Genomic DNA, 144,179 nt, shown 5'->3' on the forward strand with positions numbered 1-144,179 from the left:
GCAAAATACAGTTCAGCTAAGAAAAATACATAGAAATTCAAAACACATCTCTCGTGTTTGCTTATATGCAAAAAAAGTATGCTTCTTATTATCATTTGTAAAAAGAAAAAAGAAAAAAAATCACATCTGAAACATTAACTTTTTTCTTCTTTTCAATTGGAGAAGAGTTATGTAAGTGAAAGAATTAAAAAATGAGGTGGTAATAATGAGTCACTGCCCTTTTCCGCAAACCGTGTTGCATAACACCCTCCCAGCAATAAAGAAGCAAAAAAACACACCACACAACAACCCTAAAGCAGCCAGACCTTTAAAGTGAGTTGAAAGTTCTCTGTTACGAAACCTAAAGCTGTTTAATAAAAGCAGAACTCTTGCGCTTCCTTGAAAATTCACCACACCTACGTCTGACGAAAGATTTGCCAACTGTCCAAAAATAGAAACTTGGAACACAATGATATTGTGTCATCTGACAACTTCAAACAAAGCTCTAACACAACAAACGTGGAATTTGATTTATTTTATTATTATTTTTTAAAGAGGTAGGGGAGAGGGGTAACTGTGCAAGGCCAGAGTTCATGCTTGCAAAGTGCTAAGAAAAAGTATCTGAGTGGGAGCCAGTTTGAATCGGAGTCCTATTGAAGTCAAGAAGATTGGCTTGGCTCTGGCCCGGATATTCCTGTGCAAATGGCTTGCAGATCGGGATTTTACAGACTGATAACATTTCTATTGTACAATAAAGACTTTGTCAGCTCTTGCTATTTTTGTGCTTGTGGCTAACCGTAATGAGAACAATTCTGAGCATCGTTTCTATTCACCGTGTAAAACCCCATCTAAACCGAGCTATCAACAAGCTGATGTAACATAGTTTATATAATAAGGCTGAAGTGCTTTGCTGCCTGATTATTGTTACAATTAACCACATGCCTTTTATGTACATTATGAAAGCTCTCGCCTGTCCCAGTTAATGAAACAAAGCCTGGCAAACTTGCTGGGGCTCTGCAGCAAGTTGCCTAAAGAGACAACTAAGGTTATGATTGATGCCATTTTTGAAACGGCAGCAGCTATCAGCCTGCATGACCCAATTCATGGAGCAAACATTAACCTAATTCATGACAGATGAGAACCAAAGTTGTCTCTTCGTGTTTCAACACAGAGTACGAGAGGTGGCAAAGAGCCCCCCTCTTCTTATGGCCCAGATCTGCCTCACATTACATCACTTAGCGGGTGTCTAAACCATGAGCCTCTTGGGCTTGCCAATCTGAAGGTCAGCAGTTCGAATCCGTGCGATGGGGAGAGCTCCCGTTGCTCTGTCCCAGCTTCTGCCAACCTAGCAGTTCGAAAGCATGCCAGTGCAAGTAGATAAATAGGTACCGCTGTGGTGGGAAGGTAAGTGGTGTTTCTGTGCGCTCTGGTTTCCATCACGGTGTTCCGTTGCGCCAGAAGCAGTTTAGTCATGCTGGCTACATGAACCGGAAAGCTGTTTGTGTACAAACACAGTCTCCCTCAGTCTGAAAAGTGAGATAAGCACCATACCCCCTAGGCACCTTTGACAGGACTTAACCATCCAGGGGTCCTTTTTTACATCACTCAGTCCATTGTTTTACTAGAAATAGGACTACAGAGGGGCCCATACCCTCCAACACTTCTCCGATGAAAATTTGTTGTTGTTGTTGTTTAGTCGTGTCCGACTCTTCGTGACCCCATGGACCAGAGCACGCCAGACACTCCTATCTTCCACTGCCTCCCGCAGTTTGGTCAAACTCATGTTGGTAGGTAGCTTCGAGAACACTGTCCAACCGTCTCGTCCTCTGTTGTCCCCTTCTCCTTGTGCCCTCAATCTTTCCCAACATCAGGGTCTTTTCCAAGGAGTCTTCTCTTCTCGTGAGGTGGCCAAAGTATTGGAGCCTCAGCTTCACGATCTGTCTTTCCAGTGAGCACTCAGGGCTGATTTCCTTAAGAATGGATAGGTTTGATCTTCTTGCAGTCCATGGGACTCTCAAGAGTCTCCTCCAGCACCATAATTCATAAGCATCAATTCTTTGGCGATTCTGATGAAAATAGGGATGTCCTATTCCATTGTAATAATAATTTTATTATTTATACCCTGCCCATCTGACTGGATTACCCCAGCTACTCTGGGCAGCTTCCGACATATATATAAAAACACAATAGAACATTAAACATTAAAAAACAAACAACTTCCCTACACTGGGCTGCCTTCAGGTGTCTTCTAAAGGTTGTATAGTTACTTACGGTATCTACTTGGCTCTAGGGTCACATAACTCCAACATTTCTCCAAGGAAAGTAGGGATGTCCTAAGGAAAAGCAGGACATTCCAGGATCAAATCAGAAATTGGGACGGCTTCTATAAATCTGGGCTGTCCCTGGAAAATAGGGACACTTGGAGGGTGTGGGAGCCCTGTTGTGAAAATCAAGGCCCATCTAGTCAGCATTGTGTTCTCACAGTGGCCAGCCAGACACTGGAGTTGCCGGAGTGGGGGAAAAGAGAGGGAGAGAGAGGGGGGGGGGACTGTAAACCTTCTTGGAATAGCTTTCTCAAAGACCCAGCACCTGATTTCAGGAGTGCCCGCCTTCTTGTTGTCCTCTTCACGTGCTCTTTATTCATTCCACCACTTTTGGCGACACGGAGTTCATGCAAAAATATTGTCCCTCCACTCTGATCCATTTCCACATCCACATGTGGAAGTTACACACATACACTTCTGCATCTCCCAGTGGGGCAAGCAAGAGGAGCTCATGAAGGAGATGGCTTGGGGAGAATCCAGAGGATTGGACAGAGCAGTCTGTCTAAGGTTGTCTCCCCCCCCCCCCCCAATGCTTGAAGGGACTGGTTTGGAAAACTTGCACCATGTATACTGGTTTGCCCAGACCATATATTTTTGAATCATGCTTTTTACTCACAAGAAGGCTGCTTTCCTTCAAATGCTGAGATTCAGCATTTGAAAGAAAGCAGCCTTCTTCTGAGTAAAAAACACGGTTCAGAAATACATGGTCTGGGCAAACCAGCCTAGCATGAGAAGTTTTTAAAAGTTTGTTGGCCAGCATACATTAATTGGCCACTGACTGACACTCCCTCTTCTCACACGTGCTTCCATCTGTGTTCAAATGATACAAACATGTTGTCTGCATAAAATAATACCCCAATCAATTTAAAATGAGCTTGCATGTATGTAGTTGCGCTAAATGACCCTTTGGGTCTCTTCCAACTTAACAGTTCTGCAACTCAATGAGGTGCCAGTAGCCATCTTCAAATATCTTAAGAGCCATCACGTGGAAGATGGAGCACACTTATTTATTCCTCCTCTGGGAACCAATTGATTCAAGTTACAAGAAAGGAAATTCCAAAGAAACTTCAGGAATAACTTTCTGACAGGAAAAGCTGTTTGGAGCAGACTCCCTCAAGAGGTGGTGGACTCTCCTTCATTGGAGGTTTTGAAGTAAAGATTGGATGGCCATCTGTCATGGATGCTTTAGCTGAGATTCCTGCATTACAGAGGGTTGGACTAGATGATCCATGGGGTCCCTTCCAACTCTATGATTCTATATCTTGATAAAGGTCCAATGGGTGCCAGCAGAAGATGGCTGCCATCGGCAGCAAAAACAACAAGAGGGTGCCTGGAATGCCTACCAGTAAGTACTGTCACAAAAAAATTACATAAATAAAAACCTGCTCGTGTGTAAGGGCAGTCAATACACTTGTGTATTGTACTCTGGTCTCCTGTGTGCTTCCTGATCGAATGAAACATTGGACTATTCAGTAAGAGGATGCCAAAATGCATGCTGAAGTTTCACTTCTCATAGGAGACAAATGAATTAGTTGCAGATATTCTAGATCACAGTCTGTGTGTTTTCAATTGCAGAGGCTGTGCTCATGCAAAAGGCTGCTCTCTTTATCAAGGGTATCTGAAGAAATGCAGCAAACAAATAAAGCACAAATACAATAAATTATCAGTTCCAGTTTCACAGACGTTTCTTTTTATCTCCGCATGCAATGTGTAAAGCTTGATCCCTTATTTTTGTTTTGGGATTGTTGTTTTTACACCAGAATAACTCTTCAATAGACTTCTTCTCCTGTAATTCAGAGGGTGTCTGTTTTGTCCTCTCTAATTCATAGATGTAAATCCTGATTCTGCGCCTTTTGCCTGTTATTTATTCAACTGACAATCACATGGAAGACCACCGAGATTATATTTAGAATGAATAAAAGCCTAGACACCCAGGCCACAAGCCACAATCCATAAAACATGTTTTTAGCGAAGGAGTGTTCACTGCTTTGCGGTCAATCGCCATTTTTTAAATTGAAATAGAAATGTTGGTTTACAAGCCACAAGGTTAAAGTTATAGATTACAAGCACAAAATCTGGCTCCCTGTCAACAGCACCAAAATAATTAGATTAACCTTCACTTTCAAAGTGCTTGTTGTCAATCGAATATCAAATCTCTGCTTTGTGCCCAGTGGCGTAGCGTGGGTTGTCAGCACCCGGGGCAAGGCAAGTAATTTGCGCCCCCTAACCCGTGGATTTGCGCCCCCTAACCCGTGGATTTGCGCCCCCTAACCTGTGGATTTGCCCTAACCCCAGATGTTGCGCCCGGTGCGGCCGGCCCCCCCTGCACCCCCCACGCTACGCCACTGTTTGTGCCTAACCAGGAAGCTGTGCACTTCGCTTAAGGCAGAGATGGGGGATCCACCCCCCCCCCGCATGACAACTGCTTTGCTTCTTGGGCAATCTTCTGTGTCAGGGGTGGGCAGGAAAAAGTGGATACACCCAAGGTTGTGAGATGCTTGCTTTTGTACAGTAGGCTACATTCCAGCCCTCACTCGCTGGATCATCACCTTGTCGTGGTGAGTGGGCTTGCACGTTCCTATGACCCTTGTGAGCGAAGCCATCGGGGGTGAGAAATGTCCCTATTTTCATCTAAGGGATGTTGGATGGCATGGATACCATCCCCTGTAATGTGCTTTTTGAGACTGAGTATAAATACAGTTTAACGTTGCGGGTTAAACCACAGAGCCTAGGACTTGCCGATCAGAAAGTCGGCGGTTCGAATCCCCGTGACAGGGTGAGCTCCCATTGCTCAGTCCCAGCTCCTGCCAACCTAGCAGTGTGAAAGCACACCAGTGCAAGTAGATAAATAGGTACCGCTCTGGCGGGAAGATAAACGGCGTTTCCGTGTGCTGCTCTGGTTCACCAGAAGCGGCTTAGTCATACTGGCCACATGACCTGGAAGCTGTACGCCGGCACCCTCGGCCAATAAAGCGAGATGAGCACCATAACCCCAGAGTCGGCCATGACTGGACCTAATGGTCAGGGGTCCCTTTACCTTTACCTCTTTATAAACACAGACTTCATGGCTTGACATGGTTGTGCTTTTCTTGCTTTTTGCTTCACCTCCTGCATTGTGTAACATCTTGCTTACTGAAGAGTTCCTTTTTGTATTTTGTAACATTTTGGTTGGTCATAATAAAGGCAATGCCCAGCTGTGGATTTTGGAGTTTGGTCTCTTTCTTTCTTTCTTTCTTTCTTTCTTTCTTTCTTTCTTTCTTTCTTTCTTTCTTTCCACAGGTAAGTACAGAACATAAGGAAGCTTCCCTCCCTCTCCATGGTCAATCTGGCAGGACACCTATGGGCGAAAACCATACTCCTTTGTCATAGCATCTGACATAAAATATGACCATAAGGCGCAAAATGTGTCTATTGGGTGTTCATCTCTTCTTGCCCAAAGTTCACAAGTCAGTTTCTCCATCAGAGCCAAAGTTCAAATTTTAAGCTCTCCAGTGCTTGGGAATTTAGCCACTGCAATAGGATGTACAATCAAATCTTTGGAAGGCAGTCGGAAACACAATAAAAATTAGAGAGGAGTGCAACGTTAGGATCAGGTGTGAGGTCATGTTTGGTTATGTGCGAAATTTCCTGGAAGAGAGCTGTTGTTTTTCTTATACCTTTGATATCTGTGTTTCTGCGCATGTATGCTTGGTGGCCTCTGAAGAGCTGCCTTTAGCATTGCGGCACTGTGAATAATGTCAGAAGCTGAATGAAATTTCTGCCAGATGAACTGGGAGGTTGAACTTTTTTCTTTTGCAGCTTAGTGATGGAGCATAATCTCTGCATGGAAAAGGTTCCAGATTCAAACTTTGGAACTTCTAGGTAAAGAAATGTGGCACCAAGACTAGGAAAGACCTCTGTATCTGCCAAGTGCCCTGGAAAAAATGGAACATCCCATTTTTCAGCACAAGATCACAGCAGCCATTTTGGATGCTGTGCTCTTGCATAGTACTTTCAACGCGAAAAAGGAGGTTTTTGGGGTGAGAGTGAGACACAGGTTATGTGATTCACCTGGGAGCGCATCCCGGAGACACATGTCCCAGTTTGGGGTCTAAAAAAAGTTGTGCAATATGGACCTCTGTCCATAAGTCAGGTTGGCCATTACAAGTGAGTTTATAGCACTAGGCTAGATAGGGCAGTGTTGCCAACAAAGGTCCGTATAGTAAAAGCTATGGTTTTCCCAGTAGTGATGTATGGAAGTGAGGCTGATCGCCGAAGAATTGATGCTTTAGAATTATGGTGCTGGAGGAGACTCTTGAGAGTCCCATGGACTGCAAGAAGATCAAACCTATCCATTCTGAAGGAAATCAGCCCTGAGTGCTCACTGGAAGGACAGATCCTGAAGCTGAGGCTCCAATACTTTGGCCGCCTCATGAGAAGAGAAGACTCCCGAAAAGACCCTGATTCTGGGAAAGATGGAGGGCACAAGGAGAAGGGGACGACAGAGGACGAGATGGTCGGATAGTGTTCTCGAAGCTAAGAACATGAGTTTGACCAAACTGAGGGAGGAAGTGGAAGACAGGAGGGCCTGGCGTGCTCTGGTCCATGGGGTCACGCAGAGTCGGTCACGACTAAACAACAACAGATAGGGCAGTGACCTCATCCTTTGTAAGCCGGCTCCTTGCACCATCAGTGGCAGGAATTTAACCATGAGCATTAAAAATAAAACACTTAAAAGATGAGCTGAGCTATTTAGGTTAAAGTAATCATCGAGTACTAAAACTGGCAACTAACTATAAATTTCTGTTAATCCCTTTAGGCTTAAAAGTGTCACACACTGAAACAAAGCTGGAACAGATTCAAGAGTAGTATCAATTTTCAGAAAGTTTGTGTGACTCCCCCCCCCCCCCCTGCAGTTTACTCTGGTCTAGAAAAGTTTTCATTTTCTTCTGAGGCATCGGGAATTGCTACAAGAAGGGCCACGCTGTTAACTTGAGGGAAAGACCCAGTTTAATGTCCTTTGTTCACAATTGCTAGATGTGTTTTTCTTGTGCTCCAGGTCTGATGGATCACTATACTTGGGGATCAGGGATATGTATATTTTCTTCTGGGGGTAGATTTATGGCATCCTGAGAAGTCAGATGCCTTTCCATATGGCACAGTATGGGAATCTCAAAATTAAGAGGGTATATTTATCACCTCCTCTGTGATTGTAGCCTAAATAGGTTGAGTGATGGTCAAAGTTGGTAGCTTTAAGAAGCTGAACTAGCTGATAATACATATCTATGATACTAGTACATCATTCTGTAAGGTACGGAATGCTCCCCAATGGGAATGTTAGCTCCCCACGTATACTATGACATTCCATGGCAACTCACGTATCATTCAATTTCTCTCCCAAACCTCTGAGGGTCTTCTGGCAGTTCCCTCACTGTGAGAAGTGAAGTTACAGGGAAGCAGGCATAGGGCCTTCTCGGCAGTGGCACCTTCCCTGTGGAACATCATTCCATCAGATGTCGAGATAAAGAATTACACAACTTATAGAAGACATCTAAAGGTAGTCTTGCATCGGGAATTTTTTTAATGTTTGACATTTTATTATGTTTTTATATGTGCTGGAAGCTATCCAGAGTGGCTGGGGAAACCCAGTCAGATGGGAGGGGTATAAATAATAAAATTGTTGTTGTTCTTCCACAATGTACTTGACCATCGGCCCGGCTGCTTAGATGGAAGGAATCCACTCTATAAATAAATCTTTAAGTGGAAGGTTTTGGAGGAACATAACCTGTTTTTCCTGACACAATCTGACATGCCGTACTGGTACTTTATGGTGTTCTTTATACAGAAACAAAGAGCATTTTCAGGGCAAGTGAGTTCTGCAACATCACTTTTCCTTATTATGAAATAGCAAGGATTGTTTTTGCAACACAACTGGGTTGGGCAATGCAATGTGCCTGGTGGTTCCCATAGCACATAAGACGAGCCTGGCATCTTAGAATGGGGGAGTTGTCTGAGCGTGCAAGAGTCCCATTTTAAGCATTTATTACTGCATATTCTTCCATTTTTTACATCAAACCATATTGTCCATGATAATTGTTACACTACAAGCGTGATAAAAATCCTGTTAATGTTTCCATCTGCTTACAGTAGTCTCCTAAATAATTTATATTTCCCCCCATTATTTTATAAAGTTATTGTCCTCTTAATTTCTGAGTTTTCCAGTTAGTTTTGCCATCCGGGCATAGACCATCAGCTTAGTTTGCCATTCCTCTCTGGTAGGGACTCTTTCTTAGCATCCGATTGGCTGTTGTCGCATACATAAAAAGTCTCTTCTGCTCCTTTGGAACCTATGATTCCTAATAAAAAAACCTCTTTTTTGACAAAGGTTATTTTAAGCATTTTTTTTCATTTCATTACATATCATCTCCCAGAAAGCTTTTGTTACCTTACAAGTCCACCACGTATGATAAAAGGTACCTTCTTTTTCTTTACATTTCCAGCAAATATTTGTACTTGTCCTTTTTTTTTTGTCAACTTGTTGTTGTTGTTTAGTCATTTAGTTGTGTCTGACTCATCATGAGCCCATGGACCAGAGCATGCCAGGCACTTCTGTCTTCCACTGCCTCCCACAGTTTGGTCAAACTCATGCTGGTAGCTTCGAGAACACTATCCAACCATCTCATCCTCTGTCGTCCCCTTCTTCTTGTGCCCTCCAGCTTTCTGAACATCAGGGTCTTTTCATGAGGTAGCCAAAGTATTGGAGCCTCAGCTTCAGGATCTGTCCTTCCAGTGATCTGTCCTTCGTCAACTTAGTAGGGGTCAAATACCACTGGTACATAATTTTCATAGTTTTCCCCCAATGCACAATATGCCGTAAATTTTCAAATCTGTTTTCCATTGCCTTTCCCAATCTACCATCTGGATATTATGTCCCAAAACCTCTGCCCAGTGTATCATTACTGACTTGATCTGTTCATCTGGAGCAGCGGTTCTCAACCTGTGGGTCCCCAGATGTTGTTGGACTACAACTCCCATCATCCCTGAGCTCTGGCCTTGCTAGCTAGGGGTGATGGGAGTTGGTAGTTCAACATCTGGGGACCCACAGCTTGAGAAAGGCTGATATAGAGCTTTGTCTATCAGTTTGGCTTCCCACTCAGGATCACATGGCTAGTTCTGCCATTAAGATTTCCAGTAGACCAAGACTGGTTGCTGGGACCCAATGGTGAAGGGCAGTACATATTGCATTGTCCACTATGTGCCTGTCTTTCTTCCATATTATATATAACAGATGGGGCAGGCAGAAAAATGCTTGGGTCCTTGTCTTTTTTTGCTGTGAACTTTGGAAACTGTGTGCTTAAGAAAGATGCCACCGTTCCCAACCAAATCATGTATACGGCTCAGTTCCCTTTCTCCTTTCCTCGCTACAGGCACAAATAATGAGTGGAATAAATCTGCAAAGCAGCAGGATTCTAGCACTGTGAAGTACTTTGTCATACTATTGTCCCCAGTTATTAGGAGCAATGAAGTGCCATTACAAAGACAGCAGTTCTGCAATCCGTACATGACCTGTTTGGATTTCAGTAAGGCATCAGTATAAACAAACCATAAGCCAGGCTGCCTACTGCAAAGGCCTTTAATACTCTGAATATCCCAATATTTATTTGCTGCTTTAGAAGGCAAGAATTCCAAACGGCGAGCAAGACTAGACACTTTGGGTTAAGGTCCAACTATAACACATCTCTGTGTTTTTATTATAAGCTGTGCACCAAATAAGGGCTCTTTTCTCTGACAGCGAAGGGGGAGCATGAGGATACAACCTGCTCAGTGTGAGAGCCAAGATTGCTGGTTCCTGGGATTGCAGCAAATCACTCTCTCTCTCTCTCTCTTGTGTGTGTGTCTTCTAGCATTTGAACTTGCAGTGATGAAAATTAACCTTTCTAATTTTCTGCATGATAAATTAGTGGCACATCAATTCCAGGCTAAGTATTGTGCAGATGCAATGGATGAAATGCTCATTAAACAGATATTACTAACGACTGTAAGGCACCAGTGCAGATGCCCTAGGACATGAAGGGCAGACATTTAAAACACTTGATGTGCAATTTTCTTCACTAATCTCCCCTAACTACTGGCTGAATAGCTGTGGAAAGATATTTAGAACCAGGGTAGGGCGGGGGGCTCACTGACTGCAGGAATGGATGATCCCCTATTTTGATGGGAGACTTTGAGGAGTTAGTACAATCAGACATGCAGTAGAGAGGAGCATGAATTAAATCCACCCTCGTGTTTCTATTGCAGCCCCTCGGCACCATTCCTAGCCTAGGTCTAGCTGGAATTTGCCACACCTTTGGCCCATGTAACCCAATATTCTGTACACTGACTGGCAGCAGCTGTCCAGTTTTTCTGGCAGGAGTCTCTCCCAGCATTAACCAGAAATATCAAGAACTGAAGTTGGGACTTTCTGCATGTGAAACAGATTCTCTGCCACTCAGGTACTGCTTCACCCAATGGCAGTTCAGCTGTACAATAAGGAAGTATTAAATTGTGTCCTTATCTTTACATGTAGTAAAAACGTAAGAATGTCGTCACGCTGCAGTTAGTTTGACCATAGACAGGTGGCACTGTGAGCTACAGCATGATGATATGTGGTGGAAGAGTAGCCCAGGCTTTGTTGGTTCCTCCATTTGCCCAGGCTGGGGCCCCTGCGCCTGGGATCCAGATAATTAGGTGAGATGGAAATACTAGCCAACTTTCTCCTTGCTGGTCAGCTTTCTTTGTCACCAATTACGATGAAGCATTGACCTGGAAGCATGAGCAGCACAGGAAGAAGTGAAGGCCAACCAGCTGACCTGATAATCTGCCACCACTACCACTTAAGAAAGCAAGTGAGCCCACATAAGATGGCAAAGGGGACACATCCTTTAAGAGAGAGGTCGGCAACCTAAGGCCCATGGGCCAGAAGCAGCCCATGAGGGCTGCTTAACCGGCCCATGAGCTGCCCCCAAACTGAGTCACCCCGCGCACTGTGCTAAACCGGCGCAGCGCAGCAACTCTCTTCCGCAGCTCCGGAAATCGCTTCTGCACATGCCCAGATGCTGGAAATCGCATCTGAGCATGTCCGTGGCACCGAAAATTGCTTCTGTGCAGGCACGATTTTCGGTGTCTGGGCACACACAGACACACTTTTCAGCGTTGTGCTGCGTCAGTCTGGCCCACGGAGGATCTCCACTGGAGTGATCCAAGCCATGCTGACCCCTGCCTTAATATAACACGTCCATTTAGGTACCTAATAGATAATCCGCTGAATTTGTCATCAAACACTCTGAGAACTGCTCAACACTTTTACCAAAAGAGGGTGTAAAGGATTTTCAAAGGTCTACAATTTACTTTGCTTCGGCTTTCATAGCTGCATGCCTGAAAATCTGTTGCATCCATCTTCAAGATGTCGGTTTCAGGCCATTCAGACTTTGAAGTCTAATTCACATCGCTGCTCCTCGACATTAACCAGAGTGCTGACCTCATCAAGATGACAGAGAGCCTTTACAAGACAGATGGCAATTTGTTGACGCTTAACGCTTAAAAATGGACTCCATTACAAAGGCACTTTATTTAAAGAAACTATCTAAAGAAAGAAAACACAAGTACTCATAGAAAACGTAAATTGCTGACAGATTTGTTTTCAACTCAAGAAAGAAATGTGCTGACAGTGGGGTTTTGCAGAGTACAGTAACTTTCAACTTTTTTTTATTCTTTTAAATAATGAGACAAAAATAGTAACGAGGGGGTGTTTCGGGTTTTGTTTTCTAATTACCATCTGCTTCTACTCATAAAATCATGCTCAGAAGAATGGACTCCATACATTGAAGAGCAATAAAAGACTGATAAGTATCTTTCCTCACCAGTAAGTCGCAACGTATTCAACTTCTATAGGTCATCCGAAAATATCAACTGCAAGGTCATTAAGATCTGAAATCCTGTTGAGTTTTGGAGTAAAGACTGAGAGGACGGACGTTTAATGACAATGGGATTGCTGCCTACAAGGAGAGGTCCTTAATATCATTCAGGTCTACATTTTCCTCCATCTCTTATCTTATGCATGCTTTAGAAGCCCTAAATGGTGTTGCTTCCCAACAGGTTAGGAACTTACTATCTTTAAGGACTGAGTCTGCATCCACATACTAATTCCTATACCCACATTTCTTCGGGAATCCAAAAGGGAGCTGCTACTGTCGCAGCTATTAACACTGCCTTTACTACCAAAATTTACTAACAAAAGCGGCATACAGGCAAAAAAACCTTTGGGTCAAATCTACTGGAAATGTTTCTTGTTTGATCGCTACAGAAATGGATGGGCGTTTACACACAAACTTGTAGAAGACAGCATCCACCAACTGTACCCATTTCATGGGATAACTGGAAAACTAATACTTGGCTTTCTTTTGCTTCTTGATTTATGCTCTCTTTGTAAATATTTCCAATCAACTGTCCACATAATTCAGATTTGCGTTTGTGCTATACAGCAAACTCCAAAACATCTCAAAGCCCCTTTGAGGAGGCAGCGATTCTGATGCTCGCTGCACAAACACAAGTGGGGAGCCAGTGTGTTGCACTGGTTAGTGTGCTGAGCAAGGAAGACCCAGGTTTGAATACCAACTCAACCATGAAGTTCTGGGCAGTGACCTTTTGTCAGCCACTGTCTCTCAGCCCAACCTACACAATAGAGTTGTTTTGAGGGTAAAATGAGGAGGGGGCGGGGAACAGTGTTCACCGCCTTGAGCTCCTCAGATGAAAGGTGGGATGTAACTAAACCATCAGTAGTACATTTATCTCTTGATGACTCTCAACTGCAAATGGAATAATCTCCGAAGAAACGCATTGCACGTGACTTGAGAGAATGAAGTGGGAGAGCCTATAAGCTGTGTGAAAGAACACTGAAAGGACCTTGGAAAACAGACCATGGAGAGCTGTTGCATATCATATGACATGAAAGTTCCAAAAGCCTACGGAAAAATCTCAAATGCAAAATCCACTTCTTCTTTTTAACAATTATCATACAATAGGGGTGTTATTTCAATATGGATTCAATGGACAGAAACAGAATTGTTGGATTATTTCAACAACACTGTGAACGTAAGAGACCTGTTGCATCGGGCCAAATATCCATTATATTAGAAGCACCCTCTTCTGATAATGGCCAGCCAGAAACCCAGTAGAGATGTATTTTCCCAGTAGTGATGTATGGAAGTGAGAGCTGGACCATGAAGAAGGCTGATCGCCGAAGAATTGATGCTTTTGAATTATGGTGCTGGAGGAGACTCTTGAGAGTCCCATGGACTGCAAGAAGATCAAACCTCTCCATTCTGAAGGAAATCAGCCCTGAGTGCTCACTGGAAGGACAGATCGTGAAGCTGAGGCTCCAATACTTTGGCCAGCTCATGAGAAGAGAAGACTCCCTGGAAAAGACCCTGATGTTGGGAAAGATGGAGGGCACAAGGAAAAGGGGACGACAGAGGACGAGATGGTTGGATAGTGTTCTCGAAGCTACCAGCATGAGTTTGACTAAACTGCGGGAGGCAGTGGAAGACAGGAGTGCCTGGTGTGCTCTGGTCCATGGGGTCACGAAGAGTTGGACACGACTCAACGACTAAACAACAACAACAGAAGCCCATAAGCGGTACCTGAATGCAACAGCACTCTCTTCGCTTGTGATTCCCAAGAGCCGGTAATTCAGTGTTGAGATTATGTAAAAGTTAAAAGTCACATCCTGCGAGCCGACAACCGCAAAACCACAAAGGAATGAGCACACAAACTGCTCCTTCTCTCCTCTCCTTTTGTCCTGAAGACAAAATGTAATGAAACCTGATCAAATTGTGACACGCTGTTTGGAAACCCTGAGAGGAGTTCATCTGAAACCTCAACATAGCCAGTGGCCTCTTATCTGCATACTATTCCAGGAAGAAAGGCATGACATTTCGTCATCACAGCTGAAAGCCTAGCTGGCTCCGCACGTAGATTCAAGGCAAATAAGGAGCACTGATACGATTGCGGTAACAGAAGCTCCTTCCTTTCCACTCGCTGCCGTTACTACACTGGAATGGAGGAAAAGACATTGCTCAAGTTCCCGAGAACACACTCCAAGTCAATGTTTAGCTTTTTATTTGCTTTTGGCTGAGCCTATCCTGTGGAATGGAACACATGAGGTAATATGGTAACATTCCTAAACCGCCTCTCCCAGCAGAATATGGAGGTCAGATCCTGCAGCTCTTACTCAAGTCGTTTACCTTTTCACAAACGGCTGCACTAATTCCTATGGACAACCCACACGACTATGGATTACTCATTCTAGTGAGTGTTGCTGCAGCAGACCATTTTCCAGACCAGACAAACACAGGGCTGGAGAGCGTATAAAATAAGCTCTTTTAGGTTAAAAGCAGTACTGTTCTGAAGAGATGTGAAGGAAGGATGCCCATCGAATTGGGTGATCAGCTAAGAAGCATGCAGCTTCCTCCTCTGCTAATATATTATGCTAACCAACACAATCTATATACAGTATTTTTCCAAGATTCAAACACTGTTACAGTGGTGCCTTGCAAGACGAAATTAATCCGTTCCGTGAGGCTCTTCGTATAGCAGTTTTTTCATCTTGCGAAGCAAGTCCATTGACAGCTTAGCGGATTAGTGCTATTAGCGGTTTAGCGGCTTTTAGCGATCAGCTGTTAAGCGGCTTAGCGGCTTAGGAAAAGGGGGGGGGAAGGGGAAAAAACCACAGGAACTCGCAAGACATTTTCGTCTTGCGAAGCAAACCCATAGGGAAATTCGTTTTGCGAAGCGCCTCCAAAACGGAAAACCCTTTCGTCTAGCGGGTTTTCCGTCTTGCGAGGCGTTCGTCTTGCGGGGCACCACTGTATCTTCTATTTCCATGTTGCTATTATATGAAATTTGAAGCTACTTGCTCTGCAGTATAAAAACATTTTACATGAGACTTCAGTAGTGGTGCCAGCAGTATTTCTACTTCACAGAATCAAAGAGTTGGAAGGGACCCCAAGGCTCATTTAGTCCCACCGACTCTCAACACACGGGTCCCCCATTCAATTTGAAACCATACCAGAACCTGCTTAGCTTTGCAAATGCGCTGGGAATTTTATTGCTGCACCATTCAGGAACTGTACTCATATCAGAACCTGCTGATAGTATAGTAACTTTTCTGACGGTATAGAAACTTTTCCAAAATCTGATTTTACACTATGGCATGTAAAGGGGGGGGGGGAGAGAGAGAGATTGTTCATTCCAACACAATATTTTAGCAAATGTCAGATGGGTTCTGGCAAAAGTTCAGCAAACTTACCACTTCCAATCAGGAGTTATTTATTTATTTATTTATTTATTTAATGAATTAATCTTGCTCAGCTTATGATTGAGAACCAAATTGCTCTTTCTAAAAATCAGATACTTTTGAGCATGCAGGGTCTGTTCTTCAGTGTATTCAAAAGTTTTTGCTTTTCTTTCACATCATTAAGGGCCAGTAACAAACACACAGCCTTTGACCAGTTTTGACCAATGCTTGCACGTACTTGTCCCAATATAAAAAGTGATTATTGGCACTGAATATATATGAGCCACTTTTACTTCTAAGTTTGGCAGTAGAACAATAAAAATCTGACTTGTTGGAGAAAATTGATAACATTTGCAGAACCAAGGAAATGCTGTTTTCAACATTTTTTTTTTTTTTAAAGCATGTGTGTCACTTTGACCCCTAAAAATAAATCATCTTAGCTCTTTCCTGAAATGGGTTACCCTATTTTCACCTCTGAAGCTGAAAACAGTTTTTAAGCACGTACACTACCAAGTGAAAAGTGTTTGGCTATTCCTGAAACATGAGTCCGAAGTTGTCTGAGCCTTCCATATTTATGTGAGTTATGTCATAAAGTTAATCATTCCCAGGATACAAACATTCAAGCTAATGAAAAACTTCTTGTGCAAGCAGTTGTTAATCAGGAGCATAATATTGCATAATGCTTTCTAAAACGTGTCATGTGATCAGAGTACATGGCTGCATAATATATATAAAAAAGTGTGTTGACCTTTCCCAAGACAGAACTGGAAACATGTGATGTGCTGTTCTTGCCAACTGTTGCTTATTGACAGTAATTAAGCTTGATGATATGAAGGAGAAACTTGTCTTCTTTTCAAGTCTTACAAAGGAGCTTTGAAGTTCTTACTTTCTGCCATAGTAAACATAAAACCGTGGCCAATTTGGCTTGGCTGTATTACTGTTGTCCATTAGGAATGTCTCCCATTAAAGCTGGAATCAAATATGCAGTTCAAGTGGTTCCTGGCATTTGTGTGTGAGAAAACACATGCATTTTTACAAGAGCGCTCGATGAGCCAAACGAGTATAAAGGTCAGAGGAACAAATGCCGCCAAAGGAATGCATGGGACATCAAATCTCAGCACATAACAATGGCATCTGAAGGTCTTGAGCAATAACATGAGCGAGAAGCTCTTACTTAATCTCCTACCAGGATTACCGAAAAGAACATTTGCGAAACCTTTCAGACAAGCATGCTATAATTATAAGAAATATAAAGGCTTTTTTCCCCTGCAGAAGACAATTCTGCACAAACACCTGAGGAGACATGGCCCAATTAGAAAGCAAAGAAAGCAATGTTTTTTCCAAAACATCAGTGAACAATCTCAAAACCAACACAGCAGTAGTTTGGCAGTTCTCAAACTCCCCCCTTCTCCGCCGCACCACAGACCACTTGAAAATTGCTAGGGGTCTTCTCAGACCACTTAATGATTTTTCTGCCTGTTTTAACAACTGGAATGCACTACGCTAGATGTCGTAAGATTTTAATTGTATTTTAATTGGTTATTTTATGTCTTATACATTGTATCTGATTGTGTCATAGTTTGAATTCCATAGAATTCGAGTTGTAATACAAGACACAAAAGAACAAAAGGAGTAAAAAATGCAATTTTAAATCAATGTGAATATTCTTTAACTACAAATTCACAGACATGCCGTGGACTACCTGCACGAAGCTAGGAAATATGCAGAAATCTGAATCATTGATTGACATATCTTTACGGCCTGTGACTATTGTCACAAGACTGTACCAATTTGTTTTTATGAACAGTTGAAATCAGGGACACAGTTACCTAAACCCATCCCATTTGAATGGATAGACATACACACTTATGATTAGATTGCAAACTGTATACACCAAGTTTTCACACACATATACCAGAATGCTGAGGCACACTCAGCACAATGAGCCTCCAAGCCAATATTGGTAAGTTAAAGTGTTTGGTCACAGAAAAGAGCATAGATATCCTGGGCATAATGGAAACTTGGTGGAATGGAGACAACCAGTGGGACATTGTTCTCTCTGGACGCAAACTCTAAAGAGGGGAACAGGGAAGGGCATATTAAGAGGTGGTGTTACTCTGTACATCAAAGAAAACATATAACTGAGGAGGCGATATTGGGCATGAGTAATTTAGTACGGAGGAACTACTGTGGTCTCTCTGACCAAAAGGCTCAAGGTGATCATGGAATGAGGAATCAATTAAATTGCAGCAACTCACAGCAATTCTGCAAAATATATACCAGGTACAGTATTGGCCTGAATATAAGCCACACCCACAAAAGTCAAGGGGGGGGGGTCGGACAGAAAAAAGGACAATACCTGAATATAAGCCACTCCCTTAAAATTGGGTTACAGGCTGCGGTTGGTAGAACTGTAACTCCAAGCCAATTTAAGCCTCTGATCTTGCAAGCCCACAAAAGTTACTGTACAATCGCTAAAATTGCAAATCGCTATTTAATTGCTACAATTCCGCAGGCACTCACACCCATAAATGGCAAATGAACAGTCTCACGCTCGCAAATCAGCAAGAAAACATTTTTTGTTCCGTTTTACCGTATGTCTGTTTCAGCACGGATATCGTAAAAGCCACTTTTTGTAAGGTGGTGAATTTAAGCCACACTTTAACTTTTCATGGTTGGAATTTTGGGGGGGAAAGTGCGGCCCCCCCACATCTTCTTTTTGTCCTGTCTGGTGTGTTTGTGTGTCTGTTATCAAGTGTGAGTTTGTGATGTGTTGGGGTGAAGTATTATACACAGTCAAACCTCGGTTGTTGAACGTAATCCGTTCTGGAAGACTGTTTGGCTTCCAAAACGTTTGACAACCGAGGCACAGCTTCTGATTGGTGGCAAGAGCTTCTTGCACTCAAGCGGAAGCCATGTCGGATGTTCGGGTTCCAAAAAGACATTAGAAAACTGGAGAATTTACTTCTGGGTTTTCGGCGTTCGGGAGCAGAAGCGTACGATAACGGAGGTGTTCGGGACCCAAAGTTTGATCTGAGAACATGTGAATATGTGCATTAAGGGGAATGGTTACAGGACTGTGACTTCATGTTGCAACTTGAAGAAATTTATAAACAGCAAAAAAGAAGAGTTAGTGGTTAACAACCCATGTGCAGATTCTACTTGAGACTATTTATTTCAATGGGGGATTTTAGAATGCACTATAAAATTATGTATTACAGGAATATTCACTTTAAGGCAGTGGTGTCCAAATGTTTTTCAAAGAGGGCCAGAATGGATGAAGTGAAGGGCCGGATTAAACTGACCGGATTAGGCTCCCAAAATGGACTTTGGACATTCCTGCTTTAAGGAGATGGCTTCAACTCAAAAATTCAGCTATAGGAGCACAAGTAACTTCTGTTTCTGCAAAGGAATTGCTACTCTCCCCCATCCCATTTAACCTCCACCTCTGAAATTATCTCAAGATCAGTGTCTGCAAATGTGCGAGAAGAGTAATCAGTACCAAGCGCATTCTATTCATAGAACAGGATCACTGGATCTGAAGTACCATTTTAAAACATGATTTTCATGCCAATGGGCTAATCAAACCTATTATTCATGGTGAATGAGATACCAAAATAAAGGGAGATATACACAAGTTACTACTGTCTGATGTGCACAGGCAAAAGATGAGAAGACAGAAATAAAATTTAATAAATACAATGACCTGGAAACACTGAAATCCAGTAGGTGAATAAGAAAGCAGATAATGTGTTCATATGATGAGAAGCACCTCCTCCAATTATAGAGTTTTATGAATAAGGTTGCTAGCAGTGCTACTAATAAATCAGTATGAATGTGATTTGATATAATTTCATCCCCTTTAATATAACATGAATTTTCTGTGTGGTTTTTCCTCTGAAACTAGTTTCAGTAAGTACTACAATCTTTTTATACTCAGCAACAATCAGAATTAACAAAGGCAACAAGCAAATACAAAGAAATGGACAGGAGGTAGTTAAGTACCGGAAAAAGGCAATTTCCCCTGAGAAAAATAAATATAATGGACAAATAATTTCCTTATATTAAAATCAGTAATAATTAAAAACATTGTCTTCTGACAATGCCCAAAAGTTTCACTTTATCTAGTCAATATTTCGACATCCTACCAGTAATCTTGATGAAATAAGCAGAGACATTCCGCACAGAATTTATATTATTTCTGCATCAATTGGACAGGCTCAGTCCCACTTAAGTGAATGTACTTAAGTGTGCATAACTGAGTGCAGGATCATATTATATTACAACTTGCACATTAAGAATAGCATTTCAAAAATTTCAGAGACAAAACAAAATAAGGAGCTTTGTTTAACTGTCAGGAACTGCTCCAGTTTTTACTTTAAAAACTATAACGCATGAAATGATCTTCCTAGCAGATTCATCAGCCAGAAAAATGATAAACCCACTGTACCATATATAATCAAAGTTCATATAGCTATATAGTTGAAGGTTAATTTTAATGAGCTCTTGCATTTCATATTGATCAGCTTTTACCACCATACAGCTAAAATGTAACCACATGCATGCCATGTTACTTTAACAGCAGACAATGCCACATGATAAGTTTTTTTGAAATACTTGAAGTCATATTAATAAATTAAATCTTATTCTAGAATGTAAGAATTACACAACGGGGGCAGTAGTAGTCTCACTCCAAAGGCTTAGCATTCAGCTTTGGGTATCGGCCAAGCAGTTTTAAACCAATGCTCGGAGGCAGTGGTTTAACTGATCTGGTTAAAAAGGATAAAACTGAATCCAGAGCAAGTTCTTTTAACTAGTGTTCTGAATAAGATTAGCAGCATAAAGTGCCCATGGGTTCTATTTACCTCCTTGGGAAGGTGTTACTCAGGAGCAGCTTTTATTGCCTTTATCTGTCTACGAAGGCTACACCCCTTCCTGTAGAGAGGGATTCTGACGCACCAATCTGTGCTTTCGTAACCTCTAGAGCAGTCTACTGTAATGCATTTTATGTGTGGCTTGGATTGTCTTGTATGTTCATCTAGCACAAAACGTCACTAACGGCTCCTGTTGGATACAGGGCGGCAGGAACACAATTCATCCTATTCTACAGCAACTGCACTGGCTGTTAGCTTCCTGGCTGAATTCAAGCAGTGAGTTATTCCCCTTGAAATCCTCAATGCCCTGGGACGCATATTCTTTGAATACAAATTCTCCCCATGTTAATCCAGTTCCTATATATGGTCTCTAAGTCAGACCCTGCTCTAAATACGCCCCCCCCCCATGCTCCCAAGATTAGGGAACAACTCATCTGAAGTGATATAGTTCTTACAGCTTTTCAGAGAGGACACAAAATTGACCTGCTCCAAAGAGATGTTGAGCAGGCATTTCTAGTTCTGTGCCTGCTGCTATTGAGTAACTTTTAAAAAGTATGTCATTAGCTGAGACTTTTTATTAGCAGCAGCAGCAGAAGCATTGTTTACAAAGTGAGATACAAACAGTCCACGTTGAACCATAAGTTCTAAATATATTTGAACTTAGGCACCTTCCTATTTAGGGTGCTGGGTGTTACATTATTATAAGACGGTCTTTAGCAGGTTTCTAATTTATATTTGTAGATAAATGTTTCACCACCAGTTACTTTCAGATGCGGAGCCACTTTGGAAATAGCAGAGATCAAATATGGCAGCCCTTTCGTATTTGGACTTTTCCATGTCATGTGTGAGAATGCATATAGCGATGTTTCTGTGGGTTTCGATGGCAAGGAATACATTTGTAAACATTACATAGGGTTTAATGATATACATTTTTAAAGGAAACGTTTCGAATGAATATGCCATTCCTGTCCAATTCTCATATTTACCAAATAGTACGGGTCCTGATTATCTCAGGAAATGGGCGTACCTTCCCACCAGTTAGCGGACATGAATAAGTTTAAAGATTAATGATTTGCAATGGGTCTATTCTGAGTAGGACTTAGTTGAACAGAAGCCCAAATGTAGAAATGATTTCTACAATGCTGCAAAAGAACTGCTTTTCACAATTTTCATTCCCCCCTTAACTTATTTCATGTAGAACATCAAATGAAATGTGCTTCCACATGACCCTTAGCTATGGCCTTAAGCAAACCTTCTGGTGACAACTTAGAGTAGACATGTTTACTATCAAGCTATAATGGTGGTTATGATTTTTGTGTTTGTATAAGACAGTCCTTACAAATATTTTAACATTATTCTATGAGGCTCTTTATTCTACATTGACAATACTCATGCATGCGCACTACTAGCCAAAAAGTAGCTCCAAGGTCCATTTGGCGTTAGGTGTGAAAATACCACAATTTATGACCTATGTCGTGTTGCACTCAAATAGCTCTGAGAGGAAATCTAAGTTCAGTCTATTTTATTATTAAAATTTGATTAAAGCTGAACTTTAGCACAATGGTATTAACATAGCAAATTACCCTTTTACAACTGTGCAACACCACAATAAAGTTTCCAAATGGATTTCATATACCAACAGACTATATGAACAGCTGATCACCCAGTTGCTTTGCCTCATCAATTCAGCTAACTCTAATTTATACATTCAAGTAGAGAACAAGCATGGTATTTTTATTCTAAAGAAAGTTTCATTTAGAAACTTTATGCAGTCCATTTCACTTGTTTGGGTGTGCAGAATTTTATTTTTTTGTTTCAACAGCAGAAGACTTGTACATCTGATGTTCTCTTTAGCTTTGTCTGCGTTAGGCATTCAATATATTTATCTGATAAGGAATGCAATTCAAATATATGGAATAAAGTGCTGTATAACTCAATGACCTCAAAAATACACACAGAAGTTTTGAGAAATTGTTAAGAATAAATATGCATCTGAATACATTATAGATCAAAGTATGGGTGGTTAACATTTACTTTCCTGGTTGCGACATTCCAGGTTCTGAGGCAAAAAAAACACAGCTGAAAAGTCTTTCCTGTAGTATGTGTATTTCATTTGTTTTTCTAAAGGCGTATGTGTTGTTGTTCTTTTTTCTATTCTCCCTTGTAGCGAGGGGGTCTTTTTTCTTTAAAAGCAAGAAGACCTTCAATTCTGTCTTTTGTTGGAATAGTCTAAAATGAACAAAAATCATTCTCAGTGCCCACATTTAAAGTTAAGTCTCATTTTCACGCACCTTCACCCTCTAGAGCTGTCACGTTCAATTCATAATATACATACAGAAAGCTAAGGGAACCTGCAGCTGTTATAAATCAATCACAATTCTCTGTAGTCACTCTTTTGCTGTTTTAAACCAGTGGAAGGGCTAGCACATTGAGCGCAGTTTCCAACATTAAGTTTATCCTGATGAAGGAACATGTAAACACTTATTTTGCCATAAGCATGAAGGCTGAGAAATGGCTTCCTAAATCTGGTACCTGCTGCAAAGTTAAGAACTTTCATGCCGCACCTGACTGTGAAATTTCCCAGGCTTGACACAGAATGAGTTTACCTAAAAGAAGCTGATTTTGGCTCAACCCAGTACAAGCAAAAGTTAGCCTCATTACTGAGCTCAATTTGGGGGTAAATCTGCATGCATGGTGAAGGTGACAATGCCAGACTGCTATGGAATGGAAGAACAACTCTGGCCAAGAAGCTCCAGCTCATGACTGAAGTAAGCCTGAATGTATATTCTAGGGGTGCGCTCTGGCCAAAAAATTCAGATCTGTACCTGACACTTTAGAATGCAGCCTAAGTCACTCTGTGCTCGGTCTATATTCCTAGTAGCCCTGTGCTCTGTCTGATTCAAGTCATATTTTACAGTGGTGCCCCGCAAGACGAATGCCTCACAAGACGAAAAACTCGCTAGATGAAAGACCGCAAGACGAAGAGACTCGCGGAACGGATTAATTTTGTCTTGGGAGGCACCACTGTACATAGTTCTGTTTCCCACCATGGAGAACAAAAACCAGCTATGACATTTCCCCCTTCTGACAGATGTGGGTGGAATTTGCAGACACTCCAGAATAGATTAAACCTGCCAAATGCATCAAATTTCATGGTGTGAGAGTAGGGCTCTTGTGCCTTTGACCAGAAAGAAATTCAACTATTTTAAGCTTATTCTAGTACAGAATGTTTCACCTACATACACTCTGTCAGACAGCTTGTTACTTGTGTGTGACTCTTATTTTTGGCCTCCACCCCACCTGCAAGACAGAATAAAAGCTGCCCATGAAAATTTGGTGGATGCAGCAGAGGTCCAATCTAATTTCTAGGCCCAGAAAATCCTGGTGACCATGCTAGCTGGGGCTAAAATATTGAATGCTTGACAGGTATTTCCAGATCTGAATTAACAAACATTAGCACTATCAATGGTAAAAGTAAGCTTTATATTAGGCCTATGATAATGCAAATGCAAATCACTGACTACTTACATTTAGAAATGGAGAAATACTTACAATCTTTGACACAGGTGGTTTTTTGTTCTGTTTCGGGGTTTTTTTTGCATAAATTTGAGGTACATACCTGAGCATAACAAGCTTCCTCAATTGCTAAACCGGTTAGCAGGTCCACCTATGAAACCGATACATGAAATGTAGTTAAAAGATTTTTACACCATAATCACTGCTGGAGACATTTAAAAAACTCAGAATTCTCAGAAAAAAGTAGCAAAAGTAACTCTCTTGAGAAACATTTCTACAGTATCTTAGGTCCAAATTTCATGTTTACATACAACGAGTTTACACATACCAGGCTTTGGCATATTTGATCATCATTGCAGGGTGAAATTTTTCTTCAGCATTTTACTATGTTGAAATTGCACAAGTGGATATGGAAAATTGGCTAATTTTAGTGGAAGCTAAACATTTAATCCTGTGTTCTGGTTATTTTTATGATCCTACATTATGTCTACTACATCCAATTTGGAGGTAAAATTGGTAAATTCAGTATTATTTTACAAAAACAGAAATCGTATTAGAAAAGCCCAGTGCCTGTCCAAGTCGTGGCAAGAGCGCATGGAATCTCAGGCACCCACACAGGGTCTGTGTCCCTTTGGAGAATGGAAGACACGACAGAGACGGTCGCACTTTAAGAAATACGGTTTTATCCACATATTTACATCTTCAGTCTGCATGGAGGGGGTCCAGATCTTACATGGCCCAAAACATTGCAAGCAGTCCTTCCTTCTCCCTCGCCAAGATGGCTCTCCCCATTCTTCCCTTCTTCCCAATACCCCCTTGCCCTCTGCCAGAGCAGTTACCCTGGCAACCTTTCAAATCTCCAGTCTCTGGTCACACCTTATCTTGTAAATGACTCACAATGGTTCTTTTAACAGCCCTAGTTTGACTAGGCTACCCAGGAATTCCTTTGCAGCTTATATTCTCTCTTCATATTACAAATAGTTCCAAATCCTAGCATTTATTAATTTCAGAGTTTAGGGGGACCCCCCCCCCAGTTCTATAAATAAGATTACCAGACGTCCCTGTTTCCTGGGGACAGTCCCCAGATTTACAGTTTTCTCAGCATTCACATGTACGTAGCGAACAATAAGTGTCTCTGGATTCATTGAAAGAAATCTGGTAACCTTTCTATAACATAATGAAAACCTGAGCCCAGCAGTCCAGTGTTTATGAACAGGTACTGCACAAAGGTAAGTGAAAGACAGTGAAATGTAATGCAACAAGAAGCAGTCTCCATTTAGACCCAGGAATATTTAAAAAGCAGTTTAAGAAATCAATTTGAGGGTTTTGATTTCAAGAAAATCTTATAAATAACTGTGCTGAGCACATAAAAGTGTGTTTGTGCACCACAACATGATATCCCAAAAGCCTTTGGAATAGAGTTCTTTTCATAGGTACCTTTATTTTAGATTTATTAAAAACTACTTTCTGTGAAAGGTAAGATAATGCTGCTACTTGGTGTTAATTCTTTTAATTTTTTATAATAGGTTTTATTAAATTGTCAGTTTTACATTTCCAAATAAACATTTTACAAACTTTTAAAAATCCAATGACTTCCCTTCTTCTCTTCCCTTGGTTCGTTTTACATATGATACATCGCTGCATATTTTACTATAACCATTCAGAATCAGTTTTCCACTTTTACAGCCATCAAAAATTATTTACTCTGTTGAATTTATCTTAGTGCTGCCAGAGTTTTCAGCTGTATAGTTATTTTCCATATATTCAATAAACGCTTCCCAGTCTTCTTTATATGTATGTTCTTCTTGCTCTCTTATTCTATATGTTAAGTCTGCAAGTTCTGCATATTCTGTCAACTTAAGTTGCCATTCTTCTTTAGTTGGGACCGCGCTCACTTTCCATTTGGGGGCTAACAAAACACGAGCCACAGTTGTTGCATACATAAATAACCTTTTCTGACACCCAGGGATTTCAGTCTGGGTTATCCCCAACAAAAAGGACTCTGGTTAAAACTGAAGGCTGAAGATAGCTGCATGTCAAAATTTGCCGCCAATCCCCAGGGTATGTGTGTGCAGGTCAAAATTAAAGTTGCTGTGAAGGTAGGCAGCGAGGAAGTGCCAAAACCTTCCATTCCAATGGACATCAGAGACAATAAGTAACGCCCGCCAAAGAAAAATGATGGGAGAAGCAGTTTCAAAGGAAATGTTTGGCATATTTCCCCACCACTAATGCATTTGAAACAATTTCCCCACATCTGCTTTAACCAACATCAGATTGGGCTTCTGTCACATCTACTTTACCCCGTAATATAACTATAAGATTCCAGAGTTTGCTTCCCCCCCCTTCATTCTGTGTCATGTCTATATTGCAAGCATAAGATCAGAGATCAACTTGCTTTTTATTTCTCTGGAAGCTGTTCTGGAAGCCTTTTTTTGCTGAAGAGCTGGGTAACATAAATGTTTTAAATAACTAAACTGAGATAGCAGGCACGAACATGTTCTCTTACCTCCATTCCTTGATTGATGGCCAGTTTTGCAACTCTCATTGCTACTGGTCCCTAAAATTAAAAATATATTCAATTTAAGTTTTCCACATACAAAGGAGGATTTGTAATAAAAGAAAAATAGCTTAATGGCTCACTTTAGCATTCTCAGAATCTGACAGTAGTATTGATTACTGTGAGAAGAGCCAGATTTTCACTACTCTGCTAGACGTTTGGGAAAACACCACAGAACACAAGCACATTTGAGGGTGTTTGGGACCTCATAATTTTGACATCCTGAGCTCAACAGTTCTACATACTGGTTGTGTCTGCTGTTCAAGGAAGTGCTTTTTATATCTCATGCCAGAGCACTGTATGGGGAAAATCAAACTAAATCCAAATATGATTTTCTGCCTGAAGGATAGTTTACACAAGTTCTTGAAAACTAAGAGCTGTAAGAACTGCTATCAAACATACCAATTTAACATTGCACAAACTCTTCCATTAGTGTTTCCACAACCATTATAATATATATAGCTTAACACTCCTTCAGTAGAATTTGAAAACTGGCCTAGAGGTTGGCAATTGGATGGGACTGCACTCTCTTTGAAAAATCAAGTTCAGTGGTACTTCGGTTCTCGAATTTAATCCATTCCGGGAGTCCATTCGACTCCCTAAAAGGTTCGAAAACCAAGGCGTGGCTTCTGATTGGCTGCAGGAGCTTCCTGCACTCAATTGGAAGCTTCAGACGCCACATCGGATGTTCGGCTTCCGAAAAACGTTCACAAACCAGAACACTCACTTCTGGATTTGTGGCATTCAGGAGCCAATTTGTTCGGGAGCCAAGCCGTTCAACTACCAAGGTACCACTGTACTCAGCTTCAGAGTTCTTGGTGGATTGCTGTTGACTGCAAATGCCTTTTATTAGCTTGGGATATGACTCTAGAAAAGGGGGAGGACTTTGCCTCAAATACTCATGCCAAGCTTACCTCCAAACATGACTACTGTATTGTGCTTTATGTGATTTAAATACACTTCCTTTGGTATAGAATGCAGCCAGCTGAAGGCTTTGCAAGGCAAAGTGTTTGGTTCATTGGTTACCTGTTCACTTTGGAGGTCAATTTCATGTATTGGCATTGTTGGTCAAATACCTGATTGGAACCTGATAACCTGCCTGTCATCACTGCAAATTAGATCAGCAGGCACAAGAGACAGGACCTTTTGTATGGTGGCCCAGTATCTGTGGAATTCCTACCAGATGCTTTATGTTTGGCTCCTTCCCTATTTAAATGGACTCCGAAGGCTTTTCAATTTTGACGTGTGTTTAAATAGGGCAGGAAAGTAAGTTGCTGCTGTTAAAGTGTTTAATTGGTTTAATCTGGATTGTTAAACTGGACTTGTCTGTATTTTATGCTGCTAGTTAAGCTCAAACACATACTGTGTTGTATTTGAATTGCTTTTATCATACAGCTTGTGAGTTCTGAGGCTATTTACTCTGAAAAGTGGCATAAATATCCTGAAATTTAAAAAAAGGAAGTGAAAGTTTATTTAGTTTTTAAACTACACACTCTACCAGCTCATAAATTACAAGTGTATTAATCATTTCTATTGTCTTGTAACTATCTTTCTTATTCTGGTTACATTTAGTGCATAACATTCTATGAATCTCAAACGTCATTCTCACATAATTTCCCCCAATGTGTTCTTTCCATACATGATCTGAGCGATTCTTTGATCAAGTTGGCATGTTCCATGCTGTAACCTCCTATTTTCAGTTACTTTCAGCATTCATAATACCTTAGCATGGTGCACTGCATGCCTTTTTAGATTGCACAAGTTTGCCGCGATAGCAAAGTTTCATTAAACACTATCAGACAGGAAGGAGCATAAAGCAAGCCACAGATTTTGAAATTACTTCCTACAACCAGCATTAGCTGGACTCAAGCGTAACTGCTTGTCTCAGTGGGACAAAAGCAGTTAGATGTACTCATTACAGATCCAGGTTATTCTACAAATTCTTTTGAGTACACTGGTTGATTAATACAGTTGGACAAATACAGCAAACAATGGCTTGGTTTGCACATCATGGTAAGCCAAACTATGGTCTATCGCAACACACAAACTTACAGGCTCCCAGGGAGAAGCTTGCAGCCACTTTGCTCATCCAATTTTTACTTCCATGACATGCTGAGTGGTTTGGTTTAGCATGCTGTTTTTAACCTCGGCTTGTGGTTAAGCTCTCTCCTCGCTAACCACAAGCTATAGATCAAAACAGGTTACGACCGAATTGGACAAACAGAAGAAACTAGGAAATGTCGGTATACTTTGCTTTCAGTATTGGCAAAGCATTACTAAGGTGACGTAAAGAGCAACTACAATTATTTGAATTGTGAATGGGATGTATCTGATGGAAAACAACTGGTAGATATAGCAAAATTGATAATGCAGAGGAATCTTTAAATGTGCTCTCTTGAGTCATGTGAATTATAGAAGAATTTTCAACCACAATGCCATTCTGTACAGCAAGACCAGAAAGTAACGAAATAGACTATTCATTATAAATATGTATAAAATACAATTTTTAAAGAATATGTAAAGCTACATACCTAAACACATTTACATGCATGCAAATCCCATCAGTTAATGGAATTTGCTTGTGTTTAGAATTTGTGCCTCCAATTACAAAGTGCCTGTTCAATACTTTTTGTTCATGCAGAGAATCTGTAGATTTTAGTTTGGAAAACTGAATAGGAAATTCTAGAGACAAAGAAATAACAAAAAATTGCTATAGTGAGAATTCTACTGACAGGCTCATAGAAACAAATACGGCTAGGCATGGATAACATGCATGGAAGGTTTAAACATAACAGTAATCTTTAAAATTTAGCCTTAAACTTTGTAAAAGTTACAACAAACAAAAATACATATGGATTTAAAACACAGGTATAATAATGGCAGAAGGAGGAAATGCTTAAGAAAGTTCTCAAGTAGTACCATGAGGAACTGATAAATTTGGGCTCCTATTTGTTTAAGAATTATGGTATTTAATTATAGTTTGTAGCAATCACGTGTTTAGCTTTTCCCTAGTTCTTTTCTCCACTCCACTTCAATGAAAATTGCTCATTTAAACAACTCTCTCAATTTGGATTGTACCTGAGGTAAAAATTCTTTTGCCAGAGCTAACGCCTTTCTATATGCAGCATCTCCTGCATCATTCTGTTCCACGGCGTGACCGACCAATCCTATCGATTTTGCTTCTTCACCATCAACTACACGTGCAGAAAAGATAAGTTCTTTTGCCAAAGATACTCCAATTGTGCGTGGTAGCCTTTGCGTCCCTCCTGTGGTTTAGAAAAAAGAAGAGAGGAAGTGGAAACATTGATTCTGCAGTAATTTAGCTTAACCAAGTATTGCCACTAACAAACATTTATACCTCACATCGGCCACTATAAGGGTTATCAGAATGGCTTACAATAATTAAAAGGAACCCAGCTACACATTACACTCAACCAAACTTCATCCGTCCACTTTCACCAGCCAACAGGTACCTGCTCTCAGATTTCCAAAAATACTTAAAATATACAAAAATCTGTGAAACTGGCGCAGCTTGCAGTCTAGACTATTGTTACCTATACAGGAACAAGAAGTTGAAAATCATGTTGTTCCGTCAAAATGGTAAATGAGCCTTTATATTACTGGAAACAAAATATATTTGCAATGGAAGGAGGCCTCCCTAGAACGGTATGCATAATAGTTCTTGAAATTGCCAAAGGGAGGAGTTTTAAGTACAGAAATCATTGGTGATGTTGCAGGTCATTTGAACCTGATTCAAAGCAAACTTCACAGGTTCAGAAGACCTGCCTCATGGCCTGAGTACACACAGGATATGCTTGATCTCTTCAAGGGTTCTGTCTATGCTCTCGATCTGAACAAACGAAGGAGTATCCAACAAAATGGGCAAGATGCCCCTATGAACCAGAAGCAAATCAGCATTCAAAGAGAAGCTCAAGCCAATGGAATCTTTAGCCACAATATCTCCTAGCCTCATTCTTGAATCTCCCTATATGTGTGGAATGGCAATGCCCAGCGCTTCTATCAGGTCACAACTACCCAGCAACCAACATCCTAGCACAGATTTTTTTTTTTTTTTTAAAAAGCAAACAAAATACAATGACACTGATGTGGTATCAGAATAAATCTCTATGGATTAATTCACCTATTCACTTTTAATACAATAAGCAGCTCTCTCATTAGTAATTAAGAGAAACACAGAAGCTGGTATTTGGCCCAACAGATACAGGTGCAAATTTTAGTTATTATTAAGCAACAGGCTAGTAAGCTTTCTAAAGAGTCTCATCAGCTTCAATCAAGCACAATCTGATAGTGTATCTGCTGCATGATCTGCAATGATAATGTACAAAAAGTGTGTACTTCCTGCCAACTGCAATCAGAAAAAGGAAGTTACACCCAGTATATAAAGTAACTACTTAGAATAGACAATCCATCAAGATATTGCAGATGAGTACTGTTAATTTTTTTATAGTGCGACATTACTGAAGGAATAGGAAGGCTATATTTCTTTAAAACAATGCTGCTTTATTTTTAGGCCTAAAAGTGCAAGTTTCCAATTGTGGCAAACATTTCTATTGCCTCAGCATGACAATTACATTTCCACTAATTCTTAATCCACTAAATAGTCAATTAGGATAAGTCAGTACAGAAATAAAAGAAGCAGTGGACATCCAAATATTCTGCACCATTGCCATTTAGAGGTTGGGGGAATATTACTGTTTAGTTCCATCTCAAGAAACAATGGAGGTGGAAAATAATCTTTTAACTGTAACTGACTCAGCAATTAGTCAAATATTTACCCCAACATCCCTCAACATTCTCACCATTTTAAACTTCTTTCCTTCCTACCAGAACAGCGCAGGTTGGGGAAACAGGACCAAAAAAGCCCATAATATTCACTTGTGGCTTGGAAACTGGTACCAAGCACGCTGCAAACTCCTCTCTCCTTTACATTCCTTTTTTTCCTACAGGGCAGAAAGCACTTTTGCAGGCTAGAACAGTCCCACATTCTTCCAGTTCCTGTAGCACCTCCATGGCAGTTCTCAGGTGGAAGTTCTGATGGACACACTCCCAGCCCAGATTGTGGCAAATCCTTTAGTAAGGTTTGCAATCTTGCAGTCACTGCAGAATTCGTACTGACACTGGAAAGTCCTAGAGTAGGCAGATTACAGATTTTTAGGGCAGGGTGGCTAACCTGTGTCCCTCCAGCTATTGCTGAACCACAATCCTATCACTCCTGAGTATTGGCCATGCTGGCTGGGGCGACAAGTGTTGTAATTCAGCAACAAATGGAAAACCACTGTTAACCACTCCCCAGCCACTCTGGTCTAAGGGAAGCCTTATGCTTTTATGTATGTAGGAAGATACAGGCGCCTGGGCACTCAGTCTTTCACAAGTCTGGGCTCCACCATGCTAATTTTCACCAAATACATATATGAACAGTTTTTAAGAACCTCAAATTATTCTTTATGAAAGTAAACCTAAATCTAATCCTGACCAGAAGTTAAGGCACATTAAGAAGAAAAGCACAGTAGGGCATACAACTAAAAACAGCTATTCAGAAATAAATCAAAAGTTAAAGCAGTACAAGTTATAATTCAAGTAAAGCGTACAACTAAGAAATTTGTAGCTATGGAATAAACAACATATTGTATTTCTTCTACTCATAGTACCACTATGTCATAGTTGCGATGCCCCCTAGCCTCAGCACCCAAAGCAGCGGAACCAGTACCACTGCTGTAAATCCACCTCTGAAATGTACCATGCTAATTAATACAATGAGTGGTGAGGAACTCAAGGCAATTCCACAAGGTAGGTTATATTTTGTTCAATACAGTATTGTGTAATTTATGGCTTTCCAACCACTCTTAATACTGCATCTATACGTTTAAAAAAGCATCAAGAACACTTTCCCAAGATAAATATAATGAGAGGATAAATATTATGCATCACTAACAATAATTTTGCTCTAATCAAGCAGCTAGCTGCTTTTTATAAGCTGCCATAAGAATGATTCTTTCATAAAACACAAATACCCTATGTAGAGTATACAAGGATGGAATATAATCAGCTAACAAGATGACTATTTCCAGAGACGTAGCAATGATGGACTGCAATTAGTAACAGGCCAATGGTTAAATTATTTCTAGGGCACTTGGTGTTATGTTCATGAAAGTGGCCTTGCTGCCAGTGCATCATTATTTCTATGACTGTGTATTTTGACCACCAAATAAATCTCATAGCTTGGACCAGCGCCCCAAACCAGTGACCTACTTTCAATGGGGTGGGAAAAGAACGGAAAATCGTCCTATGAGAGGAGATTAGCTGAAAGTCTTCATGTAGCAGAATACTAGCATCCTGTAAGCAGCTGTTGAACCACACACACACACAAAAGCTTTCTATTCTAATTGATCTTAGAAAAAGCTATTTTATACTATTTTCACATTCCAATACACAGCCTCAAAAATCAGTGATTCAAATTTTTACTTTTAGGGGCAATAACTTGTTTAAAATATTTTTCTATAATCCAATTTTGGAGTCAAACTAAACCCATTTTTTTTTAAAAAAAAGCACAAAAATTGCTTTACTTTATTAAACTGAGAAAAAGTTTTAGAAAAATAATAATTAAGTCCACTGTTCTCAAGACATCTGTGGGAGTAGCATGGTGAATAATATGAACACAGGCATCTGTCCATAATGACAGATCTGCGAACATTAAGAAATAACATATCATTTAAGAGATGCTGCTGATATAATTCAGCCAGAAACAAGTCCTACTAGCTGGTCTTACTTTACTCAAGAAGTTGACATTTATGAGCATACAGATAAGCACACAGCAGTTTGTAAAATGTTTCAATTTACTTTTTACACAATCAAATGTGTACAAATTAACCCTTCTTCAGAGGTAAGGGTTAATGTAACAAAAGCTTCATAATCAGGTTGTTACAAATATTACCTTGACTTACCAGCAAGCCTCCAAATGTGGTTTCCACCAATTGCTTCCCATCAGCCCCACCCCCGCCATCAACTGCCATGTGCATAGGCTTGGGTGGAATTGGGGCTTGCTTTCATTTGGGAGGTAGAAAAGACTATAAATAGGAACGAACCATTATGTTTCCTACTCCCCCCACCCCAAATCTCAGCAAATGCACATTAAGAGCTTGCCTTTCTCCCAAATCCTCCAGCATGCACAGAGGCTAAATTCTTTCACATTTGGTTTAAGAGTAGTACATGAAGACTTCTGCTGTATCTTACCTACTCTAACCACAGGGCAAGCAAGAGTTTGGAAAAGGAAATATATACTGCCAGATGTCCTTCTTGCCAGAAGGCCAGGGGCATTGACAGATTAACAGTCTCTCACTTACAAAGTGCAACTCATATCGAACAGCTTTTCTAGATAATGTATTTAAAATATTTATATACCACTTTTCTATAAATATATATATACGAAGTGGTTTACAACTTCAGCATATATTGACCCTAGTTCACACATACCAACTGACAGATCAAAATACTATGCATTAGATTAGGCTTTGAAAACCAGGATTTTAATATTGTTCTCCAATATTCATATTGTGTCTCTGATGCATCAGCTCTAGAAATATTTATCAAGCGAATTACAAAGAGATTCATTTGAATTAAGTCTTATTTTAACTACTTCTTTAAAAAAAAAGATGTACAAACCACAGTTCTCTGTAATTTACAGAAGCAGAACTAATCCACCTATTTCTATTAACAATGTGCATACTTAGTTTAATTACTTGGAAACCAGGGTGGCTGTTCAAACAGCTGCTTTCTACACTATTAACAATTTCCCTGGAGGCTATTTCTTTAAAAAGAAACATAAAATAATTATTACCTAATATTTTAAATTCAAACAAAACCAAATATTCAACAGACTGGCAAAGCTGAGAAACAACATTTTATTGCAAAAATATGCCCTCATTTAAATCTCAGATTCTGATGCCAGAATCTACAGTTAGTTGGATCTTGCATAGAAATATTCAAACTTCAATTTGATAATACAGATTTTTGTTATTATCTGAAAATGAAAAATTAAGATCTCAAACTCTTCATCGGTCAGGTTGATAAATGCAAAATGCCACACACTTCAGTTGTAGTAGGGAGAAGAGAAAGGTTTCCAAATTTTTCTACACACACACACACACACACATATATATATATAAACAACAAAAGCAAGCGCGCGTGCACACACACACACACTCTATCTTACACTTAGCCAATAAAACTAAACAGGATTATAACTGACTTAATGCTTCTTCAAACTATAGTAAGATGACAATAGTTAGTGATTCTATAAAGCAGCTGGCACCACACCTTTAATATTGGCAACAATTAGCCACCAGTAATGGACATCAATGCAGCCAAAGGGAATAATAATCAGAAAAACACAGAACCCTGATAAGGGCTTACATGCCCAGGATTCCACTGATCATCTTTCTCTAGTGAATTTCCATTCTTCACTTCAAAAACCAGTTCTCCTTCCCCCTAATACTGATTTAAATATAAAGAATTTTCATCTACAACAACTTATGGGAGCAGGTAGCACTGTGGTCTAAACTACTGAGCCTCTTGGGCTTGCCAATCAGAAGGTTGGCGGTTCGAATCCAAGCAACGGGGATGTTAAAAAAATGTGTGATAGAAACTTAACTTAACTTATCCTGGGGCCGAACAGCACTTCCTAAGCATGACCATCTGAGTAGGACCCGGACCACCACAAAGCAGTGCCACCCAGACCTAACTCAGCCAACTGCTCCAGAAAGATACCCTGGTTGTATCAAAAGCTGCTGAGAGGCAGAGGAAAATTAACAGGGACACATGTTCCTTGTCTTTCTCCCAACATAGGTCATCCTACGAGGCGACCAAACAGTTGCTATGTAAAATGTAAGCTGATTTCTAAAACCTTGCTTAAACACCCCAGAGATAGTTTTGTTGTGTTTCAACGGATATTAAAAGAAATACATTTTAATTTTTAAAAGGTTTAATTTACCAACAAAACCAAAGACACATGTAACAATCGAAGCTTATTATATTACTATTAGAAGATTTCATACCTGCACCAGGAATGATAGCTAACTTCGTTTCAACCAGACCCATTTTTGCAGAAGTAGCTTAAAATAAACAAACAAATAAACAGACCAATGTTAGTTCTTATAAAATTTGCATGGGGCTTTAGAAAAAAGAAGCCTATATGAAATAAGCTGTTGATGCACTGAATCTGCTTTTTTTAAAAAAAAAGTATTTAAAGAGGCATTTATATATTTTTATGTATAAAAAATTACAGCGAAGGCACCTGATATCAATAGGCAGGAACTTCCTAATATGCATACATGACACCACGCTGATTAAATATGCTTGCAAGTTGGAACCGTCTTGTGAAATACACTTTTTCTTCTCTTTTTAAACATCCGTGATGTTTCTGCGTGAAAGATGGAGGGCTGCAGAACCAACAGACAGGATGTATTTTGTTCATTAGTCCAGGCTTCTTCAATACAATAACACAGGAAGAGTGCAATCCCATATATACGTACAACTACTCAGGATTGTCTGGACTAGAGAACAATATGTATAGCAAGCTAGAAGGCAGATTTGCTTGACAAGTGAACCAAGGGAAACACATGACACGGGCAGGATGCAGAAGACTAGCTAACAGGACAGTAATAATCTCCATCATAAGAGAGAAGCATGGTTTTGTATTTTGTATCCTATTCAGGATCTGTTAAGAGAAGAGTGTTTGCCATAATCTTTTGGCAGCCAGTGTGACATGTTAAAAGTAGGTTAACTTTAAATCCCCACCCAGCTGTAATGATGACTAGGTAGCCTTGAGCAACACATTGCTTCTCAACCTAATCTACTTTCACATTATAGTTGTGAGAAGTGGAGGGGAAGAAATCTCTTTAATAAATAAAACAGTGTGTGAATAAAATGGGACAATCCCACTTATTCTGTGCTCCTTGAGAGGAAGAGTGGGATCCAGATGTGATTCTGGTAATTCTATTACTCTTGAATAGTATAAAAAGGGCAGGATCAGTGATTATATTTTAAAAAGTCAAGGGATACGCCATAATGATTACATTTGTAGTCTTCCCTAATCTGCAAGTTTAGAGCAGTTTGTAGAACTGTCTAAGAACCAAGTATCTCTAATTATTGACTTACAATCAACTAATTATAAAAGGAAACAAAACAAGCCAAAACAATGAAACGTAATACAGGTAACTCACAACTTACACTTATTTAACATACGCACTTGCAGTTTTATGTGCGTTGCCAAAAAAGTACAGTGTGTGTGTGTGTGTGTGTGTGTGTGTGTATATATATATATATATATATATATATATATATATATATATATATTAATGATGCAAATATGGTATGCCAGGGGGATGGAGAAAGGAACCATTTTTAGCTGGTGAAGCAGGAACAGTTGGCAATGCTTGTACTATTTTCATTGTTCTTTCTCCTCTCAGGAATTACAGGGAAACACTAAGAACACTTTCAACTTAATCCTGTGCATGCCTACTCAGAAACATGCCCCAGGTAGTTTCAATGGAACTTATTCCATGCACAGGACTGCAGTCTCATTGGGTTTCCCCCCACAACTAAGTAATATGTGGCAATTCAGGTAGACAACTGCCTGGGAATAGCTTTCCAGCCAGCATCTTATGCTGAAATGCTATAACCTCTTATATGGGAATTAGTCCAACTGAATTCAGTGGGACTTATTCCCATATAGACATATACAGGATTGCACCATTAAGCCTGCCCCCTTATCCTCTAACTAGCTTGTTACCTACAGTGCCAAAGTTACCAACCACAGTGAGTTTATCTACTCCAGATGCTCTCCAAAGAGTAAGAACCTAATGAAAGTGCAACCTTTACTAAAGCGAGAAAAAAACGCTAAGCTTAAGAACTGTGTCATCTTAATGTTCAAAATTACGTAAAATTAATTCAGTACTGAAAAAACAAGCTCTCCTTGGTAACAATTAAACAAACCTTCTACAATATTAAGAGTGTTAACTGTAAAAAAAGAGAAAGCCTTACCTGCCACTCTTATGTCACAGGCTAAAGCTAATTCTAGGCCGCCACCTAATGCAATGCCATCTATTGCAGCAATAGTTGGTACTGGAAGGTTAGCTGAAAGGTAAAACAATAATTAACAAAACAAAGATATGGAATTATTTGCATAATGCACTTCATTCATCCCCCAAGGCAATTTTTTCGTAACACAAAGTTGATTCAGTGAAAAAATGTTTCTGTAGGCAAATTATGCAGCCTGTTTTTTCTGTACAGTATCTCAATTGTAATCTAAACTCTGACCACAAAGACATTCAGAATGCTAACAGCAATGCAACACTGAATGGTAGGATGATTTCAAACTTCAAGGTAAGTGAATGTGCAGTATTCAGTTGACTCTGCTTTTCACCATAATAAGCAACAGCTGCAACTACAGAAGGATGATCAGTTTGTTTCCAGTCTGTGTCAGTTTTGCACATGTTCATTCATAAGTTAATCGCATCCCATTTCAGCATCAAACTGCTTTTGTTTAAAAACTGCACAAAATTTGCATTATTTCATGATACACATCTTGGTACTTTTTAAAGAAAAGAACTGTATCATAAAGTTCGGAGAGATGTAAAAACCAAAGGAAAAAAGTGTTCCAATCTGCCATATATCCAGGAAGAGTAAATCATGTCAGCTCACTTCAAAATCCAGAACAAAATCCTTGAGCATTCCTATGAAACAGTTGCTGGATCTGTTAATACACTGGTGAGGATGAAAGTGAGAAGTTGCCTACTTGTAATGTAGGAGAGCCTACATAGCCAAATCCCAAGGTTTGCAAAAACAGTTTGTTAATAATGGTCTCTTAAAAATAGAAGTTGGTAAAGCCAGCTACTATTGATTTTATATTGTTACTGGAAGAACCGTAACTTTGAGCTGAAAAGAATAACTTCCTTTGCAATTTAATTTCACAAAAACTTGGGTTTGCTCCTTTAGGTGGGGAAGAGGACAAAACTTAGCTTGTTCAGTAAACTCACAATACATAATCATTTATTTTAAAAAGATAAATGCAATTATATTTTAAATTAGAAGCAGCAGTAAATCAAAGTCATGTCTGGAAAACAGCCCAATGTTCCATGACAGATTTCAATCTGTTAAGTATTTTACAGTGTTCACCCTCATTGATAGAAATATTTCACAAAAAGGAGTATATTCGCAATCCAATACTACTCACCTTATTTTTTAAGTTAGACACACACACACACACACACACAGAGAGAGAGAGAGAGAGAGAGAGAGAGAGAGAGAGACTATTAACAAAGGAATGTTTCTACAGTCACAGCTAGCTGCCTTTACACCTTCAACCACATCCTGTGCATCAGCAGGAGAGGTTAAAACTGATCCAAATAATCAGGAAATTGAAATCTCAAACTGACACTATAGCAAATTTTGCCCTCTGGTTGGGCACAATCATTTAGAGCAGTGGTGGTCAAACTTGGCCCTCCAGCTGTTTTGGGACGACAACTCCCATCATCCCTAGCTAACAGGACCAGTGGTCAGGGATGATGGGAATTGTAGTCCCAAAACAGCTGGAGGGCCAAATTTGGCCATCACTGATTTAGAGTACAGTGGTACCTCGGGTTACAGACGCTTCAGGTTACAGACTCCGCTAACCCAGAAATAGTACCCTGGGTTAAGAACTTTACTTCAGGATGAGAACAGAAATCACGCGGTGGTGGCGCGGTGGCAGTGGGAGGCCCCCATTAGCTAAAGTGGTACTTCAGGTTAAGAATGTATTAAGTTCTTAACCCGAGGTACCACTGTATATAGAAATGTTAACCAGTCTATGTGAGGGTAGTTGAAGTCACCCATTACTACAATGTTTCATTTTGGGGATGCTTCTTTGAATTCATTCTTCATCTCAAGATCTCCCTGAGCATTTTGATCAGAGGCACCAAAACAGCACATTCCTAGTACTAAATTACTTTTGGGGCTAGGTATGATTTTGCGAGGAGTCTGCCCTTTTGGCTTTTCTAGCTTCTTGGACTCAATGCTCTCTCTGACTCACAAAGCTACATACCGTATATACTCGAGTATAAGCCGACTTTTTCAGCACATTTTTTATGTTGAAGAAGCCACCCTCGGCTTATACTCGATTGAGGTGGGTGGTGGCGGCGAAGGGACAAATGACCCAAAAGCGGCCCTTTCTCGTCCCTAGTCCCGCTGCTGCCGCCTGCCTCTCGCAAGGACAGGCACAGGAGCTGCAGTTGGGAGAGGCGATGCACTCTTGCGAGCGGCAGAGGCAGCGGTGGAGAGACCAGCGGCCCGAAAGGAGCCCTTTTGGGCTGCTCCTTCCTTCTCCTCTGCCCTTGCTGATGTCGGCAGAACAAGCAGCCCAAAAGAAGCCCTTTGGGGCTGCTTGTTCTTCCTCTGCTGCTGCCGCCACCACCAGGTTTGTGGTGTGGTGAATCGGCTTATACTTGAGTCAATAAGTTTTCCCAGTTTTTTGTGCTAAAATTAGGTGCCTCGGCTTATATTTGGGTCAGCTTATACTCGTGTATATACGGTAATCTCCAGTATGTCCTTCTCTGTCCTTCCTATAGAGTTTATATCAAGAGATAACTGTGTCCCACAGGTTTTCTCAATTTCACCAGTTTTCCATTAAACCCACTACATTAATGCCATTCTCTAAGACTAAGCACTTGCCTTGGTGGCTTCTAGCATTTTGATCTGTGCTGCTTTGGCCCGCTTGAATTGCTGTCCTGTGTCCCAGCACTTACAATGCCTAGTTCTCCTCCATCCCCGTTTATTTTTCATCATTTTTAACATCCCTAATATTTTAAGGTGTCAATAATTTTCCTTTAAAAGCCACATCAAAGTTGATCATGGCTGCTGTTTTGACTTATTTATACTAACTGCAGGACTGATATGAAGAATTATTTCTCCAGAGGTTCAAATAAGCAATGTTTCCTCACTGGATATTGTAAACAGAATGATCTATTAACGTTCTGTTTTACCAAGTACTTTTAACATTAAGTGCAGACCTGCATCAGTAATGGAAATCTCAATGCAGAAAATGAAAGTGGACAATTAGTCTTGGTGTTCCTGTGCGGCAAAGAACGCATCTCTAATTTTAGCGTAAAAAGCAATACCAAAAATAGCAGGCTTTGATGTTTTCCCCCAGTCTCAGTGTCCAGGATCTATAGTTTCCAGCTCAGTACAAAATGCTTATTTTTATATCAAAGTGATGTTTAGCAAAACACCAGTACAGTGGTGCCTCGCAAGACGAAATTAATTCGTTCCGCAAGTCTTTTCGTCTTGCGAGTTTTTCGTCTTGCGAAGCACGGTTTCCCATAGGAATGCATTAAAAATCAATTAATGCGTTCCTATGGAAACCGCCTTCAGACCAGGTCCGGGGACAGTCTGTCCCCCGACCTCTTCTGAAGGCCGGTGGGGGGCGAAAGTCTTTGTCCCCCCTGCCTGCCTTCCCGGGGGCTTTTAAATCGCCCCGGGACAGCGGAAAATTCCTCCGCTGCCCCGGGGCGATTTTAAAATGCTGGCGGGCAGCAGCGCTGCCGCCCGCCAGCATTTTAAGATCACCCCAGACAGCGGAGACTTCTCCGCTCCCGGGGCGATTTTAAAATGCTGTCCGGCGGCAGCGAAGCCTTCGCTGCCGCCCACCAGCATTTTAAAAACCCTGGGACAGCGGAAAATTCCTCCGCTGTCTGGGGTGATCTTAAAATGCTGGCGGGCGGCAGCGCTGCTGCCCGCCAGCATTTTAAAATCGCCCCGGGGCAGCGGAGGAATTTTCCGCTGTCCCGGGGCGATTTAAAAGCCCCCGGAAGGCAGGCAGGGGGGACGAAGACTTTCGCCCCCCACCGGCCTTCAGAAGAGGTCCTGGACCTCTTCTGAAGGCCGGTGGGGGGCAAAAGTCTTTGTCCCCCCTGCCTGCCTTCCCGGGAGAGCGGAGAAACGCAGCGTTTCTCCGCTCTCCCGGGAAGGCAGGCGGCGGGGGGGGGGAGCAAAGACTTTTGCCCCCCGCCCGCCTTCAGAATAGGTCCAGGACCTCTTCTGAAGGCCGGTGGGGGGCGAAAGTCTTTGCTCCCCCCCCCCCCGCTGCCTGCCTTCAAAAGCCGTCCGGGAAAGCGGAGAAAGCGTTTCTCCGCTCTCCCGGAAAGCAGGCAGGGGGGAGCAAAGACTTTTGCCCCCCGCCCGCCTTCAGAAGAGGTCCAGGACCTCTTCTGAAGGCGGGCGGGGGGCAAAAGTCTTTGCTCCCCCCTGCCTGCCTTCAAAAGCCATCCGGGATAGCGGGAAGCGCTTCCCTGCTATCCCGGACTGCTTTTAAAATGCTGGCGGTGGGGAGCAAAGCCTTTCGGCCCCTGCCGGCCTTCCTGGACCTCTTCTGAAGGCCGGAGGGGGGGAAAAGGCTTTGCTCCCCACCGCTAGCATTTAAAAGAGGTCCCCGGAGATTTCCCTATGGGCTTTCTTCTTGCGAAGCAAGCCCATAGGGAAATTCGTTTTGCGAAGCGCCTCCAAAACGGAAAACCCTTTCGTCTAGCGGGTTTTCCGTCTTGCGAGGCATTCGTCTTGCGGGGCACCACTGTACTTTGACAAGAAATAAAATCAAGTAGCAATGCAGGGAAAACACAAAACAGCAAACAATTGTAAGATATTGATTGTTGGAAAATGCTTGGATCTTAAGTTTTCAAAGGCTGCATTCTGACAATCATATATTGACTTAACAAGCCTAGGTATGAATTAGCCTTCTTGCTATACACACAGCCCATTCTCCTTTCACACAAGTGAGTAGAACAAGCCAAGATGTTTTCTGGAGTTCTCCATTTTGTCTGAATTACAAAACAATGTTAACAGCTTCAGATCAAGAATAGTAAATGATAGTTTTGAAGTTGACTTAATATTCTGGTTTGTTCCAAAACAGGAAACTATAGTTTATTGCTTGCTTGCTCCTCTATCAAGCAAAGGAGTTTACAGCCAAAAGCCTCGCTCTTATCTCCAGTTATTAAGCAGACACAGTCATCCAAACTCACCCAGTAATTTCCATCATTTATGAACGGTAGAATAGTGGATGCAGACTCAAATTTTTTTTAAAGACATACGAAATCTAACAGCTTACTTTTAATAGCAATTAAACAACAAATACACAATCTAGAGAAGTGATGCATGGACAAGAACCAACTCTGTTGGAGAAAATACATCGTAAATAGTCAACATCTTACTGCAACATTTGAAATATTTTTCCAACAGGAGTGGTATAATTTAGAGTACTAGTGACTAACAATCCTTCATAAAAATCCAAGCTTGTTAGTATACTTTTTAGTACAGTTTAAGGCATAAAGTATTATTATTATTACTTATTATTAATATTATTATTATTAAAATTTATATACCACCCTATAGCTGCAGTTCTCAGGGATGTTCACAATATAAAATTACCATATAAAACCACAAAATAAATAATCAAAAATAAACAGAAACAGCCAAAGAACCCCCAAAACACATAAAAACTATTTTAAAAAAATAATTAAAAAACACAATTAGATAGATAGATAGATAGATAGATAGATTCTTTATTGTCATTACACAAGTGCAACATTGCACAAGTGCAACGAAATTGGATGCCATCCCTTAAAAACAACAAAAGCAAAACAACAACAACCACCAAACAAACCACATTCCAGCCACACCCACACCCACACCCATCAAACTCCCAGGTCACACTATCGAGTTACTGCATTTAAGAAGGCCACAGCTCTTGGATAGAAACTATTTTTCAGTCTATTTGTCCTTGACTTGATGTTTCTGTATCTCCTGCCAGAAGGCAGTAGTACAAACAGACTGTGTCCCGGGTGAGATGCATCCTGCAGGATATTGTTTGCTTTCCTAAGACAACGGGAACCGTACAGTTCTTCCAAAGATGGGAGGGGATGACCAATAATCCTTTGGGCTGTGGTTATGACCTTCTGGAGCACCTTCCTCTTCCTAGCTGTACAGCTGGAGAACCAGGCACAAATACAGTATGTGAGAATGCTCTCTATGGAGCCTCGGTAGAAGGACACCAGCAGTCTCTCACTCAGATTGTTCTTCTTTAAAAGTCTGAGGAAATAAATTCTCTGCTGGGCCTTCTTCACCAGAGCAGTGGTATTTGCGCTCCAAGTCATGCCCTGATCGATAGTCACTCCCAAAAACCTGAATTCCGCCACCCTCTCCACCCGTTCCCCGTTGATATACAAGGGCTGAATGTCCGCCTTTTTTTTCCTGTAATCCACCACCAATTCCTTGGTCTTAGCCGTATTAAGAGCCAGATTGTTCTCTCCACACCAAGCAGAAAGCCGCTCCACCTCGTCCCGATAGGCGGACTCATCCCCTCCTGAAATGAGCCCCACCACCGTAGTGTCATCAGCAAACTTGATGATTTTGTTGCTGGAATAAATGGCTGTACAATCATACGTATAGAGAGTATAGAGCAGGGGACTCAACACACAACCCTGTGGTGAGCCGGTGTTAAGGCTAAGGGCTGTGGACATATGTGACCCTACTCTAACCCTCTGAGAACGTTCTGACAAAAAGTCCAAAACCCAGAGACAGGTGGAGTTGGAGAGTCCAATCGCCTCTAGCTTGGACACCAGTCTATGGGGGAGGATAGTGTTAAAAGCAGAGCTAAAATCCACAAACAGCAGCCTCACATAACTCCCCGGCTGCTCCAGATGGAACAGAGCAGCATGGAGAGTGGTAGTGATAGCGTCTTCCGTGGATCTATTTGCCCTGTATGCAAACTGGTAGTTGTCAAAAGTTGATGGAAGACAGGAAATAATGTGACGGCGCACCAGTTTCTCAAAACACTTCATGATGATTGGAGTCAGTGCAACTGGTCTGTAGTCGTTCAGACTACTGATTGTGGATTTTTTAGGCAGAGGAACAATAGTTGACGACTTCAGGCAGGGTGGGACAATAGACTGGTGTAAGGACTTGTTGAAGATCTTGGTAAAGACCCTCGCCAGCTGATCCGCACAGCCCTTCAACACCTTTCCCGTGATGCCATCAGGTCCAGCAGCCTTCCTCGGATTCACCATCCTCAATACCTGTCTCACCTCATGCTCCTCTACAGTGAATGAGGGGCCCCTATGGGCTGGTGGCTGTAATACCGGCGTCTCAGGTGGCTCCTTCTCGAAGCGAAGGAATTAAAAAGCAGTTTAAAAGAATGTATACTGTTACCAAGGTTTTCTGGTTTGCTGTCATTTTAAATACACTCCTGAACACCTCATCTTTTAAGTCTTGCTTTGTAAGCAACTGCAAAGCAAGTAATTATGCAGCAGAACAGAGGAAGTGAGCAGTGAACTAGCTATCAAACAGGAGGTGAATTTACCTTTGTTCCCTACGGGGCTGTAAGAACTCCAGAAATATGCAAATATATCTACACACAGTCACCATAAGAATACGCTTTTATATGGTCACAGAATAGTCCTGGTGAGAATACTGACAAGAAAGTATTGTCTCTTCCAGTAAGATAATCGCCAGTCAATAGAATTAGTAAAGCTTTGTGACTACATCCAGAGTTTGCACACGAAACCCTGAAAGAAAGCTAGGATGCTGTCCCAGGATCTCTCTTCAATTTTAAAAATGGAACCTGCCTATACTTTTCTACTATGACCTAATTATCTTTTGGTGGGAAACTCAGAGTACCACAGGTTATATTCTATTCCTTTGTCTCAGTCAGCCTTCCTTTTCTACCTACTCTATTTCATACCCTTGTTTGTCCTCTGTATCTGTTATTTTCTCTGGTTTAGTTAGAAACCTAAAGGCAAGACATGGCCTTGTGTTTCCCTTTCAAGCCTAATCTGTATTGAAATTGTCCTTTGTTTTTTCTGGTGTTATGTTTCGCTGACTAGCTGTACGAACCAATCTGGTCTGTGACCGTTTAATAAAATTTGATTTGATTTGATCCCTTTCAAGCCACATCTCCTTTTCAGCATTTAGAAATTAGAAATTAAACTGCAGTTTTGCAGGACACAACTTGCCTGTATAGCTCTCATCTGAATGTCTACTGACTTTGCATATGTGCCTCCTAATTCTCAATTGCTGTTACTTCAAGTGAAGTACCAAATTACATTATAAACTGGATCCTTTGTTTATTCACTTAACCTTCTGTCCTACACCTCCCTGTGGCCCAAACCCAGAATCATTTACATTTCAAATTTGCCCCTTAGCATCTAGATCTCCCTCATCTCCTGCCAGATTCTTAGCACTTTTCTTTCTCCTTAGATGACAACAGTAGTTTTCCCCACCTCTGTGTTTATCTGCCTTCTTTCTTTTCTGCCTAACTAAACTTATAAGCTGTGTTTCAGGCACCATCTTGTGTGTGGCTCTCATCTGTATTTGTACTCACTTTGAATGTACTCACTGCTACGTGCATATAGAGAAACCTTCCTATTACACACTGTAACTCTGGGTGCAAGATATGAGCACAAACACTTCTGGAGGTGACATATCCATGCAAGTGTGTGCATGTGATTGGGCACATGTTAACAACACAACCTGTGAATGTGGACATTCTATTTAGCATCTTACCCCAAAGAGCTAGAAGTCTTATTTCAGAAAAATACCTTATTACAGTGCAAGAGATTCCGGAGCAATGATTTCCCCAATACTGGACAATATTAGAACTTATCCAAATAGTAATGCATTCCCCATTGCTATTATTTCAAGAAGGTGAAATATTGAAGTTTTATACATTTCTTAATGTTTTAGAACTGTACACTCATAAAATAGGAAGTAAAAAGGTACCATTTAATAATACATTAGTGGTGGTTTTATTAAGGTATACATTTTGAAGGAGTTTTTGGAGTCTGTTATTCCTAAAAGAAAGACTTCAAAGCCTTATGCATAAACCATTAGCTCTCATATTATGATTTCATAATATCTGGACAGAGCATTTCATATAGCATAAAACCTTCAAACCCTGAGACTCGAAACAAGCTATTAATAATATACTGTTGTAAGAATGGGCCATGAAAGAGAGACTTAGTGGTTTCTAATGGTAGGTGACGTTGCTGTGATGTATTTTTATTTCATATTAAATTGTATTATATTATTCATGTACATTGATTAATTTCTGGGAGTTAAGAATAGGACTAGGATAAATTGTGTTTGCTGTACCCGTATTTTATACAGTTTGTATATGTTGTTTGTCAATGTGTGGTGTGCTATGCCTAATAAAGGATTTTGAATTGAATTGAATATACTGTTGTCTATGAGCAATGAGATTTTCACTTACCCATTTCATTAATAGTTGCCCTTGCTTTTGAGACAAAAGAGCTTACTTCACTAGAGTGCATTTTGGCTCTTTCTTTAAGGTCAGCACCTGCAAAGGACATTGTCTGGTTACAGTCATATTCAGGTTTTATAGTAGTATGAGCTCAAAGAAACCATAAATGGCATCATTTATACTTTCCAGAAAAGCAACTTGAGCATTTGCAGGAAAACCTATGTGTATGATTAGCTCCTGACAAGATCAGGGGCTCCTAACACCTCTCTTTATCAAACAGCGCATATTATGCATGAAAATATTTATATAAATAATTTACTGAGAACTTAACATACATTAGGCACAGAGAAATAAAAGAAAGGAACAGATCTGACACACAAAGGCCTGGTACAGGCATAATAACCCCAATCCCCAAAACATGGCTAGGATATTGAAAACACCTTGACGTCTCCTTCTGCCAATCACGTAACTCTCACAAGTCAAGTCACTCCTTCCTACGCTTTTGGGAGGTGACCATAACACAGTGTTACACTTGAACTAACATTAACCCTGATTAGCATCAAACCAATGAAGTTTGCAACCAAGGAGACCGGGAAAGCTGTCAATGCTGGATCAAGAAAAAGAGATGCACTCTTGATCATTTAGAGAAGGTCTAAAATCTATCTACATGTAACACAATGACAAGGGATGTAAAACAATACAACACTGGACTCAGCAAGTACAACAATTAGAAGGTAATGCCCTATCACCCCTTTTATTGCAATTGCCATAACCCTTTTGTGAAGTCAGCTGTCAGGAGGAAGTATGATGAGCTAAAACAGAGGGAGGTAATCTTGGCCCTGCAGTGGCTATCAAACTCCCAACTCTCTTCAGCCAAAATGTTAAATCTCAGGATGGCCGGAGTCATAGTCTAACATCAGGAAAGCCGTAAAATCTCAACCCTGGACTAAAAGATTCCTTTTGGTTTCTATAAGGGTGAGTCATGGGCTGTCGCAGGGTGTCATGGCGAGGAGAGTGAGTCATCAAATAATAAACCAAGATTAGTACCAGGTGGATGCAACTCTTCGTGTAGATACCACATTACCTTGAAAAACAACCTCTGACCACAGGGTTCCAAGCACTATGATATTGAGAGGGGTACATTTGCGGGCAACATATTTTTAAAATCTAAAATATAATGGTAAAGAACAAGGCCATCCTAAAGTATAAATGAGATATGTGTCCAAGTTACAGAATTTATCCAAGCAACAAAACAGATTTTGTTTCAAATTTCATTTTTTAAAGTTTTCCCTCAGGAAGAGCACTCCCTAACAGCTGTTACAAGCTTCTGTACTTACAATTAGAAAAAAGCTCACTGAAATGAACACCAGCTACTGAAGTATTTTTACCTAGTCTAAAAACAAACCACTTGTCTGCATAATGGGAAAAAAACATTATGCTTTGTAGACCAAATGCACGTGTACGCATAATTAAGTGTGACTCAAATGTTTCTTATAATCATCCCACTCACAGTACTGAAATAGCTAATACATATATTAAAAACCAAAGATGGCAAAAATCTAGTGATGCTTTTCTTCTGCCAAGAGAACATAAAAAGCATGTTTAACAAGTGAAAAATAAAAATAAAATGAAAGGCATGTGTCAGAACTTGAAGAAAAAGTGGCTTTTATCATTTTTCAATAATACATCATATCTACATCAGGAACTTGCAGCAGGCAACATTTTTAAAAACAAATTTTAAAATTAAAATAAGCTATTTGTACCGTAGCAAACCCACTCCATATGCCCTTATCCAAAGCAACAAAACTCAATCCATTTCTTATCTTACCCATCATCATTACTTCAGTGGTGGCTAATTAGCCTTCAATTAATTAGCTCAAATTAGCCCCCCTCCTATGACCTAAAACTGGGTATACAATGTAATGAAAGGATTTTAATCAGATGAAAATGAAATTTAATGGAGTCTTAATACCTGATATTCACTTATCTCCTCCCCACCTCAGTGCTACATGATTTTGTCCAATAGCCCTACAGCTATTAAATGATCTGGTGAGGTGCTGACTTTCTGACCATTTTCAAACTTATTCAGCAACACCACAGCAAACAGATGCCCTTCACCTCCAGTAGATAACAAATGTCCCCAGATGAGCACTTTCACAAACTGCACCCGTTAGACACAAAGTGCACTCTGCAAAATGAACCAACAACACAGCCACCATAGCACTGCCATTTATCAACGACCCATTTGGACACATGGCTTTATCCAAGCCTTCTAGCTTCAAAGAGCTACTAGTATACAATGTCATAGCAGCAACGCAGAATACATATCTGAACACAGACTCTCAGCACACTTTCATAATGGCACAATGAACATGGTATTTATAAAGTAATAAAAGTATGCAATCATGTGCTCAGTTCACAATACTTTTCATATGAAAAGTGCAACAGATTTATCAGTATAAACAACTATGAAAATTCTCTCCTCTAACTGGCTAAACTGAAAATAGCAGAGATGGTGTTCAAGAGCATGCATGCATTCTGGCCTTGAATGCTTGATGTCAGGTACTGTGATGAATTTTCTGTATTTATCAATGCTATTGATCTTTAATAACTGTGAATTTTGACCATAAGTAATACTCAATGGGAGCAAACTTGAAAATGTAGTTTATTTAGTATTAATCAATAGAGAAACTGATTAACTTAGCTTAGAATCATTGCAGACCAAATAATATGTGCTCTCAACACACTGCTAAACATACTCAACTATACCACTAACATTTAGAAACACCCCCGTCAAAAAAAGTTCTAAGACCTTCTGTGTCACTGAAAATTATAGCACTTTATTTCTCTAAGGAGTACAGCAGATGTTATATAAATAAATAAAAATCCCAAAAAGGCTGAATTTGCTAAAATAAGTTTTGGAGTCTCAGTCATTTCTACTGATTTTGATTATGTATTTCCAAATGGATAATAAAATTAAATTTGCATACCAGCACAAAACACCCCAGGAACTTCACTTCGGAATATAACCGTCCGTACTTTTTTGTCACTTTTCAAAGCTTCCATAACTTTTGACATCTGTAGAGAAAAGGTGTGCAAATTGTCAACGCTTATTTTCAACACTTCACGTTCATAGAAGACAAAGTATTCATCCACTTACCATTTTTACAAGGTTTTTATTAAGTGCATTTTTTGCATGTGCTCTGTTTAGTCCAAGTACTACAATTCCTATATACAGGAAGAAAAAAATAACTGAAATCAGTAGTGTGCATAAGGTTTATCCCACATTTTAAAAATGTACCTATGTTATCTACTGACAAGAAGCCAGCCTACTTAGTGTGAATAACTGTTATTTAGCATGAAACATGATTATCTCTCTAGTTGATCTATGTTAGTAATTGCTTGAATTAAATCAGATACACTAAAACCCATTGATTTTATAGAGTCTACTATGAGTATGATTTTTGAAATTAGTGCACTAAAATATTTGAAAACACTCTTCTTAAGCACCAACAATAGTTTATGTTTGGAAAATTAGTTAACTACTAATTCTTTATCACTACAACAAAGCTACTGTGTACACTAACAACAGAGTTGATAATGTTAAGTCAACAGAAAGCAACAGGCACAGACCATATGCAATACCTTTGTCCATGTTATTTTAAAAGGCAGAAACATTTCAAATATGGTAACCTGCCTAACCAAAAAGAATTACTGTTTTTAAGACACTGTAATATCTGGCAAATTTAAGGGGCAGTTTAAGGAGAGATTATAAATTTGGGCAGTAACAGAAAGAGCTCCTGGGCAGGAGTGGTTGGGTGAGTGCAGTTAGACTGCAAGCTGAAGTATGCTTACTAGAGAGTAAGTCTCATTGAACTCAGTGAACTTCTAAGTAAACATGTTTAGGATCACACTGTTAATAGGATTCTAGAGTTTTCCTTTTCCTCCCCTCCTCTCATGCATTTCTTAGGGCTTTCTAGATAAAAAAACTATGGTTATATTAAACACATATTAGCCAAGCTACTGGGCTATGAATCTAAAAATGCATAAAAAAACTATTCATCCATATAAAATTTCAGTATGTGAAGTTTTAGTTACAGAAGATTGTAATAGGCACTATTTCACTAACCCTAGGGGTTTTCCTAGGGACAAAGTCTACAAACTACATCACTGCATTTTATGTGGTGGGTTTGATGGGGTCACATAGATTTACTCCTATATATGCATTGTGCACTTGAGTCCTTTTATTCCATATGAATACAGAAGAACACTGTCCCAAACAGCAGAATCAAAACTCCCCCACATTTTTGAATCAAACAACTATTCAACCAATACTGTGCCTACAATGTATGTTTTCCTCTCAGTAGCTAATACCGCTGGACACAAGTTGCATTAGAATTTAAACTTTCCTCTACTTTATGTACTTTGGTTCCAATTTTCCCACCTACTTTTAGCAGAAGAAAAATGCATCAGGAATGGTCAAGCCTCCAAGAAGAAAGTCAAAAGGTATAGGAATGTTTAATCATGCCTTGAGTTCAGAATCCTCAACTGCCTCAGTCACTGCAGCAATAAAAGTACTGAAGTGGCGGAAGACAGTACATTATGCCATATGAACGGAACTGAAATCAGGCTGTGGCATGTTAAAAGAACATCACTAGGAAATTGTGATTCTCACTAACTTTAATTTCCTTCCAGTTTTCCAAGGTGCTCAAGCAGGCATACATAATTGTGTATTTGACAACCCTACAAGGTAGATTAGGCTGGGAGATACTGATGGGCTCAAAGCCAAAAGTGATGGCAGTTCCTCACCCTTTATTACGAGTTGTCCCACAAGTGGCCAGATTACGCTTTCAGATTTTAATGCAGTACTGAATTGAAAATTTGAAGCACAAGCCTACTGATATTTACTCAGAATTAAATCCCATTGAGTTCAAGCTGCTTCCTCCCAAGGTGTGCGCCATATTACAGCTTTAATGTGCAAAATACAGAACTACTGTATTCTATAGAATTAGGTAAAAGATAAAGGTAAAGGACCCCTGGATGGTTAAGTCCAGTCAAAGGCTGGGGTTGCGGCACTCATCTCGCTTTCAGGCCAAGGGAACGGACGTTTGTCCACAGCTTTCCGGGTCATGTGGCCAGAATGACTAAACCACTTCTGGCGCAATGGGACACCGTGATGGAAACCCGAGCACACGGAAATGCCATTTACCTTCCCACTGCAGTAGTACCTATTTATCTACTTGCACTCGTGTGCTTTCGAACTGCCAGGTTGACAGGACTGCCTAAAACAGTGTTTCCCAAACCTGGGTCTCCAGCTGTTTTTTTGGACTACAATTCCCATCATCCCTGACCACTGGTCCTGATAATTAGGGATAGTTATAGTCCAAAATAGGTGAAGACCCAGGTTTGGGAAACAGTGGTCTAGATCAGGATCCCTCAACCTCGGCCCTCCAGATGTTTTTGGCCTACAACTCCCATGATCCCTAGCTAGCAGGACCAGTGGTCAGGGATGATGGGAACTGGAGGACCGAGGTTGAGGAAGCCTGGTCTAGATCTAGCAGCAGTCCAAATGAGAATCTAATGCTATCGCTGTGGGTTAAACCACAGGGCCTAGAACTTGCTAATCAGAAGGTTGGCGGTTCGAATTCCCCCAACGGGGTGAGCTCCCGTTGCTCGGTTCCTGCTCCTGCCAACCTAGCAGATTGAAAGCACGCCAAAGTGCAAGTAGATAAATAGGTACCGCTCTGGCGGGAAGGTAAACAGTGTTTCCGTGCGCTGCTCTGGTTTGCCAGAAGCGGCTTAGTCATGCTGGCCACATGACCCGGAAACTGTACGCCGGCTCCCTCGGCCAATAAAGTAAAACGAGCACCGCAATTCCAGAGTCGGCCACGACTGGACCTAATGGTCAGGGGTCCCTTTACCTTTACCTAATAGTGACTCCAAATAAGGTGCAACTAGCATCTTGAACTTATATCCTGCCCTGGGCTCGTGCCTATGTGTACGTGGGAACTAGATAACTAAGAAATGAAAATAAAATGAAATGAAACAAGCCCCTTCGAACACAACGACAGAATTCAGCATCCACTGGAACTCATTTGGGGGGGAATTGAGCTGCGCATGAGCAGTGGAGATCAACCAGCACGCACGTCGCTGCCCCTGCCCGCCCCCCCCCCCATTTAAAGGGCCAGCCGCCCAACGTCATCATCTCTAATTTGACAAGCCGGTTGGCGCGTCAGGAGGAATTTCCGCAGCCGGCGAACGGGCAGAACTCAACGGAGCCCGAGGGAAAGAGAAGCGCCACTCCGTTACGTTCATACACGCTTCCTTCCTTCCCGGGGCGTCAGGATTCCTTGACACGTGCCGACGAGGACCCAGCCCCTCACTCCCCCCACCCCCGTCATAGTCACCTTTGTGCTCGTCGTCCAAGTAGCGCACCCGCAGCTCCTCCTCGCCGCCCGCTTTCGCCTCAGAACCGTAGCCTCTGGAGAGCGGCAAGGCCGCGAAACTCCTCAGAGGCCGCGAGGGAGAGCAAGAAGAAGACGACGACGAGGAGGAGGAGGAGGAAGCGGACGGCGAGGAGGAGAAGGAAGACGAAGCGGCGGTCGCCACCGCGGACAGACCCGCTCGGCGACGCTGCAGGAGGCTGAGCGTCGCCGCCGCCGCCGCCGCCACAGTCGCCGCCATGTTGCCTTGTTTACAAGCGCGCGCCGGGCGGCGGCCTCTCCGGCCTTCCCATTGGTAGCGCGCTCGCCACGTGGCCTCCTCGCGGCGGCACGTGATTCCCTCCCCCCCCCCTCCCCGAGCGCGCGAAGTCGGAACGTTCCGTCGTCGCCGCTCCGTTAACCGTCGTCTCCTCAGCGCTTCCCGCCAAGAAACGGCGAGCTTAAGTTAGCGAGGGCTTAGGGGGCCTTCCTCAGGTAGCTTAATCGCTCGCGGGGTGGTTTGTTCGTTTTTATCCACGTCAGCCGACGCGGTGCGGTTTTGGTAGGACTTGCCCAAGCTCTTCCTTTCCCAAAAAAAGCCCCTTCCATGGTCAGTTTAAGGGGGGTGGGGCGGGAATGGGGCCGCGGAAGGTGAGCCTCTGGTCCTGTCAGGATAGCTGCTGCCTCCACATCCTTCCCCCAAACTGGAAGCGTAGGAAGCAAGGTCCTATCGGCTCCAGTAACAACAACAATAATAATAACACCACCACTAATAATAATGTTGTTATTTGTATGCCGCCCATCTGACTGGATTGCTCCAGCAATAATAATAATAATAATAATAATAGGAGCCAAGGTCCCATCAGCTCTAACAACAATTTTATTACTAGTATGCTGCCCATCTGACTGGGTTACCCCAGCCATCATCATCATCATCATCATAACAATAATAATTTTATTATTTGTATGCTGCCTCCACATCCTTCCCCCAAACTGGAAGCGTAGGAAGCAAGGTCCTATCGGCTCCAGTAACAACAACAATAATAATAACACCACCACTAATAATAATGTTATTATTTGTATGCCGCCCATCTGACTGGATTGCTCCAGCAATAATAATAATAATAATAATAATAATAATAGGAGCCAAGGTCCCATCAGCTCTAACAACAATTTTATTACTAGTATGCTGCCCATCTGACTGGGTTGCCCCAGCCATCATCATCATCATCATAACAATAATAATTTTATTATTTGTATGCTGCCTCCACATCCTTCCCCCAAACTGGAAGCGTAGTAACCAAGGTCCCATCAGCTCCAGTAACAACAGCAATAATAATAACACCACCAATAATAATAATTTTATTATTTGTATGCTGCCCATCTGACTGGGTTGCTCCAGCAATAATAATAATAATAGGAGCCAAGGTCCCATCGGCTCTAACAACAACAATTTTATTACTAGTATGCTGCTCATCTGACTGGGTTGCCCCAGCCATCATCATCATAACAACAATAATAACAATTTTATTACAGTGGTACCTCGGGTTACATACGCTTCAGGTTACAGACTCTGCTAACCCAGAAATAGTACCTCGGGTTAAGAACTTTGCTTCAGGATGAGAACAGAAATTGTGCTCTGGCGGCACGGCGGCAGCAGGAGGCCCCATTAGCTAAAGTGGTACCTCAGGTTAAGAACAGTTTCAGGTTAAGAACGGACCTCCGGAACAAATTAAGTACATAACCCGAGGTACCACTGTACTTGTATGTTGACTCCACATCCTTCCCCAAAACTGGAAGCGTAGGAGCCAAGGTCCTATCGGCTATAATAATAATAATAATAATAATAATAATAATAATAATATTTTATTACTTGTATGCTGCCCATATGACTGGGTTGCCCCAGCCACTCTGGTGCGGCTCCCAACAGAATATTTAAAAAAATAGGTCAGGGGGCCAGTCCCCCCAAAGTTGATGGGCATTGCCATTCAAACGGTGTGTGCACACTGCATCATGGGATTGATTGTTTGGGGCTGGGCTTACCTGCCCCCCCCCATATTTTATTCAAGTTGACACCCCGAATGGAAGATATTCTTCCTAATCTCAGACATAAAGAAGGAGAGCTTTGGGCATTCCTCAGGTAGCTTAATCAGTCGTGGTTTTGTTTGTTTTTCCCACATCAACTGACGCAATGCAGTTTTTGTATGACTCGCCCAAACTCCCCTTTTCCAGAAAAAAAAGTCCCTTCCGTGGTCAGTTAAGAAAAAATAAATAAAATGGGGATGTGGGAGGTGAGCCTCTCTTCCTGTCGGGATAGCTGCTGACTCCACATCCCTCCCCAAAACTGAGAGCGTAGGAGCCAAACTCCCATCGGCAATAATAATAATAATAATAATTAATAATGTTATTACTTGTATGCTGCCCATCTGACTGGGTTGCTCCAGCTGCTCTGGGCTGCTCCCAACAGAATATTAAAAAAATAGGTCAGGGGGCTGGTCCCCCCAAAGTTGATGGGCATTCAAATGGTGTGTGCATGCTGCATCACGTGATTGATTGTGTGGGGCTGGGCTTACCTGTCCCCCATACTTTATTCAAATTGGCACCCCAACTGGAAGATATTCTTCCTAATTTCAGGGCTAAAGAAGGAGGGCTTTGGGGCCTTCATCAGGTAGCTTAATCAGTTGGGTTTGTTCAAGTCAGCAGGGTTTCTCAAACTGTGGTTCCTCTTCACCTGTTTTGGGACTACAACTCCCCATCATCCCTAGCTAGCTTATGGCCTCAAATTCTCTTTATCTTATATACTGCTTTATTACAAAAATGATGACTAGACTACTGATCCTAAACTGAATAGTTAGTTGCCCAGCCACACCCTCCAGAACCCGCTGCTCTCAACTGACTCTCAGCTGCCTCGCATTCAAACTCACTTTCAAATCCGCATCCATTCATCACTCACCACCAGAATTCCACACTCTTATTTTTGCCCTCCTTCCCCCCTTAGCATTCTCATAATAATTCTGATACAATTAGCTTAATAACCCTATTACATTCAATATTTTTTACACATTACTCCCTATAACCATACTGTTAGAAGCACTTGAGCTTCCCTTTCCTGTTTCCTAGGAAATGGGGGTGAGCAAACTGCAGGTTCTCCATCCCTTTTCTAAAAACCAGATGTCTTCCACCAAATGATCCTGGGAATTGTAGTTTGTTAGGGGTTCTGGGATTGTAAGTCTATGAGAGGGAAGCCACAATGGCACAAATCATTTCGGGGGAAGTCATGTGCTTTAAAGGTGCATTGGATGCTCTTTAGAACATAGCATCATAGATTGTAGAGTTGAAAGGGACCCCAAGGGTCATCTGTTCCAACCCCCTGCATTGAAGGAATCTCAACTAGATGACCCATGGCCGATGGCCATCCAAGCACTTCTTAAAAACCTCCAAGGAAGGAGAGTCACTGTTTCAGGCCCTAAGGCCCTCTGGAGCAGGAGAAAACAAGCTTGCTCCATGTGACAGCCCTTAGGCTTTAGTTATTGAAAGGGCTGCATGGTGTGGATCTCATATCAGTGTTACGCGAGTGTAAGCAACACATTTCTCTCTCCCCTTTCTCCACACTATGCAGAATTGCAGTGGTAACCAGAAGGCTGAAGTTTGGATCCCAACCAGGGCTGGCTGTGGGCAGGATCCTTGCATTGCCAGGGCTTTGACTAGATGATCCTTGGGATCCCTTCCAACCCTGCCATGCTATGATATCAAGCAGCTAAAGGAACAAAAAGATGCTTCTGAAACATTTGGAAATCATAGGAACACTCTTCTCACCAGTGGCTTCTAGACAGAGCTTGCATCTTCCTTAGGATAGAGGCAGTCCAGAACAAGGGGGAAAGGCTCAGAGTTCAGGTAGGTGGAAATGCCAATTGAGTGCCCTATACTATAGGAATGCTTCCTTCCCGTGTCCCCCACCCTCATGCGCCAGACTGATGCTAGCATGGCTGGCCAGATGTCTGCTGGTTCCTCCATTTTCTTTGCAGGGAGGGAGCCTTTCCCCAACATATACTTTGTTCTGGCAAATCCCTGGAAAGTCGTGACAACCCTCAGGTACTGGGGCAGAGGGAAGGAAAGAGTCCTTGTGAAACACATTTGGGGAGTGTGTGGCTTCCAGCAAGTGCTTTTCAGAAGCATTGTTCCCTCTTGCAGGGGAGGCTGAGCCTAGCCATCACGGCTAATTGCCTTTGATAGGTCTCAATGCAATTGTCTAGCCCTCTTTGAAAGCCATCCCATCCAAGATGCTCTTGGGGTACATCTGATTATCCTATGCTTCCTTGCTCCTGCAAGGAGATGACTATTGTGAGATCCTTTGGTTAACATCTGTCTGGGCTGGAAAATGTTAAAGAATCAGAGGACTAGTAAGCTTCCCTTGAAGCACAACTGATCAAAGGCAGGCAGATCTGTTAGCATCTTGATAAAGATGCTCAAATGTCAAAGGATGCTATCATACCCCGCAAGCGTCTCCGAAAAGCTCCCAAGCTGATGGAGAAGAGAGCAGTTAAGTGGTCAGTGGGGCTCCAGGTTGCTCTTTCTGGATCCCACCACAGCCCTTCCAAGTTGCCAAAGAAATCAATGTCACAACAGTTTTTTCCTCACACCTCCTCCCCATGATCGCTTCTCAGACATATGCTGTGTCTGAACCAGCAGATCCCACCAAACCAAGTAATCGAGGACCCAATCAGAAAAGGAGTGTGTGCAGTCATACCAGAAATAAGCAAAATAACTAAACAGGTATGAGAAGTCACCCCAGAACTGGCCCTACTGAACACCTTCCAAGATAACAATGCCAATTCACACTAGAAAGAGCTCTTAACCCACCGACAGCATTCGACTGAATATGCCTAACTTAACCCGACAACCCCCCTCAAACAAATACCACTGCAGCCAGCCAAAGATGATCAACCACACCCTAGGCCACCCCAACCTCTCTCCCCACCAAGGAAACATAACAAGCAAATACTGTAGAAAGAGAACTTCCCCAAGTGATGCTGACAGAAAAACTCCAAGCATACACTAAATAAAAGAACTTGAGCTTTGCCACCCCAGTCCCTCTCTCCTGTCCCGTCCCCCCCGCCGCCCCCTGAGCAGAGATTATTGCTTTTTAGGACTGAGCCATGCATTGCAAACATGTTCTTCTGTGTTTTGCTGTGTTGTGGCTCCAGTGAAACAACCGTTTATTTTCTGTTGGTTGGACTGCTTTTTTCATTGACAGAAAAAAGGTGGTTGGGATAAAAAGAGTTTTTTGTTGTTGTTTTTTGAAGGGAGAAAAACTGCATGAAACTAGATGCAAATGCTCCTCACATTTTAAAAGTTTTGGGTGTTGTTTTAGTTCTTTTGGCAATGGATGTGTAGGTGTAAACAATGTATGAATTCAAAAATTTATGTCATGTATGAAGTCAGTCTTGTCTGGAAATCATACATGGGTTCTCTTGCATAGAAGCACTTTCCCTGACCATAGATGTGCAGAGGATAATTGATGTTTTTAGCAAGGCAACAATGACACTGTGCACATGTGTAATGGCACCCTTTCCTATGTAAGAAACAAAGTTGTGAATTTCCATGGGGCTGGCTACTACTTCAGCTTTATTTGCACTTTTCTTTGGTTATGGAAAATGTTTAATTGCAGCTAAGCATGTGCAGTTTAAAATATTCATTGCTCATAATGTTACAGTATGACAGTATGCAAGTAAATTAATGCATAATGTATATAATTTACAGCACAATCCTATACACATCTTCTCAGAAGTAAGTCCTATTGGGTTCAATGCAGTTTACTCCCGAGTAAGTGGGAGCTGTAACATAAAGCTGTAACATGTAAAGTATTCATACAACCAATTAATAAAACATATACTGAATATTGTGTATACTGAATATTCTTGATAATATTGTACACACTGTGAATAATACATTTCTTTGTCAGAGAATAATCCCCTAGAAAAGCCTGCTGTATGTTGCTGTTTTTAGTGTCACATTGCAGTTTTCAAAATGCCCAGCAACTCCTCCTGTTGCACTGGCATTTCAAGTATGAGTCAGAAGATTTGGATGAAAGCAGAGTTTTCCATATACAGAACTCCTTCATTGTTCACTGTGGTTTATTTCATCCCACTCATTTAAAAGCCAGTATGGGGGGGGGGGTCATTTTGTTGTAAATATTTTCTGAAGTCATAAAAATTAATTTTAAAACATTATTGAAACTGCCTGCATCTGATGAAAGAGGGTATTTATTACCCAGTAAGGAGACAGTGAGTAGCTGTTAAGTCACAGGGCTACAGTCACAGGGAATGTTTTGCTGGTGAATTATATAGCTGTCATGCATCTACCAAAGGAAAGAGCCTGGTTTGTTGGCATCCATCTGTCATATTCCAACTTCCGTTTACCTTTTTTACCACTCACTCTCTGTGTTAAGTTGAGATAGAAATTTATAAATATATTGGGTACTGAGCATTTGAACTCCTGCACAGCTGAGTGTCCTCAATTTGTGGATTAGGTGGTTATTGGAAGAGGAGGAATTTGGATTTGTTAGGCCCTTGGAATGTTTGGGGGCAAGCCAGACCTATACAAGAGGGCCAGGATCTACCTGAACTTAGAATAAAAAAGGTGGCAGGAACACCTTATAACATGATTACAAAGGGAACATTGACAAGAGCTGAGGAATGTCTGGTTTGGAACATAACTTCCACAGAAGAGGGTGGAAAAGTTTTATGTTCATTTGGTTGGGAGACGGGTGAAATTAGGTATTGAGAATGCTGGGGCATGTGATAGCAATTGACAGTTAAAACACATGTGCCAAAGATATTTGGCGAGAGACACCATGTATAAGGTGTTTGTTCTCGCTACAAACCTCTGTGCCAAGATGAGCAAGGTTTCTACGGCCCTGCATTATCCATGTTAGTCTGTTGCAACAAAAATTACAAAGCTTGGTTTTGAGGTGCTCTAAAGACTTAACAAATTATTACAGCATAAACCTTTGTGAATTTCAGTCCACTAATCAAATGCAAATGATAAAGTGGGCTGTAGTCCATGGAAGTTTGGGGGCTTTCTGTGTGCTACCTCTGGTAGAGATCCCAACAGTGGGATTTTTGCTCACTCACATATTCAGTGGACAGAACAGGGAGTCCCATACTGGCAGAGCAACAAGGGCACTGGAAGCCAATGGAGGTCAGCACTACTGAGTGTTGGGACACTTCCAGCCAATCCCCAAAAAACCCTCAGCCAAGTGCAAAGGAGGTTTGGACGGCAGCCTAAAGAATGAAGTCATATCAAATAAACACAACAAACATAATCAGCTACATAATAATGACCTGCAGACTCAAGAATCTGTCATATATTAGATCTGTTTTCCCTACAGCAAAAGGTTGTGATGCACAGGCTGTGGGGTTTTTTTTATGTATCCCAGTGAAACATGCTACTAAGAGAGACATTTTGATGTGTTCAGTGAGGCATAGAATGAGGCACTAGTGCAGGTGGTACTAGTGATGATAAACAGTTGCACCAGAATCAAGAAAGACCAGGAGATTCCTATGAGAGGGGGACCTCCCCTGTAATGGACTTTGGGAACAACAGAAGATGAGGAAGATGAGTGAGTGTGACCTGTTCTTCATAAGCGCAGCCCCTTCTCATTCTACCCACTGATGCTTGGGGCCAGAGGTGCTGTAATTCTGCCTTTCAATAAACACATGTTATGTTAATAGACATTGAAGAGTGAAAATGTGTAATAGCTAGAAATGCTTACCCTCTGAGTCATTGTGGTAGCTATTCAGATGAAGCCACTCATGCATATCTCACAATGTGTAAATTTGGTGCCTTTGTGAAACTGGTTTCTGGGTTCTTTTTTTCTTATTATCAGTGGACTCCAGGAGCTGTCTCTTGACTAGCAATGCTTATTAAAGTTCTCAGTATCATACCACCTACCTGGAGCTTTTATGTATTTGAATGTATTCATTTTTGTTTGCCAAGAAAGTATGAAATAACGCTGCAGTTTGCTTCTTTGTTGTGTTCAGTTACATTTTGTTACCCTGGGACTGACTTTCCCAATCCTGTTTTCAAGCTTTTTCAATGTCTTCTCTGGTTTTCTTTGTTTAAACAAGCCTGTGACAGAAACATATTCCCTAATTATTATCAATCATTCATAAACAAGCAGCACACATGGCATTCCCCCTTTGGCACTCTGCCTCTTTAGTGTATTTCAAAGGCATCTGTTTCCTCAAATTGTCTATTCCCTTTGTTTAGTGCAGCACTGAGTTTCTAAGACTAAATAACCCCATATGTTGATTGGAACATTTTCTTTTTCCTTTAAAGGTTTCTGCCTTTTAAAGCTCTTCATCCCAAAAGCACAATTTTGGTAATAATTTCCTAGCACTTTTATTCCCAGCTTACGGGTAAATGAAATGGATTTAAGTGTGTTAGTATCTTGGACCCAAGCACACTGCTTAGAAGCAAATTGTTTTGATTTAAATAGGATTGAAGTGTACACTGAGGACCAGTCCTAGTATTAGGCAAAGTGAGGCAGTCCCCTTAGGTGGCACATGCTGTGGGGTAGCATTCTCCTTTATTGGAGGACAAACTGCCCTGCGTTCCCCAAACTTACCTGCTGCCCTCATGTTGTGAAGGATACTATTCATGTTGTGAAGGATAATATTCTATTTCTGGTGTTGAAGTAAAAATCAGTTGCCAGCCTACTTGGCTTCTGTATGTGGAATTGTAGTATCTTTGGTTGTGTTGAATGCTGTAATTCCAGTTGCGCAACAGAGATCCACTTATGCAGTAGAACTCCACCCTTCTATTCTCTGCCCTACATCTTCCTGAACACCCTCATAATCGGCTCCAGAGGATTGATTGGAGGACCTTTCAGAGCAGGTTTTGGGGCATGAGTGGAGCTCTGTGTATGCTGCTTGGATACAACACATAGTCTGTTGCCTCAGGTAGTAAAACATTGGCCAGGTCCTGTGTACCCTATATGGTGTTCGAGAATTCTTCTAAGAAAGATGATTGAATCAGTATGGATAATGGGTAGCAATGGGACTTGAGGCTGAAGGGCAGGTAATAAATAGCAACAACAATGAGAGCCAGAGGATGGGTAAGTGGGAAGATAGGAAGGAGCTGTTTTCATCAAATTGATATAACAATTCCCTTTTGACTAATATGAGCAGAAGCAACACGTCTTGCCACATAGGTTCTTCCAGAGTGTTAGCTCCTTGTGGAGAAAGAAAGAATCTCAGACAACACAGAAGACATGACTGCCCTGGTAACTGAACTGAGAGAGGAGAAATCTGTCCTTTGATATCTCAGTCTTATAATAATATTATGAGATAATCAATTACAATTTATAAATATTGTTTGTTGGAAATAACTTTTTATAGGAATCGAATCAACCAAGGATTTTTCTGGCGTGTTAAACTGCAGCATGGCATAATTACATTTCTATTCTCCTGCTTTCTTTACATTGATTCAACAAGAGTAGGCAATTACTGAGTTCACAGTGAGTGAATGGATTCTACTAGATGCCATGAACTTTAAGATAATATTTACCAAATTGTTAAAGGGTTACTTTTTTCAACTGAAAACCAATTTTGGAGCTATTATTTGAGAACATACTATATTTTGCAGAAATGATTCTTAAGTGCAATGTAGTGGTATAATAATGGAAATGTATTTGCAATTTTATCATTTCATATAATGTTTGTATTTCCAAAGCTATAATAAGTATTAAGGGACATGCCACATTAGGGGTTATTTTGTCATTGTGCATGAAAAACATTGGTAGACTTACAAAACCTTGCAGAAAATTGGGCAAGGCACCCATTTCAGAATCACTCAAACAAAGATTTATAATTTGGCATAATATTTGAACTTTGATTATTTTATAATTTGGAATGTTTTTAATGTGGATTTTATTGGATTGTTAAATTGGAAAACTTTATAAATATTATTTTTTTTAAAAAGAGACCCACAATTTCAATATACACGTGAGAGAGACAGCATATGCCTGTTCTATCCCCTATACATCTGGAGTAAGTCTTAGCTTGGTTACTATTTTCCCTCCTTGAAAAGTGTATCGAGCCAAAGGAGGAAGTTGTATGAGGAACACTTCCCACTTCCTGTTTCAGTTTTTTATACTCTTCAGCTTTATTTACTCTTCAAAGCTCAGATCAGCACCTGAGCTGCCAATCCTTTTCTCACTTCCCCTTTCAGCTCTATGTGCTATTCAAGGCTCAGATTGGCACTTCAGTAGCTGAAGAGAAAGAACAGCTAGTGAGTGGTAGTGGATCTGGGAAACCAGGGGATGGGGAAGGAAGACAGTGACTGGGTGAGGCAAAGAGGGGGTTAGGAGGGAGGGGGTGTTAGTAAGAGAAGGCACACACACACACACAGATCAAATCCAATGAAATTGCATATTTTTATGGGTTCCCTCCTCCAAACCACCATCAAATCACTAGTCACATCTGTTTCTATTCCCTGAACCTTTAATCGCCAGTGCTTTGTGTTATCAGGTGCCATGCAAATGTCATAAATAAATCATTGAAATCTAAAGCTGTAATGAGAGATGCGGGAGGTAAGATTGAGGGATTACAGTGGCCCAAATTAATTTATTTCCCCCCTAATTTAATTATTTATAAGGTGCACTTTTTAAAAAATAATAATAATAGTAAAGTGGCATATAACATATCAGAATAAAATCAGCAAATCAATTTCCCCAAACTCATCATTTAAAACATTAATACAGTGGTACCTTGGGTTAAGAACTTAATTCGTTCTGGAGGTCTGTTCTTAACCTGAGGTACCACTTTAGCTAATGGGGCCTCCCACTTCGCCACTGTCGCACGATTTCTGTTCTCATCCTGAAGCAAAGTTCTTAACCCAAGGTACTATTTCTGGGTTAGCGGAGTCTGTAACCTGAAGCATCTGTAACCCGAGGTACCACTGTACTAATTGTATGATTACTTGAGGACATAGTAGAGGCATTTGAAGAAAGACTTTTTTGCTACCCTTATTGCCATATTGTAGGTGGGATTATGTGCTCTAACCAGTGCTCGGTTGGCCTCAGATCAAGGTTTATGCCACTGGTGTGCTCTCTCTCTCTCTCTGACAGTCAGTCAGTCAGTCAATCGATCAATCAATCCATCCATCAATCAATCAATCAATCCATCAATCAATTTATATACCACCCTATACCCAGAGGTCTCAGGGCAGTTCACAGAACAAAATCAGAATATAAAACCACAAAATATATAATCAAATTAAAAACAGCAATCCAATAAAGCCCCCCCCTAAAAAAAAAAACAACCCACATTTGAAAAGGGCATATGCTCTAGCCGTCAAACATCCTGTTTTGTTACATGCAACTTCCTAGAATACCAGTATGCACTGCAGATTCCACAACACCAGAGAGGGTGCTCAGAAGCCATCATGCCACATCTCCCCATTCTACAGCAGGATGAGAAACTTGACAGGATCACCTGTTCTGTCCACTGGAATATCTCTCAAAAGCATTCAGGGATCCAGGATCTGTAAGTCTCCAATGGCAAATAATCTTAATAAACTCCACCCTTACAGAGGAGGATAGCTGTTGTGAGCTGAAACTTCACTGGGAAATTTACCTCTACCCTGCTTTTGAAAAGGGATATACCATTGCCCCACACATTCTTGCAATTGCGCCCATGGATTTAATACTCTGGGGCTGAAATTGCTGGTTTAGTGTATGTTCAAGAAAAGATTGTGGGGTATACCCGTTTAAACTCTGGTGCTTATGGGAAGTCTAGTGGCAGTATCCTATTTTCCCCCTGCAACTGCAACTGATATTCATATTGCCTCTGATGCTGGGGAACATATAGGCAGTATCACTAGCAGCCATTGTCCTCCATGAATTGGTCTTTGTAAGAGCCCTTTTAAAACATTGATTCTTAGTGTTAGCATCATAGACAACTTGGAAGTAAATATTTACTTTTCACATAGCATCTGTTCCTGTGTCTCTATATACAGCTTGGATCCGTAGTCCTTTGTCTGGAAGGTACAACTGGCAAGTTTGCAGCTAGCTGGGAGAAGAAAATTGTATCTGCTTTGGAAGAAATTAGATCCCGTGTTTTGTTGGTTCTGGCAGCAGTTGGCAAGTTAGATTTACACCACCAAACACCTTATTAAAGTTAATGAAGACTGTGAGCAATAAGAGTAGATTAATTGGTTTTCATATGAATTTTGTTGTAAACTTTCAGTGTGGCATATTATCCATGCACAGTGTTTATGCACCATTTTTGAGCAATTTCACTGTAATTTCCCCTTAAATGAAATCTGCAGAAGTGGTTAGACTCTGTACAATATGAACTACCCAACAATAGATAGTACGGGTAATGCATAAAAAAACATCCTGTGTATTTTTCTGGTCTAGAGAAAATGAGTCATAGGCATAATTGGTTGAGCAGGTCAGTATCAGCTACTGAACTGAACATTTTAAACGTGGCTTTAGAGTTATTTGCTCAGAGGATATTTTGGTAAATCCTGCTGTTCCTATGAATTAGCTTATTTATTCAGAAGAATTGAGTGTACCATACCCTGCTTTGCATATATTTCATTTAGGAATAGGGCCATTGCTGTTCAATATCCTATTTGATTCCGTTCCACTTTTCAGCCAGGAAACCTGCTTAGAAATAAAAATTGCCCCAATATGTGGAGTTGTCTGTGGCAGTCCTTTCTGATCTTTGACTGTTGATGTCAAACATTTCCAGGCTCTTATCTCCACTGGCAGGGGGAAGAGGGAGCTGCAGGTGTTATTCAGGGGCCAAGACCCTTGTATGAACAGTTACTGGGTATGAATTACAGCTCCTAATGTTTCAGTTGTAGGCACTTTTCCATTATTAACCTTTCTGTTTTGCCTGATGGAGAGTTCTGTCTCGAAAGCTTGTGTAAGCCTACACAAGACGAAAGATACCTGAATTATTTTGTGTCTATGATACTTTGTAGATAATAATTTGCAATGCATGACAGAGGGAGGATGTGCTTCATCTGCTGAAGCAGCTGTGTTGGGCTAAAGACAATGCTGGACCTGAAGCTGAGCAAACCTGAGTGCATCCAAATGTTCATACTTTGAGTGGTGAAGCCCCTGTGTGAATGCACTCAAAAAGTGCAATTTTCTCTCCAGGATCAAGAAGAACAGTTCTGTATGATTAGGGCAGAAACCAGCTGTGTACTGTGTACTGTGCTAGGATGGGATGGAGAGCCTTTTTCAGTCCGAAGACTGAATTCCCTTCTGGGGGTCACATGCTAGTGGTGGGTGTGGCCAGAAGCAAAATTGGGTGGAGCAATGGATGTCAATTTTAGCTTTAGTAGCTATATTTTTAGCTTTAATTTTAGTAGGCTGCTTTCTACATGCATTCACACAACCACTTCTCTGTCTTCCCACCAGGCAAGTGAGAGGCATTATCAGAGTTCACAGGTACATTTTAAGCAGGCGAAGCATAGCCAATAGGGGTTTGGTCTAGGGAGTATCCTGAGGGCCTGGCAGAGAGGTTTGGAGGGCCAGATTCTCCTCTCCAGAGCACTTGTGATGTACTGTACTGCACTGTTGTTGTTACTTCACTCTTCTGCCAAAGACCTTGGGATAGCACATGAGAAAAGGCCAGTGTCAAAATATAAGACTATGATATAATATACAGTTGAAAACATTGACAGTAGGACCCATGGAGGGGATGGGGGGAAGTCTCGAGATTCAGAGAAATCTATATGGATATGTATTTGGCTTTGTTATAAATTTATATCTGTAATCAAATAAAAACAATAAAAGGCCAGCGTCAGATGTTGGTACCATCAGGCAACTGCCAAGGCCCCAATCAGAAACAGAGGAGCCCTTGCAAACCCAGAAGACTCTTGGTCATAATTTCTTCTCCTCCCTGCTCTCTCTGTTCAACTTCCCTTTGGAAGCACTGACAAGAATAAGTAGTAATAGCATCAGAGCCAGCCTAAGACATTTTGTAGGAACAAGGGGGGAATCAAGTCAACCTTGCCTGATGGTTGAAGCACGTATCAAAGGCTGTTTTGGGTGGGCGCAATCTGAATCACACTGAGCAGGGGCAGAGCCCAGGAGACCCCAGAGGGCAGCCCTGGGCATTTCCTCTCTAGGGGTGAGAGGAGACCAGCAGTGCCTCCTATTCACCAAGAGGCCACTGTAGAGGCAGCATGTAGGGGGGGCTGCCAAGGAGGCAGATCTGGCCTCCAAGGAGCACTCTAACCATTATAGCGGCAGCGGGCAATGCTTTCCTTGGAGGCCAAATCTTCTGCCCTTGTGGATTTTGCCACCCAAGACAGTCACCTCACCTTGCCTCATGGGTGGGCTGGCCCTGAGTAGCATCCTCCACTTGCTCTGCTCTCCTACTTTGGAATGTCATACAGGTTTAGCTTAAAGGTAAAAGCCAGGAAAAAGGCAGGAATAGCACTGGTGAGGAGGAAGTAAGTCCAATCAGGAAGGGGACCCCACCAAGGGCATCTTGCTCATATAGGGAAGCTTTTAATGTTTGATGCTTTACTGTGGTTTTCTAATTTGTTGGAAGCAACCCAGAGTGGCTGGGGCACCCTGGTCAGATCAGTGCATATAAATTATTATTCTTATTATTCTTATTATTTCCTTCCCCTCCGTCCCAAAAACAAGTTGATACAATGTGACCTAAGGTCACCATTGTGACCAAATCTTTATATTCTAGACTGGTCTCCACACATCTGGGTGTGTTTTTTAATGGAATTTATTTAAAAACCCAAAACAAATTAGGAACCAGAAAACATCACTTTCGATAAACGTGTAAGCAGCATTTCAATAAATAAAAGGCAGAGCACCTGCCTCTAGCACTTAGGGAGGGGAGGTCAAGCCCGGTGACTTTAAAGCATTAGATTCACTATCTAGCAAAAGCATTGAGAAGACAGAGTAACTCTGTTTATTCCACATCAGTTTTAAAAATATGGCAAGCCCACTTCTTTATTATTATTTTTTTGAAGGATAGCTATATGCACTCTTGGGTTCAAACCCATGCTCAGCCATGAAGCTTACTGGGCATCTTAGTGTTTTTTTATCTAATCTGCCTCACAGGGTTGCTGTGAAACTAATATGGTATAATTCCCCATATGCTGACTTGAATACCTTGGTAAAATTGTGGTGCTTACTGCTGTTGGCACTCCAATAGGCTTTGAACATGGAAAGGCTCCATCCAAGTTAACAGTCATGTTAGCTTCCATCAGAACAGGATGAAACATGATAAGATGACTTTATATTTAAATCTAAGCCTGAAATCCTGAAACCATTTGCTCAAAGAAATACCATTGAGATCATTTAATTGTTTATTTGTCTCAGTGCAACTGCTGGTGACTTAAGTCTTGTGGGCTTGTGGTTAGGTTAGCTAAATACTGGAGAAAATGTATGTGTGTCTGCCCTCTTCCCCTAAACATTCCAACACTGTTAAAGAAGATGAGACTTAATTAGTTTTGTCCTCAAATTTCTATGATTCATACTGTGGAATTTCAACTATTTGTCTGAGACAGAATTCTTTTGAAAATAATGAGCTCAGAAAATTGCAAATGGTTTTTAGAAACAAGGATCTCAGTTTGCAGCTTGAGATATTGGCACATTATTAAGAAGCTGACTGAGTTGATCTTTTGGGGGGAAAAACTTTTCTGATGCAGTTTGGCTTTCCACATCATAAATCACCTTTAAAGTACATTTATAAGCTCAGTTCTGTTTTATCTTCACATTTGAAAGACATCAAGAACCAGATCTCTCCTAAACTTACCTGCATAGCATATCCAGAGAAACTAAGAAGAGCAGTGAAGGTTTTCTAATCTGCAATGCAATAGAAATATTACCGTACTTTTCCATGTATAAGACGAGGGTTTTTTACTCTAATATTATGATCAAAAACTTCCCTCGTCTTATACAAGGATAGTGAATGGGGTGGACGGGTGATTGGCTATAGCTGCAAGCAGGAGCATGTCAGTGACGATTGGTGACTGCTAGAAGGGCTGCTTTGGATTGGCTGCTGCTTCTCTAATTGGGTTGGTGATTGGCTTCTGCAGCAAACATTGCTGTTGATTGGCTGTCGCTGCCACAATTGGTGGCTGCTGTTTTGGGAACGTGCGCAATTGCCAGTGGACAGATTTTCTCAGTTGGGTAAGAATTTTTTTGCTGAGGAAGGGTCTGTATGCGATTGGCTGTTGCTGTGGCAAGTGGGCAATTGTCTGCTGCCGGCGATTGTCAGCGTCTATGCTGCATGTGAGCGATTTTTGGCAATCCCCCCCGCCCCAAACTGTAAAACTCTGGCCAGTCCTCTCAAAAAAGCTCAACAACTCTGAGCCATCTCCGCCCCCCCCCCCGCCACCATTTTCTTAAATTTGAGTCTCCCAAAACAGGGGGCATCTTATAGTTGGGGGAGTCTTATAGATGGGAAAGTATAGTAATTGATCCCAGAAAATGCCGTTATCAAAGACAAAGGCTGGGAGTATGAACAACCAACAAAGGTCCGTATAGTAAAAGCTACGGTTTTCCCAGTAGTGATGTATGGAAGTGAGAGCTGGACCATAAAGAAGGCAGATCGCCGAAGAATTGATGCTTTTGAATTATGGTGCTGGAGGAGACTCTTGAGAGTCCCATGGACTGCAAGAAGAACAAACCAATCCATTCTTAAGGAAATCAGCCCTGAGTGCTCACTGGAAGGACAGATCGTGAAGCTGAGGCTCCAATACTTTGGCCACCTCATGAGAAGAGAAGACTCCCTGGAAAAGACCCTGATGTTGGGAAAGATGGAGGGCACAAGGAGAAGGGGACGACAGAGGACAAGATGGTTGGATATTGTCTTCGAAGCTACAAACATGAGTCTGACCAAACTGCGGGAGGCAGTGGAAGACAGAAGTGCCTGGCGTGCTCTGGTCCATGGGGTCACGAAGAGTCGGACACGACTAAACGACTAAACAACAACAACATGAACAACCATAGCATGGGTACAGATTTTGCTTGTAGCACCAAAGCTGTGGGGTGAGTGGGTATTCTGTTGCTTGTAATGAGTCCTAGTTCTTTGGAAATAGCAAAGGACCTCAAGCAAAAATACTGACAAGCATTTAAAGGCTCAAGCTAAAGGTTTCCAGGTACCAGCTCAATGTGTTTGGATGAGTTTCCTGTCTGACGCTGCAGAATGGTACAGACATATGCTCTTAAGCCTTTTGTAGTTAATTTTCACATACCAGAAGACCCGTCTAAAGTTCATTGCTAAACATTTCTTGCACAGGAAGGTTCCTGGCTCTCTGAAGGAAGCAGTGGTTTGCCTTTGATTAAAGAAACCATCATTTGATCCAGATGATTAAAACTGAGGTTTGAAGTCATCTGGTTTCGCAAGTTGATCATTCTTTGGCAAAGTGGTCTTCCACCATGGCTCACCGCAATAATAGCATTCCTACTTAATGAACATTAAAAACCTGAGCATAGTGTTAACTATAATGCTGATACAATTGGAATTCAACACATTCTTGATGTTTCTTCAGTTGCGTCAATGCTCTGTCTAAAAAGACAAGCTGGTTGATTCATGTTTAACTAAGGCTGAGGTTTCTCTCTCAGCCTAACCTACCTTTCACAGGGTTGTTGGGAGGATCAACTCAGTAGTATCACCAGAAAAAAATATTAGGCTAAGCAAAGGGAAGGAAGTAATATTTGTTTCACTTTCGTTTGTAAAAGAGAAAAGCATCCAAATGGTCTATTCTCTACTGCCAATTTTCTCTTAAGTAAATCCTATTGATGGTGATAGAATTACCGTATTTTTTGCTCTATAAGACTTCACGTTTTCCCTCCTAAAAAGTAAGGGGAAATGTGTGTGCGTCTTATGGAGCGAATGCAGGCTGCGCAGCTATCCCAGAAGCCAGAACAGCAAGAGGGATTGCTGCTTTCACTGTGCAGCGATCCCTCTTGCTGTTCTGGCTTCTGAGATTCAGAATATTTTTTTTCTTGTTTTCCGCCTCCCAAAACTAGGTGCGTCTTGTGGTCTGGTGCGTCTTATAGAGTGAAAAATATGGTAACTTTCAAGTAAGCATGCTAAGGATTGCATCTTTATTTTAATTTCTAGTTTTTCTGCTTCTTCTTTGGCAATCACTTGCAGCTGAGTAAGATTATCTTCTATAAACATGGTTATAACAATGAGTCTGTAAGTGACTGTGGAGCCCAATTCTGGATCCACATGTTCTTCCACAGTGGGGACATTGGTTTATGGGCAGGCGTTGATCACGGTGTGGATTTGCCAAGCATTCTTTCCTCTTAGCATGTTTCTCCTTTGTGTCCTTAGTTCGAACTTCTTCAAAGTCCATGACACCTTTGTTCTGCAACCGGAGCGCTTGCAGGCCAGTGCTTCCCAGTTGTCAGTGTTTATACTGCCTTTTAAAAAATTTGCCTTGAGGCAGTCTTTAAACCTCTTTTGTTGACCACCAGCATTACACTTTCCATTTTAAAGTTGGGAATGGAAGTAGTTGCTTTGGAAGATGATAATCAGGCATCCGCACAACATGACAAGTCCAATAAAGTTGATGTTGAAGAATCATTGCTTCAATACTGGTGATCTTTGCTTTTTCCAGTACACTGGTATTAGTTTGCCTGTCTTCCTAAGTGATGTGTAAAAAATTTTGGAGACACCATTGATGGAATCTTTCGAGGAGTTGGAGATGGTGTTTATAAATGGTCCATGTTTCATAAGCATATAGTAAGGTTGGTAATACAACAGCTTTCTAAACAAGCATTTTGGTTTCCCTGCAAATGTCCTAGTCCTCAAACACTCTGCATAATGTTTGTGTGAAACTTTTTTCCTTTTAGAAAACATAGGGCTCTATGCAGTGGGGGTTGGGCTACTTTTTAGGGGGCTTAGTGCCATCTATAAAAATAAAAATGGGAGTTGTCATGTACAGTCCCCTGAATTTGAAAGCAAGATAAGAATGATGTAAATAAATAAAAATGTAAACTTTCTTAGTTATCATCTTGTTCTGGAATTGAGCTCATCATCTTGTTGCTGCAAATCCAGATTGTCACATTGCAGTTGTAACAGATTAATCTACCCTGCCTAAAATCTTACTGACTAGCAACTTTTGTCAAGTGGTACAGGATTCCCACCCCCCTTTAGTACTTCTAACAGGTCTTCGAAAAATGTTGCCATTTGAAGATACGGAATATAGTAGTAAAGCGCAATATGTTTTGCCATTTAATAAGGAATAGAAACATATAAAATTAATAAAATAAAGGAAGATACAATTTATTTTGAATAATACTACAATCCCATCTGCAAGCTTCCGCTTCTGGTGAATAATATTATTAAAAAGAAAAGCTGAAACAAAATTAAACTTTTCAAAAGTCTAGGGTTTGTTTATGTCAAATGAGTATTTGTTAAGGGACCTGATTTTATTCACTAGAAGGGAAATTGCCACACATGAGATTTATTTGTCTCGAATCTAGCTTTTCAGTCTCTTAAGGGGAACATCTGTGAAACATACGGGATAAGACTTGCTAAAAGATTGTGGGAACATGGACGTATGCTTCCTGTTGCAGAAAATTATTTATTGATTTAAATGCTTGTGCAACAGTTGGCAGGTGATCAAAAAATGTTACAACCTGATGTGTTGACAGCATTTGTAACACAAAGTCCATCTTCCACTGACATCTGCCATACAGGCCAAAGGCTCCCCACTCGCCCCAGTGCCTCCTCCTCCTCCTACCTTGCGGTGTTGCATGTGTTTGTGGTTTCAGTTTGACAGGATCTATTCCAAATACTGCACTGAATTCAACAGTTTGCAATGGAAGCGTTTTGTGGGAATAAAAATAGCCATCTCTGGCCACTTTCCCTCATGTAGTTTTTTCCCATGCCTTTCTGTTTACTTAACTTTCAACCCAATGTTGCAGTTAATCAGCTATGCTGAGAGAAATCCTTCGGATTTCATTACATTTTTGTTGCCACTTACCCCCCCCCCCCAGCTTAATGTTAGTTCCCATAACCTTTAAGTGCCAGAATTAGTCAAACATCAGAACAGAAGAATTCCCAGTGCACTAGTGGAAGTTGGGGAAATGTGCTCAGCTAAGGCTTAAAACAAACAACGGGATGATTTCAACAGCCAGTGTAATTTGTTTTTTTCTGGGACAGGGTGGGTGCTGGTAGAAATGACAGCTGGTGGACTTACAGAAGTACACTTTAAGATTTATATACTAGCTCAAACCACTATAAAACATACTGGGTCAAATTCTTAAAACTACATATAGATCGACACTGTGTATGTGTTCTTGTGCGAGATTTATATATAAATATATTTCCCCTTAGAGCAGCTCATCAGTTCTCAGGGGAACTGCATTTTCATTTGCATTCCCAGCATTCTCAACGGTCTTGCTACATCTGCATTTGTAATTTTGCCATTTTGCACGTTGAGCAAGAAAAAAATGGCTTGGATCACTTTTCATGATATAAATAAACCGGCAGCCGAGTAGACCATAACATATCCAAGAAAAACATTTCCTCTTCCAACCTGTCCTCTTCCTTGCATGCCATGTGCTATTCTTCCCTTCCCCACCGCAAGTCATTGCCTGCCCACTCCTTAGTCGCAAACATTCAACAACAGTTCCCACTTTGTCTTATTTCCCCCCTCCACCTTTTCTCTGTTAGTTAATTGTCAGCTCATGCTTCAAGATTAAACTTCCTGCTAAGATGCATCCATTCTTCAAACCCAGCCTTTCCCAGCTAAGTGCTCTAAAGATGTTTGTGGATTACTACCACCATTCCTGAGCACTGGACATGCTGGCTGAGGCTAGCGGGAATTGTAGTACAAAACATCAGAAAGACACTAGATTGGGGGAGGTTGCTTAACTCCATTACTTGGGTGTGTTTCAATTAAGGTATTTAATTAAGTTGAATTTAATTTTTATTGAGAAGGTATGACAAGACTCCCTGTGCTTTCTTTTGAAGAACGGATTCTTTAACAACCCAGTTTTTCCAGTTGTTGAGGTAAATTTTGCAATGGTCCAAAATGCAGAAATATTTCTAAAAAATCATCAGTGTTCAATGCAGTAGGTTTATATATTTGTATACTTTGTGGAGGGGATGCGGGTGGCACTGTGGGTTAAACCACAGAGCCTAGGACTTGCTGATCAGAAGGTCGGCGGTTCGAATCCCCGCAACGGGGTGAGCTCCTGTTGCTTGGTCCCTGCTCCTGCCAACCTAGCAGTTCGAAAGCACATCAGAGTGCAAGTAGATAAATAGGTACCGCTCCAGCGGGAAGGTAAACGGCGTTTCTGTGCGCTGCTCTGGTTCACCAGAAGTGGCTTAGTCATGCTGGCCACATGACCCGGAAGCTGTACACTGGCTCCCTCAGCCAATAAAGCAAGATGAGCGCCGCAACCCCAGAGTCAGTCACAACTGGACCTAATGTTCAGGGATCCCCTTTACCTATACTTTGTGAAGAGCAAAACATTTATAGTGATAAAGAATAGCAGTGTGTAATATACATGGCATTAAATATGAATAAATCAAAGTCAGAAAGCATATGATGGGAAAAGTCTACCATTATAACAGACCCTCCAACTGTCCCTATTTTCCAGGGACAGTCTTGGATTTAAAGAAGCCATCCCAGTTTCTGATTTGATCCAAGAATGTCCCACTTTTCCTTAGGACATCCCTATTTTCATCAGAAAAATGTTGGAGGGTATGGAGTTATACGCCCGAGGCTTCTGAAGACCCCCAAGCAATCTGAAGGCAGTTTTAAATGTTTAATTTTTAAAATGTTTTTATATGTTGGAAGCCACCCAGAGTGACTGGGCGGGGTATAAATAGTAATATAGTAGTAGTAGTAGTAATAATAATATTTCTACCCTGCCTATCTGACTGGGCGAGGTATTATTGAATAGGATGTCCCTATTTTCATCAGAAAAATGTTGGAGGGTATGTTATAACAATAATCTAGCTTAGTAGTTAGAACACTGCATCAAGTGTGATTAGCTTGATGCTTGTTCCCTCTTTCAAGCTGCGGAGAAATTACCTGAGGGCCAAGTAAGACCAACCATTGGTCCATCTATCTCAGACCCATCAACACTGATTGATACCATTTTTCCAGGGTTTCAGGCCAGGTTCTTTCCCAGCCCAACTTGGAAATACCAGAAATTGAATCTGAGACCTTCTGTGTGCGGCTTGTGCTCTACGGCTGAGCTATGGTTCATCCCATAAATACCATTGGAAATTCAATTATTTTATCTGCATGTCGTTAAGTTTATACCGTCACAAGGCAAATTAAGTACACCATATAATAAAACTAGTGTTGAGCATTTTGACACAAAGCTTCTGAGAATCTGTGGGTGGTTTGCCAGAAGATATGAGTAATGTGTTTTGTAAAAGTTATAAGCTTAATGCCCTTTCATCATGTAATTCCTAGTGAGCTAATTTGCAACCAGGTGTAGCCTGCTTCTGGCATTGCTTCCAAAGTACTTGGTTAGATTTTTGCAGTCTTTTCCAGGTGCCTTCTCATCCATAATAGATTATTGTTCTTCTGCAATGAGAGGAGGATGTGCAGTACAATCCTCTGTATGTTTACTCAGAAGTAAATTCCCTTGTCTTCAGGGGGGCTTCCTTCCCACTAAATGTGTCTAGGATTGAAGCCTTAATGTGCTAGTAGCTTTTTGCCTCTAAGGATTCTAGAATGATATTCTAAATTCAATTCTTTACTGTATCTCCTTGTGACACACACAGCTTGTAAGAGAGATCCTCATGGTCATTAAGTCCAAACCTTCACACACAACTCCTTCTCAATCTATGGTAATTCCTTTATTTTTTATGTTATTCCTGTCCTGGAAAAGAAAGTTGAGTTCCCCTGTCCTCTTGCAATCACAGAGACATTCATTTCAGAATTCTACACTGAATAAGGATTTTTTTTTTTTAAATAATTTTTATTGATTTTACAACATAAACAAAAAACAAATAAACATAACACGACTTCCCCAAACCTCCCCTTCCCTGCATCCATATTTTAAAAATTTTTAGCAATTCTTCATCCCATTTTTATATTTAATTCTCTTTAAAAAAATTCTATTTTATAAATTTCAATTTATAGCTGTAATTCTTTGTATCCAATCCCTTGACATCTTAACATTCCGAAATTTTACAACAATTTTTAAGATAGATTTTAAATTTTTTCCAGTCCTCCTCCACTGTCTCTTTCTTCTGGTCACGAATTCTGCCGGTCATCTCTGCCAATCCCATAAATTCAGTCACCTTGGTCTGCCATTCTTCCAGAGTAGGTAATTCTTTAGTCTTCCAATACTTCGCCAAAAGGATTCTTGCTGCTGTTGTTGCATACATAAAAAAGGTCCTATCTTTCTTTGGTACCAATTGGCCGACCATGCCCAAGAGAAAAGCCTCCGGTTTCTTTACAAATGTCCACTTAAGGATTTTCTTAATTTCATTATAGATCATTTCCCAGTAGGCCTTAATCTTTGGGCAGGTCCACCAAAGGTGATAAAAAGTTCCTTCACATTCATTGCACTTCCAACAATTGTTATTGGGCAAATGATATATCTTTGCAAGCTTGACTGGAGTCATGTACCACCTATAGATCATTTTCATTATGTTCTCTTTCAGGGCACTGCATGCCGTAAATTTAATACCTGTGGTCCATAACTGCTCCCAGTCAGCAAACATGATATCATGACCAATATCCTGTGCCCACTTAATCATAGCTGATTTAACCGTTTCATCCTGTGTATTCCATTTTAGCAGCAGATTATACATTCTAGACAAATTCTTGGTATTGGGTTCCAGCAATTCTGTTTCTAACTTTGACCTCTCCTTCTGAAATCCTAGTTTTCTGTCCTGCTTAAAAGTTTCATTGATCTGGAAATAATGTAACCAATCTCGAACTTTAGGTTTCAATTTCTCAAAACTCTGTAGTTTCAACTTTTCACCATCATATTCTATAATTTCACAATATTTTGGCCACTCTGTATCCATGTTCAGTCTTTTTACCGCCTTGGCTACACTGAATAAGGATTTCAGCACTTGGCCATGTATCATTTCACCCTTGGACATGATGTTCTGTACCAGAACTTTCATGCTAGTTCACTTTGCAATGAAAACTGCTTTCTCGTAATCATGTGGTTACCCAGCTCGTGTTGTGCAATGAGCTGTAAGAAGTATTTTTAAGGCAATACGGTGGTAATAAAAGCCATATTTTAAACTTAGGGCTCCACTAATTTTACTGGCATTCATCTGGTAGTACTTCTTTTCTTTTCATTTTTTCCCCATTTCCAAATGCATTTTCATACATTACTATGAATAAGCTAAAGGAAACTCTGAAATTTTGAAACCATTTCAGCTAAGAAAACATGGCTTACCTCAAAGTGTAAGTGATACACAAGTACCTAATCAAAATGTGGCTTTTGCCAGTTCAGATACACAGGAACCTCCCCCCCCCCATACTTTCCAACATAACCCCTGCGTTAAGTGGGGGGACATTGTTCTAGGCACCAGGATTTTTAAGAATCCAGGTATCCTGAGAATCTCATAATGCTCAGCAATCCTGACAGCCACCATTGTTGCTGCAGAAACTAATGAAGGCCAGAGCAGAAGTCTTTTCCACCAGAAATGTACCTAGCACCGCTAAGTGTTAAAGGGCAAGGAGCCAAACTAACTGAACTGAAACTGAAATTTAGAAAGGTTTGGGTTTGCCTTGTGATTAACCTAGAAATTCCAAACTAAAACTCTGTTAAACTCACTTCTAAACTCTGGGTTCATCATTTACTGTTTTCTATTATGTTTTCAAGTTGGGCTTGTGGTCTTTTGAATCATCGCACTATATTTACATATACGTAGATGTGTGCTTCTCTGTTCCGCTGAATTTCCTGTTTGACTATTGTACCTTTGAGGACTGGGGGATGAGTGCACGAACTGACTCCACTGAAATACATTGCATATGACGTGATATGTGGATATATCAAAAGTTCTGTACATGGCAATACAATGTGAAATAGCCCTTGGTGCTAACTTTGATGGGATGTTAACAAATAAAAATGGGAGGGTCCATTCATGTGTGGTTTTCGAAAGACACTGAAATAGGCAGGTAATGATAGAGAGACAGAATGGTATTAATAGATTTTTCAAAGGGAGCCAGTGTGGCATAATCGTTAAGAGTGTTGCACTCGGACCTTATAGTTGCTTGCGCCTGATGGGAGCCCAGCATCCTCAGGAAAACCATAGCTTCCCCACCCCTAAGATAGAAGGAGATCCAAAACTTTCAGCAACCACTTCTCACACATTCAGGACTTAGTTTATGAAACACTGGAACTTATAAACCCTAGAAAGTGCAGTTCAAGGGATATCCGGTGCACAGGTTATTAGTAGGGATTGATAGTATAAGTCACTATGTGGGTATACCCGTAGCACATTAACCTGATCACATGAAAAAGCGTCAGTCTGTCAGTCACCACAGATCATGCCTATTTTTACATAAGAGATGAAACCAAGGGGAAAGATGGCAGGTTTCTTATAGATTTGTTTTCCATTATCATCATGTCAGATGAATTCGAAAATTCATTTTGTTACAATAGGACATGTCAGCGTTCTCTTAAGATGAAAGTGTACTTGAGGACCAGGGGAGAATCTACGGTATATTATTTAAGAAACAGAAAATCATCTAAGGAAAGGAAAATATGGGTTCGGAAGACTGCAGTGGCTCTTAAAAGCCAGACTATCCCTGACTATTAAACAAAGTAACTAGAACATGAATTCTAATAAGCTCTGAAGAATGTGGCCCACGATACTGCAATTCATTTTGATGTCAAGTTCCTGTTGAAACAGGTTTGCAACAGACTGTATGACAAAGACCACAAGTCGTTCTTGAGTGAATTAAATCCTTTGGTTGTAGAAAACAAACCTCTCTTACAACAAAATGGATTACTAGCATCTATATTTGGTAAGTGAAACAAAAATATTAACTGAGTTTTATTGGAGGCAGGAATAGATGTCAAAATGCAAAAGTGGGGTTAAAATACATACAAAGAACAACATCATACTATATAGATAAGATGTCTGCTATAAGTAAGCCACTAACAGCTACTGGAGACTGCAAAAAAAATGTTCTTTGCAAAAAAAAAAAACCCCTATTACAAGAAATACCCAATTGATAACTGTGCTTGGCAGGTGAGGGCCTCCTACAGATGACATCTTACCAGGAGATCTTTTCCACACAGTGAAGGAATTGGGTCTTTAGTTTTGTGGTACCCACCCTTTGAAATTCCCTGCTATCTCTGTTGTCGTTTTGGTGCCTACTCAAGACCTACCTCTTTCAACAAGCCTTTTAAGTTGAGATTTTTCCAAGTCTACATCTGTATTGCAATTGTTTCTAAGATGTTTTCATTGTTTGTTGTTTCCTACGCCAGGGTTCTTTGGGACGGTGGGATACAAATTTAATAAAACATAAATAAAAATAAAACAAGTAAAACTATGATGACTAAAATATTTGCCTGCTAAAGGCTTCAGGTTTCAGCTTCTCATTTTCTTGGACTACAAGAGCATCTCTAAACCTCTTAGGTTGGAGAACATAGTTTGTTTCTTGTCGCACCCATTCTGTCAGACAGTTTTAGCACAATTCAAAGTGTTGGTCTGACCGAGGTATACTGGCCTCGGCCCAGTATACCTAAAGGAGCTTCTCTACCCCCATCATTCAGCCCAGACACTGAGGTCCAGCTCTGAGGACCTTCTGGCAGTTCCTTCACTGCGAGAAGTGAAGTTACAGGGATCCAGGCAGAGGGCCTTCTTGGTGGTTGTGCCTACCCTGTGGAACACCTTCCCATCAGATGTCAAGGAAATAACTATGACTTTTAGAAGAGATCTGAAGGCAGCCCTGTTTAGGGAGGTTTTTAATGTTTGATATTTTATCGTGTTGTTAATATTCTGTTGGAAGCCGCCCAGAGTGGCTGGGGAAATCCAGCCAAATGGGTGCAATATAAATAATATTTTGTTGTTGTTATTGTTATCCAGTCCCTGTAGGAAAACCAGTATTATTCCACCGTCTCCCCATTTCTGTGTGTCAGAAATGGCATTTAATTTTCAAAGACGTTAAAAAGCAGCTTCCCAAGCAGCATAGGGGAGCATAGGGCTTTGCCACGGGCAGGGTGGGAGAGAAACACTCTTCTCTTATAACTAATACATACATCAAGACACCTATAACTAAGATAATGGAGATGGTTCTCAGGACTGTGGTGGGTATTTACATGTTAATGGAAATGGACCGACAACATACCAGTTCTGTGCTTGTCACCAATTGTTTATTGGAACTGGCAACTTTCACACTTTATAGTAACAGAACGACAGAAAAATAATGTTCACTATATACAGCCTTTGCACAGGCTACTTAACTATACACAAGGCATAGTGATCATGACAATCTAGTCTTTATAGTCATCTGTGCACGAAAAGACACCATCAGACATCATGTGAACATTACAGTGAAATGACATCACAAGTCCAGTGAAAATTCAGCATAATACAAAACATATCAATCTACTGCAAATGACATCCTTTAAAACAATAAGCATTTATTCAGTAGTCATTTAGCCAGAGTCTGAAGCAGAGATGTGTTGTGTAGTTATAAGTCTTTTAAGTGAAGCAACCTCTGCGGACAGATTTGCTATGCCCTGCTTCAAATACAAGTTCTCTGTCTCAGACACTTTGTAGGAATTGTCTTTAATGTCAGCCGCTCCCGTTTTGCAGCCACTCTGATTTTTTTCAGTTAATTCCTTTTGATGGTGCCAGTGCTCTGGTTTCAGAGACCAGTCTTGAATATTAGTCACTTGGACAGAGAAAGGAGTGTGAGAAGTATGTACCAAATTTTGCACATTATGCTTTTCGAGTTCAAAATGCCTTTTAGATGACATATCAATTGGTGACGTTAGTTTCTGGGTAGCATCATAGTCATTATCCAATGATTCCACTTTGATCTGCATGGCCTTAGCCTTAATTCTAAGCTTATGAGGCAGTGCAGAAGAGCTCACCTCTGGGACTTTAACTGTGGCATGGTTGCTTTTAAGTTCAACAGGAGAGTGGATTGGGCCTTTAGGTACCTGCTGCTCATCTTCTCCATCTGATGACTTTCCGACAACACCGTCATCAGCCTCTGAAGTTCTTGGAGAATTACTAGAGGATCTGTTAACTTGCAACAGTGGAGGGGAATGTGAGTAGCCACTAAAGTTGCTCCCCATGAAATTTGGATACATGGATGTTGTATAGGAGCCTCTTTCATCTCGTGAATCCCTTGCATAGTTTTCCAGTTCCATTGGCTCCTGCTTTATGAGCTGGAACTTATTTTCAGGATTTTTGCAATTATTTTGTATAGGGCTCACTTGAGCATGATCTACTGATGACACTTCAGACACATCGGATAAAGAGCTTTGTGGCGAGTGCTTAATGACAGATATACAACTGCCGCCCACCATTGGTGGTTCATGCTCATCAATGAAAGAGTTAATACTTGATTTGGCATTCTGGTACTCCTGAAAATAAACAGCTGTTGAATTGCTGAGCTTCTGAACCTCTTGGGCATATGCTGAAGAGCTAATTAAACCAAACTTTAGCTTCAGTGAAAGTAACTCAGCTTTTAAAGTGGCATTTTCTTCTCCCAGTGCAATTAGTTTGTTCTCCAATACAAGGTCGTTTAGCCGCCGCTTTTCACGAGACCTTTTGGCAGCTTCATTATTTTTCCGCCGTTTTTCCCAATACATGGCATCTTTCTTTTCATCAGGAATGAATTCCCGCTTTCTCCGGCATGCTGAAGACTTGTTTTTCGCAATGCCTCCTTCACTGAGTAGCATTTCATCGCCGGTAGCTAGGTCATCAGATACATCTCCTAATGTAGAACTAAGTGCCATAATTTTGTCCACATTGCTACTTGTATCAGCGGGTGCCTGTTCTGTTTTAATGGACTGCATTTTTCTCAGCTGCATCAGAAGCAATTTTTAGTAGGTGTGCAAATAGTAACAGGATAAATTAATCTTCTAGGACTTCTTGAACCGTAACAACTGGATAAATACAGTAATTTTAAATCCATAAGCATTCTCCCATTTGTTCCATCATCTCAAGCATCATGTCGTCTTGGTAAAAATTGCTTCTGGGTAGGTTCAGCCTACAATCTTCGGAAAACACCTGTGGCACACAAAAGAATAATAATAATGATTAGTTTCTTGATTTTACAGTCTTTAAAATGTATGTGTGAATATTATTCAGAGTATCTTTTAGTTATTCATTCAGGAAAGAAAGCTCAAGTCATAAATCACTGAATGGCTTTACCATATTGGGCATATCTTAATAAACAGATAAACAGGTATATAGTACTTGCATACCTTAAAAGAATTAAGATAATGTTAATGGGAAATTATATAAGCTCTAACCACATTCACTTGTAGTGACTTAATATTTTCCCAGGCTATCTCCCACCCAGGCATTGATCAGACCTAGACCAACTTAGCTTCAGCAAGTAGATTTTTTACTGCTGTGGAAAACACCTCATGCCATACCACAAACTGGAATGTGTAACTATGACTCACTTGAATTTAATCTGTATTGTTTACTCTTTCTCATTTTCCATCCAAAATAATAGCAACATATGGATTACTGATATATAGGTCAGTATAGCCTAACTATATTTTCCTTGCCTGACTTTCATATCACCTTTGGGCCAGAGGGGTGGTGGGATGGGACAGATTTTCACTCAGAAGCAGCTATAATTAACTCATAGAACCTGGCTCTTTGTGCAAACTATGGGCCTAACAACATGTAACATCAATGACATGGTTAGCTATCATATTGTGGGTTGCTTAAAAATTAAAAACTCACAAGGTGTGGAGCAGCAATTGTTATCTGCAGCACCACAGTGCACGAGAAAGCGAGGGGAGGAAGGAATAGCTAAGACCATAGTAGCACCTCCAACCATTGAGCATATAATTAATAGGCCAGACGTAAGGAAGACAAGGGACGCAGGTGGCACTGTGGGTTAAACCTAGGACTTGCCAATCAGAAGGTCGGCGGTTCGAATCCCTGCAACGGTGTTTCCATGCGCTGCTCTGGTTCGCCAGAAGCGGCTTAGTCATGCTGGCCACATGACCCGGAAGCTGTACGCCGGCTCCCTTGGCCAATAAAGCGAGATGAGCGCCGCAACCCCAGAGTCAGTCATGACTGGACCTAATGGTCAGGGGTCCCGTTAACCTTTACCTTTACGGAAGACAGAATACTAATAATCACTATGAATTCCAGAAAATCCTTTCTGTTTTGCAGATTTTAGTTAGTCACTTTCCCTGCTATGCTCCCCTACTGTAATTCGTATGATTCTGAAATTACTTCACTTTTCACTGGAAAACTTTAAATTGATTGCTGGTGACTGATTCTGCCCTGTATGGGTCTGTAACATCAATACACATCAAAGTTCCTAACAAGTGAGCAAGAGTGCATAGCTGGGCTAGCAGGAGTCACTTTGCTTGTCATCATTTCCATGAATACAGTCATTGTGGTCCCCTGCCAAGAGTCAGAAAGAAGGCTTTGCTTTTTATAAGTTTCAGCTGTGAATTCTGCAGTCTGCATAACAAAGGGTATGATCTTCTCCTTTGCGGGTGTTGTACCTGAGTGTGGAAGGCATGGGCATAGCCAAGGGGGGCTGGGGGGCAGCTTCCCCCCCAAATAACCAATCAAAATAAATGCAAATCTGAGGTTCTGCCCTCCATAACAAAAGCCTGCCCCCAACAAAATTTGTGGCTACGTCCCATGGTGGAAGGTACAACAGAGTTCAGATTTCTCCACCTTCACCATAAGCATACACAGCCATTTGCTGTGTGGTAAGAGCTGTGGGCATATGTTTTGCAGATTCATTCTCTGGTGGGGCTGGAGAAAACTCCTGTCTAATCTCTGGAGAGGCACTGCCAGTCAGAGTCTACTCAGCTATATGCACTAATGCTCTGACTTGGTATAAAAGCAGTTTCCAGCGTTTTTAGTAGACCTTTGTGTGCCTCCAATATCCCTGTTGAGCCAGTTTCCTTCATTCAATCAACTCCACATTACATGGTAAAGTCCTTTTAATATGTAGTACTATCCCATTTCTGTATGGAATTGCATTCTACTCTGATGTTTTCCAGTGAAGAATGAACTAATATTGGGTTTGATCCCACAGTCTCTCTCCTAGAGCGGAAGATGAGCTCTTTTCATTTGTAGAGGGAATCAAAATCTAGCAGAGACTCTCTGCTGGAAGAAGGAGAGAGAGTTGATTCCCTCCCTGGAACCCAAGAAAAAGCTCCCAGGGTGATATAGAGAATCCCACAATCCTCCAGGGCAGTTTTACAGGGGTCTGCATTGGCATGGATCAACAGAAATACCTCCCTGCTCCCTTTCTCCAGCATGAGTGGAACTCCAGTGATCACACTCGTTATAAAGGTATTAAATACAAAGGATGGAGGTAGAGAAGGAAAAAGGCTAAAAACTGCACAAGTAAGACTTCTGTCCTAGGTATTTTACACAAGCTCAGGCAATCTAAAATATTAAATAAGTCAGTATGCTAGATGGAGTACTATTTTCTGTTCCTTTGTATTTGTCCAAATTTATGTTCCGCTCTCCTAAATAAAAGCTATTTCTGTTAGTTCTTTCTTTTGTGGTCAGTGTACAAGAGCTGCTTTGAAACTCTAGTTGCTTTGAAAGATTGTACTGGTGACAGAGGAAAGTTAAATATCAGTTTGGAAAGCCAAGTACATTTTTAAAAAGTATGCAGAGAACTATGTCAAGTTTGATGCCCGCATGAAATCTAATTTACCAGGTCTCATTCACAAGCTAAAAGTATGCTTCATATTAATTTATCAAATTAATTCATATCAGAATGGCTGGTGTCAGTTATGGAGAGCAGGCTCTAGTGCACCTTTTTTACCAGGTGGTGGTGGTGGTGGTGGTGGTGATAAACCATTGATTTTATTTTATTTTTAAGCCTGCTTCCTTGATCTGAAAACATTGCTGTAGCAATTTACAGCTACAGTAACTTAAGAAATCTTTCTAAAGATAGACATTATAAATTATTTACATAGTACTTTTATAGCTAAGACATGCAACATCAGCAAAAAAAATCCTAGGAAGACATCTCCCAATTTGTCCACCAACATCATTTTAAAAAGGAAAAGCATTCAATCTTGTTGGTATTGCAAGGGTGTTATAATGGCAGCGCAACTGCTAAGTCAGAGCAAATGTTTCAAAATGAATTGTCAAAGTCTGAAGTTGCTTGAAGTCCTTATTTAATGCATCCCTATATAAACTATGTAATAATTATTGTCATTTTCAAATTAAATTCTGACGTAGGTTCTGCAATATATCAAAGACCGCTCATGAGTTTGTGGTCAACCTTAGATTTGAAGCCTAGGTTCTCAAATCCACATCCAAAACACTATTAAAGGGGACCAGCCTTTTCTGGTATTGTAACCACATAATACTTCTATATTTGGTAACTTTAAAAGCTCCTATTTCAATGTTTCTATTCTCAGTTTCACCAGATGGAGCAACATTCGAGGCATAAATAATCTCATCTGCAATTCATACCAAAGGGAAATGAATGCAATGTATTAACTCAGGTTGGCTCACTCAATAAATGACAAGACTGTTACTGTTAAGTAATTAGTGAAATAATATTCGTCTAACAACAACTTCTGACACTGTATCCAGATGACAAAAGTTATTCTAACGCAGGTTTTTTTCATACCTCAAAATCTACTCAAAATGGGAATAAATATAAAACAAATTCCTTCCAGTAGCACCTTAAAGACCAACTAAGTCAGTTCTTGGTATGAGCTTTCGTGTGCATGCACACTTCTTCAGATACACTTCTTCATGCACACGAAAGCTCATACCAAGAACTGACTTAGTTGGTCTTTAAGGTGCTACTGGAAGGAATTTGTTTTGTTTTGACTATGGCAGACCAACACGGCTACCTATCTGTAACTGGGAATAAATATATAAGCTATCAGTCAAGGAAAACAGTCTAAGGATGCAACAGAATGTGAAGCAGGCCAAAGTAGTCTCTCCTCTGCCCGCAGGGTGCTTTTGCCATTGGTGCACTACAGCTCTGCACTAAACCACTGAGCCTCTTGGTCTAAACCACTGGTCTCTTAGGCTTGCTGATCAGAAGGTCACCGGTTTGAATCCCTGCGACGTAGTAACCTCCTGTTGCTCTGTCCCAGCTCCTGCCAACATAGCAGTTCAAAAGCACACCAGTGCAAGTAGATAAATAGGTACCACTGTGGCGGAAGGTAAACTGCATTTCTGTATGCTCTGGCTTATGTCACAGTGTCCCATTGTGCCAGAAGTGGTTTACGTCATGCTGTCCACATGACCCGGAAAGCTGTCTGTGGACAAATGCCAGCTACCTCGGCCTGAAAGCGAGATGAGCGCCACAACCCCATAGTCACCTTTGACTGGACTTGACTGTCCAGGGATCCTTTACCTTTATAGCTGTACCAAATGCATTGACATGCCAATCCCTCTAATTGAAGGACCTTCCATAGTACATATTACAGGATCCAACAGCTTGGCACTACCTTAGGACTCTGGCATGCAACTGTTTGCAAGAAACAGGAGCAACTCTGCTCATAGAGGCATGGGCAATGGCAGACTCTTGGGTTCCTTAAAGTGAAATGTGGAAGGCCTTCTGTTTAAATGGATGGGCTTACCATGACAGTGGCACCCTGTGGAGAAAACACTCTGATGGGGAACGGGTACTTTAACATTTTACATAAAGGCCACTTCATACCCTAGGCCACTTGAAGCAGATGCAAAATAGCAACCAACACCATTAATTGCAGATATTACCTGAATCAGATTTCAGTTTTTAACATGGCATTTTTTTCTTATTTATCCAGTATCTATGCAAAATTACTTTTAACTACCATGGCATCCAGCATAATGTCCCCTTGAAGCCCCAAGGATGTGGGGGTCCAGCTAGCATGTCCGTTGAGGTTATTAGACTGAAGCAATGTGTGGAATATCTAGTAATTATAAGGGGAACTCAAGCATTATCATTATGGTGATACAGAAACCAATGGTCCACACTGTTTGGTAGATTTAGGCTGTACACTGCAATCTTTATTTCAAAGAGAGGGGTTTTCTTTTGTTCCCCTGGACCTTTCAAAAATAATTGAAAGAAAGGTGAGGTGCGATTTCCTTCCTCAATGAGAAAAGTATTCTTGAGGCTAACAAGGTTTAAATTTCTGATAACAAAACTAATATTTACACTAGCCACAGACCTTAAGTGGTTTTGTTTCTCACACAATGCCTTTTAAAAGGGTCCCTATTCTATATAACATGCTAATGGTAAATCCACCAAACACAGGCAAAGCTACAATAGCCTTATCAATAGCTCCCTTGAACAGTTTGTTAAGCCAGCATTTATCCAAATGGAAAAGACAAAGTCTTATTTGTTAGTCACACTGTGTGTGTGAGTCAGAATTTCATCTGACAATAGGATCAAAATGCATTTAATAAAAACAAGCTAATTTTACTTTGGCTATTTCTTATAATTTCTCTGGAAAGTATTAGTATGTACGGTCATGACTCCTACTGTATTTCAAATTCAGCCCTTTCCCCCTATGATTAATCTTGCAACTATTTTATCACTCCCTCCCTCAAAAAAAATGGGGGGGGGAGTCTAAAACCAACTTTGAATGCTGCCTTACATTAGTCACTCTTGAAATTTCAGGTGCTTTTATAAACACTTTGGAAGTTGTTTGTAGCATGTTGTGTGCCAATGAAACAATCAATACACAGCACTGTCTGCTTCATTATACAATTGTAACCACAGATTTATACTACTAATGCCTTTTTTTTTTTTTAATATGGCAATGGCCTGATTGTGACTGGATAAGTATTTGAGTAGGGACCTGGTTTGATCTCAGGAGGGGGATGCCAAAGAGCTGCAAAAGGATTGGCCTTTGGGAACCAACTATCCTCACTTTTGCAACAATATAGCTGCAGCTTATCAACATCCCAGCTTTGAATATGTCGAAATCTCTCTTGTCCTCCCTGCTTCCACCACAAGCACAATTAGACTGTAATCCCATACCCACTTATCTTCAAATAAGCCTCATTGAACCCAGTGGGGCTTACCTCTGAGTATAGGATTGCTATTATGTATTATTTTCACTTGAATCGGTTGTGGAAAGGATCAGATTATTATTATTATATAACACTTGGAGTAAAAGAAATAGAAGTGACTTCCCAAGACCAACGCTGATAAATACCCAAGCGGTAAGAAAGTTTCTAATGGATTCTATTGACGGAGCTGACCTTGCAGTCTTTACTAATTCCTGCACAACCCACAAAATTTTCACTTCTAAGGGGCAAAACACAGAGATCTGGTTCTAAGCATGTGAACAGTTTCAGTTAACATCAAAGGAGCTAACAAAGTTGTTTTAGTTGGCTATTCTTCAGTTCCAAGCTCCACACTTTATAGGACAGAAGTCACAACATTTTAGAGACTCTTTATATTACAGTTGGTAGAGCATGGAGACTGTGAATCTCAGGGTTGTAGGTTTGAGCGCCACATTGGGCAAAAAGATTCCTGTATGGCAGGAGGTTGGACTTGGTGAACCTCGTGGTCCCTTCCAACTCTTCGATTCTATTCTATCCCTTTAAACTGAGCTGGTGGCTTAGCTGCACTACTATTGGGAAACATTTTTTATTGCTCTTCAGCCTTCTAACATCAGGTGTTAACATTTTCTCAAGAATAAGTGCCTTGTAAAATGCTGTTTATATTTCAAGTCAGAGTTACAACCATTATCATGACAGTACCTCCGGACCATTTTAAATCAACAAAATTAAATTTCCATTGTTCCCGTGTTCAAGACAATTACAGTCATACCTTGGAAGTCAAACAGCTTAGTTCCCGAACATTTTGGCTCCCGAGCATTGCAAACCCGGAAGTCACTGTTCCGGTTTGCAAACTATAATTGGAACCTGAATGTCTGATGGGGCTTCCACGGCTTCCAATTGGCTGCAGGAGCTTCCTGCAGCCAATCAGAACCCGTGCCTTGGTTTTTGAACATTTTGAAGTCAAAAGGACTTCCGGAACGGATTCCATTTGGCTTCCAAAGTATGACTGTATTATCTCAGCTGGCTGAACTGAGAGTGTTATCACCTATTTTGACTATTCACACTGAACACAAATTCTGGTTTGCAGAACATCTCAGCCTCAGTTGCCCATCTGTAAAATAGAACTAAAGTTGCCATCACAGAGCTTTTAGGACTCAATAAGACGGCTTAATAAGTAGGCTGCTTTTTCATACTTACTGAGTCCATCATTATAATAACCCTGTGATGAGCTATTCTAAAAAAAAAAAAAAAGGCTATGCAAGTGATACATTATCATTAATATGATTTCTACACTTTTCAGAAAAAGGAGAAACACCGCCATTCCTATTTTTCAGATAAATGGAGAGAAAAAGCTGAGTACACTGCTTTAGAAGTGAGATCGCTAGCCCAGCAAAGAAATGTGGATAAGAGAATTATCATGCCTAATATGGAGGTGGGGACAAAAGCTGGAACAGAGATACAACCAGCTATTAACAAGATAAACTCTATGTAACCAAAAGACTACTTGCTAGGGAAGCCTGGTGCAACAGGTCTGTAACTTTAAGTTAAATTCTACAGAATTTAGACTTTAAGTGACCACATTGGAAATGCAATGTTTTATGTTACAACACAGAGTTTCATTTTGTTATTGGAAGGCATACAAATGCAGCCATCATTTTATGATTGAGGGCTAAGCCACACTTCCATTTGCCCGTGCTTTCTAGGCAGATTTGATGTTTGTATAAATTCAGCAGTAAACAGCGGGTTTTCCCAGAGAAAGAGGCAGGAGAAAATAAAAACCACTTGGAGCCATCCATAGTAAGCATGGGACAAATGGAAGTTTGGATGAGCCCCGAGTCCCTGATTTTGTAAGGTCCTTTGCTGCTGAGGTTACAGCACTCACACGTCAAAAGGTGTCAGAAGTGTTCAGAGGTTATAGGGTCAGCATATAATTAAATTGTAGGTCAGTAACACACATATGCAAGAGATTTCTTCTCCATACAAGCTATGAAAATAAAACAAAGAGGAAAACCTTAGAAGAAAATGTCATCTACTTAATATGTGTTAGAAAATCACATTCACAAAGGAATTCTCAAGCATATGAGCTACATGCAGTGCTGCAATATTTCTGTTTCTCCCAGAGGAAAAGCTGGAAAGTGATGTAATTGTCACCATGAATGAGTAGTACAGTTATTGTTTGTTCTGATAATTACAAATTAATTAATAACAAATATACTTTCCAAAGATAAATCACACAAATTATCACCATTTTCAGATCAGGATTGTCTTAAAAGGCAGTTTTCACATCACTTACATTATATTGTTTCAAAGAATGCAATGGAACAACTGTTGCGTTATTTTCTCTCTCTCACACACACACACGGGGGGGGGGTATTGAATTTTTCTCATTTTATTTTCCTATGGTTATTTGGCATTTTTTCACTCATAAAATAGTTTGGGCTCTTTCTAATGAAAGTTCCTCTTTGTTGTTTTTCTCCTCGAGAGCAGGTGAAAGGATAATGGAATTTTAAAGCTGATCCTCAAATAAAGTTTCTATTCTATTTAAAACAAATGGCTCACTTCTGGCTTAGCTTTGTATATTTCCATCTGCTCAAAAGGCTATCCTTAGCACAATGCCTCAGCTACTGATCTCATAGTTCCAGTTGATTTCTATGGTGTTTGTGTGGAAGCAGCACCAGGTGGATTAATTAGTGTACTCTCAAATGACCACATTGAGGTCACTGATGCCACTGATTTAATACAAATTTAATAAATAATAAAAGAACGATAATACTTGCAAATCTAAGGACCTGTCTTTTTGCTTTAACATATTTACATCCCTTCTAAATAGCACTACTGTGTACCATATGTTTAATTTAAGTAGGCCAAGAAACTCTATTGACTTCAACAAGTCATACAAAACTACATCAAGAATTGCAGCTCCCAGAATTTCATTTGGGTAACTTAAAATGCAAATATATGCTGGGCAATTCCACAGCATTCCAGTTAATCCATTGGGCTAATCCATAGAAAGTTAAAAATACAAATGGTGGATCAGATTGATTCATTGTTGACTGCAGGTGAAATCTACCTGATATGGAGTTAAGACAGGAGCAATCAGACTTCCTGATCACAAATTCTTCTGTCCAAAGGCCAATTCTATAGCCTGTTGTGAGATGGGACCACTTGATTGTCATGTAACTAAAAATCTCACATAATACTGCTCTTTACAAATTCACAGACTTAATTTGTGCTAATAGTCACTCATTTCCATCAATGGATATAACTGGCACTGTACAGTGGTACCTCGGGTTACATACGCTTCAGGTTACATACACTTCAGGTTACAGACTCCGCTAACCAAGAAATATTACTTCGGGTTAAGAACTTTGCTTCAGGATGAGAACAGAAATTGTGCTCTGGCTGCACGGCGGCAGCAGGAGGCCTCATTAGCTAAAGTGGTGCTTCAGGTTAAGAACAGTTTCAGGTTAAGAATGGACCTCTGGAACGAATTAAGTACTTAACCCGAGGTACCACTGTATTTCATAATATAATCCTCTCCCAAGTCAGGGGTTGTCAAAAGGACCATTTCCCAGAGCAAAGCTCTCTTACATAATATGCTAAACATTTGGGCAGTCCAACTTCTCATGCCAAGTGGGCCACAAGAGTACTTTGACACCGAACCCATGGGCTGCACACTGCCTTGTGCAGGGGCTCGGGGAGCGAAACAGGGTCCTAGAGCCCTGCCACCTCCTTCCCAAAGCTGAGGAAACACTAGCTTGGCTTTGGGAAGAAGACAGGAGGCCCCAAAGTCCAACACCTTCCTTACCTAGCTTTGGGAAGGCAGAATAAGGGCTGCAAGGGGGGCGGGATGGTGCCATAGGCTGCCCTGGTTATTTATTTATTTATCATTCATTCATTGAACTTATATACTGCCCTACACCTGGAGGTCTCAGGGTAGTTCACAGAAAAGAGCACAATATATATAATCAAAATAAAAACAATAACCCAATAACACCCCCCCCAAAAAAGAGCTGCATTTTTAAAGGGTATAGGATGTTGATCAGGACAACCAAAGGCCTGGTTAAAAAGGAAGATTTTTACCTGGCACCTAAAGGTGTGTAATGAAGGCACCAGGCGAACTTCCCTGGGGAAAACATTCCACAGATGGGGAGCCACTGCAGAGAAGGTCCCGTTCTTGTGTTGCCACCCTCCAGGCCTCTCGAGGAGGAAGCACATGAAGGAGGGCCTCAGAAGACTATTATTGCCAATTTTCTAAATAAAAATATAATGTAATTTCTATTGCTTCTTAGAATCATAGAATTGTAGAGTTGGAAGGGACCCTAAGGATCTTCCAGTCCAAACCCATTAGAAAGCAGGAATATGCAGCTATCCTATACAGTGGCACCTCAGGTCACATACGCTTCAGGTTACAGACTCCGCTAACCCAGAAATAGTACCTCGGGTTAAGAACTTTGCCTCCTGATGGGAACAGAAATCGTGCTCCAGCAGCGCGATGGCAGCAGGAGGCCCCATTAGCTAAAGTGGTGCTTCAGGTTAAGAACAGTTTCAGGTTAAGTACGGACCTCCGGAACGAATTAAGTACTTAACCCGAGGTACCACTGTATGGGTATCAAACCTGCAACCTTGGTGTTATCAGCACCATAGCTTTCGGCTACCAGTGTTGATTAAAGTAGCAAGTTTTTCACTTGATAAATTTGTGACATTCAAACTAAAAGTACTAATGGTTTAAAATCATTTGAACCTTCACCTGAAGACCCATAGGGTTTCTCTCACACAAAAGGCTGTGCACCTGATAGCAAGGTCATCAAGAAGAATCTGTAAGCTGATGAGTCAGATCTGTTGCTTAATGGTTTTTTTATGCAACAGCCCTCAACAAAACATTTCATTGTTCAGGTTATTGCATCACTGTGATGTTATAATAACCGTAGATTAGGAAAAAAATAATTGCAACAAGGCAGCCAACTGGGGAAAAAGAACGTCATTACATAAATGAAGTTTGCACAACCTTTAGCAAAGGGAGCCCAGTTTAAAATAAGCGAAAGATAAAAGCGCAGCAGTGACTGATTTCCTGCAGAGATTACGCATGCATGGCTAGCACTGTTTTCCTTCACAGGGGAAGATAAACTGCAAGAATCCTGAGTAAGCTCACATTGTTTATGGGAGGCTGTGAGATTTTTAACAACTCTCTAACCGTTGCCTTAAAACACACACACACACACACACACACACACACGTAACCAAGATCTTAAAACATACTAATTCTAGAAAACTGGACAGTATGAAGACTAGTCAGCAATCCCTGAAATAATAGATGGAAATTAAAAATAGAAAGAAACCTGTTAATACATTGGTGTAATACATGCTGGCACGCTGTGGATATTAATATATCATTAATCTAGACCCTCTTTTCCTTCACTTTCCCTGACATTCCATGTATTTTGGGGTTGGGGGCATACAGGAATGCATAAAATTGCACACGGTGGGAAAGTAACACCAGTCTCAAGCTCCAGGGTGGTTCTGAAGCCAAAGAACCTGCCCATGTCACCTTGGGCAACTTTGGACCCAAGTTACTTTGAATTTAGAGGCAAGCTGAATGTCTCTGAAGCATAGCCTAATAATAATAATAATAATAATATTTTTTTATTTATATCCTGCCCTCCCCAGCCAAGGCCAGGCTCAGGGCGGCTAACAAGCAATAATAAAAACAAGTTGAATGATTACAACTTAAAACTAAATTAAAATACAACATTAAAATATTGAAACATTAAAATATTAAAATGCCTCATCTCAGGAGGAGAAGGAAAAGAAAAAAGAAAGAGAGGGAGGGAGGGAATCAAATTGGCTCCAAGCCAAAGGCCAGGCAGAACAACTCTGTCTTACACGCCCTGCGGAAAGAAATCAGATCCTGCAGGGCGCTGGTCTCATGAGGCAGAGTGTTCCACCAGGCCGGAGCCAGAGTTGAAAAGGCCCTGGCTCTGGTTGAAGCTAATCTAACTTCCTTAGGGCCCAGGACCACTAGGGTGTTGCTATTTATGGACCTTGTGCTTGGTCCAAAGCAAATGCACAGCCTTAGTAACTGGTAGCATAAAGGATCAGTATCATTCCTGAGAGCCGGCATTGGCCAATTGATTTCAGGCCCATATTTTCCCCCCATCTGAATCATGCTCCGAGGGTAGCCTTGGGCAAATCATTATTTCTCAGCCTCAGTTTCAGACACGATCAAAATTTGATGTTTGTGGCAATAAAATGAGGTGAAACCTTACATAATGAGAACTCTTCATGATTTGAATAAATTTCCTCACAATACTATTTAAATCTTGGAGCCAAACCCTATTCAGGATTACATATACACAGGCAAAGTGCTGGCCAGTTTTTTTAGTACATACGGAAAGGGCACCAATTAAAGTTCAGGTTAATACTGATCAATAAACCTGTGTGTGCTGCTGGGCTCAGAATAAAGATTTCCAGGGATGCCTAAAGCATCTCCTATGCCTGAAGAAAGTTCCTTAGTTAATCTGTAGCTAATCTCTGAGGCTTCTGTATAAAAAGTCAAGGGTGTATTTAACAAACAATCCTGAAGCTTGTTTGTGATCCATTTTATCCTGAATAAATAATTACAGGAGGAAAATTAAAGTTAAAATGTAACTGAAATTGTTTCAATAACATTGACACAATTACAGCTACAGTGAGTGAGAATACTCAGCAAATCCTCCAAACGTATGTGGTGCACACCACATATTATTAAATCAAGTACATAAATTATGACATGGCTTGAGGAAAATTCAATAGTCAAGTAAATCAGTAGTTATCAGAATATATAGCATCGGAGCTAGTATTAAGCAAATTTAATCTGCTTTAAGACTTTATCTGTCTTTTCCTTGAGTTGTTTTCTTATTTGCTGTTCACCAGCCTGATATAGTATAAGGAAGTGTGGTATACAAGTGTGTTAAATAAATAAATTAGCAAGGGCACAAGTTGTTTTAATTCATTTAATTTGTTTTTTGTAAATCACTTGGGAGTTTCATTTGAGGCTAGGGAGGGACTAACAAATATAACAAATAAATCCACTGACTATTTGAATGTTCTTAGCATATGTATCACTCAAAAAAAATTAAAAATAAGTCTACTCTTATTTCATAACAGTCATACCTTGTGTTGCGTTCCGCTCTTGTTACGGACTTTCAGCTTACAAACACGGCAAACCCAGAAGTGTTTACTTCCAGGTTTGCCGCATGCGCAAAAGCGATCTCCGTGCTTCGCGCAGAAGCGCTTGATCACGCTGCGCACATGCGCAATAGAGGTGCTCTAGTTGTGGACTTTTCGGGGTGCAAATGGCACCCCGGAACGGATTAAGTCTGCAACCAGAGGTACCACTGTATTTCCAGCAACTGATGGAAACAATTAAAACCTGCAACTTGAAAACAATTGAAATCTAAGAATTTTTGACCTAAGTAAATTTTTATTTGTCCTTCTGCTGCATTCATACACTATGGCATGCTGGCAAATTTTGGGTGTATGAACAATACAATTCTATACATGTTTACTCAGAAATAAATGCTATTGAGTTCAACGGGGTTTACCGCCTTGCAGGACATCTTCGGGAGAAGAAAAGGCTAAGGAGTAAAAACCCACACAAATCTGGAGTGGAGTTCCTAAGACAGTTGGAGACTGTCTTGTACGCCTCCTCCCAGCAACTCCTGCAGCCAAGCTGATGCCAAATATATTGCTCTGCTTTCCTTTGGACCACAACGGCGAGGCCAAGAAGGTCTTCACATCCGGGCAGCCCAGGACCTCCATACACACTACCCAGACTTGCATGGGAGGCAGTAGTTACAAGTTATCAGTCTCTGCAGCCACAGCATGCACTGCGATTCTCCATAGGTCTGACCTCACCTTCTGCCCTGGAGGCACATTCCATTGTCTCTCAAGACAGATGTATGCCAACAAACAACAGCTAGGTAAAATGACTACAGGATTGCAGCTTGCTTATTCCACTGACCTAGCACTCTGGGGCCATTTAATCAATTATATGATGCACTAAGTATTGTGTTATTTCATCTTACCACAACACAGCATGCATAAATGTAAATATGTTGGGTGAGGACGTTTTAGAAGACTATTGCCCGTCATGGTTCTTTGTCTACACATGTATTATCTTTCAAGAGATGCACATGAGGCAACCCACATTTTTTCTTTAAAAAATCGCTTTGTCTACTAAGGAAGTTTAGTAATAAGGAAACACAGTTATATGGCTCTACGTTTATGTTCATTGCGTGCTCCGAAGTCACCTGAGTACACATTTAAGAAAGTCTGGTCAAAGGGAATCTAGCCAGGCCTACAGTGAATTTGCCATTGGGTTATTTTGCTACCTTGTGATGAATTTCCAAGGGGAAATGGGGAAATCTATCAATCTTTTGTTTTAATCTATGGTTCCAATAACTATAAACTAACTGAATTTTAAAATATATATATTCTCAAAAGTTACCCTTAGCCAGCTGGGTTGTGACCATTAGGAAAAGGTATGAAATCATGGCAACGTAAGGGACTAAAATTTAAGACTCCTGAAGAGTAGATACCATAATTCTGGGTGGTGAGGTGCAGCATCTTCCTCTAAGGATGCAAATAGCTTTAGAGCACATATATACTATGAGTAATCCTTGCTACAGTGGGCACAAAAGCTGAGCGTCCGGGGGGGGGGGGGAATGTTGAGGCAGGAATGAGCAATGAACAAAAGCGTTAACAGTGGCAAGGCAGGAAGTGAGTGGCATCACCAAGATCCTCTGTTATCTCACAGACCATTGTGGAAGTTTCTATAGGGATGAGATGGTGGTGTGTATCTATTCCAGGGCAATGCAGAGCTGGGAGAACAGTGGTGATGCACCATCTCCAGACTAATGGTGACTCCAGCCAAATTGATCGTGGTACACAGGGTTATTATCCTTGGCCTTGAGACCACTGCCCAAGCATGCTGTTGCTTCAATCCTCAGGTTTTCCAACTCTTTGATTAGTATGCCTGTATGTTACATGTGTTTCTCAACTTCTGAAATGTCCCACTGACAGATTACATCAAGTTCTCTATGTGCAGAAATATGGGTACCCATTTTAAAAATAACATGAAACTGTGGCCATAGTCATGCGACATAGTCATATTTTCTCGCTCTAAAAGGTTGGAAAAATTAGCCCTAAAGGTTTAGCCAAAAATACATGCTTTTAAATAGCAACACATTAACATTTGTTTCAATGTCATTATTTGGGTGCCTGACTCAGAACTACAGCCTTCAGATTGGCACCAATACAATGAAGTCAGCAGTGAAGCTGCCTACTCAGTTTCAGCAAGCTTTGGATCAGCCCAGAGACATAATGGCAAAGCATTTGAAGTCAAGACTTCCTAAACTTCTTTGCAAGGTTATCAGCACTGCCAGATTTCTGTGAAATGAGGGTGGCCAGTGTTAAACTGCCAGGAATTCTTACAACAAAAACAGGGAGCATCAGACAATAGAAGGGGGAAATAACCCAAACATTTCTAATCCTTATAATGGGCGAGAATACAGACTTAAAATGATAGGTAAAGTAAATATATATATAAGTGCAATGCTGCTGGAGTTTTTCTTAACTATATACACTTGTGTGGTAATAGCTACAAAGGTTAATAACACCTGTGACACAACACCTGAAGTCATCCGTCACGACTTAGCTGTGTAACATTTACCACTGGAATTATTCTCTGATCATAAGATGCTCCTCATACTAAGCCAAACCATCTATACTGACTGGAAGCGTCTCTCCAGATTATCAGACAAGCGGTTCTCCACAGATGCCCTGCCACTGTGTTACAGCCCTTCATTTCTTCTTTCAACCAATAGAATACAGTTGTTTTGAAATCATGGAAATGCTTTGACTTGGGCAACACATATAACTAGACTAACTGCTGCCTAGTCCCCAGTCCTTTAGGGCCTAACCTCCAGGATTTGCCTGGTCCTCGGCACACTAAGGCTGTGTATACGCTAAACATTAAAGTTGAAGCATATTGCTTCTCTCAAAGGATTCTGGGCACTGTAGTTCACCCCTTACCAGGTTACAATTCCTGGCAACTCTTAACAAACTACAGTGTAGGGCTGGGCAATGTATCAGTGCATTGTCCAAAATCTGTTTGGAGACCACATTGTGGTAACAGCTTCATAATATTTGGCATGACGATATCTTGTGAACAGCAATGTGTGTGCGTGCGTGCTATGTAAAAAAATGCAATGTGAGAAAAAGCGTGAAGCCGGTCTTCACTTCTCTCATTCCTGCCACCCCCGTTGCTCTGTACTACAAAATAACAGTTGCAACACTATGTTAAAGGTAAGTAAAAATGTATCCATTTTAGACTCCTAAGTAGTAGCAGTTGCCCAGACATTACCCCATTCACCACTACATAGTTCCATCCTTTTTTGAGACATCATGATATATCGGTACATCCAGTAAACAGCTGGTGATATATCACAATGTTGAAAACCGGACATTGCTCAGCCCTACTACAATGTCCAACATGCTTTGAGAGAAAGAGTGTGTTTTAAAGGTGAAGTATGCAGACAACCTTCCTGACCTGGGAGTAAGCTCTACTCAACACAAGTACCATGCATAGGGCAGGAATTACCTCTGAGTAAAAATGCACTAAAGTGTGCCGGCAAAGCTTGTTTTCCTGGCAGCAGTTAGCAATAATTACTTTATAGCTACTGTAAAAAAACAAAACCCAGCAGCACTCTTGAATATGCAGGGAAATTACCAAACTAATAACACCATTGGGTACAGTAGTTAAATCCTTTCCTTTCTGGAAATGCCACTTGCAGTATCCCCTGCTCACTTTTTTGGGGGGGGGGGGCGGGGACGGCGGCGGTAAGAATCTGCAAATGGATATGAGCCTCATCACACATCCCTATTGTTTTAACAAGTAATTATTCCACCTCCAGTAAGCACCCCTTATAGGAATTAATGCTGCCCCCATCCCTCCCATAACACTGACCTGGTTAAGAAGTCTGAATTGTGGAAAATCTCCGAGGAAAGACTTGGGCCAAGGAAAGGGGAAGGGGGGCTGGGTTTTGTTTTTGTTTTTGTTTTTTTTTACTTAGAAGCCACTGTGCTATAGGGGAGCTAAACAGGCATCCTTTATACACACAATGGGGTGTTTGGGACTTTTCGTTTCTGCACAGTTTACATGAAAGTTAATGAGCGCGCGCGCAAACGCCCATACGCTTTTGCGCAAGAGCAAAAATTCTGGAGAGAAAGCTCCTCGCCAGCCAATTGCGCCCAAGGAGGGGCGGCATTCCGGGCTGCCCAAGGAGGGTCGCCGTCAAACACACGCGCGCCCAACCTTCGCTCTGTTTCGGGAGGAAACGTGAGAGCTGCCAGCTCCGTTGCCAAGTCTGGAGGGGCGGAGAGAAAGCGGGGCCCGGGAGGGTGGAGAAGCCAGAGCGAGGAGCTCTTGGGCCCGCCCCCCGTCGTTGCAACAGCGAGTACACACACTACGTGACTGGAGCCGCATCCCTCCCCGGGGCCAGCTTGTTCTGCTCGCGCTCCCTGTCCGTGCAAAACGACCGCTCTCCTGCCTTATTTACTCCTCTCGCCGACTCCGCTCCAGCCCGCCAGTCTCCTCCTCTTGTGCGCCCTCTCTCCCCGCCACACTCCCCGGAGCTCTGCCTCGCCTTCTCTCCACCCCCCCCCCCCTTCGCAGAACAAAGGAATGCAAAGCGCGGCGGCAGCAGCGCCATCCAGGCCCCTTCCAACGCGCGCTCCGGCCCCAGTCATAACAACCAACGCCTAAGGCGGCTCGAGAGCCCTCGGGCGGCAGGCGGGCAGGCAGCGCAAGCTCCCTCGTTGCCCGACGCCCCCAGCCTCGGAGAAGCGCCGGGCTCTCCCGAGTCCAGAAGGAGTTCTTCCCCTCCCTGCTCTGCACTTCTTAGCTGTCCTCTGAACGCACAAACGCACCCGAATTACGCGCCGGTTACTTCTAAGGGGTCGCAGTGGGACCCTTGTTAATCTGGGCAAGAGCTCTGACTCGAATACAGAAAGACCTCGGTCTCTCTCTCATTAAAAGAGCCACTAGCAGAAAATCAACAATTGTCGAACCCGAGCTCCTCGCCACCCCCGCGCAAACCTTGGATTTCTGAACCTTCTTATATTTTTAGAGTGATTCAGCATCAGGATTTCTCTCCCCCCCCCCGCATTTTTTAAGAAAAAGCAAGCCCCCACCCCCACCCAGACGGGTTTAATAGTTGCAAAACGACACGATTGCGAGAGTGGCATAGATTTCGATCGCACGCTGGGATTCTGGCCATCTGAAATGTGCTACTGACCTAAATCAGGCTGGGCATTGTTGTTGGGTGTGTGTTTTGCAACGTTACGCCGACCGTCACATATGTTGAAATAAAGACTCCGCACCCCGCGCGCACCCTCCCCCTCCGCCCCCCACGCCAGCCCGACTTTGTTGTTCTTGGTTGCAAATTGCAGGGGCTACGACGAAATCAGAGGCACCTCTCACTTTCCCCCGAAATGCGTAACAAGCTTGTGTATGTATGTATATATATATATATATCTATGGAGGACGGTGAATCATGTACGAAAGCCAACACCTACCAAGCCACTTGATGTGTGAGCGAAATGCCTTCCTAAAAATACCAGCCTTATCAAAACGTCTCCCAAGGCGTGGAGTTGAAAACGCCAGCAAATGTCCTTGAACGTCTATTTGCACAGCTCTGGAGAAAAGACCAGAAATAGCCCACGGAGCCACAATTGCTCAAATGTGATAGGGCTAAATATAGACGTGCACAATTTTCGTTTTAAGGGACGTGGCACACATTCAACAAGCCGAGCTGCCTTTCTCCAACTTACGCAGCAGCGATCTACTTTCCGACAGGGGAGGGAGATGCAAGAGGGATGACTTTGGAAATCGTGGTTTTATTTTAAGGCCGAGATTGCTCTAGTTTCTTTGTGGCGAGATTTATCAAATCGCGTAATTAGCTGCCTAACCTGGCCGCCAGCGAATGCCGTGGTTGCATAATGCAACATTTCCAGGAACGATCAGGAAACGCAGTGCCTGAAAACCAGCTGCCAAGAGGGAGCAAAAGGCACGGGCCAATATCAACCGAATTCTCCCCCACCCCCCACATACACATAACATACATCAGAACAGCCCCGAATCAGGCGGTTGTTACGTGTCTTCCTTTCTCTAGCAGCTTAAAAGAACGCAGCGTAAGGAATAAACAAGGAATCTCACGCGCAGCACCAGTTCATCATGGGGCTTTTTTTTATTCTAAAAAAGCAGACCTTCCCTAAGATATCCAGAAATAGATGAGATGTGTAAATGGGGACCGTATTCCCTAACGCTGCACCAAAATTACCAAAGCATTGCACGCTCACCTCCTCTCTGAAGCGCTCGCCAATAACTCGCCGTGGACCGATTATGCAATGCGCGGAGATGAAATAACAAGCCCCGCCAGCCCCTCGGGCGCTTCAGATGCTCCCCAGGGGGAAACGGGTGCGTTTCAAATAACTCTTCTTCCAAGGCGCATGCCACTATTAACAAGGCATTTTCCTAATCCTTTGCTGCCCGTCAACGATTCCTTCAGCCAACCCTCCCATCCATGCCCTCGCTTACCACCCATCTCCCCACCCCCACCAATCCCTGCTCATACAAGAAGGAATGGTGGCAAGATCTCTGAGCTTTCCTCCTGCTCCCCAATTCCGATTTCCCTCCACCCCGGAGGAGGCACCTTATTATGTAAGAGCAGCGCCGAGCTCTGAGCCAGCCGAGCCGGGGAAGCTGCTCCGAGCGGGGCTGCAATCAAAGCGGCCGCCTTCAGGCGGCGAGTCCCGGCGGCGCTGACGTGCCAGAGGGCGAGAAAAGTTACTGCTAGGTAGACGGGCGCATGGAGAGGGTCGAATTTCTCCGACGAACCCGTGTCTAGAGAAGGGTAAACGCACCCCAGGACAGAGTGAGTCTCGTCGGAAAAGGACCGAGGGAAGGTGGGCGGGGTGGGGGGGGGGAGAAGGACCCCCTTCAGACGAGCGATTTCCCCGACGGAAGCTTCCTGTACCTGGGCAAGCTGCTCGGGCCGAGAGGGGCCGAGCGCGCGCCTCGCTCGCCGGAGATCCCGTCGGCATCTGCTTCCCGTCGGAGCCGGTCGCTTTGGAGAGGGGCCGAGAGGCGAGCAGGTCCTCGACTACAACCAGGCAGCGAGAGCAGGGGCCAGGCAGGCAGGCAGAGAGAGAGAAAGACCCTCGCAGCAGGAGCAGCCCGAAGACGTCCTTCCCGTCGCGCGCCAGGAGGAGAATGTGCGCTCGGCAGAGAGTGGAGAAGCCGGGCGCAGCCGAGGAACGCGCCTTCTGCCGACGACGCAGCCGACGCCGCTGGAGAGAGATCTGTGTTAGTAGGTCAATACTGTACGCTCCTCACAACGCACACTCCTCATGCCAGCTTGGGCGGTGAGTGGCGGCTGCCGGTCCCCAATCGGAGCTCTCCGCTTTCCCGGGAACGGCCAATGGATGCGCCCGGAGTGGGGGGGGGAGGGACAAGGGCAGGGCCAGACTCGAAGTGAACCCCCTTCCCTGCTCCGCCCTTTCTTCCTCTCGCTCTCTCCTCGGACGCTTCCCCTCCTTCTATGTGTTTGTGTGTGCGTTACAGTGGATGTGCGCGCTGCTGCTGGGTATTGCATAACTAGGCGAAACTGGGGGGGTGGGGAGGGGTGAGAGAGAGGAGGAGGAGGAGGGAGAAAGGAGAAAGCTGCTGGCATTTACGTAATGGCCCAATGGAGAGCCGGAGAGGCTGGAGTGAAGGTGGAGACCCGGCCTACTGCTTGTCGCTGGGCTCCCAGGCTGGCGCTGCAACGCGCTGGGCAGGGTTGTGGGTCGCATTGCAGGACGCCGGTGGATCGGAGCCACCCACCCCGATTGCAACATAAAAGGAAAGCCCCGGCGGCTGCTGCGCTCCTTGAACGTCCGCGCGAGGGAGTCGCTGAACTCGCTGCCAACGCGCGCGCGTAGAAATATGTGATCGCCAAGTATTTCCGACTATTTCAGAAGATCGCCAAGTGTTTCAGCCGCGAGATGTTGGGAACGGAATTGCGAAAAGCGGCGGCGGAGGGAGGGGAAAGAGATGCCCGTGGGGGGGGGGGGGGAGAGAATTATGCTTTGCGTTTCCAGAGCTCAGGGAGGAAAAAGTAAATGGGCAGGAATAGATATTGGCTTGCAAAACAAGGCAGTTCTCAGGGCTGGTAATACATACAGTTGCCATCTAAAGGGGCATTTTCTGTAGAACTATTCAGTCCAGAGTCTAAAATTCCACCATCGTTTTCTTCCCATCGTGTGAAAGAAAAATGTTAGCTCCAGAAGCAATCAACCAAAGCGAGAACAAATGGAGCTTTTGTTTTATTTTCTGATCCTTCTGTTTAACATCTAAACTAAGTTTAAAAAGGAACCCAAATGTCATTACCTAGAATATTGGAGTATGTGTCTGTAAGCACAAGAGAGAAATTATATTGCAAGTAAGAAATTATATTGCGCAAGATGCTGCAATGCATGGCTTGTCATTATCAATGCATATTTGCCACCAAGGCAGGGCAGATGGGTAATCTGCCAGTGAATTAGGTTTACCTTTGGTTACCAAAGAAGCCTACTGAGATAGACTGCTTGGTGTGTTTCCTGCTGTTATGTCAGCTGGCATTTTATGCTACAGGCGAAAAAGCCTATAATGTATGCATGAGAGTAGACCTAGCGTCTTTACTCAGTGAACTACAAGGATGAAGGATTCTGCTAATTTAAGTTCCACTGACCTAATTTCTCGCAACACAGCCATTACATTTGCAGAATGAAAACATTATCACATCACTGAGCTAGGAAATCAATGCATATTGTTAATTTTGTGATAGGATCCTTTTTTTCTCCCTTAAAAAAAAATGGGCAGATGAAACCCTAATCTGCTATGGTTGTACAGTGAATCATTCACTAAAATGCAAAAAGATAATCTACAAAATAGGATGGTGACATCTAGGCCTGCATTTCTGTTAACTTTCCATTTTGAAAAATGTCATAAAGCAAAAAACACCCCATACTTGGAGCCTTGCTTGCATGAGCAATGCAAGATTCCTCCGCCCAGTCTTGGGGCTTCCCCACTCCCACTGGGACATGGCTCGCAAAAGTTCAATACAACCCCAGAACATTAAGGAAAGCATGGCAGTTGGAGTTGAAGGGTTGGTTGTGGCAATCTGAAAGGGACTACATATTGAATGAGCAGGAACAGACAGCCCCTTTTGGACCCACAAATATTGTGTATTAAGTTAACTGCAAATCTATTTTGAGTGATGCTTTTGTACATCTTTGTGTTTAGAGAATGACTCATGAAGGCACTAACTTCCATCATGGGATCTGGCATGTGAATCACTCCCATGAATTACTAAGAATTGTGTAGACGAGGGATTGGAACCGGTATGTGAAACTTCAGCATTCTCAGTTACTAGTGCAAATCAATCCCAAATGATGTTTAGTATTTAATTACCGTATGTTGGACGCATAGGTTTAGCTGACACCAGTCAAGCCATTCAACCTCTTAAACAGCATTGCACTGGGGAAAAGTCATTATTTTAAGCAAAGGGTTTCGTTTCTTTTCTCTAATTTAGCATAAAGCAGCCTTGCCACTAATGCCTTATAAAAAACATGGTTAGACCAGCTCATTAGGACTAACTGATGGTGACTCTGCATGGCAGGGGAAGTACGCCATCTTCTTCCTCTCTCCCAGCCTAATGTTCCTCCCACCAGCTGCTATGACGTGGGTGGCACTGTGGTCTAAACCACTGAGCCTCTTGGGCTTGCTGCTCAGAAGGTCGGCAGTTTGAATCCCCACGAAAGAGTGAGCTCCTGTTGCTCTGTCCCAGCTCCTGCCAACCTAGCAGTTCTAAAGCACACCGGTGCAAGTAGATAAAGAGGTACCACCATGGCAGGAAGGTAAATGGCATTTCTGCGTGCTCAGGTTTCCATCACAGTGTTCTGTTGTGCCAGAAGTGGTTTAGTCATGCCGGACACATGACCCAGAAAGCTGTCTGTGGACAAATGCCAGCTCCCTTGGCCTGAAAGTGAGATGAACGCCATAACCCCATAATCGCCTTTGACTGGACTTAACCATCCAGGGGTCCTTTAACTTTAACTTTACCTATGAAAATGGTGGCTGCAGATCTACAATTCCTTTTGCTGCAGCCAACGTTTGCCCCTAGAACCATCACCTCCAGGACTAGTCAGAAGGCTGCAAAAGCATCCCTTGACTGACTTTCAACAGGAGCACATTGTTTGGCAGTAAAATTAGATAAATAAATAAATAATCTGATGTTCCTGTGGTGCCTGCCGGATCTTAAATTTAGTTCTGCTAAAGAAGGATAGAAAAGATGTAGCCTAACAGAAACCAGCAAAACTGTGAAAGGATGTTATAATCTAATGGAAATCATACTGAAGCTTCATACAAATGTAGCATTGTATATACCATGTCGCATTTACTTTCAAGTCTCTTCATGAAAATTATATGCTGAGATGATACCAATATTTATAACTAGAGAACATTATGGATTTATGTCACAGATGTATTGTGTCTCAAATATTTAGTGTATTAGTAGTGGTGGTGGTATTTATTGAATTTATATACCCTGGGGTCTCAGGACCATTCACAAAATAAAATCAAGATAAAAAAACCACAGAATACATAATAAAAATAAAACCATCCAATAGCCCCCCCCCCAAGAAACACATTTTAAAAGGGCATAGGATGTCGATCAGGACAACCAAAGGCCTGGTTAAAAAGGAACATTTTTGCCTGGCGCCTAAAAGTGTATCATGAAGGTGCCAGGTGGACTTCCCTGGGGGCGAACATTCCACAGACGGGGAGCCACTGCAGAGAAGGCCCCGTTCTCGTGTTGCCACCCTGTGGACCTCTGGAGGAGGAGGCACATGAAAGAGAGTCTCAGAAGATGGTCTCAGGGTCCAGGTAGGTTCATATGGAAAGAGGCGGTCCTTGAGGTATTGCGGCCCTGAGCCGTTTAAGGCTTTATAGGTCAAAGCCAGCACTTTGAATTGGGCCCAGAAACTAATTGGTAGGCAGTGCAGGATCTGTGTAATATGCTCAAACCGTCTTGCACCGGTGAGCAACCTGGCAGCTGAATTCTGCATTAGCTGAAGTTTCCAAACCATCTTCAGAGGCAGCCCTACGTATAGCGCATTGTAGTAATCTAATTTTGAGGTTACCAGAGCATTGACAACTGTAGTTAGGCTATCCCTGTCCAGATAGGGGCATAGCTGGGCCACCAGCCGAAGCCGATGGAAGGCACTCTGGGCCACTGAGGCCACCTGAGCCTCGAGCGACAGCAAAGGATCCAGGAGGACCCCCAAGCTACGAACCTTCTCCTTCAGAGGAAATGTAACCCCATCAAGAGCACGCAACCTCCTAGCCATCTGGTCTAGGGAACCACCCACCAACAGTGTCTCTGTCTTATCTGGATTGAGCTTCAGTTTATAGGCTCTCATCCAGTCCATTACCGTAGGCAAGACACTGGTATTAAAATGACTGAAGGTAACCAACTTTCTCAGGCAATCCCCTAACGAAAATGATTCCTAGCATTACGGAATAAGAAGATGTACGGCTAGGAATAGCATTCCTTGCATACAGCCAACTGCAAATTGACCTAGTCTAACAGTTGTTAATAGGATTAAGCATAGCATCAGTCCACATCTGGAACACTGCTAAAGCCAAATGGGTACTGTTTGTACTCTTAATGTATATTTACTAGTAGCAAGCCGAAATAAATTGATGGTTACATTGTAACTGAACCCAGTGTACATGAGGCAATACTTGTTTACTGGGCTGCTGAGTGTGAAGAAACATCAAACATTGCACAATAACTGCACAGAATGAAAAAGGAAAGCCTGTATCTATTGATATGCGCTCTCCACTTCCCCAAGCGTGAGAAATTTCCTTTTGGATAAGAAAGCACAGGGGACATATGGTGGATTTGTGATACCTACAAAATATACATATAAGAGAGCATCCAGACTGATGACACTAAGTTGCAAAGTAGCAACAGCACCCCAACACACAAAGTGCTGGTTAATATTGGCCATCACCAATTTAAACAGCTCAAGCTTTAGTTGATGAATCTGCTGGTTCGTTTGCAGTTTAGTTTTTTCTCTGGCAGAGGCAAAAACTAAAAAGAGTAAAATGAGGCATTATTCGGGGGTAGAGATTTGGTGTTCAGCCCTCCTTTAACCAAACTCCTATTTTACCTCAGCCTCTGGTCACCTGCTGAATTCATGTGTGCTGAATTTTTCAACTTTCAAATTCCAAAAATGATGGGTGCTAAAAAGTTGTTGTATCATGACTTGGGAATTCAAAATGTATTTTAGTTAAATTGGTATAAATCGATATAATTTAATGTTGCTTGGTAAGTAAAATGTGCATAGAAATCATTAAAAATGATTGCAAAGTACTTGCACTTATATATTAATATATTTATTATTATAATTATTTAGCATTACCTGACATTTTCAGAAGGTAAAATTAAAATTCTTTGGTTTTCCAAAAGCAGTTTATGTGCTTCTTCCCCAAGCATTGACTTACCAAGCTAAATACTGTCCAATCACAAATATACCGTAATAGCAGATATGAATTCCTCAGACCCAGAAACATATTTTTTTAAGACCCCTTATAGGAGAAATTTACAAAAAAAATCACCTCCTAAATGTGGTGGGCAACACTGATATTGAGTCACCAGAGGGTCAGTAGTTTTTAACATTTAACATGGCAGTGGCGAATTGTGTCTGGTTATTAAAGTTGTATGTTTGCTTTTCATTGGTCCACCCTGAATTTACAAACCTTTAAACCTCACAAATCATTTAGCCATGTAATTCTCTGGGAATTACAAACTCAAGACGAACAAAGGTTTGCAGCGCTGAACTGCAGTAATTAAGTGCTTTTGAATTTGCACCTAAATGTTTGGCTTTCTTTCGCCCTTGACCACCAGAGTAAGGAAAGCAATTTGTCTAATGACGCTAGATGTGTGGAATAATTTTTAAAGCGCAAACTCATTTAATAACATTTGTTTATAAGCCAGCTATGGCGGGGAAAGCAAAGAGATTGGCTTTTAAACTGCAATAGTGGTCAGATAATCATTTGCTGGAAGCAGAGGCAGTTTTAGGGTAGCATGACTGGTTCAGCTGCACTCGGCCGTGGTGCCACAGGGGGCGACACAAGCACAATGTCAAATTTTAGCATCACACAGAACACAGCTGAAATTTGAAAGCCCAAAGCCCACCACTGCTGAAAGCTATATAATAATAATAATAATAATTTATTATTTATACCCCGCCCATCTGGCTGAGTTTCCCCAGCCACTCTGGGTGGCTCCCAGTCAGTGTTAAAAACAGTACAGCATTACATATTAAAAACTTCCCTGAACAGGGCTGCCTTAAGATGTCTTCTGAACGTCAGGTAATTCTTTATCTCTTTGACATCTGATGGGAGGGCGTTCCACAGGGCGGGCGCCACTACCGAGAAGGCCCTCTGTCTGGTTCCCTGTAGCCTCACTTCTCGCAATGAGGGAACTGCCAGAAGGCCCTCGGCGCTGGATCTCAGTGTCCGGGCTGAACGATGGGGGTGGAGACGCTCCTTCAGGTATACAGGACCGAGGCCGTTTAGGGCTTTAAAGGTCAGCACCAACACTTTGAATCGTGCTCGGAAACGTACTGGGAGCCAATGCAGATCTCTCAGAACCGGTGTTATGTGGTCCCGGCAGCCACTCCCAGTCACCAGTCTAGCTGCCGCATTCTGGATTAATTGCAGTTTCCGGGTCACCTTCAAAGGTAGCCCCCCGTAGAGCGCGTTGCAGTAGTCCAAGCGTGAGATAACTAGAGCATGCACCACTCTGGCGAGACAGTCCGCGGGGAGGTAGGGTCTTAGCCTGCGTACCAGGTGGAGCTGGTAGACAGCTGCCCTGGACACAGAGTTAATCTGCGCCTCCATGGACAGCTGTGCGTCCAAAATGACTCCCAGGCTGCGCACCTGGTCCTTCAGGGGCACAGTTACCCCATTCAGGACCAGGGAATCCTCCACACCTGCCTGCCTCCTGTCCCCCCAAAACAGTACTTCTGTCTTGTCAGGATTCAACCTCAATCTGTTAGCCGCCATCCAACCTCCAACCGCCTCCAGGCACTCACACAGGACCTTCACCACCTTCACTGGTTCTGATTTAAAGGAGAGGTAGAGCTGGGTGTCATCTGCATACTGATGAACACCCAGCCCAAACCCCCTGATGATCTCTCCCAGCGGCTTCATATAGATATTAAAAAGCATGGGGGAGAGGACAGAACCCTGAGGCACCCCACAAGTGAGAGCCCAGGGGTCTGAACACTCACCCCCCACCACCACTTTCTGGACACAGCCCAGGAGGAAGGAGCAGAACCACTGTATGACAGTGCCCCCAGCTCCCAGCCCCTCTAGACGGTTCAGAAGGATGTTATGGTCGATGGTGTCAAAGGCCGCTGAGAGATCCAGCAGAACTAGGAAACAGCTCTCACCTTTGTCCCTAGCCCGCCGGAGATCATCAACCAGCGCGACCAAGGCAGTTTCAGTCCCATGGTGAGGCCTGAATCCCGATTGGAAGGGATCCAAATGGTCCATTTCCTCCAGGCGTGTTTGGAGTTGTTCAGCAACCACCCGCTCAATCACCTTGCCCAAGAATAGCAGATTTGAGACTGGGTGATAGTTGGCCAAATTGGCCGGGTCTAAAGATGTTTTTTTAAGAAGCGGTTTAATGACCGCCTCTTTCAGCGGGTCTGGGAAGGCTCCCTCACAGAGGGAAGCATTCACCACCCCGCAGAGCCCATCGCCCAGCCCTTCCCGGCTCGCTTTTATCAGCCAGGATGGGCAAGGATCCAGGAGACAGGTGGTCGGTTTCACTCGTCCAAGCAGCCTGTCCACATCCTCGGAGGTAACAGATTGGAATTGATCCCATGTAACAGGACCAGACAGAACTCTAGCACTCTCCCGCCCTGGCCCTGCTCCCACAGTGGAGTCTACCTCCTTCTGAATCTGAGCGATTTTATCTGCAAAAAACTTTGCAAAAGCATTGCAGGAGATCTTGGGGTCCCTACCAGGCCCCGGTGGTACAGGTGGTTCTGATAGATTGCGAACCACCTGAAAAAGTCTCCTCCTGCTGTTTTCTGCAGATGCAATGGAGGCGGCGAAGAAGGCCCTCTTCGCCGTCGCCATTGCCACTTGGTAGGCTCGACGTTGAGCTCTAACCCATGTCCGGTCTGATTCAGAATGAGTTTTCCGCCACCAGCGCTCTAGCCGTCTCAACGATTGTTTCATCACCCTCAGCTCTGGGGAAAACCACGGGGCTGTCCGGGCTCCATGCAATCGGAGAGGGCGCTTCGGAGCCAGACAGTCAATAGCCCTGGTTAACTCCGCATTCCAGCGTGCCACCAGGGAATCAGCTGAAAGGCCATCAACTTGGGATAAAGCATCCCCTACCACTCTCTGGAAGCCAATTGGATCCATTAAGTGGCGGGGGCGGACCATCCGAATCGGTCCCACCTCCCTGCGGAGGGGAAGGGTTGCGGAGAAGTCCAGTTGCACCAGGAAGTGATCTGACCATGGCACTTCTTTTGTTTCGCTTTTAGTTAATGTCAGATCACCAACATCCGTAGAGGTAAACACCAAGTCTAAGGCATGTCCATGGCTATGAGTTGGGCCAGACTTATTCAGGGACAGCCCCATGGAGGCCATGCTTTCCACGAAGTCCCGAGCGGCCCCTTGTAAGGTCGTGTCGGCATGGATGTTAAAATCCCCCAGGACAACCAAGCTAGGTGTCTCCAGGAGCATATCCGCCACGACCTGAAGCAGCTCGGGCAGGGAATCCTTGGTGCAGCGGGGAGGTCGGTACACCAGTAGGAATCCTGTACTGCCCCTATTGCCCATCTTCCAGAACATGCACTCAGAAAACTGGATCTTCCCAATAGGACGCCTGGTGCAGACTAATGACTTCCTAAAGATCACTGCAACCCCCCCTCCCCGCCCACATGACCTGGGTTGCTGTGCGTAAGAGAAACCTGGTGGGCAAGCAGTGGCAAGGACAGGCCCATCTGCTTCATCCAACCAGGTCTCTGTCACACATGCCAGATCAGATCCTCCATCCACAATCAGGTCGTGGATGGCAGTGGTTTTATTCATCATTGACCTGGCATTGCACAGCAACACTTTCAGGTCATGTGGGTTTCCCTTGCTGATTCTAGTATTCATCCGGTCAGGACCAGACCTGGAGGCAGGGATAGTGCTCAAACAACGACTAAACCTGCCTCCTCGGTAATGACATGGTCTGGTCTTAGCATAACTCCTCCTCCTGCCCGTGATCACTGAGATCGGGTGTCCCAATACATCTCCCCCTGTGGAACCTGCCCCACCCAATCTATTGGCTGAGGCCCACTCCCAGGCAGCCATGACCCTTCCCCTTAAAAGGCAAAATACAAACTATATAATAATTTAACAGAGTAATAATAATAATAAAACAAAACAGAACAAAACAAAACAAAACAAAGCAAGAAACAATAGCCCTGACTAAATGCTTATCCCACCCCAAGCAAAAATAAAATAATGAAATAATATAATATTATAAAAAACAACAACCACCATTTAAAGTGCTGCAAATTAAAAGCGATTAAAACATTTAAAACCATTGTGTCCATTGCTGCCGGTAGCTGCTCAGACCTCTAAACTGTAGTGGTAGTGCAGGCCCCGCCCCCTAGGCCGGATGGAGTTGGCAGGAGAGGGAGCGGTCTTCCCAGCACTCACACAATGGCTATGGCTGCCATTCATCAGGAAGTCCCCCTGGAATAACACTTAGGAAATCGTCCCAGGATATTCTAAATTAAGGTTACCAGACGTCCCCGTTTCCCAGGGACAGTCCCCAGATTTACAGATCAGTCCCCTGACAAAATCCTATCATTCCTACTGAAGTTGAAAAGTGCCCCCGGATTCATTGAAAAAAATCTGGTAACCTTAATTCTAAATTATATACCCTCTTGAATTATATACCCAGCACATGGAACCTCACAAAAGGACAATAAGAATGGACTCTCAGTGCCCTTACCACAGCAAAAAGACTGATACTGATGAACTGGAAAAATAAAAATGCGTCTCCCTTCTGCGATTGGATTGAAGACTTATACAAACTCTCAACATAGGAACAACTTGCATATAAACACAGACTTGCCATGGACAAATTCAATGATATTTGGAATCCATTCTTACAAACACTATAATAGATTAAGATCTGGTGAAGTACAGTAATACCTTTGTAAAGTATACAGTTTTTCTCCCTCCTTTATTTTCCCTTCTACACGTGTGCTGTTTCTTATCTCTCTCTTTTATTTACGTCTCACCATGTTTAGTGCAGAGGGACGTGGGTGGCACTGTGGGTTAAACCACAGAGCCTAGGACTTGCCGATCAGAAGGTCGGCAGTTCGAATCCCCGTGATGGGGTGAGCTCCCGTTGCTCGGTCCCTGCTGCTGCCAATCTAGTAGTTCGAAAGCACGTCAAAGTGCAAGTAGATAAATAGGTACCACTCTGGCGGTAAGGTAAACGGCGTTTCCGTGCACTGCTCTGGTTCGCCAGAAGCGGCTTAGTCATGCTGGCCACATGACCTGGAAGCAACTCCAGAGTCGGTCACAACTGGATCTAATGGTCAGGGGTCCCCTTTATTCTTTCCTTATGTTTAGTGCACATATACCGTAATTATGTACTTAGTTTGTTTGTTTGTTTTTTGCTCAACACACAACAAAAAAGCACAAAGTAAACCATAGAGAAAGTACCATCAGTCATGCCATACATAAAGAATTAATAAAAAATTCATAATTCTTAAACTGTAAAGGTCTCTTCTTTTTAAACCTGACTTCCCATTTACTCCATAATTCGAATTACCATTCTTTACTGCTAATACATGTTGTTACTGTTATCTCAAATCACACCAAAATATGTTAAATCTCATAACTGATGAACGATGTTGCTGGAATTATTCAAAAGCCTCTACGGATTTTAAGTCAGTATTATTAATTTTCAAATATATTTTAAATACTTCCCATTTTGAAATGAATTCTTTCCTTGGTTTGTTCTTTAGTTTTTCGGATAGGCTATCTAATTCGGCATAATCAATCATTTTTTGGACCCACTTAATTATGTACTTTTTGAACTTTCAATAAAGATGTCTGATTTTTTTTTTCTTTAAAGAAATCATCCCTGGACACTTCCAAGCACTAGTGATTGAGGACACCATCCCAGATACCCCAGATTTGACTTTCACAGCATTACCCATGATTATTAACAAGCCAGAATGACTTTGTACTCCTGGAGCTTGGATGTTAATGAGTAGCTTACCCCAACCCACATTTGAATGTGCCTACAGGAGGCGGGCAGCATTGCATCCACTTGTGTCCGTTGCTGCCTTGCGCGCACATCTGGCCAAAGTTGGGAAAGGGTCTCCGTATGTTCAAATTGTGCCTGCACAGACTGCAATCGTGTGATCAGGAACCCTGCAAAGATTCCCCAATGGTGCAGATGAAGGCGACATGTGTACGGTTTTGGGCATATGAAATCTCTTTCGCACCTTCCACTAAATGTGCACCTGGGCCAGGGCCAGCAAAAGCAATCTGATCCCCAGACTTAAATTCAGATGAGTGTGTCAAGAGTAATCTGGAACTCGTAACAAATGTGATAGAATTGTCAAGCTGGCTAGGAAGCTCTGGTGCCAAACCAAACTGATTTCCGCAGGGATGAAACCAGCAAAGGGTGTTTCTGTGCTTTGGTCTTGCATTGTGTGTTCCTAAGAATTTTTGGCGTGAAAATCTTACATTGGCATTAGGAAAAAATCGCGATATGGAATTACGAAAAACATTGATGATGATGAGAAGCAGGACTATGATGTTGAAAGCACTTCGGAATTCAGACCGTGGGAAGCCAAAACAAAAATTATTACAATTTGGAAGACAACTGGACTTTTTTAATTTCGATTTGATTTGATTTGATATGTTAATTAGATGTTCTTATTGGAAAATTAATAAATGCTTTTAAAAAAAGAGAAACTCTTACATTGGCATTGATAAATTAAATATATGGCATGCCCAACAGGTGTATTGTGATCTACCGATAGATCACTGGACGTCTGTGCTAGATCACTGGCTCCCCCCAAAAAACTCAACCACCTTGACCTGAACCCCTAAAAACAGGGCTTTCATTCCTAAAAAAAACCTCAACAACTTTCACCTGAACCCCCCAAAATGGGGTAGATCACTGCCAGCTTGTAACTCTGTGAGTAGATCATAGTCTCTTGGGAGTTGGCCACCTAATGCAAGCTATGCATTGTCTCCAATTTATCTTGAAATGTTTCTCTCTTTCTTTAGCAAGATAGTAGCCTTAGGTTGCATGAACACAATACCTTTAAAGTACATGGCTTTCTCCAAAGAATGATGAGAACTGTTGTTTACACCTCACAAGGCTATAATTCCTAGTACCAGTGGCATAGTGTGGGGTCCACAGCGGCAGTTCCCTGGGTGCAAAATTGTTTGGGGTGAAAAAATTAGACACCCGGTGCTGCCTCTGTGCGCTTCCATCACTGGGCTCGGTTGAAAACAGCTTCCATGCAAACCAGGAAGTGACCTCTCCAGACAATAGAATGACTCTTCTTTTCTTATCTTTGCAGCTGCAATCTCCTGGGTGACCTAGATGCCATTTGGCAGTTGAATGTGCATGAATACTCCGTCCATTTCTCCCCCTTCCCCCCACGTCTGCACGGTCCCGGACACTGGCAACCCATGCTACACCACTATCTATAGTTCCCAGGATTCTTAGGGGGATCTCATGTGTTTTGAATGTATGGTGTTTCCACAGCCTTATTCAGACAACATATCCATGATTATGGATTGTGGAAGAGCAGGCTCATGCAAGGTGCTGACATACACACAAACAAGCACACTAATATTTATATATCCAGTAGAAACTGTATGCTGTATGTTATATCGATGGGACCTAACACCGAGCAACTTGGCAAAAATGTATAAATCAAAATCAAATAAGTGTTGGAAATGTAAAGAGAAAGAAGGTTCTTTTTATTATATGTGGTGGTCTTGTTAAAGCTTACACGGAAATGATATATAATGAATTGAAGAAGATGTTTAAAACAATGTTTGTAAAAAAAAAAACCCAGTAGTCTTTGTTTTAGGAATTATAGGGACAGAACTATGCAAACTATAGAAATTTATTCATGTATGCGATTATAGCTACAAAAATGTTACTTGCCCCAAAATGGAAAGAAGAAGAAGTCCCAGCAAAAGAAGAATGGATACAAAAACTTATGGAATATACAGAAATGGCAAAACATACCGGGGGGGGGGGGGAGGAAGAAATCAAGGTAACAAACTTTTAAAAAAGGAATGGAAATGGTTTATTGATATTTACAAATAAACTGTAAACAGATAAGAACATTGGCAGGATTGCTGTAATAACCTGTAGTTTTATAAGAGTATATATTTAAAGTAGATGAATAAATGAGCAAAATTAAGTTAATTTGGAATATGCAGAAAATATAAGAAATAAATTTAAGGAACCGCAGAAGGGGGGGGGGGAGAAAGTCAAGTTTTGAAATGTCAAAATGATTGTAAAATTATTGAAATGTATAAAACTGAAAATTATAAAGGAAGGAAGGAAGGAAAAGAAAGAAAGAAAGAAAGAAAGAGAAACTGTATGCTGTGCTCACAACTTTGGACAAACCTGTCATTAATCTTCTTAACCCCACACTCCATCCCTGCATTCATTTCCACAGAAACATTATTTGTATTGGGGTAGCATAAAATGAGTCATCCTGATTCACTTTGAAGTAATACTATGTATATGACATACTTTCATAGGACTTCATGCTTGATGTACCTAAGATCTAGAGCTCAGTTTGAGTCAGAGCTCTCTATTACTTATAAACATAGTATTATAGACATGGAAGGGACCACAAGGGTCATCAAGCTGAACCTCCTGCAATGCAGGAAACATTTGCCCAATGTGGGATTCGAACCCATAACCCTGAGTTTAATAACCTCCTGCTCTACCAACTGAGCTATCTCAGTAGTTTGCTTTCAGGTGTCAATGTTTTGGAAGTGAGACTGAAAAATGAACATGAGATTGAATTGGAGCATGTTCATTGAATACCCACCGTCGCCTATCTGATCAGGGATGAAAGATTGGGGAGAAATTATGCTTGATCAGAGGGCATGACTTCACAGCAGATTTGATACCCCAGGTGTTTGGGAAATGAAGCACCACACTACTGCCTCCACTGCTCTTTTTATGTAATGTCAGTGGTGTGCTTTCAACAGAGGAATGGCACAATCCTTGCCCAATGAGCAATATAAGACAGGGATGCGGGTGATGCTATGATCTAAACCCCTCAGCCTCTTGGGCTTGCCGATCGGAAGGTCGGAGGTTCGAATCCATGCAATGGGGTGAGCTCCCATGGCTCTGTCCCAGCTTCTGCCAACCTAGCAGTTTGAAAGCACACCAGCGCGAGTAGATAAATAGGTACCTCTGCAGCAGGAAGGGAAAACTGTGTTTCTGTGCGCTCTGGTTTCCGTCACGGTGTCCTGTTGTGTCAGAAGCTACTGTTAGGTCCATCATGAGATGTCTGCCAGCTTCCAGCCACTGATACCAGCAGTCTTCAAGCAAGCAAACTTGCCTTATTATCGCTCCCTAGCATCCCACTGCTAGAGGATTGCCTCCTTCCATTCACCAGTTTGCCTCCTCCAAGTGGAAGAAACCTGGGCAGTGCTGAATGTCATATCCATTGCCAGGTGTGTCCTGCTGGAAATAGAAAAGGGTTTTCCCCTTGGCCTGCCTGTATATCCACTCAGTTGCCAAGTGCTTTTGTGACATCACAAGAAACCCACAGCCAATGGCAACAACTGGGGAGGCATCATCTTCATTGCTTTGAGCCTTACAACGGTGGGTGGACCTATCAGTGATTGTGTGCTTGTTTATTTGGGATGGAGGTGGTGCTGTGGTCTAAACCACTGAGCCTCTTGTGCTTACCAATCAGAAGGTCAAAGGTTCAAATCCATGTGACGGGCTGAGCTCCCGTTGCTTTGTCCCAGCTCCTGCCAACCTAACAGATGGAAAACTTGCTAGTGCAAGTAGATACATAGGTACCATGGCGGCGGGAAGGTAAACAGCATTTTCATATGCTCTGGTTTCTGTCACAGTGTTCCGTTGTGCCAGAAGCGGTTTAGTCATGCTGGCCACATGACCTGGAAAGCTGTCTGTGGACAAATGCTGGCTCCCTTGGCCTGAAAGCAAGATGAGCACCACAATCCCATAGTCGCTTTTGACTGGACTTAACTGTCCAGGGGTCCTTTTCGTTTACTTTACCTATAACTTTACCTGAAAGAGCGTCTCCACTCCCATCATTCTGCCCAGACACTGAGGTCCAGTGCTGAGGGCCTTCTGAGGGCCCTTACTGTGAGAAGCCAAGTTACAGAGAACCAGGCAGAGGGCCTTCTCGGTAGTGGCACCCGCCCTGTGGAACGCCCTCCCACCAGATGTCAAAGAGAAAAACAACTACCAACCCTTTAGAAGACATCTGAAGGCAGCCCTGTTTAGGGAAGCTTTTAATGTTTAATAGGTTATTGTATTTTAGTGTTCTGTTGGAAGCCGCCCAGAGTGGCTGGGAAAACCCAGCCAGATGGGCAGGGTATAAATAAATTATTATTATTATTATTATTAGACAGTGATGGAGGAGGGCCCTGAAACACACTCAATTAGTGGAGGAGAAGCAGGTTAGGAAGGGTTAATGTGGTCCTCAAAAGACATTCCTAAAGGAATCCATATGGATGGAAAGGGATTTGAGATTGCCTAGCAAAAACAAATGGGAAGGCTAATTCCAACTGAAAGTGGAAGTGAGGCTGCCATAGATCCAGAAGAGATCTGACAGACTTGTTTACTTTCTTTTTTTCCTTTTGGTTTAACTGATTCATTTAATTTTGTTCAATATTTTGCTGGCAGTGTAGTGGCACTGTTCCATTTTCTTCAATCTGTGACTCAGAGGAAGTGCTGGGAATAGAGATGGAAAGAAACCAAAAAGCTATACAGTAGATAGTATTGGTTTGTGTGTGTGTGTGTTTCTCTTCATCCCCACCATTGGATTAGAGGCAGCGGTCCCTTGTGCCTTTAGCAAGGAGCTGTATTGGTGCCCCCAATGAAAAAAATTGCTTTACCACAAGAGCCACAGTAGAAATTACTGGTGGAAATGTAAGGTAGTAAAAGAATTTTGGGAAATGATATATAATGAGTTGAAAAAAATGTTTAACATAGCTTTTTCTTAAAATAAACCCCCGAAGCCTTCCTTTTAGGAATTCTAGGTGCCAAAATCCCAAGGGAGCGGAAAAGCCTATTCATGTTTGTGACCACGGCTGCACGGATGTTATTGGCCCACAGATGGAAAGAAGATAAAGTCCCTACTAGAGAAGGATGGCAGGTAAAGTTGATGGATTGTGCCGAAATGGCAAAAATGACCATAAGAATCAGAAATCAGGAAGACCAAAATTTTAATACGGAATGGGGGGAAATAATAATTTATCTTAAAAAAATTTGTAAACAATTAAAATCGCTAGTAGGATTGGAACAACGGTTGTAGTTTAATGGTGAATTTTGGACACAATAGAGAGGCAAAAGATTTGGATTATCATAAAAGATGCAGGAGGAAATGATTCACAATAGGACCCACAAAGGGGAGGATGGAAGTCCAGGGTGAGTGATTTTCGTCAATTCCCCCTTAAAAAAAAATCTCAGCAGCTCTGGGCAATCTCCCCCCATTTTCTTAATTTGGAGCCCCCAAATTATACATGGGGACGTGTTATACACAGGAAAATACAGTATTTTAAAAAAGGTTCCTGGAATAATTTTTTAAGTGTCAAATTTAGAACAGGTTTCATTTTTGCACTAACTGCAGTAACTGTAATGTAAGGAGATTTTTGCTGTTATAAAGCCACTGGAAAAATAGCCTTCACCTGTCTAAGGTAAAGGTAAAGGGACCCCTGACCATTAGGTCCAGTCATGGCCGACTCTGGGGTTGTGGTGCTTATCTCGCTTTATTGGCCGAGGGAGCCAGAGTACATCTTCTGGGTCATGTGGCCAGCACGACTATGCCGTTTCTGGCGAACAAGAGCAGCGCACGGAAACGCCGTTTACCTTCCCGCCAGAGCGGTACTTATTTATCTACTTGCACTTTGATGTGCTTTTGAACTGCTAGGTTGGCAGGAGCAGGGATCGAGCAATGGGAGCTCACCCTGTTGCGGGGATTCGAACTGCCGACATTCTGATCGGCAAGTCCTAGGCTCTGTGGTTTAACCCACAGCGCCACCCGTGCCCTCCAAATGCTTTGGACTACAATTCCCATCAGCCCCAGTCAGCATGCAGTCCATTTCCAAACCTATGGGAATCTACCCCTTCTTAGATATATGTGACCACTATTTGTCTAGAGATTTTATGTCCAAGAATGACTCTATTCTGCTGATCAGCAAACCAGTAGATTGCTAACATCCCCACTATTTTTCCTTTGGCACCAGACACTTCAGATCACTCTGCATGGCATTGTAGTTTCTGGTATTTGCATATAATCACCTGTACATGTTGCGTTCCATTAAATGCCCCCTTGGTGTGTAATTTTCCCTCTGACACTTTCGCTCCCCTTAATTTCCATGTGCTCATTGCCAGAGGACACATCACATTGAAGAACATCATCTCTAATGAATGAGTCATTTGGAACCAGATGTTCCTCAGCACCTATCAGGTTTCCTCCAGAGATCCACAAAATTGGGAGCATTGTTTAAATCACCATATGCTGCCATTATCAATAGGCTTATGTCAGGTTCAACCTGTCTCAAGTTGGCTAACAAAATATAACTGTGAATTCTTTAAATAGAGTCTTGGATGTTAAGCAGACTAGGTGTAGAGAGTTTCAAACACTCACTGTACCAGTGTGGAATCAAGAGTGTCTAAAGGTGCTTACAGATAATCACTTAATATTTAATACAAATATTTAATATGAATTTAATAGAGATAATCATTTAATTTTTTAATATGAATGGATGTCATTAATATTGCAGTTGTTGTATAAAGGATTGCTATTTTGACTGGAGGGTAATTGAGATGAATAAGATTTTGGGATGCAGAAATAAAGCAAATCATTAAACCATCAATTCTAGCACGTGGGAGGCCACCTAAATTAAATTCTATAATTTGGCATTTGAATGATTGGGATTAGTAACTGTATTATAATCTGGCATTGCTAAAATGAGGCTATCATTGGATTGTTGTAATTGGAAACTAATAAAAATTATTGTTAAAAAAAAAAGGTGCTTACAGACGAGGGCTTAATATTGTAAATGTGTTGCTCAGGTATTGCAAACAGTTAATTTGCAATGGGTTATTCATCAGATATTCCCTGGAAAGGTAAAATCCAGATTTTAATGTTGTTGTTGTTGGGAGACACTGGCATTGTGTGGACACTGCAAAAAAACTTGTCTGTACGAAGAGCCCACAATAAACAGCCATCTGGAAGCACCTAAACTCATAAGCCTGAGCCTTTTCATGTCCTCATCAACCTCCAAAACAAATGCAGCAATGGAAGAAAGAAATCCAAGTTGGTCCTTTTTTCCCCTGAGAACATCTATGACACTGGCAGAGTAAGACCAGACAATGGTTTCTATATGTTGTGGATGCAGAAATTTTATTATTTATTAATTTAGGTAAAGGTAAAGGAACGCCTGGCCATTAGGTCCAGTCGTGCCCAACTCTGGGGTTGCGGCGCCATTTACCTTCCCACCAGAGCGGTACCTATTTATCTACTTGCACTTTGACGTGCTTTCAAACTGCTAGGTTGGCAGGAGCAGGGACCGAGCAACGGGAGCTCACCCAGTTGCGGGGATTCGAACCGCGACCTTCTGATTGGCAAGTCCTAGGCTCTGTGGTTTAACCCACAGCGCCACCAGTATCCCTCTTTATTAATTTATATTCCACTTAATACCAAATTAGGCTTCTAAGCTAATTGCACAAACATTAAAATATAACCGTCCATAATTAAAATACTCAATAAAGCAGAAAAATACACAATACAAGGATTAGGGCAATTAGCGCCACAGCTCCGTTCTTGGGTGCTGGGATCAGGCCAGTTTGGGGGGGTTGTGGAGAAGACATTAAAAAAAATTATAATGACTGGAAATGTGATTATTTAATCTGTGTGAACTGGCAGATGTGTTTGCTGGTGAACAGATGCTGTCTGCTGCTGATAATAATCTTTTGCCTTAGAAAAAAAAATACAGCACCCTGCTTTTCTTCCTTGAGTGCGTGTGTCCAGGGTTGGCCTGCTCCTTAGTAAAAAAAATAGTGAATGACATATGCATTTTTGAACATGCACAGTGTGGAACAGTGTGACATCATAATGCAGATAACAGAAATATGAAAACAACAATAATGATGCCATAAATGGGCTCTAGGGTTTTTGAAAATTAAATTGACATTGTAACTTAAAGACCATTGTAAACAGTTAAAATTGCTGGTAGGATTGGAATATCACTTGTAGTTTAATGGTGAATTTTGGACACAATGGAGGTCAAAGATTTGGATTATTATAAAAGATGCAGGAGGAAATGATTAACAATAGGGCCCACAAAGGGGAGGAGGGAAGCCCAGAGATTCCTTGGAATCTTGTTTTTATGTTGTATGTTGGACATGTGACTGTAACATTTTAATCTGAAAAACCAAATAAATAAATTTAATAAAGAAAATTAAATTGACGATTGTTCCATGTCCTGTTGAGGCATCTGATCAAGGCCTGTATTTTAAAATGAGCTTAAATATATATTTGCAAATGTTTGTATGTTTCATGCCAGGCAGAAACCAGCTGGTTAGTACTTTGGCAGTTGTTTATCTTCCTGCTCTCCTGAACAAGGCCCCCCCCCCCCCCGATTTATAGCAGTAGCAGGAGACAAGTTTCTCAGAGTTGTAAAAGGGAATTACAGGCTGGGAGCAAATGTTACACTGACCCTACATATTCACAATCAAGCTGCAAAAACACTAATTAAGAGTTGGTAAATAGTAAGATTTATTGCTTAACAGAAAATAATACCATGTGCCTCTCATCAGACTCTAGCCATATTTTCCTAAGGTTTAAGGTATACTGAGAGAGTTAAAGGGCAATACATTTTGGGAAGAGCTAATGGGGAAAGCAGCTGGCTGGGAAAGGGGGGGGTGTAAACTGAAGAGGCTTCTTTTGAAGCTGTTTTTTACTGAGTTCCTTTTTACTTTGCAAAGGCCTTTTCTTCTAAAAAGCTATCTATGTTATGTATGAGATTTGTTTGCTTAATGTAATTAGGCAAAGGATTTAGAAAGTAAGAAATGTTAGATTCTTATGTTAGATTCTTATTTCATTGATGGTGTGTGAGAATGTGAACCCAAGATCTCTGTTTAGATAGAATTTAATACCACGAGCCATTTGTTTTAGCCATTTGTTTTGGAATGCAGGGGCAACAGGGGCAAAAGGTGATCTGGTAATTAAGGTGCCTTGTCGAGGCAAATGTAAGATATATGGCTACTTGTCTGCCATTTATGGATAGAAGGAAATATAGCTCTTTGTCTCCCATAAAAGGTAATAGGAAATGGGTGTATCTTTTATGATTGGTTCTAGCAAACAGCCAATAGGAATTTCAACCAGGCTGATTGGACAGAGGCAGCCAAAGGAGGAGCAAAGGAGAAATATAAGTGCTGGCCATCAGGGCTGGAAGGGGGCAGAGCTTTGGTAATCATATACCACTGTGCCTATCATTTATTTGTCTGACAAATAAATTATTATTTTAATTTCTCTATTGCTGCATTGAATATTTCATTCCAGCTAAGCGTTAACCACAAGCAGGGTGCTACACTATTGATGCATTCCTTCTGGGGGAGAATACTAGTGTGAGTGACCTGTGAACCACTTCTGTTCTATTTGAACATAGACATTATTTATATGAGTTTAACTAAATTTGGCTAAACGGGAAGATCTGGCTTTAGTTACACTGCAGTCCAGTCCACTAACCACCTAAATGTGTGTTGAACAGTACCACATGCACACACACACACACACACACCCGCCACAGTTTCTGCCAAACAAACCAGATGAACCATTGGGCCAGAAGCTGGGCTGAGTTGGGAGGCAGAGGAAATGGTTACCGCAAACATAAACAATAATGTGCATTTGGTCAAAGGTATTTTGGTCCATATATCAGAGCCAGGGACTATACTGAGCCAGACCGATGGTCCATTTAATCCAGAACTTTCAAACAAATCTGCACATGATGGTCCAAGTATGAATCTGTGGCCTGACAATGTTGTTATTCTCTTACAGAGAGATACTGGGCCCTTTGTCGATATTGCTGGTCTCTAGAAGTACGGGCAGATTTCCTCCAACTTTTTCATCCTAGCAGTATGGATGGAAATGTCCTCTTTACAGACAGAGAATGACATGGTTTGGTGTTACGATGTGGAATTAGTCCTTTTTTTAATATAATTTTTTATTAGTTTTTTTAACATATCATTTTCAACAGTAATTAAACATACTTTTACATCTTATTCAAATTTTTGACTTCCAATCAATTCTGTCTGAAAATTTTCCAATCTAATCTCTCAGTATGCATTTCTTATCTTCCCTATTACATTTCAAACTCATAACCAATATCTCTATCTTTTTATACTTTGTAACACTTCGTATATTTCTCCTGACAAAACTCTTGTAGTCCTACTAGCGTAATTTGTTGATTACAGTTGCTTTTCAAATAGTTTATATACTTCTTCCAATCTTCTGTAAATCTCTGGTCCCGCAGGTTTTCAATCCTTCCTGTCATTTTGTCCAATTCTGCATAGTCCATTAATTTCATCTGCCATTCTTCTTTCATCGGAATTTCTTCTTGTTTCCATTTCTGGGCTAATAATACTCTTGCCGCAGTTGTTGCATATAAAAACAATTTCACATCTTGCCTATTAATGTCCTGACCTATAAAACCAAGTAAAAATGCTTCTGGTTTTTTAAGAATGTGTATTTCAACATCTTTTTCATCTCATTATATATCATTTCCCAGAAGTTCTTTACTTTTTTACATTCCCACCACATATGATAAAATTTTCCTTCTTTTTCTTTACATTTCCAACATTTATTATTTGTCTTATACATTTTAGCTAATTTCACTGGTGTAATATACCATCTATACATCATTTTCATCATATTCTTTTTCAAAGCATTACAGGCTGTAAATTTTATCCTTTCCTTCCACAACCTTTCCCATTCTTCAAACTGTATATTATATCCAAAGTCTTTTGCCCAATACGATGTGGAATTAGTCCTATGCCATGCTGCACCTTGTGGCTGCTCTAAGCATGGAGGGGACAAGGTAGCACCCAAACATTGTTTGCAAACATGACACTAAATTATCTAACAGCTCCCCTGCTGGGATGGACCAAGACATTTGCTGCTTGAAGCACAAGCCAAGGTTCATGACATCTGAGGCCAATCCAATTATTTTGGTACTTGAGGTAGAAAATTGCACAAGTTCCTCTCCTCCTCCCTGGCAGTAAAAATACAGTGGTGCCCCGCAAGACAAATGCCTCGCAAGACGGAAAACCCGCTAGACGAAAGGGTTTTCCGTTTTGGAGGTGCTTCGCAAAACGAATTTCCTATGGGCTTCGCAAGACGAAAATGTCTTGCGAGTTCCTGCGGGGTTTTTTTCCTCCCCCCCTTTTCTAAGCTGCTAAGCCACTTATCTGCTTATCCGCTAAGCCAATAAAAGCCGCTAAAAGCCGCTAATAGCGCTAATCCGCTAATCCGTCAATGGGCTTGCTTCGCAAGACGAAAAACCCGCTAGACGAAGAGACTCGCGGAACGGATTAATTTTGTCTTGCGAGGCCCCACTGTATAACAGTAATTCAATAACAAACATTTTGCTGGCCTTTCCATGTCACCTAAATCTTGCTGTCTGAGGCGGCTATCTCACTCTGCTTAATAGTAGGGCCGGCCCCGTTCACCTAGAAAGCATAGGTCAGGTATAGGCAAACTCGGCCTGCCAGATGTTTTGGGACTACAACTCCCATGATCCCTAGCTAACAGGACCAGTGGTCAGGGATGATGGGAACTGTCGTCCCAAAACATCTGGAGGGCCAAGTTTGCCTATGCCTACCATAGGCGACCTAGAGTTCCATCCAGGTAAGTTTAGCAAGTTGGTAAAGGAGGGATGAATTGTTCCACCCTTTCTCTGCCAGCCCACTTGATTTCCATGGTAGCTGCAGAGGAAATCTAATAGTTGGGAGGAGGGAATGAATCACACACTCCTCCATTAGTTGACTTGGTAGAAGGCAATTCTTGTAAAAGGTGCTAGCCTCTGTTTACACCCTGGAAACGAAGCTACTGGGCTTTTAGCAGGCTGGCAATTTTTTGAGTAGGCTAGCAACTCTGTGGGCTGCCCTAAAATAATGCAGCTCCACCCACTCCTAGGCATTTTTCAGGATCACTGCCATGCCGCTCATATCGTATTTGATTTGGGCTTCAGATTTTAAGATACAAAACACTTCGCAGCACCGAGCTACAGCTCTTCCCCAGTTGGGATACATTTTAAAAATAGAATCATAGAAAAATTCCTTCCAGTAGCACCTTAAAGACCAACTGAGTTAGTTCTAGGTATGAGCTTTTGTGTGCATGCACACTTCTTCATGCACACGAAAGCTCATACCTAGAACTAACTCAGTTGGTCTTTAAGGTGCTACTGGAAGGAATTTTTTTATTTTGTTTTGACCATGGCAGACCAACACGGCTACCTATCTGTAACTAGAATCATAGAACTACAAGATAGCAGACAGTCATCGCCAACTACCTGCTAGAAAGCGGCACATCTCGCCCATCAATCCAGCCTGATTAAACCACTTGACCCAGATCACCGTGCACCAGAATCAGGAAGCAGAAAGCAAACAACAGACACCATCTCACACCAACTGTGAACAGTGATTAGTTTGTATGTGCCATGCTGGCTGTAGCGCCACAGCTGAGTTAAACAGTTTGTACTGTCTCATTTCGACTGAGGAAAGGATATAAATTGGCTTCTGACTCCTGTTGTTTTGCTTTACTTTCCCTGCGTGCAGACTCTGTGCTTCCAACCACAAGTTATCAAAAACAGAGTTCAAGATACAGCCCCCCCCCACAAAAATACAAGTGGAATGCTCCTCTCTTTCTTTTTTGAGAGAGTTTATGTAATATTGGTTTTCTAAGGCTTTGCTTGAACGATGCTGACTAGTTTTTATATGTAGTGCTCCTTGACAGTAGTCAATGTTCGTGTTCCATTAACACAAGAGACTTCCGCTTGTGGAGTGAAGCAGATTTCGGGGAGGGTGTGGAGATTAGCAGCCAAATCTAAGAAATGCATATTCTTGCTAGTTAGCATGAGAAGGGGCTCAGTCCACAGAGCTGTATTGTTGACAGGCAAAAACTCAGACCATAGAAACACAATTGGTAGAGAGGGCTCTGTGTGATGTCATTTCGCCTGGAGAGGAAGGAGCATATAGTACTTCCTGTTCTATTCTCTTTTCCTTCGAGCAGCCGTGAGTGTTCTGTGCTTGCCCAGCTTCAGGCACAAGCTGGTTATACTGTAAATATAATGTTACGGCTCGGTCAGATGCAGCTCGGCATTCAAGACGCAGAGACAAGCTGAAATGCTATCTCTTTATTCAAGAAAACAGAATACAAGGCAGCAATGCCTACAAACAGGACTGGCCTCTATAAAACAGTTGCTAAGATCTTTGTATTCTACTCCCCCCTAAGTCTCCTGCCCGGCCGGATGTTTTCCAAGCAGCCTCAAACTACACCAAGGGGTGGGATCTGTGCCCATTGTTCTGCTACCATGGGTAGGCAAACTAAGGCCTGGGGGCCAGATCTGGCCCAATCGCCTTCTAAATCTGGCCCGTGGATGGTCCGGGAATCAGCTGTTTTTACATGAGTAGAATGTGTGTGTTATGTACTGAGTTGAATAGGATCCAAACTGCAGCAGTCTGATTGGTCCTAGAACAATAGGATCCAAATGCAGCAGTCTGATTGGTCCTAGAACAATAGGATTCAGAATGCAGCAGTCTGATTGGTCCTCGAACAATGCAGCAGTATGATTGGTTGGCAGGAACCACCCAATCATGCTCCAGATAGAAATGAATCCACAACCTGATTGGCTTACAGTAGAATTCCGGAATTAGCCAATCATGTGCAGCCCATTGTGTAAATAATGTATATAAGGCAGATACTTTGAGGGGACATTCATTCATTCCTCCTCATCACTATGAGCTGAATAAAGAGCATGAAATCACTTTGCGACTCTGAGTATATTTCAGTGTGCTTTTATTTAAAATGCATCTCTGGGTTATTTGTGGGGCATAGGAATTCGTTCATATTTTTTTTCAAAATATAGTCCGGCCCCCCACAAGGTCTGAGGGACAGTGGACCGGCCCCCTGCTGAAAAAGTTTGCTGATCCCTGTGCTACACACATAGTCCTCTGTGTCCTTGGAGACAAAGGCGTAGGGGAGCTTAGTACAGTAGGAGTAGCAAGCGCCTGGGATGGTTCCTCCTCCTCCTCTGCTTCATCAGCTGACTCTGAACTGCTTTTTGCATCCAGCTCCTCTTGCTCACTAAAGCCTGTTGCCTCTTCAGCATCCAACCATTCCTCTCTTCCTTCTCATTCTGACCTGTCCTCAGTGTCCCACCACCACTCCCTGGGCTCTAAGCCTTCCTCCTCAGAGGCTCCCTTAGAGGGTTCCCCGGCTGCTGCCTCCCAGCACTCCTCTTCATCCAGCCACTCCCTGACATATAAGTATTTTACCTGCATAGTTTTTACTGCTGCCACTGCGATGCATCAATTCATGATTATAAAGTAGGTAAATCTTATTTTTAAGCTTACTTTGCAAGTTGTTGCCTTATTATTTGTTAAGCAGGGTAAGAAGGGGGGAGCCAGAATGCTTTGTTAGCTGGACTTGCTCAAGACAATGTTTTTTAGCCTTGTTCCTGTGCTTTCAATTTTGCTGCCTAGGATGGGATTTTGGAACTCTGTTCAACCCATACACATGGGTGCCTGGAGGGATAAATTGCAATCAATATATTCTCCCCTACCCTATAAAACCCATCCCACAGTGGGGAGGAAGGGGAAATTCCATTGCATAAGCAGAGTTCTGCTCGTGGAGAACCCAATCCACTGCCACCAGAGTTAGTAAAAATAATTCCTACTGTTTTGCTTAGTCCAGGGATTGTTAACCACCAGCCCAAGCTGCCCTCCACTAAGCAAATTACTCCAAAAGGCCTCGCCCATTTTGGCAGTGACAAGGAGAAAAAGCTATAAAACCAATATGGGACAGGGATGGGTGGAGAGGTTTATTGCCCCACTCTTGGGTCATCAGACTGGTTATTTGATGAGCAAGGAGGAGGTGACAATCCCCATATTGCGCTGATCTGCACAAATCAGCTAAGAAGCGAGCCCCAGGTCCTGCATACGCATATATGTGTCCACACATTTGTGTGTGATGTGCAAGAGGTCACACTCACCCATGATTGGCCTGCCACTAGGTGGAAAAGAAACACTTCCCCAAAACAGAGTTAGATAAAGCAAGAAAGCGAGGAGACACGTTTCTCCCTTCCTGTTTATTTATTTTGAAAATTGTTTACTGCCTTCATAATTTTTGGATTTATACGTAGGCAGCTGGGAAGGAACGAATGCCTTTAAGGAAAGCAATTATTCAAGCACGAATCCCGAAAGGTGGCAAATGCCTTTTGATGACGGCAGTACAAGTTACAGAAATAATCCCAGGTTTTTTATTTTTTTAAAAAAGCACAAGAGGTTTAGCTTGGAACTGAAACAGAGGACGGGGGAATCGTTTTGGTGAATGACAGAAAAGGTCACCGTGACTGTAGCTGTGGAGTTCTAGTTTGCCGTTGAAAGCATCCACTTGAGGAGTGATGACTCAGTGCTGGCTGGTTGCGGGGGGGGGGGGGGGGAGGGCGATGCAGCCTGTGTGATTGGCGATGAGTAAACTCACCTCATCTATGAAATCATCCGTGCTGCGTGGCTGAAAAAGCATCTGCTGCATAAAATCCAGGGCTTGTTCCAATATGCCACAAAACACTTTCTCTTTCCTTTTATTCCCCCACCCCCCCACCCCCAGTGTTGGCAGGGGAAGAATGAGAGCTCTGCACATGTCTCTAATATTGTAGCTTTTAATAATAACCCTGGTGGGCAAGCAGCACTGCTAATATCGTCTTGGTGGGATCTTCGTCTCAGACGTGCTGTCAACTCATCCCGTGTGATTCATACAAAGATGATGAGGCAAGGGATGAGGAAGGAGGGAGGGGAGGCAATCAAAGCCTCTTATTTATGATATTTCCACCCGTATCAAGAAAGCTGCATGCTGGCACACAGTCAGCTCAGAATCGCACTGTAGTAAAGTCTCTTCTAAAGGGCTGCCTGAAATAACAGCAAAATCATTGTGTGTGTGTGTGTGTGTGTGTGTGTGTGTGTGTGTGTGTGTACACACCATACATGCCATATCAGTATATTTAGGATGCTTCTCTGCCTCTTATATGGGAGCAATTGAATGAACAAAAATACAGCTACAGTGGTAGCTTGGGTTACATACGCTTCAGGTTACAGACTCCGCTAACCCGGAAGTAGTACCTCAGGTTAAGAACTTTGCTTCAGGATGAGAACAGAAATCGTGCTCCAGCAGCGGAAGGCCCCATTAGCTAAAGTGGTGCTTCAGGTTAAGAACAGTTTCAGGTTAAGAACAGACCTCCGGAATGAATTAAGTACTTAACCCGAGGTACCACTGTATATCCTTTTCTTGAGAAACAAAATTAAACCTTCTGCCAATATATTATTATTATTTATTAAATGTATTAGTCACTTTATCTTGCCCAGGGCGACCCAAAACTACTTACAACCATTACCCAAAGATTACCCCAATTCTAGGGCAAAGGTAAAAGCTGAATTGCAGAAACTGTATGCGTCATGCAAATCAGCATCTATGACCTTATTTTGCTGAATTCTGCTAGTCGTAAGGGGAGGGACAAAGTGTTACGACACACTAGGATTCCTTTTTGGCTCTGCAGCTTGCTCAAGTTTCAGCAGGCATCACTAGTTTTGGACTGCAGTGGTACCTCGGGTTAAGAACTTAATTCGTTCTGGAGGTCCTTTCTGAACCTGAAACTTAACCTGATGTACCACTTAAGCTAATGGCGCCTCCCGCTGCCGCCACACCGCTGCCACGCAATTTCTGTTCTCATCCTGAAGCAAAGTTCTTAACCCGAGGTACTATTTCTGGGTTGGCGGAGTCTGTAACCTGAAGCGTCTGTAACCTGAGGTACCACTGTATTGTTGTATGCTTAAGTACTAGGAACTTGATTTTTAGAAATCTAGAAAAAGAGGTGCCAGAACTCACCATGAACTCACCCTCACTCTCTTAGAATGGCAATCTTCTTCTTTGGCAGTCAGTTGTAGCCAAGTAAGATTGTATTCCAGGAACATGGTTTTATCAGTGAGTCTGTAAGTGACTGTGGAGGCTAATTCTGGATCCACACGTCCTTCCACTGTGGGGACAACATAGGTTTCCAGGAGGGAGTTGATCACGGTGAGGGTTTGCCAAGCATGCCTTCCTCTTAACACATTTCTCCCTTTTGTCCTGAGTCTGAGCATCTTCAAAGCCCATGACATCAAAGGGTAAAGGCTGTTCCACAACTGGAGTGCCCGCAGGCCAGTGTTTCCCAATTGTTGGTGTTTATACTACATTAAAAAAAAATTTGCCTTGAGAGATTCTTTAAACCTCTTTTGTTGAGCACCAGCATTATGTGGATGATGGACTCAAGGGCATCGTGATCAAATTTGCAGATGACACCAAACTGAGAGGGGTGGCTAACACCCCAGAGGACAGGATCACACTTCAAAACGACCTTGACAGATTAGAGAACTGGGCCAAAACAAACAAGATGAATTTTAACAGGGAGAAATGTAAAGTATTGCACTTGGGCAAAAAAAATGAGAGGCACAAATACAAGATGGGTGACACCTGGCTTGAGAGCAGTACATGTGAAAAGGATCTAGGAGTCTTGGTTGACCACAAACTTGACATGAGCCAACAGTGTGACGCGGCAGCTAAAAAAGCCAATGCAATTCTGGGCTGCATCAATAGGAGTATAGCATCTAGATCAAGGGAAGTAATAGTGCCACTGTATTCTGCTCTGGTCAGACCTCACCTGGAGTACTGTGTCCAGTTCTGGGCACCACAGTTCAAGAAGGACACTGACAAACTGGAACGTGTCCAGAGGAGGGCAACCAAAATGGTCAAAGGCCTGGAAATGATGCCTTATGAGGAACGGCTAAGGGAGCTGGGCATGTTTAGCCTGGAGAAGAGGTTAAGGGGTGATATGATAGCCATGTTCAAATATATAAAAGGATGTCACATAGAGGAGGGAGAAAGGTTGTTTTCTGCTGCTCCAGAGAAGCGGACACGGAGCAATGGTTCCAAACTACAAGAAAGAAGATTCCACCGAAACATTAGGAAGAACTTCCTGACAGTAAGAGCTGTTCGACAGTGGAATTTGCTGCCAAGGAGTGTGGTGGAGTTTCCTTCTTTGGAGGTCTTTAAGCCGAGGCTTGACAACCATATGTCAGGAGTGCTCTGATGGTGTTTCCTGCTTGGCAGGGGGTTGGACTCGATGGCCCTTGTGGTCTCTTCCAACTCTATGATTCTATGATACTATGTTTTCCATTTTTAAGTTCGGAATAGAGTAGCTGCTTTGGAAGACGATAATCAGGCATCAACACAACATGCCCAGTCCAATGAAGTTGATGTTGAAGAATCATTGCTTCGACACTGGTGATCTTTGCTTCTTCCAAGTACAGTGGTACCTCTAGTTACGAACTTAATTCGTTCTGGAGGTCCGTTCTTAACCTGAAACTGTTCTTAACTAGAGGCGTGCTTTCACTAATGGGGCCTCTTGCTGCTGCTGCGCCACTGGCACACGATTTCCATTCTCATCCTGGGGCAAAGTTCTCAACTTGAGGCAACTCTTCCAGGTTAGCGGAGTTTGTAACCTGAAACGTTTGTTACCTGAGGCGTTTGTAACTCGAGATACCACCATACACTGGCTTTAGTTTGCCTGTCTTCCCAAGTGATGTGTAATTTTTTGGGGAGACACCGTTGGTGGAATCTTTCGAGGAGTTGGAGATGGCATTTATAAATGGTCCATGTTCCACAAGCATACTTCAAGGGGGCAATTGCTCCCCCTTGTAGTACATGCAAGGGAACTTTCCTGCACCAGATCCAAGGACTGACCTAAAGTTGTGCCATTGACTGGGACCCAGCCATGATCTGGAGGAGGAGCATGGGATATGGTGTTAAGTCTGCTCCTCTCCTGTACCCACCCATCTCTCTCTCCTGTTTGGGCTGCTCTCCCCCTAGTGTATCTTGGCTAGTTCTGCCATCGGAATGCTCCACTGCCATATTGGAAGAGTTCCAATGGCATAGCTGCAATGCCAGTGGCATTGTGCTGTCACAGTGGAGCTTCTGCAATATCCGAGGGGCCCTCAGCTGGCATAACTGCACCGCGGGATTTCACCCTCAATATCTGATATACTGCTCTTTTCCCCCAGTTTAAGCAGCTGTCTCGTTCTCCTTTGCCACTCTCTTATTTTTCAAGCTTTTAATTGTGCTCTAGGTCTCAGAATCATTAAGGTAGCTAACCAACTGCGACAGACCCAGGCTTAATTCACACTTGTCAGACAGATGGTCCTGCAAGCTTCGCTTTAAAGGGGAGGAAAGTGAGATATTGAATGGAGTTGCAACTCGGCAAACCTATCAAGTTCCCTTTTTATCTCTCATTTCCTCGTGTGCACTCCCTGCCCCGCGCATACACAAAGTACCTTGCCAGGGATGAACATGGGTGTCCACAGGGAGCAGGGCAATTGTCCCCCTGGATCATCCATAATCCTCAGATTCCCAGCATTTTTTTATTTAAAGTATTGGCTTGAATATAAGCCTCACTTTTTGCCCCAAATTCTGACTGTGAAAAGTTAAAGTGCGGCTTATATTCGCAACCTTATGGTATGCAGCCAGGAGCATGGGGCAAACATCAGGAAGAACGGACAAAATTTAACGATTATTTAGCTAAATTTGTTAAGTTAAACTAATTGGAAATAGCTTGCAGGCAACAGATGGGCTTAGGAATTTATATAAGTTAAGTGATGTTTAACATGTACAATTTTGAATTGAAAAGATATAAGGATGTTAATGGAGTAAGTTAAGTTTATAAGAATTAGGATTTGGAAAGCCCTTATAAGGATATGCATGGAAATTCAGCCAAGGGGAAGTGAGGAAGTCACAAGTTAATAAGTGTAATTTTAATAAGGTTATGATTTATGTTTGTTTGTTTGTGTGTGTGTGTGTGTGTTTTGTTTGTTTATAATTTTGTGAAAATTAATAAAAAAAATTGGGGGGGGAGGAGCATGGGGCAAACAGCACCAGGAACGTGGCAAAGTGGCTCCTGCCCCACACGTAGTCCCCCATCCTCTCCCCCCAGGCTGGGAAGGGAGAGAGCGGGGAAGGGGAAAGGCCGCCAGCAACGCAGTGCCCCCCCCCAGTATGCAGCCAGGAGCAGCGAGGAATGGAACGACGTATATTCGGGTATTTCTTTTCTTTTTTTCTTCCCACCCCCTCCAATTTTAAAGGTGCCGCTTATATTTGGATGCGGCTTATACATGAGCCAATACGGTATTTCTTAAGGAGAGGGAGTGTCCAGCATTTGTAGAACCTGCGGTAAAGTACTATTCTTATTGTTTGTGAGAAAGTAGCCTGCTCCCCATTTTCTGTGTTTTACTTTTCCTCCCACCCCAAAATATCCTGTGGACATTTGTGGGTATCACTAAACTTCTGCTCCACCACATAAGCAGGGAGAGGATAGAAACTGTTGTGCAACCCCTAGAATCTATCAGTTCCGATGCTACAGTGTCTCATCTCTCAAAGCTAGTTCAGCTCTGCTTTGTAGCCTCTGAAGTCATCCACTATTGTCCTAAGCCAGGGGTAGACAACCTAAGGCCTGGGAGCTGGATGTGGCCCAATTGCCTTCAGAAATCCAGCCTGCGGATGGTCCGGGAATCAGCATGTTTTTACATGAGTAGAATGTGTGCTTTTATTTAAAATGCATCTTTGGGTTATTTGTGGAGCATAGGAATTTGTTCATTTCCCCCCCCCCGCCCCCCCCAAATACTCCGGCCCCCCACATGGTCTGAGGGACGGTGGACCGGCTCACAGCTGAAAAAGGTTGCTGACCCCCTGTCCTAAACAATATTTCCACCCCCCTCTTTCCCCCAGGCTTTCCCTTTTCTGGCTTGCATTCCAAGCGTTGTCATTTTTCTGGCGCTCTGGGGACACAGACACCCTGCCTACATGGGCTTCTGCCTCTATCAGGCCCATAACTCCTTAGCCATTGTGTTGGGCAGGGGGACCAAAAGGGACCAAAAGGGGGCTGTCTTTCATCCACGTCAGTGAAAGGAGCAAATATGAGCTCCTCCTCCTTCCTCCTTACAGGGATCTCTGTGGAACCAGGAACTTTTATGTAAACTGCTAGGAGGCTTTGATAATTAAGTGTTATTCAAATCCTGTTAAATAAAAATTCTGGAAGTTTGGACATAGGTGGCCTCATACTCACCGCTGCATCCTTGAAGTTGGCAAAATCATGTTGTTGGATTATCTGGGAGTGGGTGATATATTTTCACAGAGAAATATATATATTTTGCAAATGTCCATGAAACGAGGTTTGTGCCAAGACCTTAATAGATGGCTTATCTGCAAGCACAGAAAATATCTCACCGACTCCTCTTTACAGGAGTCTGTAAGTTCATTATTCTGGTATGTGATGACAGAAAGAAGACAGGGTCACAATTTGAGGCAATTCAAACACTGACCGACTGAAAATGTTTGCACTGTGATCGTTTTACCTGTGGAGAGTCAAAAGCATACAGTGTTACATGTCTAGATTCACCACCACAGAGAGAAGGCTTGGAAATCGACGTTAGCAGCCAGATAAGATTGAAAACAACTTTTCTGCTGAGGTGGTAGAACTCCTTGGACGGTTAAGTCCAGCCAAAAGCAACTATGGGGATGTGGCGCTCATCTCACTTTCAGGCCAAGGGAGCAGGCATTTATCCACTGACAGCTTTCCAGGTCATGTGGCCAGCATGACTAAACCACTTCTGGTGCAACGGAACACCATGACGGAAACCAGAGCACACGGAAACGCCATTTACCTTCCCGCCATAGCAGTACCTATTTATCTACTTGCACTGGTGTGCTTTTGAACTGTTACATTGGCAGAAGCTGAAACACAGTAACAGGAGCTCACCCTGTCACACGGATTCGAACCGCCAACCTTCTGATCGGCAAGCCCAAGAGGCTTAGTGGTTTAGACCACAGCGCCACCCAGCGCTGAAGTGGTACTGACCCATAAGATGGTTATATCTTCTTGGAGTATCACTGTTTGAATCAGCCCATGGCTGTCATGGAATGATATGTATTTAAGACTTTGGATAGGACTGGGGTGGGGCATGGCGATGCTGAAGTCATGGCCGTGTGGGTGTACTGGAGACAGAAAGGGGCCTTTGCCCATCACATGGGCACCTCCTGGCCAGTTCTATGAAACTCCTGAATCTGAACAATGCTAGTTTTTCTCGTGAAATTTACCTTTTAGTCAAGAGGCGTGCTGCGTGACAGCCATATAACTCATCATGGTCTATGTACTTAACAGCGTGATAGGACTTCCCAGTGTGCAAGCAGTACGCCTTGTAAAACAGTTATGAATGTATTAAGTAATGAACTTAATTAGGTATGTTACTTGCATATTAGCAGTGTGCATGACTCATGAGGAACTGCCTACACGAGTTTTTAAAACTTCTTATGTGGTTCACCACATTCTTTTTCAGTCTTAGAGTTTTGCTGTTCTTAGAAGGAAGAACATGAATCAATCAGCAGAGAAATTGCCATTGCTCACAGGTTAATATAAAACCAGTCTTCAACAGATGGACTTTGCTTTCACTCCTAAAATTGAACCACTCACCAGATTCTGGAGGAAAGGACAGGAAAGACTTCATAGTCTTCTCTTCCACCAATCACCACCATTGATTCACTTGTATCAGATAATATGGTGTCTCTGGGTTTTTGTTGTTGTTGGATGGGTAGTTTCATATTCTTCTGTGACTTGAGCCATCTGTATATGCTAGCCCTAAATTATCTCAATAGTGTATGGCACACCTTGCTGTCAACTTTTGTTTCATGATCAGCTGTCAGAATTGCCTCCCCACCCGCCCATGGCAGTAGAGAAGCAGAACAAAGGAAAAGGAGTCTTCTTACCAGTTAGAAACTCTAATAATCACAGTGAGAGAACAAAGAACACATCTCCTAGTAATGGCGGTGCTCCCAATTAAGAATCCCACCCCCTTATGTCCCTATTAATCCACGTCATTCCTAGTCTTGTAATCTGATTTTGTACCCTCTGTACTTTGTGTGCTTTCTGTTCTGCCTCTTTCTGAGCTCTTCTTGACCTTGGGGAGGACAGAGGAATGCTGTCCAGAGACAGTGAATCTGTTAACCTTCTTTCTCCCATTGTTTCCTCTTCTCCTAGCTGTTCCCCATCCAGTATTTCCCAGCTTCTGCCTTCTGAACAATATCCCTCTGCAAACCACTGTTCCAAATCTATACTGTCCTCCTGCTCCTGTGAAGATTCAGGATCTGGATCAGGAGGAGGGGGAGGGGTAGGCTCCCACCATTCCTCCCCAATGCAGCCCTCTGCAGCATGGTCCCTGACATCAGTTATGATTTTGTCCAGGTATGGAATTGTGCAGGTACAGGACTTGAGTACAACAGCACTCTCTCTTCCTGTGGTTTCCAGTGACCAGTACTCAGAAGCTTTATTGTCTCAAACTGTGGAGGCAGAGCAAAGCCATTGTGGCTAGTTGCCGTTGATATCCTCCATGAATTTGTCTAATCCTCTTTTGAAGCCATCAGAGTTGGTGGCCTGTTGTGAGAGCAGCTTCCATCTTTGAACTGTGCACTGCATTGAATACTTCCTTTTGTCTGTCCCAAGCCTTCCAACATTCTGCTGTATTGGATGCCAGCGCATTCCAAGAGAGAGAAGGAGCAAAACATTTCTCTATAGCCTTTTCTCTGCACCCTGCAAAATTTTATTCACTTCTCTCATGTTGCCTCTTACTCATCTTTTCTTTAAAATAAGAAACCCCAAATACTGTAACCTTTTCTCATAGGGGAGTTTCTCCATTCCTGACTCAGTTTTACTTAGAATTTCACATATGCACTGTTTCGTTTCATCAGTCAGAGCTTTAATTCTGAAGGCGTGTCACAAAACAGCAAAGCTCCTCGACTATTTCTGAAAGCATGTCGCAACTGGGATAGATTTTCTACAGCTGCAGCTACATCTCCTGAAGTGGGCACCTGTACTGAGCCCTTCAGTGATCTTTCAGCAAGCACTTCAACTTCTGCCTCCAGATTTCTCCAAAAAGCGCAGCCTTGATACATGCCATGCAGATGTCAAATCCGCCAAACATTATGTCAAATCTGGGACTTTTCATTTGCTTGTATTGTAAATGCAACGGCAAATGATAAGTCACAATAATAAGCATACCCTCGGCTATTTTGACAGATCTCTTCATTATTTCTGTACAATCTGTAATGATGTTTGGAACTGGTTGATTTCCGGAGGGTTTTGTGATTTCCTTTGGAATGCTAACAAGCCCACGCTGGAATTTCCTATATATCAAATGCCAGAAACACCATCCACAAAGTGGATGAAAGCTTCATAATTTTCCAAAATCACAGATCTTCTGCCTTCATCAAGTTTACAAATGTGTGTTCTTTGATCTTCATCGTCTTTTTCTGTTTGGCCCCAGTTCCAACAAAAAGCTGTGGTATCTTTTAATTTTTGCTGTTGAGTCTTGAGCATTTTTCTTCTTCTGAGAGCTCCCATGCAACATGTTGTGAACAGATATCAGCTGCGGCATGGACAGTCCTGCTGCAGCAGCACAACTGGATGCCTTCATCTGCCCCAGCTGCAACAAAACATGTCTCTGCTGCATTGGCCGCGACAGCCACAGCAAGCTTCACCCACAAAGGCACACTCTTCCATTGTCTCCAGAGACAGACGGATGCCATCATTTCTATCAACAGTGTCAACTTGGGCACCATAACTTGCCCTTGCAACTCTCATTACAAACTTTGTCGATAATTTGATTCCTTCTTGGGTAGCCTGCTGGTCATCAAATGGTGCCTAAGGATGGGGAGGAAATATGATTCTGTTCACATTTATAGGCTAACATCTCTAAGTCACACCTTCCAAAATAAAACAAGAATAAAATCCCATCAAAATGCATATATTAGTATGGACTATGCCGATGACTGGAACCGGGAAGACCAAAATTTTAATAAGGAATGGGGAAAATTTATAACTTATCTTGAAGACCATTGTAAACAGTTAAAATCATTAGCAGGACTGGAATACCACTTGTGGTTTAAGGTTGAATTCTGGACACAGTGGAGATGTAAAGAATTTGGACTATCATAAAAGATGTGGGAGGAAGTGATTAATAATAGGACACACAAAGGGGAGGATGGAAGTCCAGGAGATTCCTTGGAATCTTGTTTTTATGATTCATGTTTGATATCTCTGTAAAATTTTAATTTGAAAATCCAAATAAATAAATTTATTTCTTAAAAATGCATATATTAGTAAAAATAACACACACAAAATTAATTTGGAAAATGCTTTCCAAAAAATCTAGCCAAAATTGCACACAAACATGTGTATATTAATAAAAATTCACACTAAGATGCTGAGGAATTCCAGGAATTTTTTTTAATGAAAACTAATGTGCAGAACTGAACTTGACTGGAAAAAGTAGAAACTGAGAGAAATGAAAAATGACAGATTCACCCATTCCTAGTTGGTACATAGCTTGATTCAGTTTCTCTTTCTTCAACCCAGTTGTAGCTGACACAATGTCTCACATGATTTAAAACAGTTAACTGTATCTTCAAAACTTTTCAGACCAAGGACACACCCTGAAATCAAACATGTATTGGGGACCCATTTCTTAATTGCAATGTAGTTGTGCTCCTGTTGGATCCACCTTGGATTGGGTTGTGGGTCCCAACATATCAGTTGAAGACCAGAGATTTAGAATGCCAGGAACCTTCCCATTCCCACTGATCCTTCTCCTTGCAACCATCACCAAGGGAAATATGTTTTCATAGCTTCACATGCCCATTGTTACTGCATTTGTACAATGCAGTATAAGGTAAAGGTAAAGGACCCCTGTACAGTTAAGTTTAGTTGAAATTGACTATGGGGTTGCAGCTTTTGTCTTACTTTGAGGCCAAGGAAGCTGGCGTTTGTCCACAGACTGCTTTCCAGGTCATGTGCCCAGCATGACTAAACCGCTTCTGGCGCAACACAACACCGTGACGGAAACCAGAGCGCATGGAAATGCCATTTACATTCCCACCACAGCAGTACCTATTTATCTACTTGCACTGGTGTGCTTTTGAACTGCTAGGTTAGCAGGAGCTGGTCCAGAGCAACGGGAGTTCAGCCCATTGTGGGGATCCGAACTGCCAACCTTCTGATCGGCAAGCCCAAGAGGCTCAGTGGTTTAGACCACAGTGCCATCCTCATCCCAAATAAACAAGCATCACTGATAGTTCCACAAGCCATTATGAGGCTCAAAGCAATGAAGATAATGCCTCCCCAGCTTTTGCCATTGGCTGTGGGTTTCTTGTGATGTCACAAAAGCACTTGGCAACTGAGTGGATATAAAGGCAGGCCAAGGGGAAAGCCCTTTTCTATTTCCAGCAGGACACACCTGGCAATGGATGTGACATTCAGCACTGCCCAGGTTTCTTCCACTTGGAGGAGGCAAACTGGTGAATGGAATGAGGCAATCCTCTGGCAGTGGGATGCTATGGAGCGATAATAAGGCAAGTTTGCTTGGTTGAAGGCTGCTGGTATCTGTGGTTTGAAGCTGGCGGATGTCTCATGATGGTCCTAACAGTAGCTTCTGGCACAACAGGACACCGTGACGGAAACCAGAGTGCAAGGAAACACCGTTTTCCTTCCCACTGCAGAGGTACCTATTTATCTACTTACACTGGTGTGCTTTCGAACTGCTAGGTTGGCAGGAGCTGGGACTGAGCAACAGGAGCTCACTTTGTTGCGGGGATTTGAACCGCCGACCTTCTGATTGGCAACCCCAAGAGGCTCAGGGGTGTAGACCACAGCGCCACCCGCATCCCCTCCTGGCAGTATATCTGACTCTTAACATGGAGTGACAAAACAAAATAAAATATGGTTACCTCTCACACCACAAACAAACACAAACAAGCATGCTTGCTTTCTCCTGCTCTGAAGGGTAGGACTCGAGCAGGGGCTTAGGAAGGGGGGTATGGGTGTCATCCCTGAGGGGGTGACAAAATGGCACAACACCGGGGGAGGTGGCACTTACCGCAGGGCCTGGGCTGCAGCATGCCCTGGGAGTGACATGGTTTCTTGGGGCCCTGCGCTGCCCAATCACTGTGGCGCTCCCATGGGCGGTTCGCCCCGCCACCATTGCCTCAGGTGCCGAAGCAGCTAGCTGTGCCCCTGGACTCCAGGCAATGGCTTCAAGTTACAAGAAAGAATATTTATTTTGGTGGGTCTTTTATTTGACTCACACACTAAATGTACAAAAAGCACAAGCAAATGTTCCGGAATTTTTGCTTCTCCCTTTATTGCATCTTTTACAGTTATCGACTTGATGGCAAAGGTGTCATGACAGCGCTCAGAATTTAAGAAGAAAGGCTGAGTCATGAATGGATATTCATGTACTCTTTTCACTGGCTGCTCTCTGTACAGCTGCTTCTAGCTTCACGCTGCTCTCAAAGACTAATAATTAGTTTTAATTAGTTTTGTGTCTTTATTGGATAAGTGTGCCATTACCTTACAACATTACCTAATGACTGGGAAATGATTGGTGGTTTGGTGTTGAAATATAAGGGGTTCAATGATTCTGTAAAGTCTGAAACCCTGGCAGGTACAGTGGTACCTCGGGTTAAGAACTTAATTCATTCTGTAGGTCTGTTCTTAACATGAAACTGTTCTTAGCCTGAAGTACCACTTTAGTGATCACTGAAGATGGTGACAGCAGTCACGAAATTAAAAGACGCCTGCTCCTTGGGAGAAAGGCGATGGCAAACATAGACAGCATCTTAAAAAGCAGAGACATCACCTTACCGACAAAGGTCCGTATAGTTAAAGCCATGGTTTTCCCAGTAGTGATGTATGGAAGTGAGAGCTGGACCATAAAGAAGGCTGATCACCGAAGAATTGATGCTTTTGAATTATAGTGCTGGAGGAGACTCTTGAGAGTCCCATGGACTGCAAGAAGATCAAACCTATCCATTCTTAAGGAAATCAGCCCTGAGTGCTCACTGGAAGGACAGATCGTGAAGCTGAGGCTCCAATACTTTGGCCACCTCATGAGAAGAGAAGACTCCCTGGAAAACACCCTGATGTTGGGAAAGGTTGAGGGCACAAGAAGAAGGGGACGACAGAGGATGAGATGGTTGGACAGTGTTCTCGAAGCTACAAACATGAGTCTGACCAAACTGTGGGAGGCAGTGGAAGACAGAAGTGCCTGGCGTGCTCTGGTCCATGGGGTCACGAAGAGTCAGACACGACTAAATGACTAAACAACAACAACCACTTTAGCTAATGGGGCCTCCTGCTGTCACTGTGCCACTACTGCGCAATTTCTGTTCTCATCCTGAGGTAAAGTTCTTAACCCGAGGTACTATTTATGGGTTAGTGGAGTCTGTAACCTGAAGCGTCTGTAACCTGAAGCATCTGTAACCCGAGGTACCACTGTCCTATGTTTGGCCTGATCATTCCCAATAATCTTCTTCTGACTGAAGAACACCCACACCCAACATGCTTAGCTGCTGCCTGTTTTACCTATCCTTTGTGTTGCCTTCAAAATTACACCCGACACTCCTTCCTCAGTTCACACCCAAGAATCAACTGTGGAAGTTAAGACAAGTCTTAAGTACAGCCCATTCAAAACCCTTTTTAACCTTTAAAGCCTGTTTTAAGCATAGTTGTCTTAATTCTGTTTTGATAGAAATGTGGGCAGCACTACTAATATTCCTGGTATTTAGCCTGCTTCTTTCAGGGCTGGCTCTGGCCCAACTTTTTTTTTATGTTTTATTTTTATTTAAGAGCACTGAATAAACACTGATGCAATGCGTGCATTCTGGCACACACAGTGCTGTTTTTGTTGGCACCAGCACAAACGTTTGAAGTTGAGCGTCTCTCGGCATCTTTCATTCCAGCTCTCTGTTTGTAGCTTTCGACTGAGAGTGACATTCTGTAAAAATAGGGTTGCCGTATTTCCCCAAGTGAAAACCCGGACTAAGATGTTGAGTCTTGTTGTTTGGTTTGTTTTTGCTCTAAGTTGTTGAGCTTTTTTGGAAAACATCTCCCCCCAAAATCTAGGTTTTTGGCCTTTGTTCTATTTTTTTCTATAATTTTTATTATATTGTCTTTTTTACATTTTAGAATATTCATTTAAACAACCTTAAAATATCAATGGCTTCCCTTCTTCTTTCCATGGTTCATTTTGCATACCATAAATCCCTGCATATTTTTCACAAACCAAACCATTCAGTATTCCATTATTACATCCATCAAAACTTACTTATACTGTTGAATTTATCATAATGCTGCCAGTGTTTTCAAGTGTACACAATTTCCCCCATATAGTCAATAAACATTTTCCAATCTTCTTTAAACATATGTTCTTCTTGTTTTCTTCTGTATGTTAGGTCCGCAAACTGTGCATATTCCATCAGTTTAAGTTGCCATTCTTCTTTAGTTGGGACCTCGCTCATTTTCCATGCCTTTTTTGTATTTTTAAATGCTTTTCCTGAAAATATTATCACTCCTTGCCCTACATCCGAGTTTCCCCGGACATTTTTGTCTAATTGCCGAAAATCGGAAAACCCGGATGTATGGCAGCCTTAGTAAAAGTCATGCGGGTGGTTCTGTATTTTGTGCTATATGTAGACCTGTGGTTTAAAGCAGCAGTCTCCAGCCTTGTCAGACCCAGACCCAGAATGGACTGCATGGCACACAAAGCTTTGTCCCCCAAAAGAAGGGTGGTGGTAGGGGAGAACAGCTAGTGGGCTTCCACTGCTGTTCTCCACCTGCCTCCTGAGGCTATCATCTCACTCTTCCATTGGTGGGGCTGTTATCCAGTCATGGGATGCGGGGGGCGCTGTGGTCTAAACCCCTGAGCCTCTTGGGCTTGCCGATCAGAGGGTCGGCAGTTGTCGGCAGTTCAAATCCCTGTGACGGAGTGAGCTCCCGTTGCTCTGTCCCAGCTCCTGCCAACCTAGCAGTTCAAAAGCACGCCAGTGCAAGTAGATAAATAGGTACTGCTGCGGTGGAAAGGTCAACGGCATTTCCATGCACTCTGGCTTCCATCGCGG

General features: G+C 42.1%; 2 protein-coding genes and 3 long non-coding RNA genes across 11 annotated transcripts; 3 read left to right on the forward strand and 2 right to left on the reverse strand.

The window, feature by feature from the left end:
• The first annotated feature begins 15,193 nt into the window (after positions 1–15,193).
• On the forward strand, positions 15,194–22,565 carry LOC309352263. Its single transcript, XR_014161209.1, has 2 exons — positions 15,194–17,780; positions 17,832–22,565. It is a non-coding gene; the product is annotated as an uncharacterized lncRNA (long non-coding RNA).
• AUH (AU RNA binding methylglutaconyl-CoA hydratase) lies at positions 21,995–53,563 on the reverse strand. 3 transcript variants are annotated; one of them, XM_081880557.1, is made up of 10 exons: positions 53,269–53,560; positions 50,022–50,089; positions 49,852–49,939; positions 46,871–46,957; positions 37,621–37,713; positions 35,634–35,690; positions 29,641–29,828; positions 26,512–26,562; positions 24,109–24,156; positions 21,995–22,718 (listed from the first exon to the last, which is right to left on the reverse strand). In XM_081880557.1, the coding sequence occupies exons 1-10, from the start codon at positions 53,543–53,545 to the stop codon at positions 22,641–22,643; spliced, it is 1,035 nt and encodes a 344-aa protein (XP_081736683.1). In that variant the 5' UTR covers positions 53,546–53,560; the 3' UTR covers positions 21,995–22,640. The 3 variants fall into 3 exon arrangements, 2 of the variants coding, with proteins under 2 accessions (XP_081736683.1, XP_081736684.1); XM_081880558.1 differs by lacking the exon at positions 46,871–46,957 and having other exon boundaries at positions 53,269–53,563; XR_014161115.1 differs by lacking the exons at positions 21,995–22,718; positions 24,109–24,156 and adding an exon at positions 29,094–29,244 and having other exon boundaries at positions 53,269–53,563.
• Positions 53,564–53,596: 33 nt separating this feature from the next.
• On the forward strand, positions 53,597–91,988 carry LOC309352215. 4 transcript variants are annotated; one of them, XR_014161136.1, is made up of 4 exons: positions 83,780–83,926; positions 84,725–84,815; positions 86,867–86,956; positions 89,749–91,988. It is a non-coding gene; the product is annotated as an uncharacterized lncRNA (long non-coding RNA). The 4 variants fall into 4 exon arrangements; XR_014161134.1 differs by lacking the exons at positions 83,780–83,926; positions 84,725–84,815; positions 86,867–86,956 and adding exons at positions 53,597–53,778; positions 56,903–57,177 and having other exon boundaries at positions 89,749–91,986; XR_014161135.1 differs by lacking the exons at positions 83,780–83,926; positions 84,725–84,815 and adding an exon at positions 82,761–82,966 and having other exon boundaries at positions 89,749–91,987.
• On the reverse strand, positions 80,593–102,818 carry NFIL3 (nuclear factor, interleukin 3 regulated). 2 transcript variants are annotated; one of them, XM_081880518.1, is made up of 2 exons: positions 102,527–102,818; positions 80,593–82,487 (listed from the first exon to the last, which is right to left on the reverse strand). In XM_081880518.1, exon 2 carries the CDS (start codon positions 82,286–82,288, stop codon positions 80,900–80,902), a length of 1,389 nt encoding a protein of 462 aa, XP_081736644.1. In that variant the 5' UTR covers positions 82,289–82,487; positions 102,527–102,818; the 3' UTR covers positions 80,593–80,899. The 2 variants fall into 2 exon arrangements, with proteins under 2 accessions (XP_081736644.1, XP_081736645.1); XM_081880519.1 differs by lacking the exon at positions 102,527–102,818 and adding an exon at positions 101,850–101,867.
• Positions 102,819–102,848: 30 nt separating this feature from the next.
• Positions 102,849–115,704, forward strand: LOC309352231. Its single transcript, XR_014161173.1, has 3 exons — positions 102,849–102,914; positions 104,815–104,912; positions 115,215–115,704. It is a non-coding gene; the product is annotated as an uncharacterized lncRNA (long non-coding RNA).
• Positions 115,705–144,179: the final 28,475 nt, after the last annotated feature.

The sequence above is a fragment of the Podarcis erhardii genome (assembly GCF_964252035.2).
Source record: "Podarcis erhardii genome assembly, chromosome: 11".
NCBI lineage: Eukaryota > Metazoa > Chordata > Lepidosauria > Squamata > Lacertidae > Podarcis > Podarcis erhardii.

What these genes read in the sequence shown, in the direction of transcription:
- NFIL3 (XM_081880518.1), bottom strand. Translation starts at nt 82,288, where the DNA reads ATGCAGCTGAGAAAAATGCAGTCCATTAAAACAGAACAGGCACCCGCT.
- AUH (XM_081880557.1), bottom strand. Translation starts at nt 53,545, where the DNA reads ATGGCGGCGACTGTGGCGGCGGCGGCGGCGGCGACGCTCAGCCTCCTG. An exon ending in ATAAAAACCTTGTAAAAATG is followed by an intron (nt 49,940 to 50,021) that starts GTAAGTGGATGA and finishes TTTTCTCTACAG; the next exon opens with ATGTCAAAAGTTATGGAAGC. An exon ending in GGCAACTATTAATGAAATGG is followed by an intron (nt 37,714 to 46,870) that starts GTAAGTGAAAAT and finishes TTTACCTTTCAG; the next exon opens with CTAACCTTCCAGTACCAACT.